This window comes from Rhinolophus sinicus, linkage group LG03 (genome assembly GCF_036562045.2).
Source record: "Rhinolophus sinicus isolate RSC01 linkage group LG03, ASM3656204v1, whole genome shotgun sequence".
In the NCBI taxonomy this organism is placed as follows: Eukaryota; Metazoa; Chordata; class Mammalia; order Chiroptera; family Rhinolophidae; genus Rhinolophus; species Rhinolophus sinicus.
The window spans coordinates 27,897,718-28,006,469 of NC_133753.1; the positions used below are offsets into that span (position 1 = coordinate 27,897,718).

Genomic DNA, 108,752 nt, shown 5'->3' on the forward strand with positions numbered 1-108,752 from the left:
GGAAAGACCACAGAAAAGTACAAGGTAATCTTGCTTTTAATGTAGGGTTTGGTCACATTGTGACGTGAACCTAACACTGTATTGTACCTCTAGTCTTCAAATATGTGGGCATTTCCTGGTTGGTTCTGCTATTATCACTGAGAGCCAGGAATGTCTGTGTGCCACTATAAGAGTGGCAGTTTTTTTGGAGGCTTCATGATGCCTTTTATTCCCCTTGTCCTCACTCCTACTTCCACATTATGGCCTTAGTTAATATTTTTCTTCTTTTATATAGAACCAAATTCTGAGTTATTATTTATATGTGTTCACTTTTTCTATAATTATTTTATGAATGAAACGCCATCACTGTATCAAAGGACTATTAAAATTAGGGTGCCTTAAAAAATTATGTAGGGCGGCCGGTTAGCTCAGTTGGTAGAGTGTGGTGCTCTTAACAACAGGATTGCTGGTTCGATCCCTACATGGGCCACTGTGAGCTGCGCCCTCTACAACTAGATTGAAACAACTACTTGACTTGGAGCTGATGGGTCCTGGAAAAACACACTTAAAATTTAAAATTATGTATAGCTGTAGTTAATATTTTATGTGTATCAGCCAAATTTTAAAGCTAAAATGTTTTTACAGAAAAATAGATCCAAAAGTAAGTTAGATTGTTCCACTTTTCATTTGTCCTGTCCTTTTGATATAGTTTTATTTCTCTAACAGATACAATCTTGGCTTCATATTTTTTGAAAAATACTCTAGAGCACATCTGGAGGGAATGGGATCCCGTGATTCTTAGATGCAATAGTTTCTGGTATTGGACTTACAGAGGAAAATAGAATTTTCTAAGGAATGAGAAAACATCTGGGTCCTACATGTTGGGTGATGACAGCAAAGAGGAGGGGAGTGGTATTTTGAATCATATTTTAGAAGGCTTAAGGAAGACTAGGACTGGAATAAATATGAAGAGATTCACGCTTAACTGCAGTATTACACAGAAGAGGAGAAGTAGCCTTTTCCTTGTTAAGTTGAAGTCTATGATGAAACTTCTTAGTGGTTTGGCCAAGCTACAGCCACTGTTTCCACATTGTTAGATAGTTGGAGTATTGATTGTGTGGCCCTTACCCAACCACAAGTAAAGGAGATTTGATTTCTCCTTATAAAGTGATATTCTTTACACTGCTATGTAAAGGTAAAACCTACCAGACAAATAGCAAAATTCCTGATTCTCTAATCCACCTTATTTTATATACCTGAGAATTACTAAAATATTTCTTGACAGTGCTGTTTCCTTTTAGCATTTTGATCTAAGAGGTCCCAGGAGTATAAAAGGGAAATTTTAACTATCTCACTTCACTTGCAGTTCTTTGGCTGAAAATATTTCTAGCAACTCACTAAATGCCTTGGGCAAAGGATGAGCAGACAATTTTACTGTCCTAAAAGCAAAACAGACTTTGGGTTGGAGGAGAAAGGATGGGGCAGAGTTAGTATGGCATCAGCTTCTTATCACTATGGCCCCTCCTTTATCAAATTGTTTTTTACTAATTTTTGGAAGATTCAAATGAAAATCAGGATTAATATATTAATATGAACTGTTTAAGCAATATTGCCTCGTAATACATTGCATCATTTTTCCTTAGGAACAGCTAGAGGGTTAACCCAAGGTCAAATTTGTCCATAGAGCACATTTGTCCATAACCCTAACCCCATAAAGGATTTGTTAATCCTTTATGCACAGATATTTAAGAAATGTGCGATAGCACATCTAGCTGGCTTCATGAGGGAGGAAACATTTGAGCTGGGCCTTGAAGAATGGCTAAACTTTGAAAATAGGACAAGAGTAATATGGAGGTGTGGTAGTAAAGCACTGGGGGTGTTTGAAGAACAGCAAGTAAGTCATCATGGCTGGAATCAAGTGAATATTTAGGAGGTTGGTGGCATAAAAGCCAGGAAAGCTAGCATTAGAGTGCTTTGAACATGAAGCTAGAGTTTAATTTTATAGGCTGTGGATAGTCTTTAAAATTTTTTAAGGCATAACCTGTCAAATCTTTGCATTAAGATTAAAGTCAATGTTCTGTGTAGACTAGATTGGAAAATGAGAATATAATGTCCAAGAAGCCAAGTCAGAATTTTTCAATGAGACAGGTAAAATCAGGAATTATAAAAAGGCTTTGGATTTGGAATTTAGGAAGTCTTCTCAGTAGTATAATATGAAGATGAAAACCAAATTTTCAGGTAAAGAGTAAAGGAAATGTGATATGTATAGGCAGGGAAGTCAAAGTTCATTGGAAACTAGGAAAGAGAAGAGTGGTAATATGGAACAGTAAATTGGAAGGACAGGTTTTTTTAATAAAGGCGATTTGATCATATGTGTAAGTAGTAGAAGGATCTAAGGTAAAAAATATAATTAAATAACTGATAGTGAAAAATTGCAGTGCCAGTTGAAGACGATACATGTTTAGGTGTACTAATGGAATAATGCAGCTCAGAAGAGAAATTGAGATGGAAAGTTGAGAGTTTGTGTTAGAGCAGGGGTGTCCAAACTGCGGCCTGCGGGCCAACTGCGGCCTGCAATCCATTTTTTATTGGCCCGCAGAAAATTCCAAAAATATATTTAGTTTACTTAAATAAACCAGGTGAGGCAATACGTACTTCACCTCGAGTGAGTGGCCTGGCTGTTTGTGTATTTTACCGCATATGGCCCTTGGTGAAAAATGTTGAAAAAAGTTTGGACACCCCTGTGTTAGAGGGTCTCAATCCATTAAATGGGTAAAATAAGCCACCATCTTTGAAAAAGTGAGGAGTAGATTTATGAAGGACCTTGAAGATGGTGAGAAACGTTTGGAACAAATGGGAGTATGGGGAGGTTAGCACATTTTTAGTGGAACTAATCACTCTGACTCACCAGAAGCACTCAACCAATGAGAAAAAGCAATATTGAGGGTTTTATTCAATAAAAAAAATAGTAAAATAACCATTTATGGTGGCCAGCTCTGTACCACATAGCTACTTTACCTGAATGCCTTATCTCTCATCTTCATTCCTGCATATCAGTTATTATTTTATAACTATAGAAATAAGACTTTAAAGCAGTTACCTAAGGTCAAGAAGTAAAATCCAGGTTTCTCTGGCTCCAAAGATCACATTCTTTTGCCACAGTAATGGATTTCAAATACTGGTCTACCAATTGGTATTGAGATGGCTACACCACAATCACTTTGGAAGCCTTTTAAAAATCAGGTTCCCAGACCCTTCTTCTGGATTAGGGGGTCAGCAAGCAATTTGTAAAGGGTTCAGTAGTAAATATTTTAGACGTGGGCCATAGTGGTCTCTTGCACATTCTTCTTCATATTTTTTATTACCCTTCAAAGATGTAAAAACCATTCTTAGCCTGCTAGCCATATAGAAATAGACTGTAGGCTGGATTTGGACTGTGGGCTGTGGTTTGCTAACCCTGCACTAGAGAATCTGATTCAGTCCATCAGGTTCAGGACCTGGGAAAAGGAGAATTTTTAAAAGCTCCCCAGGACTTCTAGACATAATAGAGAAAGGACCAGACTGAACAACTGAAAAACTGGACAAAGTTAGTGAAGGGACTTCTTCATACATTGGACAACAGGTAACAGAACTATGAACCCAGAGAAAAGGCAAATAGAACAGGTGAGCCTTACACTCCCCCCAGGATTCAGCCTGGAGATATTTTTCTGGAAGGCAGAATAGCAAGGAAAGGGAATTCAAATAGAGCCCAACTGCCTTGCAGAATTGAGGAAACAGTTTGAGGGAGACTGAGGCAGCTGGGAGTTGCAGGGCAAAGTTCTGGAAAGGAGGGAGCTACCAGAAAATTAACAATAGAAATCTGCATGTGGATTCCCTCACATTGCTGAGTACCAGGCTGGGCATAGAATGACTGGAGAGTCAGAGAAGAACAACTCCCAAAGCCCACAGCATGGAGAGACATAGAAATTTGGACTAGCTAGAGAGTCATGGGTAATCACCCAGGGCATTCATTGAAGACCCCAGAGGTGTTAACATTTTTAGTGATAAGACTGAACTGTCCCTCAAGTGAAGGCTACTTAAACCTACCCTAGCAAAGTTTTATAAACAGGTCTTGAAGGGCTATACTGATTAAGACATAATTGTGTGCCAAAATAAAGCCCAACACTCATTAAAGATTAATGATAACCAAATGCTGAAGAGAGTCACATTCACAGTTGTACTGCCTTCAAATTACTGGAGATGAGAAACAGCAGGAAAACAACTATCAGAGACTAAAATCAGTCAGTAGAAACTAACCCAGAAATAACAGATGATAGAAGTAGAAGGCAAGGACATTAAAACAGCTATTACCAATATTAGAAATTAAAGGAAAACAAATAGAGAATAGAAGATATTTTTTAAATGGAATTTCTAGAGATGAAAAATACAATATCTGAAATGAAAAATTTACCAGATGGGATTAACAGATTAGACACTACAGAAGAAAGGTGCAGTGAACTTTAGAGCAATAGAAACTTAAAAACTGAAACAAAGAAAAGATTGAAAAATAATGGAGAGTTTCTGTGACCTGTAGGATAATAGCAAGTTGTCTAACATTTTATAATGGAGAATCAGGAAAAAGGATGATGTGGAGAGAACAAAAAGAAGTTGAAGACATAATGCCCCAAATTTTCAAATTTGATGAAAACTGTAAACTCAGGTCCACAAAACTAAACTAACCCGAAGGATGATAAAACACATATCATAATTAAACTGATAAAAACTAGTGATAAAAGAGAAAATCTTAGCAGCCAGATAAACACATTACATACAGAAGAACAAACGAGAATGACAGCAGACTTATCCAGAGCTATACAAAAATGGAATGACATATTTTAAATGCTGAGAGAAAAACTACCAACCTAAAATTCTATATCCACTGAACACTATTCAAAAATAAAGGCAAAATACAAGATTCTGCAGATAAACAATCTGAGATAATTGGTTGCTAGCATACTTGTACTACAAGAATTATTAAAGGAAGTTCCTCAAGCAAAAGGAAAATAAAACATGGAAACTTGGATCTAAACAAGTAATGTGAGAAGCAGTGGAAATGGTAAATACATGAGCAAATACAAAAGACTTTTCTCATTTGAAAAAATTTTAAGAGATAATTTACTGTTTAAAGTTAAAATACTGTGGTTTATAACATCTAGATTTAAATGTATGACAATAATGCAAAGGATGGGAAAAAATGGAAATACACAATTGAAAAGTTTTTAACACAGATGAAATGTTCTATCATTTGAAGACAGACTGAAAAGTTAAAGATACCTATTTGTAAACCTGAGAGCAATTGCTTAAAAAACAACAACAGAAAAACCCCCTCAATCCAAAAGAAGGCAGGATAATGTGGAAGCCTCGGGTGGGAGGGGTTACCATGGTGATGCTATCTCCCCCCCACCACCACCACCACCACCTACAGGCATTTGTGGCATATCCTCTTCTAGGACTCCCACAACAAAGAATAAATAGTTGGGCAAATAACAAATAACAAGATGGTAGATTTAGGCCCTGTCAAATTGATAATTACATTAAATGTAAATGGCCTAAACCAATTAGAATGGGATTGTCAGACTGGATTAATAAAGCAAGACACAACTATATGCTAAACCCACCTTAAGTATAAAAACAGGTTAAAAGTATAAGGATGGGGAAAAAACATGCAAACAGCAAGCATTAATCATAAGAAGCTGAAGTGGCTATCAAAGTAGACTTAATAATGAGAAATGTTACCAGGGACAAAAAGGGACATTTTAATAATCATAAAAGGGTAAATTTGCCAAGAGACATAAATGTATATGCACCCAATGACAGAACTTCAAAATACATAAAGGCTCTTGAGGAGATCCTGATGTGTATCAAACCACTATTTCTCATTCTGAATGTCGTACACCTGGGTTTTTGTTAAAGTGCAGATTTAAGTTTGAAGTGGACCCTCACATTCTGTATTTTGAACAAAGTTCCATACTTGGAGTAGTAGAATATCCAATACCATACTGCTTTCCACATTTAATAATACCAGGAAAGTACCTGGCATTGTTAGATGTGCAGTAAATAGTGAGTGAATCTGCATGGTAACATTACAAGGTACATAAGTGACTACCAAAATGAACAAAGAATGATGTCAGGCAGTGTGGATCTCACCATCTAGTAGAAGGTATAGAAGAGCATCACTTTAGTGCAAGGAGCAACATGAAAGTATCATGGGAGGGAATGCTGGGGTGGGGAGTGTTAGGGCCGCAAGGAACCATAGGTAACAGGCCTGATACACAAGGCTAACGAAGCTCCAGGCTAAGCAAAAAGGCCCGAGTAATGGGCTAAGGGGTAAGGAGGGGGCGGAGAGACAAATCATGAGGCCTCTTAGTGGTCCTGTGTCAATTGACCTGGCACACTCCTTTTTGGTAATTATGTGCTTAACTGGATGTTCAATTTGAGTCATATTGTGAAGAGCTTGGTTTAAAAGCCTCTTCTGTGCCAGAGGTAATTTTCTTCATACTTTTCAAAAGACTAGGGAGAAGGCTAATGAGGACAGATTACATCACTTAACTCAGACAGGCGCTGTATCTTTGTAAACAGATGTTTGAATTTAAGGTGTCTGGACTGTAATTTAAGAGAAGTGGGATAGATCATGGTTTCTTCCATGGAAGCCTGAGGTTGGAGGGGTTGCCATGGTAATGCCAGCTCCTACCTTCACCTACACGCGTTGGTTGTGGAGTACCTGCTGTGTTCCAGGACACCCAACCCCAGGCTTGGCCAACTACATTGCCCCTCTAGTCTTTGAAAAAAAGAGTATGGTTGATTCTTTTAGTACCTGCTCAGGGTAAACAGTTTGAAGAGCACCCACGATGCTGTGTCTCTTCTCTCCAATGGCCCTGGCCCTTCCAGAGATTGTTTTGTCCTTCACACAATCAGTGAACCCAGGTGCCTATTAGAAGCATAGTCACCCCATTTCCTTCCACCTACCAAGCAATTCCAGGAAGGTTTACTATAATGCTCTTCTCACTTATTAAGCAAAGCCCAATGGGAGATTGCAGTTGTCGTGACAGGGTGTGGGGGGTGTGTGAGTGTGAGTGGTGCCTCATCTTCCCTTCAGAGGAGTGTTATGAAAAGCTTCGAAGGTACAGGTACTAAAAGCCTGTAGAAGGCAAATGTTCATTAGTATGAAGTCCTGATGCAACTCTAAGGGATTTAAGGTCAAAAGCCTTGATACCCCACTTGGCATCGCTGAGCCCGGCTCTCGATCTATTCAAGTACTGGGATTGAGAAATCACATCTTTCCTTCCTGTAAAAAGCTATTGCTCACTACTTAAACAACAGAGTATATGAGGCCTAGGTGACCTGGATGCGAACAGTGACCGTCTCTGACCTATTGCCCAGTAACTCCTGCAACTGACCAGCCTAGACATTGGCACGATACAGTTTTTAGAAAAGATTCTGTTAGCACCACTGCAGTGGGTAACCCAACAGTGAGTCAGTGTTGGTGCTCAACATAGTGTGCTGTCCTGAAAACCGCGGGTCAGAGGGTCCCCTCCGTGGAGAGCCTCCCCACCCAGCCACCTTCTGCTTAGACATCTCCCCCTACTTGGTCCTCCGACTCCCCACTCCAGGCCACTCCTCATGGAGACCCCGTCCCATCCTGCTCCTCCGTAGGGATGATTTCACGTGGTCAACATTCATGACTGGCTGCGCTCAGAGCAGTCGCGCTGCTCACATCTCATTTTCAGTGTTTAACTTAATCTTCAGCACAAATGTAGAGCTCAGTAAGTGATAATTATTATTACAAAATAAGTAAACATTAGTATTTTGTGTACTTTTCTGTGTACATGTTATACTTGAATAAAATGTATTTCCCCAAAACATTTAATACTGTCATTAAAACAACACTACCAGAAAGAAGTCTAAAAACTTCCTGTCACCGTGAAGTTACCCCTGCACCCTGGCGGAGGCCTAGGACCCCCCAGTCCTGCACCAGCTAATCCGACAAGGAATCTTCACCTCCTGTCACTTCTCTGTTCTCTAATGGAAGGTCCTTGTAACACTGGGAAGTGCCAAAAGGTCATTAAAAGGTGAGAGTTGCTGGTTTTGGTTTCTGTTTGTTTTAACTTCTCTATTAGACTACTTCCAGAAAGGTTTTGAACACATTCAAGTCGCTAAGCTCGTCAGTGGCGATCCTGGTGTGGGCATAATCTTGCCTTGCCTTGATCCTTTGTGTTTTTCATGGCTTTGCATTTGACACATTGTTCTTGGTAGTGATCAAGGGTAAAGAGAAGGTAGTCGGAGCCACCTCCGCCCTCCAGTGTAAGATGCCATCCGTATTAAGGAATGACTGAAATGCTTTAGCTTTCCTAATGGTATTGTGGTTATTTCTTTAAGTTCTCTTTTAGAGTATGTACTGAAATATTTACAGATAACATGACAAAATATCTGTGATTTGTCTCAAAATAATCCAGTGGAAGAATGTAGATGAAACAAGATTAGCCATAAACTGATCATTGTGGAAGCTGGGTGGTAGGTATTCATCTCTTTGCTTTTTCATATGCTTGAAATTTTCCATAATGAAAAGTTAAAGAAAAACGGGTGGAGGATGCAGTTCCAATCCTGCCGGGACTGCTGAGGCCAGTAGGACCGTCTCGGAGGCTGCCCATGAGCACGCATCCCTTTCCCCTCCGTGGTGCTTTACTGTTCAAGCACCTCGTGTTCACTACTCCATTCAGCCCAGATGCTCTGCCCAGCTCCCGCCCGAAAACCTGAGCTCACAAGAGGGAATGAGTCATTCTCAAAGCAGGACATAGTTGGGTCCCCAAAGAAGCCTTTGCTCGGCACTGTGTAGTCGCTCGGGCAGGAGGAACTCGGAGGACCTCAAAAGGAAGTAGAGCTAGTTGCATTCGGCAAGCCTGGAGCAGCGGGTGTGAGGAGGCACAGAGGCTGCATTCCTGACGCATGCTAATGAGCTTCACCCAGGGATGTAAACACCGTCAGCACTTCAAACGAAATTCTGCTGGAATTTAACCATCTTTGCTTAACCATCTCCCTAGCCTGCTTCCGACTGGACACAGAGTGCCAAAGCAAAAGGGGACATTTCCCACCTCTGACAGCTTTACAATGCCAGCTTTTAAAAAGCTGCCATCTATGCCCAGCCTCAGCGTAGGCATCCCCAAAGGAGACAAGCAAATGTGTCTTCTGAATACCCAATTTCAAGCTTCTCAACTCGTCTCCATAGCTTTTTCCCAGTCTGCTTGGGAAGTAAGCTGTCATAGCGGGGACCCTAGAGAACTGTGCTGAGAGTCAGGAGGACTCATTAGGCTGACTCTTGACAGCTGATTTTGTTATGCTAACTTTAGACTGTTCCCAGTCAAGGACCACCAGTCCCCCAGGCGGTTGTGATCAGTGCCTATTTGCAAAATTAGGTCTTTCTCTAGCGCGGAAATAGGCTTTGAGTGCGCAGTGGAGTCCCTCAGTTGTTCCGTGGTCAGAGCTAAGCAGGCCAAGGTCAGGAACGCTCCTGACTAGACGGGTTAACGCCTGTGTTCCCTAAGACCAGCTCTCATCTGGAAAACACATGCCAGTACTGCTAAACCGAATTCATCACCCAGAGTGATGGACTCTCACCCACTGACCCTACCCAAAGCAGCTCTTCCTGTCTTGAATAAGGCTGCCAGCCAGCCAGCCAGTAAGGTTGCATTAATATTTCTCCCTCGTTCTCATCTCCCATTTCCTGTTGGTCAGCCAGTCTTGCTTTTTCTTTTGTCTTCCTGCCTTCATTCATTCGTCTAATAAGTCATTCCACAAGTATTTACTGAGCACTTCACTATGTGCCAGACACAAGGTTAACCTCTGGAGATACAACAGGGAATAAGAGTCCTACCATGACCGCAGCGCTGCCTTCTTATATAGTCTCCTGTTTGGGCCCTAATCACCATTCCCAGTACCTCATATATTAGTTCTCACCTGAATTACTGCTGTAGTTCCCTAACTGACTTGCCTGCCTCAGTGTGAGGCTCTGGATCAGTTAGTTGGTTGTCATTCTCTTGTTACAAATGACAGGAACCCACCTTGAGCTAGCTTAGGCAACAATAGAGGGGGTGTAGATTGGTTCATATAACCAAACTACAGGAATGGCCAGAACACAGGTGAATCTCAGGGTCGAATGGAACCAGACACACGGGCAGTCAGAAATGCCTGCCATTTCTGGTCTCTGCTTCCCTGTGTCAGCTTCGTTCTCCAGTGGAGCAGCTTCTTCCACTTGCTGGGGATTATGGCTGTCCACAGTCTTCAAGCTTTATCATTTTAGAAAGAGTCCTTCTTTCTAGTTGAGTTCACAAATCCCAAAGAAATGTTCTGGTTGGAAATGTGTCCAAAGAAAGAGGTGGGACCTGTGTAGTAGGCAGCCTCTAAGATGCCCCCCAATGATCCCACCTCGTGGTAGCTGTGCCCTGTGTTTTTCTGTTCCTCTGGAATATGTGCTCCATGGGGTCAGGAACCTTATGTGTATTGCTTGCTGCTATATCCCCTGTGCCTGGAACACTGCTTGGTATGTAGGAGAAAATGAATATTTATTCCCTTAATTAGCCAACAGTTTCTTAATATCTGTCATGTGCCAGACCCAATGCCAGGCACCCAGACAAAACAGATATGTTTCCACCGAGATCCCCAACTCAGGGGCGGTTTCAGGGATGTGTAACCTGTGCTTAAAAGGACCCCACACTGCTATCATCATTTTTGAAATTCTTAGTTGTTTATAAAGTAGGTGACCCATATTTACATTTTCCACTAAACCCCACACATTTTATACCCAGCCCTATCCTGATGATAACTCCAGAAATCTCTTCAGCACGTTCAGATTTGAAAACAGTTCAGGGACATGTCAGTAGATTCTGTACACTAGTGTTGAATCATTTTTAACAGGACTGCTTTATATTTTTAAGCTATATAAAGAGTAAGTGATTTACAGATAGAATAGTTTACGAACGTAATTCTTGGAGCCAGGCATCCTTGAAGGTCAGGCCCTGCCATTTCCTAGCGGTGTGACCTCGAGCAACTCACAACATCTCCTAACCTTGCTTTCCTCACTGCAAATGGAGATAATAATAGTGTCGACCCCACAGAGTTAGCTTGAGAATTAAACAAAATAATACTTAAAACACTTACGTTAGGTTCTGGGAGTCCTGAAAAGTGAGTTCGATTTTCCAGCCCTTTCTTTGCTATACCTTACCTTGGGCACCTTCCACTCTCCTGTAGACACTCCTGGGGTGGAAAAATCTGTGTCCATGTGAGTAGCTGCTAAATGAAAAGAGTGTTGAGAAAAACCGAGGAAATAGAGACTTTAGGGAAGCAATAACATTTTCCTTAAAAGTTGCTTCAGCTGAAGACTTTTGTAGATGTTTGCCATTTGTATGCAAATAAACTGCAGGTGTATATCCTGAGTGGCGACCTGGCCCTGGGCAAAAGCTTCAAGGAGACGCTTGGACCAGAGAAGCCGTCATCAGTTTCTCTTTGCTGCCAGTTTATACTAAGACAATAGATAATCCCAAAGCTGCAGTTTTTCATGCTTCAGCCCAAATTTAACAAATTCATTAGTATGAAAGCAGTTTTCTCACAAAGTAGGTTCATCCCCATCTGTATTGGCTGCATCATGTATGCGGTGTAATTTTTGTTTTCACATTCCTTGTCTGTTTAATCAGGCACTGATTTGGCACTAACTTGCAAATACTGCGTCTCCTGTGCCTAATAAAAAGGAATTTTCACTGGTCAAAACTCACCTGATTCCTTGAAAACCCAAAGCAACAGCTAGATTAGAAAAGAAAGCTTGAGAACAAACTGACATGCATCCCAAACGCTGCATTCCAAGACCAGGGACTCTCAGAACTGAGGGAGGGCAGCAGTTTCCTTGTACTGATTCATTCACTCACCACGTATTCAGGGAGCACCTACCATGAGCAAGGCACAACACTAGCTGTTGTGGACACGTCCTTTTCCTCATGCAGTTTGCAGTCTAGTGGGAGTGTAGAAAACTACAGGCAATTCCAGTACAACCCTGATTCAAGGTAAAGGGGTCAAGGCAGGCTTCTCACCCAGTGGCGAGGGATAGAGGTGGGGAACCTGGGGGAAGCCCCAGGCATTCTTGCCCGTGAATCACACCCATTTGTCCATCTCAGACACATGCCTGCTGGGACTCCTCTGTCTGCAAAGTGAACAAGTCGGACATGTACCTATTTTGAACACATGCCCCCTTTTGAAGTCCTGGGGACCCTGGGCCAGGGTTGGAGCTGGGGATGGAGTCAAGGCCTCCCCAGAGAGGCTTGTTTGCCTTAGGCAGAGTTACACTCCATGCATTCATTCACTCATTCATTCATTCAGAAACACTAATTGACCACATCCTCTATGTCAAGCTCTGGTGGTCCAGCTGCGAACAAGACAAGTACGCTCGCAAAGATTTTGGGTGTTCTTGTGAGCACTGTGTCCCTTTTCCTTTATTCCAGCCAGTTCACAAATGCCATCTCATTCAAATCTCACAGCGTCCCTAAGAAGCAGGCAGTATTATCCCTGTTGTACTAATAAGGGAACTGAGGTTCGGAAAGGTGAAGTAACTTGACACAGGTTGCCCAGCTAATACAAGAAAAAGCAGCCAGATGGCTCAGTTGGTTATAGCAAGAGCCCTTAGCAACAAGGTTGCTGGTTCAATCCCTGCATGGGATGCTGGGCTGTGCCCCCTGCAACTACGATTGAAAAGGGCAACTGGACTTGGAGCTGAGCTGCGCCCTCCACAACTAGACTGAAGGACAATGACTTGGAGCTGATGGGCCCTGGAGAAACACACTGTTCCCCAGTATTTCCTAATAAAAAAAAATTTAAGAAACAAACAACCAAAAACCAGTTCCCATTTCTTGGAGAAAAAAATAAAAGAAAAAGCCCGGCTTCAGCTCTAGTTTGGCTCCACAGCCCCTGCTGTTTCTGCCCCGCCAGGCAGAGTGAACCCTGGGCTGAGAAGGAGCCTCCCGACCGCAGCTTTCTTTGTGTAATTGATAAATATCTGTGGGGTTTTCCCAGCAGTTTGGCTTTGTCATCCTGCTTCAGGCCTTCTGACAGTGACACGGACATGCCCAGTGTGGCCTCCACAGACAGAGGCCACTGGCCCGGGGAGGTCATCACAGCCCCCACCTCCTCTGCTCCATGGACAGGCCCAGTGAACCCTAATCCATGTCAGGGAGGTGATGCAGATGAGAGAGCGGCAGCTCTGCTCTGATGATCCCAGAAGGCACCACTCTTCCTGCCTCATAACCCTACCCCCTGGCTCCCATCCTGGCCCTCCCGACTAGTCTGAAGATTTTCAAAGCCTTATTGGAACATCAAGACCCCTGATGAATCTACTTTTCTCGCTTCTCAAAGATAAAAGCAAGTACCACCAAAAAAGATTTCAAAGCCAGATCAGCCATCTCCAGCTCAGGAGCAAAAAGGACGCCTGGACTCTCCACCTCTTCTTTACCAGAGGGCTTCCCACGCCCTCGAGTTCCCAATGTCTGAATGGCAAGGCCTTGCCCTGATGGCTGGAGAATGTCCTTAGCAACTGGAAAGTCCATAGCCCTGGGGCCTAGTAGCTCTGGCCTGCCCCAGGGTCAGAGAAATGTTCCCGGCCCGCTGCCTGGGCTTTCTAGTTCACAAGGCCTGACCACAGTATTTTCTCATTTAATCTGCCCCCACATCACCCCCATTTCTCAGGTGAGGACACTGAGGTGAGGAAGCCGAGGTGACTTTGCTGAAGGTCACCCTGCTTATAAATGGCTGGGCTGGGAGCGACTATTCTCTTACTGCAAGCCCACAGCTCTCCACTCCTGCTGTCACACAGTAAAGCAGCCAAGAAATAACTGGGAGGGATACATTTGGTAATAAATTTAAAATAAGCCCAGCTGCTTGATGAGCATGCAAAAGCCCCAGGTGCCTGGTGAAAACTGGATGAACCCAGCCGCCTCCATGAAGCACCCTCAAGGCCCCACCAAGGTGGACGCAGGGGCAGGTCTGCAAAAGGAGATTCCACTTGAACAAGCACAAAACTAGCATCTAAGGAGAAATAATGTAGAACAGAGAACTTTAATGCCAGGAAGACATTTGGAAAACAAGACTCCCGGCCAGGATGCGGAAGAAAGCAGACAATGCAGCAAAACAGCTCTTGGCCTGTGGGGCCAGATCATTCATGGGGTCTCATCCTCCCAAGCTCCAGAGAACACACCTGGCACCAGGCAGAGCCATCAGCAATTGCCTCTGTCAGTGTGGTGTCATGCGACATTGTGTTCTCGGGTCTGCCAAATCTTGGTGTTCCCAATTTCCTGCTCTGTGACTTTGGACTTAACCAGCCTCTCAGCCTGTCTCTACATCTGTATAGATGATGATTGTAGAACCAACCCTGGCTCACCCTACCTCTCAGGCTTCTAAGAATCACTCACGAAAGGATGTAGGGTGTAGGGAGACAAGCCTTGGGCTTTGGTGTGAGACCAAGAGCTTTGCATGGGGCCTCATTGCCTCAAGTGAAAGATGGGGAAATAACAATACAAACCTGTCAGGGTTGGTAAGAGGATACAAACTAATATGTCAAAGGCAATAAAGGCCAGTAAAGAGCATGGACCCTGGGTCAGACTTCATGATTTGAAATCTTGACTCTGTCTCCTATTAGCTGGGTAATCTTGGGCAAGTGTGTTAACCTCTCTGGGCTTCGATTTCCTAGTTTATAAATGGGGTTATAATGAAAATACCTACCTGATAGAGTTGTTGTAAGGATTAAAGAAGTTAAAATGTGTGAACCTCAGTGACTGGTGAATAAGGGATAGCACGGCTGTGTCGTCCCTCGGATGATCTATAGAAAGGACTTAGCTGTGTAATTCCTGGGAATGTGCACCCGTCCTGAGGGCTGTGAGGTGCAGCACTGATTCTTTAATTAATGAATCTTCTGGGGTGGAAGATCTTCTATAATGAAGTTAGCCATATGTGGCTGCTGTTGGGGGAGAAACTCATAAATCACACAAAGCAAGGTTGGCATGTGGCATCTGGCTCAATGGCAAAACTTGGCCCAGCGTCGTGCCCACTATCTTCTGCCCCGGAGAGATCCATTATAGCCCAGAGCAGGGAGGCAGCCTGCTTAGCAGAGGCAAGGCCTGCAGCACACAGCATCATCTCTGAGCCTTCTCTGAGTCCCAGAAGAGATCCATGCCCTACAGTCAAGGGACCAGGATCCATCTCCATGACCAAACCAGTGGCTCTCAAACTTGAGTGTGCATCAGAATCCCCCGGGGGCTTTTTAATCTCGGATGGCTAAACCCCATCCCCAGAGTTTCTGATTCAATAGGTCTGGGTGAGGCCCAAGAGTTTGCATTTCTAGTAAGTTCCCAGGCGATGCTGTTCCTGCTGCTCTGACCACATTGTGAGAACCACTTCTGTGGGACTAAGTTTAAACCTTGCTGTTTGTCCTTGGGCAAGTTTCTTCTCCCCACACTCTCATCCATAAAGTGGGCATACCAGAACCTACCTCATGGCGGGGGGCGGAGAGGGGAGGTTGGAGAGAATGCACATGGTATGAAGTTCTGGGTACCCAGGATATGCTCAATCTGTGTCAGCCCTCAGCAACACCAATGCATGGTTGCTGAGGGCTTAGAGACAACAAATAAGTAGCAAGTGGGGAGTTGTGAGGATACCATGCTTTTAGGAAGAAGTAAGATGAAAATGAACAAATATAGATCAGTGCTTTTTGAATGCAGTGCATTCCTAAATGCACAAATGCTTTATCACTATATAAAAAAACACCCAGCTAGAATCTTTTATTTCATTCATTCAGCAAACCAACAACTACTGTGAGTCTGAGAACCAGGTTCTGTGCTGTGGCTGTAAGAAGCAGAAAGCTGGAGCAGACATAGGTCCTGTTATCAAAGAGCCACAGTCCAACAGAAAACAAAAGACAAATCAGGACTGGAGAAGACAAATCCACATCACTGCATCAGGAGAAGGAAGGTGCTCACTGTGGCTGAAGAGGCACACTCGACGTTGACAAAATAATCTGGAGCGATGCTTTCAGACAGGTGGGAGATCAGGGAAGGTTTCCTTTTGGAAGCAGCATGGAGATGATCAGGGAGAGGGCAGAAGGCAGAGCAAAAGCACAAACAAGAGAAGGAAGAGAACAACTTCCAGAAAGAGGACTCAGGTCACTCTGGCTGAACTGCAGGGTGAAGAACAGAGGCTGGGAGCTGAGGCTTGCCTGGCTTTATGGTGTCCAGTGATGGATGGCCTTGACCATCGGTGGCTGACAGGGCTCCTCTGAGCCCATTCCATGTCCTCTGTGGGGTAGGTGCTCAGCACATCATCGTGGACGTGATGATGTTCATAGTGATGAGTGTAAGAGTCTGCATGACGCATGCGGGGCTTCCCTGAGGAGCTCCAACAGCTGCCCAGCGCCTGCTCACCTTCCCAACGCCTGCTCACCTCCCCAGCGCCTGCTCCCCTCCCCAGCGCCTGCCCCCCTCCCCAGCATCCATCACAACGAGAGTTCAGTCTCCACCTGGTGGCTGTAGGACATGAACACATACCCAAGAGAACACCCCCACACACAGACGCCTTTCTGCTGCCCCACCTGCTGCCCCATACCACTTACTGTGACCTGATTTAACCTCAACAGGCCCCACTCTCCCACCCCCGGGGAGGAAAAAGCTCTGGAAAGCAGAATCATCCTGGAGCACAGGCAGCCCTTGCCATTGTGAGCAGAGGAATCTGGAGCTCTGCAGCTGCCCAAGAGGGCTGTGGGCCTGCAGGCCGCCACATTTCAGCAGGCTGCCTGCCGGGCTGGGAGCTGCCTCCAACCCACAGGCCCTATCAAGGAGACCCTACGCAGCCACCTCTGGAGACTCTTCCCTCCTGGTTGTGGACCCAGAACCTCAGACTCCTGCCCGCCCTGGTTTCCCATCCAACTGGGGGTTTCCTAGCTGGGGACCTTTCTCCACTACTGCTGTCCTCAGGTGCTGGTCTGGCTTGACCTCTGGCTCCTTGATCTGGTCCCCACATCCATCTGGCTCCCAGAGGAAGTACAGTGAGGAGCACAGGGGTGCTTTCCTTCCCCGTGGCTTCTCACAGTGAGGCTGAGGGTCGGCGCACTCACTCCGCAGCCTGGGCCCATCCTTAGTCTCCCTTGTATGGCTTCCTCTCCCTCCTGCTTTAGAGGGTTGCAGATTCAATGTACATCGATATCACCCAGGCCACTTGTCACACATACAGAAATTTGGAGTCAGCAGGTCTGGGTGGGCGCCCAGGAACAAGCACCTAAAGTGATCACAGCAGGCTATCTGGATGCACCCCGAGAGACACTTATTTGAAAGAAAGACAGGTCTACTTTCAAATGATTTGAGGGGGTCAGAGATAACCTGAGCTGGGAAGGAAGGAACACCTCCTGGGCATTTATATTCATTCTCTGGATCAGAATCACTGGATTTTCCAGGCTATGTAGCACCCTGATCCTTCCTTTGCCATCTCCAAACAAAAAAAACTGGACCTGGAGGAATGCTCACTGTCTCTAACAGCAGAAGACATGGCTGTTTGGGTTTCAGTGGCTCCCACAGCTTCCTTCTAGAATTCTTCTATGATTACAGACTGGTCTACATCACCATGACGCTGTGGGCACGGGTAGAAAGCCCAGGCCACACAGCGGTGACCGACTGCACTGCCACCAGGCCTCACCCAGCCCGCCTCCTACCCCAGACTGAGGCAGGCGTTGCCCAGAATGTCATTTCGAGCTGTCATGGAAGCATCAGGACTCCCTGGCCCTCAGGCCACAAGGAGAGGCCCCTCCTTGCTGTTCCCATAGCTCCTGCCTTCCCTGTAGCCTCTAACATGTGGTGTTATGCTTGCCTGCTCATTTGTCCATCTCCCCTGCTAGAATATTAGTTCTTAAGGGCAGGGGCAATTTTTGTCTTGTTTATATTTGTGTCGTCACCCTTAGCAAAATGCCGAGTATGGAACAGGCACTCAGAAAATGTTTATTAACAAGAGCAATGAAAAGAAAGAAAAAAACGACTCCCAAACCAACTATACAAACAAACAAAACAATAGCAATGACATTTATTTACTAAGCATTAAGAAACAGCCAGGTGCTTTGCAGTCATTAAATAAATCTTTCCTCACAAAAACCTAGGACTGTAAGTATGCCCATCTTACAGGTGTCACAGGTGAGGAAACCAAGCTGACATGGAATAACTTACTCCAGACCACACAGCTCATAAGTGGCAGGGTGGGATGGACCCCGCTGATGGGCTCTGGAGTCCATACTCCTATGCTCCTCTTCCCACACTCCATGGGGTTGAAGTCCATAGCCGAGGACTCCTCAGGTGGCTCTGAGGCCCCGACCCGCTGGGTTACTCAGCCTGGCTGCCAGACCAAGGGAGAGGGTCCCTCCCTGTTCCACCTGGAGGTCTTTGTCAAGTGCCTGGCAGTGAAGACCTCTTAGATGAGAGAAGCTGCCTGGGTCCCCTCCCTTCTTCTGGAAAAAACTGACTCAGAGCATCACAGGGGACACACAGAAATACTGCAGACATGAGAACATTGTCGGAAACGAAGCTGCGGATGTTATGAGCCTTTCCTTTCCAGGTTTCCTTTCCTATTCCCCTGATGGGAGAGGACCACACCCTGTTCAGTGCTGGAAGACACTCCACAGGGCTAGGGGTGCCAGACCTCTCAGAGGACAGTGATATTGCCAGGGTTATTTCTCCCAACTGCAAATGGGGAGATTGAGGGGCCAGGGAAAGAGCCTTTGTGAAAACTGAAGCCAAGTCACAGAGGTCCAGAGATAGAGAAATGGGAGTTTGGCCCCATGCATGTCCCTCCCGCCCTCCCCACCCCAGTGTGTTCTGGGAGACTCTCTTCTGCTGGGTTATGTAAGGCCAGTAACAACTGGCCAACTCGAGGGCGTTTGCTGAATCCTCCAGGAGCTAGCTGAAGGCTAACACCCTTAGTTTCCAGAAACAAAAGGGATGGGAGAGAAAATGGGCCTGGGAGAGGTAGGTTTGAAGGAGGGCAAGACAGAGCACACCTCAGGAGAAGCAGCACCAGAGCCCTCCAAGGTGGGAGTGAAGATAGATGGAACGTGGAAAGCTGGCCAAGAGGGAGGCCCAAGAAGGCGGTAGGCCGTGGGCTATGCTCTTTGAGACGATGGACGGATGGACAGAGACTGCAGCCAGAGTGTTCTACTGGAAATTGTCACCTTTGTCCAGCTTAACCCAGGCTGGACTCCGCAGCCACACTGTGTGCTTGGAACTGTGAGCAGCCAGCACTCCAGGCCCTTCAGGCCTACTGGTCATAAATTCTGGGGAGTCCAGAAGAGCAACCCTGAGACAAGGTGGGGATGGGGACGGCCATGACTGCATTCAGGAGAGTTAGTCTCACCACGGCCTGCCCGCTACAGTTCTTATATGCACTGAAGTGTTTATTTTTACCTGGGTAGGCTCAGCTTCTGATCACAGAAATGGCAGGGGCTTTCCATTGGTTTCCATGGAAACATTAAGCAGAGCATCTGATACTCGATCACACAAGACTAGGCTGGTAGGACTCTTTCTGGAATTATTTTGCTATTTCTACCCAGGAAGATGGTCCCACCTGCATTTTTACCACTGCCCTCTTGTATGGTCGAGGGGAAGGGCAGTTCAGGGGGGCCAGGGAAAAGGCAAACACTTGCAGAAGCCTCTTGGTTTCCATTTTGAAGCCCTAGTGTCCCTCAGTGAGGTCCCAGGAGCCTGAGCTCTGGTTCCAGCCTTCCCCAGCCGCAGAGCCACCTGCTGGCTCCCCCCAGAGCAGCCAGCCTGTCGTCCAGGAGTCCCTGGGGTACCACGGGGCATGTAGGCCAAGGGACAAGCTATCACATGCACACGAGTGTGTTCAGTTTCACTTTTACAGAATAGAGGCTCTGACTTCCTTACAAGGCAGGGGAGGGTGGTGCTGAAGGGCTTGACTCTCGTGTTAGAAAGGAAGGCGCTGATGCACGTGTACATGTGAGAAGTGGTTTTATTCCAAGTGTGTGTTTCATAAAGACAAAGTCCTGGAGGACAGCTAGTGGCACATGCTTTGGTCAAGAAGAGGAAAAGCAAAACCAGAATAGGGCTGAGTCCCACAAATGACAGCTGACAAGCGCTGAGCCTGGTCTGACCATAGGAAAGGAGGGAGACTCTAAATCTCTCTGAACAGCAGTCGTCTTACATTCAACGAGAGAAGCCCTCGCTCCCCATCCCCACAGGTCCATGCTAACCACCGGGGTGGACACGCACAGTGGTGATGACAGAGGATGGAACATCACAACAGGGGACAGAAGTGTGGCCCCCATGCTGATGAGCCCACAGGGTGTGCTCTGAGGCCCAGGAGCACGCTGAGAGGACCCCAAGGAGCCAGGAGGTGAGAGGAAACCACTGAGAACCCTCCAGAGTGGGTGCTGTGGACTAGGGACCCTTGGCTTCTGGCCCCAGGGACTGCATGGAGGATGCAGCCGGCAGCAGTTTAGGCACCAGGGAGGGAGATGGGCATGGAGCTCAGGTGGATGGTAGCTCCAATCCAGACCAGACGTTCAGACCCTTTGGGGATCAGGGACGTCTGTAAGAAGCCAGGGAAATCTATGGACCCCCTCCCCAGGAAAATGCATATATGTATACACATACACACGCACTACTTGGGGGACAGTTTCGGGAGATGCCTAGGCCCTTTGGAATCCATGAACTCCCTAGGGGTCCTGAGCTGGTTTGCTTTGTGGGAGGAGGGCTCTCAGGGGTCCCGGTACCACCAGTCTTTCGCCCAAGATCTCACAGCCTGAGCCAGTGGGGAGGAGGAAGAGGAATATAAGGAATAACAGAAGTGGTGCCAAGACCAGGCCCTAGGGAGGGGGAAAGAGGCCCAGTACCTGTGAGGAGAAACTGGGAGCTCTGTGCAGACAGGAGCCCCCAGCCCACCTCCCCCCTGCAGTGACCCACCCTCCTGTAGTGGGAGGGGTGAGGATGAGGCCTAGGCCGGATGACACAGGGAGTGTCACTGCTCCAGAGAGGAGGTCCCGTTCTCACTGGCCACCCTGACTCCATAATGCTGTATTTACAGAGGCAAAGGCTTTTGAGAAAGCAGGTGCTAAAAGCTATGGCCGAGGATGGGGCTGCTCAGTGGCGTATGGTAGCTGCCTGTCCTTATGGGGCACTCAAGGCGGGCCCCGGCAGGGGCACAGGGTCCCAGCCGGTCATTAAGGCCCAAGGGAGAGGCCTTGGCCTGACACGGCTAAACAGATGTGGGGTCTGTTTAAGAAACTCTGTCCCAAGGCTGCCCCTGAGATTGCCCTGCAGCACGTGGGGACCAGCGCACAGGACCGGAGGCACACGGCAGCATGGGAGGACCAGGGCCCAGGAAGAGACCCACTCTTTGGGTGCTTTGCTGTTCTTCTGTCCATGTCCTTCTACAAATCACCCATTCTTTGCCCCAGATCCCATCCCTCCCACACGCAACCCAGCACCTGCCCGGGACAGGCCACTGAACTTCTCAATCCTTTTGATTCTCTGTCGCCTCCACAGGCTGCCCGTCTCTTCCCAGCCTCAGCCTCCCCACCCACACCACCTGACCCCACGTGCAGGCCCCGTGACACAGCGGGGCCCCTGTGTAGGCTTCTGTCTTTGCTCTCTCCAGCCAACAAGGGGAGGGCACCCAAACCAGTGTCTGGGGACAAAGGGTGAGGGCACCTGCCCAGTCTCTGCCCAGCAGCGGTCCAGCGTCCTGACCTTCTCTCCCCGGGCAAGGCCAGGACAGCAGCCAGGGCACCGGGGTACGTTCCCTGAGCCCTCCCTGTACAAGCTTTGGAGCAGGGTGTCTCGTGGCAGGGGTGTTTGCTGATGATTCCGGCAGAAATATGAGGAGATGGAAACAGCCCACTTTACACTCCCCCACCCTAACCCCCTTCCAGTCCCAAAGTCTCATGCAAAAGGTACAGGAGGCCCCGGGGCTACCGTCATGTGTGTGGCAACAGCTGCCACTGCTGGGCTGGGGCATCGGCCTGGCACTTGTTGGTCACCAGCTGGGCGGGCTTGGCCTCCAGGCAGAGGCCATTGACTGAATGCTGGATGAAAGAGGCTTTTCTTCTCCATCTCTGGGGGGAGAGTGGGGAAAGAGGGCAATGAGAAAACTGATTAAAAATAGTAATGCTCATACCGTCATTGCATATGTATGTAAAGGGCTCTGTGTATACCTAGGACACACTCCCATTGAAACAGTCTGTGTGTCCCTTACATAAGAGTCTCCCCAACCCTACACAAGCTTTAAGCCATGCCTCCTGACCATTCTTGTTCTGTAGTTTGGCGTGAAGTTACTGTCTAGATCAGAGGCGCATACGCTGAATCTAGCCCAGAGCTATATTTTGTTTGGCCTGCACAAACAACATTTTATTTAACATTTGGTTTAGTTGCCACAGAAAAATGCATTTCCAACTTCCCTTCACACACTTCAATTTCTATTGTGGCACCAGCTAGCTGGGGCTAAGGAGCTGGTCCCTGCCACCGTAAATGGGCTCTGCTCTGAGCTCACCTGAGTCCTACCTGGGCTTCCCTCCCAGCTCCCTGTAAGCACTTGAGTTTGAGTTCTGGACTGGGTGACTCTTTTACTCCGCCGAACAAGATCTCCCCTTCCTGCAGCTCTAAGCTTCTGCCCTGGCCTGTAACTGTGCAGCCAGTTACCTGCACCCTTTAGTGGGAACTGGCCACCATCTCTGTGGAGAGGAAGAATGAGGCCAGTAGGGTGGTGGGGGCACTTGAGTCCCCTACAGAGTCATGAAAGGGCTCCCGGGTCAGTGCCTTCACCTCCTGGGGCCACCTCCCCTTCCCCAAACTCGACAAGAGGGAGAAGAGTTGTTCCTGTAGACATTTTGGAAGTGCCTGGGGGGAGGACAGAGTGTGGTTTGGAATACATATAACAGAGGAGAGGCTGAGACCCAGGATTCAATGCTCAGGGAAGAATAAATAGCAAGATAAGTATATTTTTGTTTGTTTTTTTCCTATTTTCCTCCCATGTATCCATCTCCCTTCTTCCTAAATCTATCCACCTTGTGCTCCCTAAGAAGTGGGGAGTGCTCATGACTACATGGATGGAACCCCGTTCTTATCTGAGCAGCCAGGACAAGGGGGGTGAGCTGCACCCAGCCACAGGGCCAGGGCCAGGGCTGCAGGTGGACATGAGGGGGGCAGAGATGGGAGCCAACTTGGGATGTATACACAGGGTGGAAGGTGCGAGCTGTGGAGCATGGATTCCCCTTGGGGGACGGGCTGAGAACCAACCTCTCTGGCCTACGTGTCCCCAGCAGAGAGGGGTTCCTGACCTAAAGGTCAGGGGTAATGGATGAGACAGGGCCTTCGGTCCCTTTGAAACTCACAGCATCCTACTGCCTCGTGTTCTTCTAGTCTCTGACCTCTTGAGAGGGGCTGGCCATACTCTCCCCAGCTGGGCATTGCTGGACCATGTCCTTGTTTCATCCCTGTGACCAACGTGACCTGCACATTCCCTGGCATAAGCAGGCACCCAAGACAGTTTTGTGAAGAATGAATGCATGAATGAATGACCCAGTCATTAGGAGGTGCTCCCCAAACACAGGATTCTCACTTCCGATGCCATCAGGCAGTCCCAGAGCCTCCCCAACTCACCCAGCCACTCAGCTCTGGGCCTGGACAGAGAAACAGTGCCCCTCACAGGACTCTCCCATCTCCACAGTCTTAGTGCTTGCAGATTCCTCGCAAGGCAGGAAGGGGAGGGAGCCTCCAATTTTATAAGTGAGGAGACTGAGGCTCAGAGAGGTGAGTGGGGCGACCATGCTGGGTCCTGCTGACTCTATCACACTAGTTCTCGTGCACAGGGACCTCTCAGATACCTGACACCCAAGTGACCTTGGAAACAGGGCTGAAGGAGGACCAAGGAGGCAGGCTCAGATGGAGAAGTCACGGGCAGTGGGAGAGCTGCTTATCCTGTCCTCCTGGAGAAGCGGCACAGCTGTCCAGGGTGCTGTTGGGGCCCTGGCAGGACTTGCAGGAGCAGAATGAGTGGGGACAGAGGGTCCTATAAGCCTCTTAGGCTGGGTAAGCAAGAAAGGGAAAAATGGGTACTTCAGTCCCAGATGAGAAGTATTTGAACAGTGCCTGCCTTGGGAGCTACTTCCTAGCTCCGGCCTCAACAAGGAGTGGGTGGGAGTGGGCTCAAGGCTTGACCCTCAGAGTCTTGAGGGTCCAGGTCTTGGGGAGTCTGAGGACCCTCTTACTGCAGGGAACGGTCAGAGGGCAGGCAGCCTGGGAGAGGGCAGGACCAGCTGCACCCACCCCATCCCCCGCCAATCAGAAAGTGCTTCAGAAGTATCCAGTGGGCCCAGCAAGTAGGCCTTGGCACACAAATCTCTCAGCTGTGTATGTGTGCACATGCACGCACGTACACACACACACACACACACACACACACACACACACACACACTCTGCAGGGTGGGGATGGAGCTGCTTTTCCAGAATGGAATAGCAAACTGGCAGGCATCACTACAGAGCTGACGCAGGCAAACAGAACAGGGTGGAAAGAGAACCCTGCAGGCCAAATCAGAGAGACAGGTGGCCCCCTCGCCTTCTGTGCTGCCTGGCAGGCTGGCCAGGGTCAGGCACAGGGAGGGCTACTGAGGAGGGGAGGGCAGAGGAAGAGCTGGAGCAGACCTCTGGCCTTTGTGTCCCATCCCTGGGCAGAGGAGCAGCCCTTCCAGATGGGACATAAGTGGCATAGCAGGGAGGCAGGCTGCTCCGTCACTGGCTGCTTTGTACCCTAAGTAAGTAACTTCCTCTCTCTGAGCATCAGTTTCTTCCTCGATAGGTGGGCCTCACCTGTCTCCCAGGATTAACAGAGACAGGGTTGATGAGAGTGTTTGACAAATGGAAAACGCAGTGAGGCTCACGTGAGGCTGGCATGACAGCTTGGAAATCACTGTATCTGGATCTCAGTTTCCTCAGTCAGCCAGCAGTCAAGAAATATTTATTGAGCATCTATTATGTGCTGGGTTAAGACTTTGGGCTTAGGGGGTCACACTGACCTGGGTTTGAATCCCAGCTCCACCCCTTCCCAGTTGTGTGGTCTGACATGCATTTCTTAAATTCAGCAAACCTCAGTATTCTCACCTATAAAATGGGGATAGTAGTAAGGCCCACACTGCTCGATTGCTGGGAGGAGTAAATGAGATGATCTATGTAAATCTCCTAACACAGGCTCTGCTCTTGGTAAAAAGCTAACACCTTTTGGCTGTGGTGGTTGTCAGGGGCTAGGGACAGTGTCGACAGACAGATGGTCCCTGCCCTGATGCAGCTCCCAGGCTGGCAGGAAGGACATTTAACTAACATTTACGTGAAGGAGTACTTTCTCATAAGTAAAATAATAGACTTGACCTAGATATTTACTTAGGCCCACATTGGTCCTCACAGTGGAGGGTTTATTTGAGTCTGTGTTTCATCCTGGGGCTCCCCAGCCAGGGGCTGCCACCCCACTGTGTGTCCCCTGGGGCTGCTGGCCATTTGGGCCAAGGGCAAGGAGGCTTACCTGCCTGCCTTCTCTTGGGTTACATGCCTGCAGTAAGACCGGTGTCCCGGGGGAGAGGGAGACGGAGGTGGAGGAGGCCGTCAGGCACTTCCCCTGCTGCTGGATGAGGTGATCGCTGAACAGCCACGCCTGCGAGATAGGGACCGAAGGCCAAGTCAAAAAGGACGATGACGGATGGATAGATGGGTAGATAAGTGATGGAGCAAATATACTGTATATTTTGGTAGAATTTTCTGTAAATAATAGGGGTAGGTGTGTAGGTATTCCCTGTACAATTCTTTCAACTTTTCTAGATGTTTAAAAATTTTCATAATAAAATATTGGGGTGTGGGGAGCTTAGCTGGAGCTGGCCAGAGGGCAACCGAAGATGTACCAAAGGATGCTGGGGATGGGGGAAAAGACATGGGATCAGGGCAGCCAGAAGCTTTCTCACACCGGGACTCCCCATGACCTGCTCTAGTTTTGACGTGGACACGACACTCGTATGTTGCACACGTGTGGCCACAGAGGAGTCCTGTAGACCCTGCTGCCCGACATACGAACGGACCACAGCTGCATCCCAGGAGAGAGCTGGGAGTTGTTTGGGCAGCATTTCTCCCTCTGCAAGGAGACAGTGGGTGGTGCACAGAGGGCAACTGTGTGACAGGCTAGAAAGGGGATGGGAATGTGGCAGGAACAGACCCAAGGAACAGAATGGGAGGGGACAGCTGGCAGGGTCCTGGGAAAGTGGGTTTGTGAAAGATGTAGGCAGAAAGAGGCTGAGAATGAGCAGAGGAAAGCCCCTCAGCCCACTCTGGGGCCTAAGCCACTTACCTGAGGCGCTGGGGGATGCTTGGCAGACCCTCTGCAGACCCCCACTCCAAGCAGGAAGTTCCCAGCAGTGTCCTGGCCCTGGGATTCTAAGCAGTTAACCCCCTGCTTAATAATGCCAGGGAGCACTTCCTTTACCGGGACCCTGAGACAAAAGGCAGCGGTCAGGCTTGTCCTCTGCCTCCCTGGGCTTACACGCTCACCTAGAGGGCAGTCCCAGGCAGCTCCTGGGGCACCAAGGTCTCTGCAGGGGGTGGGGAAGGCAGGCCTAGCTGGTGGGGATTCCTCTGGGAAGATGGTCGAGGTCCCAGTCAGTTCTGAGCAGCTCCAGGAGTCCAAGGGACTGCCCTGGAGGCCAGGCCTGAGAGGACCCTGGGGGAAGAGCTCAGGCCAGAAACCCAGGACTCCCCAGTCCTACTAAACGTAATGCATTAGAAGTTGCTGAGACCAGCTGCGGAACTCTGATCTGCATGAGGGGCACGGCCGTGGCAGGATTGCAGGCAGGCCGAGGAAGGGAAAGCGCTCTTCCTTTAGCTTCCTCAGTCTCCCCACTGACCACCTGTAAGTGTGGGCCCATTATCACGATCCCCTGTTTGGAAAAGAGTTGGTATCATTTGGGCCAACAGATCTCCTTTCTATCCAACAATCTGATCCACTCCTGAGAACTGAGGCAGAACATGAACGAGTGGACGGGGGACGAGTAACCTGGATGTGAATGAAGCGTGTGGTTTCTATCTTAACAACAAAAAATCGTTTCTTTTTTTTAACTTTCACACAGTGACAGAACAAATAGATGACTTAAGCTCCTGATTTAACATAGCTGGTTTTATCCACTCTCTTGCTTTGGGATCGATTGATCCAGTTTTCTGATAGTTATAAAATCCTTCTTCCTGTTGGTCCTCGGCGGATGGCGTGGGCCATTCTGCATGGGGGCTGGGGTGAGGAGAGAAAGGGCATGTTCTCAGTACCCCAACACCTCCTCCGGGCTTCCCAGCTCCGGCCTGAGGCCTAAAGTCTATGGCTCCATCCAAATGTTGTATGACCTCTGACAGAATGAAAAGAAATGACTTTTTCCCTCAGAAATGACATGTCTAAATGAAACTGTCCCCTTAAAAGTGGTCACTTGAGGAAGTTGTTCATTTATTACAGTTCCATAAATTACCATTCTTCCCTTCCCAGCTATCATCTGGGGAGCTTGGGGTTATCCAGGCCACCAGCTTTCTTCCGAGGATGATGCCTTCGCTCAAATTGTTTTGTAACTCCTTAGAAATTGTTCCCAGCATCAGTTTCTTCTTGTCACTTGTTTCAGTCTTGTCACATTGTATTCAGGACCCAGGATTATATTATCTGGGTTAATCATCTAGTTTATTTATTGTTCTTGGTTACAATATAACTATGGCTGTTTTCCAAAAATCAAATCAGCCCTCGAATGACAAAGACTTGCCCCTTTCAAGGATATGCCGGCCCTGAGGAGTGAAATGTTCTGGAAAGCCATGGCAGCACCCTCAGGAGAAAGTTGGCAGCAGTGAGACACTGTGTTCCCCAAGGTGACAGTTACAGAAGAGACAATGTTAATTGCGAAGGTATTACTGAGGCTTATTGCCTATGTAATCTATTCAATTAAAAGGATTTATTGAGTGCCCATTCTGTGACAGACACTGTTCTAGAGGCTGTGACCAAAACAGGTAAACACCTCTACTCTCATGGAGCTTACTGTCAAATGCAGGGAGGTGACCACAAAATTAACTGGCCAAATGTATGGTAGATGATGACAAGGGCAACAGAGGAAAACAGAGCAGGAATGTAGGGGACGGGGTGGCCTGCAAGTTTAGAGGGTTCAGGGGCGGTCTCTCCGGGAAGGGGACATTTGAGCAAGACCTGAAGGAGGTGAGAAAATGAGCCATGTGGATATAGCCAAGACACTGAAAAGGATTTTCAGATAAGAAAAAAAAGAATCCTCTCCGCCCCACTGCGGGCATTATAGCTGGTCACCCACTGTCCTGTTTTATACACACACATTCGCTCGCACCACAGCTCTAGTGCAAAGGCCATTTGCAGGTTGCTTCCTCATTTGCTATAGCAAACATTTCCCCACACTTTTTCGCAGTCTTTATGATTATAATATTAATAGGCACATAATATTTGTTTAGATTGGTGTATAGTGATTCCTGAGACCCAGCCCCTATTGGTGGTGGTTTCTCGATATTTTTCCCAGCAGCAGAGAAGCCTACAGTGAATATCTACTTGTCAACAGTTTTTTCAAAATTTTTATTTGGTTGCTTCATTTCCTTAGGATAAACTCCCAGAAGGGAGAGAACAGAGTCAAAGGGGATGATGATTTCTGTGGCCTTTGCTACATAATGCAGTGTTATTTTCCTAAGGGGACAATGTCTATTTCTAGCTCAACGACCCAGTCTGTTAAAAATTTGGTTCCTGCTACAGGTCATTTTTAACTCCTGATAATGTCCTCCTGGTTCCCCCAGAGTCTTTCACATGAAGATAAACACCAATAGCTAAAAAGAGCCAGACTGCATAGGACAGGGAGATCTCAGTGTGGGAGGGTTGGGAGGATCCCCCCCAAGGCCAGACACAAAGCTGAGGGCTGCACTCACGTGAGCTCTGGGTAGACGTTATCCAGGTACCAGCGGAAGGACTTGCAATTCATCTTCTTCCTCTGCTCGATCCTCGTGGCCACACTGAAAGAGGAGCCCAGCTCAGGCTTTGGCCAGCAGGTGAGGAAGAAGCCCCAGGGATGATGGCAAGGGCCCTTCCCAGGCCCCAGGAAGCCGGTCCCCTCTTCCACCCAGCCCAGGAGGGCCAGAACCAGGAGGCTGGTTCTGAGCCTGCCCTTCAGCCTCGGCCACCTGCCTGACGTCATTCTCTGACCTGCAAGTTCACCACAGGTCTCCTGGCCATTCCTCATTCCTCTCCTCAGATTCCCGCTTCCCCTTTCAGGATGAGCCCAGCCGGCAGGCGGCCATGCTTTCCTCTCCTCCTCACTCCGTGGGACCTCAGTTAGCACGCCACTACCTGCTCCTTATTGCCACAGGGAGCAGACCCTAAATGAACTCGATGTCTTCCTTTGCTGCATCGCAGTTTAGCAGAAAGGGGTCTAACAACAAGAACAGGTCTTAAAGGTCTTTCAGGAACACTGCAAATCAGAACCATCGGGTGTATCGGTGGATACCGCAGTTTGAGCTCCTCACCTTCCTCAGCGACACTGACTATAATGGCCACTGACAGAGGCCCTTCCCTGCCTCTCTGAGCCTCAGTTTCTTCTCCAGTAAACTGAAGACATGACCGCCTACCTCAGAAGGTTTTTGTGAGAATCAGATACATTAAGGGACATAAGTGCCTGGCACAGGGTAGGTCCTCAGTAAATGTGAAGTCCCCACTAAAAGAAATAGTGACATAACTTGTGTTTTGTTTTTTTTAGGGGATTAGTATGAGTAAATAGAGGAGGGAAGATTCATTGATGATCATCATAATGTTTTGAACTTTTCTGACCACAATCTTAAGTAAGAAATAAATACGTCTTACACTGTGATCGAGTTTACCCACGTACATATGCGTATGTAGGCAGACACACATATACGTATAACTGAAATAAGAGTTTCACTGCAACTAACTGTTATTTTCTATTCTGTTCTGTACTAATTTATACGGTTCTAGTTCTCTCTTCATCACTTTTTAAAAAGCTGGTCACAACCCACTAAGTTGATTTCATTACCAATCTGCATTTTGAAAATGCCTCACTAGACTGTACTCATAACAGTCCGGGACAGGAAAATAGGCTAACAAATCACAGCCAGAATTTGAACAACAGGGAGCGGAGGCAAAACCCCAAGTGTTTTCTGCAGGCAGCTCATCCCTAAGTGCTCCCGCAGATGTCCCTTTCCCTGCAGGCAGCTGGAGAACAGAAACTTTTTCATAAATGAGTCTCTCTGGTTATTTCTCCCCACGGGGCTGCACGCCCTCACGGACCAGGGCCCTGTCTCCTCACTGCACACGCAGGCCGGCTCCACAGAGCCCAGTGGGTAGGGCTTAGTTACCAAGGAGACAGCGAGCGCCTCCCTGGCGCACAAAGCATTTTGTATTCTGCTAAGGCTGTGCTAGCGTGGGTGAAGGGAGGAAACAGGTTGTTGGAGGGGCCCACCTGCCAAAGGCCTTCCCGATGGCCGAGGGCCGAGCCTCATAGTAGTACTGCTTGTATTCGTCCATCCACACCTCTGCAGTGCGCTTGGTATTCCTAAAAGGAGAGGAAGGAGCAAACGAAGGTCACGGGGTGGGGGTGGGGGGGGACAGAGGTAGGGTTAGGATCAAGGTCAGCTCTGTTTATGGATGAGAATGTGGGGCGATGAAAATCTCAGGAGTGTATGCAGAACAAGACTGACTGGGGTGGTATAAGTGAGTACAATCTTTGTGGAGGACAATCTGTCCATATCTGTCAACTTTGTAGGTATGTATACTCCTTGACGCTCCACTTCCAGGAATCTATTCTACCGATAGACCTGCATGTGGGCAATAAGGACATTTGTTCAAGAATATTTGTTTAATAAAACATTGGCAACAACCTAAATGTCTATCAATAGAGGATAATGAACTACTTCCGTGTGATGGAATACTAGGCAACCTTGAAACACAACGCCATGGTTCATAGGTACTGACACGGGAGGGTGTCTAGGATTTGGTGTGGAGTGGCAGAGAAGCCTGCTGCAGAAAAAACACATAGCATGACCCCATTTATATAAAAACACAAACACAAACTCGTGGTGTGTGCATCTTTTTATATGCATACACTATATATGAAAATGTATTGAAAGGCCTGTGGCTGGGGACATGAATGGGCAGACACTGACCAAGTCAGGGTCAGGACATGACATCCGTGACCAGTACTTGGTTCCCAGTGAGTGGACGGCAGCTCCCAATTGGTCATTTGGCCAGTTTTCCAAGACCCTCAAGGACCACAACAGTCAAGGCAAGGGAGACCTGGTGGCAACACTTCCAACCTCACCTCTGAAAGTACCTGGAATCCAGAATGGAAGAACTGAGATGGGGGAAATGGGAAAACAGGCCCCGAGCAGCGGGTGGCTGCCCAAAGTCACATGAATAAGTGACAGAGCTGAGTCTAGAGCCCTGCTGTGCTGGCTCCTAGGCTGGTACTCTTGGTGCTGCGACCTACCTGATGTAGGTGAGCGCGTTGCCCTCAGGGAAGTTGTAGGGGTGCCGCTTCCGGAAGACGTGGCCCACCCGGCTGCAGGGCACGATCTCCAAGCTCCCACCGCACATCCACACCCTGAAGGAGAGCTCTGCAGGAGATGGCAGCGTCAGCAGGGGAAAGAGCCCCTTGGCAAGTCCCACCGAAGGAAGGTGAGAAGCGGCTGGCTTCCCTTCCCTTTGGTGTCTCATTAGAGGCACATACGGGGGTGGGAGCTCCTGGGCCTGTTATGTGGGTGCACCCGCTCCTGGCCTGCGCTCCTGACTGCTTACCCCACGCCTATGCACACGCACCCCACTCCACATACCACTGACACATCACACGTACCCTCCACACACACACCCCACACACATCCCCTATCTGAGCCCTGGGAGAGCAGTGGGGAAAACTTTGAAGGAACACCAAAATCATGAGTAGAAGGAAAATTGAATCAGATGGCAGCATCATTTCTAGCCTCTGCCCAGAAAGCCTGTCCAGACATGAGCTAAGGAAGAACACATTTGCTCATCGGCCAGTTCTGGGCACTCGCGAGGTTGGAAAACCAGCCACCAACCAAGCCACGGGCTGCTCCAGCTGGCATCCTCCTGGCCGCCTCCTGGCCTCCCTCTTGGCCCAGGGGTCTGCAATGACAGGCTGCCATCAGTCCCTTGAGACATGCTTCCTTTTGATGGTGGTGGTGGAGCTGAACAAGCTTTCGCAGATGACTGTGGTCCCCAGTAGTGTTGGGAGATGAAAAAAGTGGCCATTCTGCTTTCCAGAAAGTGACATCACGCGTTACCCACTCTGTTCTCCATTCAGCAATCGTCACTTCTGGCAAGACCTACATTGGCAACTGGCTGAACCTCACATAACTGTCCTCTGGTTTCCTACTTTCGTTCATATTAACCCTCCAGTTGGACACCATGTGACATTAAAACACCCCTTTCCTTTCCCAGAAAATCCATACCTCTTGGTTTTATCTGTTTTTAATTTTTAATAAGCAAGACCATTCTGTCATGAATTCCCTTGGTCTCTTGCTCCCTCTTGCCACTCCCCGGTTGACCGTAAGGACACTTGTGTTTCTGGCCAGGCCTGGGGCTCTCACCTGGTGCAGCTGCCTCCCAGTGACCAGCAAAGTGGGGGGTGAAGGCGCAGGACTAACACCTCCATTCTGGCCAGCCTATATGCACTGGGGGACTTCTAGATGTGGTCCATCTAGAATGTCCGGGACTGGACATTCAGCATATCTGGCCCCACAGGCACGGTTGCGTGTGTTACTGGGCTTCTCTAAGTCTTACTGTAAACTGCCAGGTCTCCATTCCTTCTTCTGGTCAGAGCTCTGCAGCTGGCTCAGCAACGGATATTTAGAACTAGTGACAGACCTGGGGACAGAAGGTCTGCATTCTGCTTCCATTTCTGCCAGATTAACTTCGTCATGCTAGTTGTCACTTTGTCTCATCCAGCCCATGTTGTCTGTCCATAACTATTATTACGCTCGTTAGTATTAATATGGCAATAACAATAGCAGTAGTTATCATCCATTTCTGAGCACTTAATTGTGTGCCATGCTCTTTATATCTGATGTTTCATTCTCAGAGCAACCATGTGAAGTCGGTATTATTATCCCCACATTTTTCATAAGGACTGTAGAGCCCGAAGATGTTAAATAACCTCGCGAAGGCCACCCAAATACTCAGTTGAAGAATTGCAACCTAAGCCTCACACTTTGTCCCGCAAGCTGCACTGTTAGAACAAGATTCTTTAGTTAATTCAGCAAAATATTCCTGAGCACCTTTTGACTGTGTGTCACACAGTGTTCTAGAATCCCGGACATGCTAGTGGGACGTTAAGAACTCAGTACAATCAGAAACAAAGATACAGGTAGATAAGAAAATGGGTAGGATCCATAGTGTATCAGCTGGTAATAAGTACAATGGAGAAAAACGAAGCTGACAGGGGTCAGAAGAGGGCAAGTAGAGCTGGGCAGAGGGCTATCCTGTCAACTAGGCTGATCAGGGAAGTTCTCACTGAAAGGGGAAATTTGAAGGAGGTGAGGAATCAAGTCGTGTGGCTCTCAGGGGGAGAGCGTTGCAGCAGAGGGGTTAGCAAGGGCAAAGACCCAGAGGTAAGAGCATGGCTGGCAAGTTGAAGGCTCAGCAAGGAGGCCAGGCGGCCTGAGCAGAGTGAGGCAGGGCTGAGCTGGTGGTTGTCTTATGGGGGAAGGGCAGATGACTTGAGGACTTTGGGTTTTGCTCTGAGTGATGCAGGAGACCTGGCAGGGTCTTGAGCAGCAGCATAACATGATCTGACTATGTTTTGAAAGGATCCTTAGTGTGACTGACTCCCAAGGTTTTCACATTCGCCATCCCCACTCCAGGTACCCTCTGGGCTCCTTGAGTTTGGCTTTCCGGAGGGACACAGAAATAAGTCTCAGTGTGGGCATCTCCCTTTCTTCACCAAAGAAACAAAATCAAAGGCCCAAACCCACCAGCGTCAGCAGTCTCTCGGCTCAAAATATGGCCAGCCTAGAAATGTCTTTGAATTTCTTCAAGAAACAAAACCCTCTCCGGAACCACTCCACCGTTCACCTTTCAAACCCCCCAACTACTGAGCCCTTGCCTCAGGCAGAGTTTGAAGTTAGCTATTTGATCATTCACTTGTTTTTCTGTCAGTCCCAAGCCTAAAAAAAAAAGAGAGAGAGAGAAGAAAAAGAGAAAAGACCTCTGGATGCAAGAGAGACCCTTCGTTTCCCAGTCTTCTAATTCTTTACAGGAAACTGTCTTTGCTAAAGCTCCCTTCAGGCTGAGGCTGCAGACACAAAGGCTGTCACTTAGGCCTAAAACACATCAAAAGAGGTCAGAATGGAAGGGTCACTGCACCCCTGTCCCAAATTTACTCATCTAGATGCCTGCCTGGAAACGGTTTCCAAGAGTAATTTACAAAGGGGAGAAAATCCCATGCCTATTTCCACTCTGACTGGTTGTGAGTTGGGATCAGGCCTGTTTTCGGCCCTACTACTCATCTGTGTCTTGTTCAGGTAAGGAGAAGAAAGACCTACTCCTCACATCTCAGAAACACAGAATTTGACTTAGGTTACACATCACAACACTTAAGTGGCTCTGGTCAAGGCACTGCATACACCTGCTAGACGTGCAGTTTCCTGACTGAAATCAGGATGGCAGCATCCATCTCAGTTTTTCCATCTGTCAAATGGGTGAGATACCACCAGCCCTATTTACTTCGACAGAAACCTGATGAGGATGAAAAAGGAAACAGTGGGAAAGGGCTCTCTGCGTTAAGGACTGGGTCCACTGCGAGAGCAAGAATAGGCCTCTGTATTTACAGGCCCTGAAGTACCTGCCCCGGCTCCTGGAGACCTGTGGGATCCCTTCTCCACCCTACTCCTGTGTGGGCTGCACCACTGGGCTTCCTTCCTGCGGGGACAGGTTCAGCCAGCAGAGGCACCAGCAGGAGATCAGAGGTGGGAGAGTGGGGATGGGTGTTTATCCCACAGTACCCTCCGCCAGGGCACTGTGGGCTGGCTGCACATGCCTCGAGACCACAGCTCCTGTCAGGGGGCATTCCGTCCCCATCTTTCAGACCTAGGGGTGGTGACACCTCCCAGCAGTCACCAGCCTAGCCAGTACCACACTGTTTCTTGTGGTTCCTTCTATCTTGCCCACACCCTGGAAAAAAATAAGCCCTTTAATAAACCCCCTTACATTACTCACGTCAGGTGTTCCATCTGTATCTGGCCTTTATCTCACCAGAAAATCTGGGAAATGACTGGCTCTTCCCTTTCCTTCTGGGGCTAGACAGTTCCTATGGCTTCAGAAGCAGTGATAATGGCCGCCAGCGCTGTACCATGTATTTCAGCTCATCATGTCACTTAGTACTCATAAGAGCCTTTTGAGGAAACTGAGGTTTCGGGAGGCTTTAACTGGGCCCAGGGCCAAACACCTTGTAGGTAGTAGGGCCAGGATTTGTACGCAGACCCCCTTGCTTACATTTAACTCGTACCCTCAACTGCACGCATTCCCAGCCTTTCTGGTAAGGAAGCAACCACGTGTTTAAGCTGTGGTCCACGCCACTGTTTGTGTCTTCTTCCACATACATGTCTAGCCATGTGGCCACAGGCTCCCCAACCAGCTAATTCTCTTTGTTTACTAGCTGTGTGGCACAGGACAAATTACGTCATCTCTTTGTGCCATAGTTTCTTTATCAGTAAAATGGAGCTAGATAACTGTACTTAATTCCCTCAGAAGGTCACTGTGAGGATTAAGTCCTTAGAACAGGGTCTTGTGCATAGAAAGTGTTCAGAGTTACCCATTATCATTATTGTTGTTGTTGCTATTATATTTCCCAACTTACCAAAATTCTCTCCCCCCCAGATGTCCATCTGGGCATCATACTTTCCCAAGTGGTTAAACCAGGACTTGTCAATCACAAAGATTCCTCCAGCTATGACAGGTGTCCTGGGAGCAAGGAGAGGACAGAAGCAACAGGTGAGCTTAAGAAGCTGGAAGCCCCTCTAGATGGCCCTAGGATCCCAAGCCATTTGCCCCAGAACCCCCGACTTGCAGTCACTGGGGTAGGGTGTCTGGCCAGCATCCTGGCCTCTGTCTTCTATGTCCCTGGGGTCCAGAATATGAGCACTTAGATTGTGTACCCTCGGGAGCATCAGCCACTGAAACTGCTCCCCAGCAGCCTCCCCGGCCCCTGACCCAGGGAAGGAAGGGCTTTCCCCAGAGCTCGCAGCAGCCCTGACCTTATGGGCTTGGTGGGGTCTGTCCGGATAATCTTCTGCTCCAGCGGGATCTGCTCCCACTTGAAATGCAGGCTCCAGTCGAATCCTATGGGACAGAGCAGGGTGAGGATGGGGCTCAGGGCAGAGCCCACTGGGTGCTGTTGCCGCCTCACTCTGCTACCCTCAGAGTCTTCCTTGATCCAAGTCCAACTCACAAAGGGCCCTGGGCAATTCACGCAGTCATTCCTTCATTCAGAATGAGACAGGTCCCTGCCCTTGTGGAGTTACACTCTACTAGATAAGACAGAAACTACAAAGATAAATCAATGAATGGTCATGTCACTTGAGGATAAAAAGTGCTAAATAAGAAAATAAAGGAGTGTCCATTCTAGTAAGGGCAGTCAGAAATGGTTCTCTGATGAGGTGACATTTAAGTAAAGAAATGAATGAATGACTGATCCATGCAGATATCTGAGGAAAAGAAATTCCAGGCAGGGGAAACAGCAAGTGCAAAGGCCCTGAGGTGACTTCCCAAAGGAGAAGTGCCTAGCTCCCTTAAGAATCCCACTCAACCGCAAGATCTAATTAACAGTTATGTACATTTATTGGAAGTCTAGTCCTCAAATACAAAATCCCCTCTGCCCACTAGCTTCCAGCAATAGATTCTCCAGAGCAGCCTGTCCAATAGAACTTTCTGCCATGATGGACATGGTCTATATCTGCTCTGTCCAATATGGTAGCCACCAGCCACTTGTGGTTACTTAAGTATGGCTAGTGCAACTAAGGAACTGAATTTTAAAATTTATTTAACTTCAATTAATTTACATTTAAATAGCCAAATGTGGCTATTGTCTACGTATTAGACAGTACAGTCCTAAAGTTTAGACCAGAGTTGTCCAAAAAAGATACAATATAAGCCCAAAATACAAGTCACATTTGTAATTTAAATTTTTCTAGTAGCCATATCAAAAAGTAACAAGAACATAGGAAATTAATTTGAATAATACATTTTTAACAAAATATATCCAAAATATTATCATGTCAAGATGTAATCAATATAAAAAATTATTAATGAGATATTTTACATTCTTTCACACTAAATCTTCAAATCCTGATGGGTATTTTATACTTACAGCACATCTCAATTCAGACTAGTCACATGTCAAGAGTGCAATATCCAAACATGGCTCATAGCTGCTGTATTAGACAGCACGGGTCCAGCCCATTTCCTGGGGGTCCATGTTAGGAATTCATACAAGGTTGAGGGCTCCCCGTCCCTCACCCCCAAGATAGCTGTCACATCATAGTCTTCTGCCAGGCCTTGGCCATGGTCCCTGGGCTGGCAGCATTTGGAAAGGATGTATCAGTATTTGAGGCGGGGGAAAGACTAGCTTGGTGCCACTACTGATGGTGCCAGGAGCCTGCAACTGCTGCCTCTGGCCCTTTGTCCGCAGCCCCAGGGCTCCACGTGATCCCTTTCATTTTCTGGGTCCCATGGACACAATGTTCTCCCAGCCTCTTCCACTCACATCATTTTCTGGAGGTAAGGGGTGGGGTGGGGTGTGGGTGCGGCGTGAGATGCTCTGGCACAGCTGGGAAGAAGAGCACCAAACCAGCGCAGTTGCCTGCTCTCACCTGCCTCCTTCTGGTCTAGATCCCCTCCCTTGGGAGCAAGACCCACCTCCACGAAGGTCAGCTGATGCAGCAAGGTAGGCAAAATTATCCAAACTGATGACATCAATGATGGGGCTTACCACACGGGTGTGGTCCTAGGGGAGGAAATGTGAGATGGTGTGAGGCCAGGGACCTTTTGAAAAACGGCTCAGCTGCCTGCTCTGGGAGGAAGGGCTCTCCAAGGCATAGGGCACTCGGCATTTGCTACAGGACAGGTCAGGGTCCTGGGAGATTTATCACCACATCTAAGCTCTTGGAAGTTCCCACCTGGGTCCCATGGACACAATGTTCTCCCAGCCTCTTCCACTCACATCATCATGTTGAGCCCTGCAGGGATCTCACCTCCTCAGTGAAGCTTTCCCTGATTGCCTCAGGCTGAGGGTTTCTTCCTCTTTTAAGCTGCTCTCACACTTACAGTCTAGACAATTCCTGGGACAGTGGATTATATGCTGCCTGAGGTAGTTTTTCTGTGGCTGGTTTGAACTGTTGTTTTATTAGGTGTTGTCTACTTTTGTACATGTCTGGGTTGAGTCTTCCCAACTGGGTCACCAGCAACTTGAGGGCAGGCATCCTGCAATCGCCCTGTAACCTGAGTGTTACTCCTCTCATGCCACATTTCCTTCAAGGTCAGACTCACTAGTCCCTTCATCATCTCCCCGACACAAATCCACCTCCCAAACATTGCTGGGTAATGCCGATTTTACTAAAGCTTTTTTTTTTTTTTTTTTTTAGTGGTGGTGGTAGATGTCATGTGTATATGTCATATACCACATGAGAAACTTGTCTGCCCTCCACCAGCCTTCTCTTCTCTCTCCCTCCATGGAGGGACATGGGATAGAGCCTCTCCTTTCTCTCCTTTCCCCACATTCTGCGCTCAACCTCAAAATCCTTTTATCTGCACCTTGGAACCTAGCTCTGGCCCTCAATTCACACCCAGTCTCAGGCCAACAAAAGTCTGGGAGGTAGGATCAGGGTACACCATCCATGGTTTCTCTGTGGGGGGCTCACATTATCCTTTCTATAGACTTTTTGGTATTGAGATAGAATTCACATTTTATAACAATTTTATGAGCTATAACTGTTGCATCATAAAACTCACCATTTTAAAGTGTATAATTCCTTGATTTTTAGTATAATCACAAGGTTGTGCAGCCATCACCACTATCTAATTCCAGAACCTTTTCATCGCCCCAACAGAAACCTTGTGCTAATTAGTAGTTGCCCCCCATTACCCCCTTCCTCCAGCTCCTGATAACCACTAATCCACTTTCTGTTTCTATGGATTTGTTTATTCTGGACATTTCACATAAATGGAATCATATAAGACGTGGTCTTTAGCAACGGGCTTCTTTCACTTAGCAAGAGGTTGTCAAGGTTTGTCCACGTTGTAGCATGTGTCAGAACTTCATCCCTTTTTGTGGCTGAATAATGTTCCAGTGTATGGATATATCACATGTTGTTCACCCATTCATTGGTTGATCGACATCTGGGTTATTTCTATGTTCTGGCTATTCTGAATAATACTGTTCTGAACACTTGTGCGCAAATTTTTGTGTGGAGTATGTTTTTATTTCTCGTGGGTATACATCTAGCAGTGGAATTTCTGGGTCATATAGTAACTCTGTGTTTAACTTTTGAGGGACTGCCAGACTAGTTTCCAAAGGGCTGCGCCATCGGACATTCCCACCAGCAATGTCTGAAGGCTCCTATTTTTTCACATCCTCATCAGCACTTGTTACTGCCCATCCTTTCAATTATAGCAATCCTAGTAGGTGTCAAGTGGTATCTCATTGTGGTTTTTTCCCCTTGCATTTCCTTAATGACTTACTAATGTTGAATATCTTTTCATGTGCTTGTTGGCCATTTGTGTATTTTCCTGGAAGAAATGTCCCTTCAAATCCTTTGCTCATTTTTAAATTGGGATAATTTTTTTTTTCAGAGTAGAGTTGTAATCATCTCATTCTTTCTCCCATCTGTCCAAATCCTCCCCATTCCAGAGAACAGCAGGCACATGGTAGGGCCCCCTGCCCTCCTCTCTCCTGGAGAATGCCATCTTCTCCTCCCTCCCTCTCTGGCTTCCTAGCCTGACCTAAAGCCCTTCCCACCCTCCAGCACAGGAGCCTGCCTCTCCCAGGAGGAAAACAACAACATCCATCCACAGTAGGAGCTTTATAGCTCACCAGGCATTCATCCAATTTAAATCTCAAACAACTGGGTGGGATGAGTATTATACTCGTAATTATCCCCATTTTTAGATGGGAAAGCTCAATGAGGTGAAGTCACTTGGGTGGTAGCAGATCATTTTGGCTTCTTCTCTGCCTGCCAACGTCAAAAATGGTTCCTACGGCCTCCTGCCAAGAATGTGACAGGCCCATCCCTAGGGACACAGCTCCCCTAGGGACAGACAGACTCACTTCCTTCACCCGCTGCAGCAGAGGCTGCAGCCACTCGGTGTTCACTTCGCAGTGGCTGTCCAGAAAGGTGAGGACAGCAGCTGAGGCCACATCTGCACCTCGAACTCGGGACCGGATCAGCCCTGCAACGGCAGTGGACAGAGATTGGTGCTGAGCCAATTAGCTTCCCATCCCTCCCCCTCCCCCCAAAGCCTCAGGGCTCTCCGCCCCTTCCGGGGTTTAGGTCTCCTCTGAGTTATTGTGATTAAATTCGACTTTGTATTTGTCTATTTCCTCTCTCCCTCTCTTTCTTTCTCTCATCCATCCATCAACCATCATTACTCCCAAGGTCATTCTCTGAGTGCCTTCCACGTATCAGATGCTGTTCTGGGCTCTGGGGACACACTGGTGGACAGAACTGAGTGAATAGAAATTGCAATAAACTGTGGTTTGGTACCGAAGGAGAACCAGAAACCAAACTCTTCCCCCACCCCCTATTCTCCGGGAACCTTAGGGTGGTGCCCTCCAACTGCACCATCTTGTGTGACATGGAGAGAATCTTCTGGATTATGACACGCTGGAGTTAGTTTGCCAGCTCCTTCACTCCCCTTAAGCATGTATTTAACCTCTCTGAGCCTCAGTTTCCTTACCGAGAAGATTCAGAGAGAGAATCATCTCTGCTTGTTGGGGAGAGCGCCTGGGGCGCAGGAGGCCTACGGATGCTGCATTCTGCTTTGCTTCCACCCTTACCCCCCACAGTCTTGCCCACGGTTCACTGACCATCAAAGAATGGCCTTGCTTTTGCCAGCTCCCTGGTCAGGACTGGGGAATGACCTGGTTAGGAGAAAGGACGCAGCTGGTCCTGCCCCTTCCAGAGCAGCCACTGGTGTCCTGTAAGCTGTGGGGTCGGACGGGCCTCACTTTAAGAGCTCAGAATACAAGTTACCTCTTGGAGAGATTTCCCTGGCCACACCTCTGCCTGGCATTCTGCCTCTATCCATCTGATTATCCACCCATCTGTGCAAAAGTCCATCTGTCCCATCTTTTCACTCCATAGGTAGCTATAAAGCACCTAATTTAAACCCCCTTAATTTAATTGCACAAATTTACATCTATGTTAGGCAAAACCCCAGGGAACAGTATATTCCCAGACCTATGGGCACCTGCAATCCAACAGAGTAAGACCCCACTTAACATCGTAGGTAGGTTCTGTGACTTTAAGTGAAATGACATATGACAGAATCAGTTTTACCACAGGCCAATTGATATAAGCAAGAATTAAGTTCGTACAGTATCTCATCAGTGTTATAATGAAACCACGTTATTTGAGGACTTGTACCTGGAAGAGATTTCTCTCTGTCTTCTTCCATTCCAGTATGAAGGTCCCCTGGGCCTGACTGGTCTTTCTTAAGTATGCCCATCACACCTCTCCCTCTCTCAGACCTTCAGTGGCTCCCTACCATCTGCCTTATCAAGTCGAAATGCCGGTCTCTGGCTTCCAAGGTCCTCTGTTATCTACTCTGTCATCTACCACCTGTTGCTCCTGCTGACCAGGCCTAGGTTCTCCTGGGAAGGGAGAGTGAGTAGAGGGAGGTGAAGAGACTGGGCTCTAGGGTGAGCCCCTCTCCCTGGAGTTGGAATCCTAACTCTTCTCTATGCATCCCTCCGGGGAAATCACTGAACCTCCTTAAACCCGTTTCCTTGTCTGCAAAACGGGGACCATGGGCTGTTCTGAGGACTGAGTGTGAGAATGCAAACAAAGTCCATGGCTGCCAAGGATGAGCACTCAGGAGGGCTGTTGCTATTCTACGGGTACCCACGCCCGACCCGAGCCTCTGCTTGCAGCGTCTGTGAGCCTGGAATGCCCTTCTGTGCTCCCCGGTGTCTACAACCCCCCACCCAGTCAAGGCCCACGTCCTGATGTCTCCCTGATCACCCCCTCTTCTTCTGCACCCCCTGCTCTGATCTCCATTCTCCCATATAATTACAACCAGCCTGTGGCTTCGGTCGATCTGACTCCTTGCCTACATCACTAACTCTCCGAGGGCGGGGCTATGCTTTGTGCTTCTTTTCTGGCCCCTGGAGTGCCGAGCACCATCCTATGCCATAGCTGATGCCCAAAACACCTCTGAGTTGGAAGTGAGGTGTCATCTGCTTTATACTAACCTTTGATTTTCCCAAAGTATTTCCACGTAGCCCATCTCATTTTATCCTTACAATAACTGTGCAAGGCAGAAAGGGTACTATGATTACCCCCATTTCTGAGAAGAAACAACCAACTTGCCTGCAGGCATGCTGCGATAGGGGCCAACCTGGGATGGCAGGAGGGTCTTTCCACAGACCTTGGTCCTGGCACCAGGAATGCAACGGGACCATGCTGGCTTGGTACGACACGGGGCGCAAGGGAATGCAGAGGTGCAGAGGTCTAGATCAGAGTGGGTCTATGGTGGCACTCAAGGTCCAAGAACATACCTTCCCGCCGGTCATTGCGCAGGCACTTGACCTTGGGGATCCTGGTCAGGAGCAGACAGTCTTCAGCTAAGGGTGGAAAGAAGGAAGCTCACTCAGATATGAGCATGAGACCACATTGGCACTGCCCAGGAGCTGTGCCAACCAGGCCCAAGGAAAAGGCTGGGGGTGCATGGGGGAGCACGATCATCTCCAGCGGCCAAAGGATTGCCTGTCCCCCACTCCCAGACCAAACTAAAGCTTGCCTGTACTTTTGGCATTACTCTCCGGGGCACCAGAGATCACCAGCAAGCACCATCACCGTCCAACACCCGTGGAACTAGATTGAAGGGATGATCTTCTGCCCATCGCAGTTATAATAAGGAAGGTTGTAATAATGAGGTTTCAAATGTTTTAAAAATGTCATCTCACTGGTGTCCCATCAAAGCAACACCACTGTTTCCCCTCCTTTGGCACCAGGGAACAGTGCCACGGAGGGCACCTAGAAAAGCCTGAAGAGCCCAGTGGGGGCCAGAGGCCAGCCTGTGATGGCCAGGACAATGCTTGCTCAGCACACTGGGGAAATGGGGGTTTGCAAAAAAAGAAGGTGGATACTTACGATCTGAACTGAAGTCATCCACTAAAATGATCTCCTGGATGAGGTGGGCAGGAGTTCGGTTCAGGACACTGGAGCAGTGATGGGGACAGAGCAGCCCAGAGTTAGGGGCCAACTTTCATTTATCTCTCCCTGCCGTGGGGATCCCCCCACCACCACCCAGCTTGGGGGCCAGCACACTGGCCACCACCAGCTGCTTACAAACCTTCCAGGCCCTGATCAGGGCTGAGGAGCTGTGTGTGCCTCGGGCTCTTCCAAGGACTGGGCTGCCCTTGCTGCCTAGACACTCAGGCACTTGAGACCCACCCCAGGTGTGTGTGGGGGGGTCTGCCCTAGTCTAGTTGTCCAGGCAGGACCTATGGCTGCTCTGGCTACCTGCCTGGGAGCCACCCCCAGCTGGATTTGAAGCTGCCCGCCAGGAGAGCCAATGAGGCTCCTTCTGGCCTGATGGCTCAGGAGGGGCCTTTTTAGGAAGCCCGTCGACTTTTTCCTTCCCACTGTCCCTCCTCTTCGTCACTCCTTAGGAAAGGAAACCCAAGCTTCTTTAATGCCTGGAATACCACTGGGCAATCCTTTCCTTATTATCTAAGTTCATTAAAGAAATGGGGTGAGTAGGAGTTAAACTTGACCACAGGGCCAAGCATAGGCGGACAGAAGGGGCACCTCTCTCTGAATCACTGACAGGCACCTACTGGGCTGGACTCCATCTGCCTGAGGCTCCATCCATGCCGTCTCTTCCTTTCTCGGTTCCCAATCTTTGCACTTCTAACCTCCTCCTGGGGACTTGGACTGTGCATCTCACTAACAATTGGACTTCTGGGGTCTCCCTGACCCTGATTCACCAGCCCCAACTTCTCAGTAGGCAGAACTCTCCCTCCCAGTGCCCACTGGTCTTCACCCCATGTGGCCACAGCACCTGACCTCAATGTCCTTCCCTGCCAGGGGCTCAGCAGATCACCCCAAGGCCATGAGGAGCAGCCCCGTTTAGATGAGGGTCCCGAGGCGGGGCTTACCTCTTCACCGTGCGCAGGAGGGTAGAGCGGGCTTCATTGTGGAAGGTGATGATGACGCTGGTGGCCGGCAGGTCCACAGAGTAGGACATGGACGGGCAACTGAGAAGGGAGCAGAGAGGTCAGAGGGCAGCGTCCTCAGGGCAGAATGGAGGCTTCTCTTTGTCCAGCCTGCTGCCCCCTGGAATACCTCTGTGGGACAGAGAAGGCAAGCCTGAAGCCAGGAGTGGGCCCGCCATGCCTTCGCTCCACCCGACTCGGGCCGCCCAACCTGGAGACACCACAGGCTGGGGACCTTCCCCGGCTGGGAGGCTCTTCACCAAAGACCTAGAGCCCTGGGAGCCCCACGCTCCCTGCAGTGTGTAGGAGGGCTCCGGCTGTGTGTAGGTGCCGCACCAGGCTCCAGGACCCTGTCCTGGACCAACAGACAACTCCCTGCCTGATGGAGCAGCCAAGAGACAAACTGAGGAGGGGGGAGAGGGAAAACAGCTTCTCTTTTGTCTCTGACACCCTGTATCTCCTTCTTTCTCTTCTCCAGGCTCATGACACTTGGTAGAATCTGGAGAGGAATGGCCCCCACCCCCCTCCTGCTGTCCTATGAATTCCTCCCTCTCACTGCCCAACACTAACAGCTGGCTGGTGACACCGGGCAGGGGAGCAGCCTCTCTGGGACTCCTGGAAGAAACCGAAGCCTCTGAGAAGACACCAAAGGCAGTTCCCACCAGCCCCCTCCCTCCCCAGCAGCTCTGTGCTTGCCATCTCCAGACACCACATTTTGGGCCCACTGGCTCCCCCTCCTCAGGAAAGGGAATGAAAACAAGCCATTCCTGCCAGCCTTCATCCCTGTCTTTCTGCGAAGGCGGTTATTCACACTCCTGGGGCCGGCAGGAAGGCAGCCGCCACGCTGGTTTTCATGGCAATCTTCTTTATTACAATTGCTCTCTGACTATTCCAGCAGTGACTATTTTTTCATTATGGCATTCATTCCACTGACAGCAGCTTACAGCTGAATTCCCAGGCCCACTGCCTGCCCTGCAGAGTAGACTAGGTCAGACAGGCAGGAGGCCCACCAGCTTCAGACCCCCCCCCCCATGGGAGAAACCCTGAGAGGCTCCAAAATAATTCTCCTTGAGAGGGGGTGTGAGGAAGTAGGAGGGGCAAGGACGTCCACCTCTGCCCCCTGAAAAGCCAGGCTTCCCGAGTGCCCATCCTTTCACAGGCGTCCAGAATGGGGGGTGGGGGGTGATGGGGTTGGCCTGCTGAAGTGGGGAGTGCTGGGAAAAGCAGCCACTTCTTGGGTGCCCAGCTCTCGCTCCCCTCCCCCAGTACAGACTTCTAGGGTCCTAACTCTCTGTCTCCATCTATCTGGTGCCAGAAAGAAGGGAATCTGGATTTCGATGTCCATCCTCCATCTGAGGTAGTCAACCTACCCAGACCCTATCTGGAGAGTGGACTTGACCTCCTCCCATCTACACCCTCCAACCCTCTCCATCCTGCATTTCTCTGGGGTTTGTATCTATGATGATGGGGATTTATCCAATGGCTCCCAGGGACCAAGAGCCTCTGAAGAGGTTTGTCCCATGCCTGTTCTGAGTTTAGGGCTGTGAAGCGCCCCCTTGAGGAGGGCTCCCTAGATTGAGGGTCGGACCAGGAACTAGCCTAGAGTCCAGTGGAAATTGTAGCCTAGAGGGCCAAGGGCAAGAGTTTGGCTCACCCCAACATACCTGGCCCCACCATGGGAGATCCCACCCACCAAAAGCCTGCCCCTCCTTTGCTCCCCCTACACACGTGTGCACACGTGTACACAAATGGACATTCACACATGCACACACACACACACCCCTGATCTACCGTGGGCTTCTCAGAAGGCCAGGCAGCAGCACTGGGGCAGGAGGGGAGGCCTACCTCATCAATACACCCCTGCCTTGGATTTAAAGAGTCTCATTTTAAAAAGTACGAGGTCTGACAAGTAAGCTCTGGAACTTGTTGCAACAATGTTGCTAAACTTTTTGATATCAGAGGGGTTCTTCATTATGAATTTGTACCAACTGGACAAACAGTTAACCAAGTTTACTATTTGGAAGTGCTGAAAAGGCTGTGTGAAAAAGTTAGACGACCTGAACTTTTCTCCAACAATTCATGGCTCTTGCATCACAACAGTGCACCAGTTCACAGGGAGTTTTTAGCCAATAAACAAACAACTGTATTGGAACATCCTCCCTACTCACCTGATCTGGCCCCCAATGACTTCTTCCTTTACCCAAAGATAAAGGCATTATTGAAAGGAAGACATTTTGATGACATTCAGGACATCAAGGGTAATACGATGACAGCTCTGATGGCCATTCCAGAAAAAGAGTTCCAAAATTGCTTTGAAGGGTGGACTAAGCATTGAAGTTGGTGCATAGCTTCCCAAGGGGAGTACTTCGAAGGTGACCGTAGTGATATTCAGCAATGAGGTATGTAGCACTTCTTCTGGGATGAGTTCATGAACTTACTTGTCCTACTTTGTATATACCCCCAAGAGGAATACTCCTTTAAGTTTCTCAGTGAACACCGGAGAAGGTTCAGAGTGGGATTGGGTGGGTGATCCAGGTCAGCCTCTCAGTTCACAGATTTGGGTCAGTGGACCCTCTAGGGCCTGGGGTCTAGCTTGGCCATAGTAAGGGTTGCCCATGAAAGGTCTCCAAGTAGAGCTGCAAGGATATAACCTAGCTGGCCCCACAGTGCAGGCAGACATGAGGGGAGACTGCCCCAGGACTGACAGAAAGAATTCCTGGGGTCTGACTGGGTGGGGGCCTTTCGAGGAGCAGGATTATTCCCTTATTTGGTAGCATGCGTGGTTTCCGGAGGCCAGGGGTGCTGGGGTTAACGACGGGGAAGGACAGTCTGGGGCTCCCTCAACCGCACGTCCATCTCACCTTGCACAATGGACTTCAGGCACACCTCCACAAGTGACAAGAAGGTGGAAGAAGAAGGCCTACTTCTCACCCTTATCTCAAATACATCGTTGTCTGTGGAGTAGCTGTTTCAGAAGCAAAAGCAATCTTGACCCTAGTCATTCTCACCCACCCTCACACCAGCACCAGTGTGGTACTGGGTACACAGCTGGATCCAACACAGCCCATGTTGGCCATTCAAAGCTGTAGGAACAGGGGTGGGTCAGTTCCAACAACCCCTTGCTGCCATGTTAGCTGTCTACACAGAGATCTCCAAACCAGCCTGGGTTGGTAAGGAAGCTTCCCTGGAGGAAAGGACACTGAGGGCAGTTGTGAAGGTGTTTGTATTGGGGTATTAGTTCAGGAAGAGCAAACAGCATGTGTAAAGATGAGGAGGGAAACAGGAAGAGCATAGGATTGGGGAGTATTAAATGCTAGGATTGGGGAATATTAAATGCTAGGTGAAAAGGAGCAGAGGCTCTGAGGGAACGGGGGGTGGGGGGGTGGCTCACACTTCAGGCCAAGGAGCTCAGGCTGTTCTCAAAGGTGAGGGCAGGAAGAGGGAAGACTGCAGGTGGCCGCCTGTATGATGGAGACAGTACACAAGGGCCTGATCTAAGGAGGGGGCTGATGACCCCCAAAGTCAGCTACTCACACCGAGCGGAGTCAGAGCTGGGATGAGCATGGGATGAGCATCCTTGATCCTGGTCAACAGCCGTCTCCACCCCCCACCCTGGGAAAACTAAGAGCAAGACTGGGAAGCATTTCTGGGAGTTTTGAGGAAGCGAGGCGTAGGGGGTAGCAGGGCAGGAAGCGAGGGAGGAAAGGGGTGCACAGCACTCTACTGTTTGCACAATGTGGGCAGGGCTGGAGGTCCCTCTTCCCCTCAGGCACCACCAGCAGGGCACCAGGAACACCTGGCTCGCCCACTCTCTGGCAGGTCACTCTCACTAGGACTTCAGACTAAGAGGGTGAGGGCTTCCCTGGCCCAGGCTGGGGAGGTGTCCTTGGCCTTCCCAGAAGCCCAGGAGGTCAATGAGATACAGTGGAGTCAGGAAAACTGAAGGGGAGGGTTTGAGTCTCAGTGATTAGACTGAGTCCGAGAAAATAGTCCTCATTCCTTAAATCCTGAAAGAAAACAAGCGAACTGAGGTTGGCCTCCCCTCCACCTTTCTTTCCACACCTGTAATGGCGAGTGTCCCGGATGGGCCTGTCAGAGCTCAGTTTGTCGCTCTCCAGCTGGTTGAAGGCGTGCTGCCTGTAGGGGTCCTCTCCCGCCTTCAGCTGCTTGGCCGCCAGGTATGCCTTCTCATCGAAGCCTCTCGAGGGCGTTCCTGTCACCTGAGACAAAAGTCAGCATCAGAGGGGCCACAGGCAGGAGGATAAGATGCTGCTGTGTGGGAAGCACTTACTACCAGCAGGAGCGGGAGCCAACTGCAAGGCCTCATTTGTACGTGACCCAACTCTGGGCAGATCATCATCTCCCCCACTGTACAGATGAAGAAACTGAGGCTCGAGGCTTAAAAACAGTACCCACGTGTGGGGGACAGGGAGTATTTGGGAACTCTGTGTACTTTCTGCTCAATTCTGTAAACCGAAAACTGCTCTTAAAAAAATAAAGAATATTTTTTAAAAAGCCCAAGATCAGAGCTAGTAAGTCACAGGGTCTGGATTCAGACTGGTCATTTTAACTGTGAAGGCTAAACTCGTGAGCACTGCTCTGTGATCATGTGAAGGGTGACTCTGCAGCGCACGAGCCCCCCAAAACCAGGTGTCCTAAGGTGACTGCCAAGTGGGCTGGAGGTTGCCAAGCGACTAGCAGAATGACAGTCTCCTAGGGTCAAACTTGGGCCTGACACTAGACTACACATGAGCAATAAAACACCCAGGGCCTGGACAAGCTGCTGCGCAGAGAACTACCTGTGAGGACGAGCAGGCCCTCACAGGCTAATTCCAGAGCTTCTAGAAGTCAAGTGCACAGACAATGATGCATCTTCTCAGAGACTTGAGCTTGCTACTGAAATAGCCCCATGTCAGACCTACTGGATTCACTGGTGCTAAATGTCAGAGAGTGATGGATGACAGCTGCCATGGCCCAACTTCCCTCCTTAGTCACATCCTGCTCTGTCTCCCAAAGTCCCCCATGAAAGACCCTGGGGAAGGACACATCTGAGATGAATGGATGTATGCTGACATCTCATTATTTGAACCAAACTGTTGGCCAGATGTTCCCCAAAGTGCCCTGAAATGTCATCAACTGTGAGGGTCACCTGACTCCAACCCTTCCATCCAACCAGCAGCCTGGCCCTGCAGAGGCAGCAGGACGCTGGGTCAGAATAGTTCATACATAGAACCCCTGCGTGAGGACTCCGTCGCAGGCCTGGTCCCTAGAGGGATGGTCCTAGTAAGGCAGCTGGGCCTACGGGAGAGGAGACCAAAGCGTTGGGTGACGCTGGGGAACATCTACCAGCCTAGGGCCTCCATGTTCCCCTGAGAGCTCAGCTCCCAAGCTCACCAGACAGGAATGCAGAAGGCTCCAGGGAGCACTGAGCTCCTTAAGGGGTGACACTCCGCCATGTTCCTACCTCCAGTAGCATCCTGTCTTAGGAGTCAGTCCCTGATCTCGCTGACGGCAGAGCCAGTAAGGGAGTTTCCTTGAGTCCACTGGGCCCAGCCCTGTGCTCAGGGCATCTATGCTCAGGGTGGTGACAATAGCTACAGCTGCTGCACTGTGATATTCTGAGTTGGCGCCATGCCAGAGACAGCAGATGTGGCAGAGCCCCTGTGGTCTTGAAATCAACTTCAGGAAAGACAGAAGGAGGGAAATAAGGAGGAGAGCGGAGGGAGAATATCCTGACTTGAACTCTGGATTGCTAGAAGGACCCAAGCTGTCCAACTCTGACAGTGAGAATGAGAGAGATATTTTGTCCCCTTCACACCCAGGAAAAAAATGGGTGCTAACTCTGCCCCCTCTTCCTCCCAGGCCAGGGTCAGCGAGATAGAAAGCAGCTTCCAGTTGATGGTTGAGGAGCTAAAATAGAAGAAAAACTGCAGAAGCTCCTGAAGGGAGAGTATGCCACTTAACTATCCTTCAAGTCCACTGTGGGAAATACTGTTTATGTTAGGCCAGGGGTGTCCAAACTGCGGCCCACGGGCCAACTGCGGCCCATGATCCATTTTTTATTGGCCCGCAGCAAATTCCAAAAATATCTTTAGTTTACTTAAATAAACCAGGTGAGGCAATACGTATTTCACCTCGAGTGAGTGGCCCGGCTGTTTGTGTATTTTACCGCATATGGCCCTTGGTGAAAACCATTGAAAAAAGTTTGGACACCCCTGGTTTAGGACTTACAGTCACTCAGGAAACCTCTGAGCCCTCATCCCACACTCGCTCATCACCCGATAAACATGAATGGAGAGCCGCTCATTTACCAAGCACTGGGGCATCCTGGGAGTTACAAGGATCACCTAAGCATTCATTCATTTATGAATGCTTGAATTCAATGACTCATTCAATTATCCACCCATTCATTCAACAAAACTCCACGGAACACCTCCCATGTGTCAGGAAGTGGAAAGAATGCTTCTGAAGCCGTTCCCCTATCTCCAGTCTGTTGCCTGCCTGCACCTCATTCAAAGCTTCCTCAGGGCCACAGAGAATGTTTTGGAAGAGCATCTGCTCAGGCCAAGTCTCTCTAGTTCCCCTCAGGGCCTCAAATCTGAGCTAGACATCCTTGAAGATTCTATCAGGAAACATTTGCTGCTCCCTCCCATGGACCCAGAACCCCTGATGGTCCAACCCTCCTCCAAGGTTAGACTCTTCACCCGTGAGAAGCTTGTGGAGAAGCGTGCCATGGAAACACCAGGCCCGCCCCCTCCCAGGGGTCTTAGCTCTGCTTTTAGTTGACCCAGCAGTCCCTGGGGTTTGGAGCTGAAACATTGGTTGGCCCTGAGTCAGCCAACTGGAGGGATACTGAGGAAGGGTGGGATGTGACCTCTGCAGGGCTGTCACTTCTCCATCCAGTACCTTCCTGGCCTCACCTCAGTCATGGCCCAGAGCTCTTCTTCCTCGGATATCTATGCCTACACCACAGCTCATTTCCTTCCAGCGCTCCACCTCTCCTTTTCCTTTGGCCCTGTTCTTTCATCTGGAGACTTCGAGGCCTTTGAATGTCCCATGGGTACCTCTAGCTCAACACCTAAAAATGAATTCCTCATGGATGCCCAAAGCAGCTGCTTCTCCTATGCTGCCTATTGCTGAAATGGGCATTACCATCCTCTGGGTCCTCCAAGCCACAAATCCAAAGGCCATCCCGGATGCTGTCCCTCATACTCCATAGCCTGATTCAGACCCCTGCCCTGGGAACCCACAGGGGGATCCCATGGGCATCCCACTAGTATTGAATTAACAAATAGGTACTGAAAGTCTAATATGTGCAGACCCTGTGCAAGAGGCTGTGAAGACAGAAATAAACAAAAAGCAATATGGCCTCCAGAAGAGGAATCTAGGAACCTGGCCCCTTTCCTCCCCCATCCTACACAAGGCATGGCCACAGAGGATCATAAACAAATCTCCTAGTCCCAACCTTAGAGCACAGGGAGCCGGAGAGCTGGCCATGGAAGCATACCCCACCCAAGCTGCCCCACCCCAGGCTGGGAGGAGTCCAGAGTCAGCTCAAGACCACAGGCTGGGGACCAGTGAAGGCTGTTCCCCTTCTCCCCTGTCCCAAAGGGGAAGTGTGTTGCTGGTCTCCTCTTTTCCCATCGTGCTGCTTACTTAGCATACCGGCACGTGAGGGGTACATGCATCCTTTGGCTCTAGGCTGCGGGAAAATGAGGAGCTATATCTGGATCAGTCTGAGAGCCCTGAGCTCCTGGGCTTGGAGCCACGTGGAGCCACTGATGGGACTCACACTGCTGCCCTTTCTGGAGGGGTGAGGGCACTTGGGGATGATTGTGGAGTTCTTATCTCACATGGCACTAACACCTGTGCTTTACTTCTCTTTCTTTTCCACTAGATGGTAGGCTCCTCATCTTGGAGCTCCCAGCACCTGGCACATAGTAGGGATTCAGCAGGTGTTTGCTGAACAAAGCAATGAATGAGTGAGTGAATGAATGAGTGAATGAATGAATACCTAAATATTGTCTCTGCTCTCAACTTACTTAAAATCAATTGAGGAGAAAACAGCAAACAAATGGGGTCCTCTGCCACATCACATGACTTTTGGTGGCTTTTGCTCTCCCTCAGGGTATAAATGCAGGAGCTCAGTGGTCCAGGAGACTCTGTGAGTGGGTACCCTGTCACCTGGCTGGACTCAGCTTCCACGGTTGCCCCCTCCCTGGCTTTCTTCCGACCACAATCTCTTCCTTGCATTCCTTGAGCTGGCCAGCACCCTTTCCCTTAGCCCTGTTGTCCCTTCTGTCTTTTTGTGGGAAGGCTCTTCTCACAGATGTCTGCATGGCTCCCTCCTTCACCCCCTGCAGGGCTCTGCTCAAACCTTGCCTCCTCTGTAAGCCATCCCCACCACCATCTGTAAAGCTGTGACCCCACGCCCACCCTCTCATTCCCTATCCTCCTGCCCTGCTTTATTTTTCTTTATAACACTTTGCACCGAGGTTCTATGTGTATTTTGCTTCTTTATCTTTTTGACTGTTTCTCCCCACAAAAGTATAAGCTTCACCAGGGCACAGACTGTCAGTTTTGTTTAATGCTGGATCCCAAAGCCAAGAACAGCCCCTGGGTGGTCACAGGACTCAAAAACAATAGTTAATGAACAGATGAGTGCGGAGCCCTTATGACCTCAAGCATCGTTTCCCCTGTTCCTCACACACACTCTTGGCTAACACAACACTTGGAACTGAGGTGGATCAAGGAGGTGGCAGGGTAGTTTTTGCCTGCCTTAGGGATCATCTTGCACACTCACGTGCAGAGCTGCCAATCACTGTCTCCTGTCCCACCAACACCTCAATCACCACCACAGGGGTAGGCCAGGCTGATCTTATCACTGCACCCCAGACACAGGGACTGGTTCAGGAAAGTCATTTGACTCAATCTGAGCCAATCAGTATCTTCCCTGAGACTTTCCTATAAGGTCAGCTCTTTTCATCAGTGCTGCTGAACTTGGGAGGTGAGAATATTCTTTCCCATCACATGGAAAAGTCTTGTCTGTGTAATGCACAGCATGGCGACTATAGTTAATAATACTGTATTGTAGATTTGAAAGCTGCTGAGAGTAGATCTTAACAGTTCTCATCACAAGAAAAAATATTTTTTTAACTATGTGTGATGATGGATGTTAATTAGACTTACTGTGGTGATCATTTTGCATATATAAATATCAAATCATTATATTGTGTACCTGAAACTAATATAATGTTATGTGTCAACTATATCTAAAAAAAAAAAAAGAAGAAAAATCTTATCTGGAGAATGAAACCAAGAAGAAACAATCAGAGGTAAGAGATGGAAAGAAAGGGCTCTAATGATACGTTTAGGGTCCCTGGAGCCAGTCATACTTGCTCTGTCTATCTATCTATCTATCTATCTATCTATCTATCTATCTATCTATCTATCTTTTTTTCTTAAACTAGTTTGAATTGAGTATTTTTCTCTAATGACCAAAAGTTCAGAGATGTCAGTCCTTTCAATGAATAGAAAACCATTCTCCAAAAGTAAGAAACGAAATCAGAAGCAAAAACCAACAAATAAGCCACGGATCACAACATACGTGGCAGCCATCCATTCCAAGATACAGGCTGGTCTCTGGCATGTGGCCCAGTGACTCGAGCTCAGAGCTGGGTGGGGCATTCCTAGCCTCCCCAGCAGGCAGGGCTTGGTCAGGCTTTGGGGTGGAGGTGGGGGTTCCATCTAGACTCTGGCTTAAGAGGCCCTTGATTTGCCATGGGCAGGAACCAGGTTGGGAAGATGGTGAGTGACAGTCTGATGAGCCTCCCACAGCCCTCTAGCCTCCTGCTGAGAGTTCTTGGCTGACATTTCGGCAGCCGCCTCTTCCTCAGTCTTTGTCCTTTGGGAAAGTGCCAAATTCAGGACTTCCATGTCCAATAAGGTCAATCACATCTGAAACTATTTAAGCTGAAATAATGACTCTGCTCTATAAAATGGGAAGCATTATTTCTCATCTTGGAGAGTTTTATTTTCAGTCAGTCCATCACTTTGATTGAACTTTGAAACTTGCCTGACTTGCTTCAGTTTTTTTCCAGCTAGATTTGCATATTTCTTCTGAACTGCTAAATTTAGAAAACAAACAGCAAAGGGGAAAGTTTAAAATAAGAAAGGAAAATATTTTCCATGTCATGTTCATCAAAAACAGTTCAACCCACATCCCCAAGCCTTGTAAACTTTCTTTTAAAGCATACGTGTACCCCTAAATTTTCTATTTAAACAACTCCAACTCCTTTTAAATAACTGCTGTCCAATTTCCTTTTACTGCCAGTAAAACAGGTACCTGCTGGGCTTGCCTTTCGCTAAATTTCAACGAAACTGCAAATAAAAAGGCTCTGGTCCTATTTTATGGATGCCTCCTGACTTTTTTTCTGAGTCTGCTTTAAACCCAAAACACCTGGCGAACAAAACGTGATTCCCTATGTTTGTACCACTCCCCTGGGAACAAAAATCTCATCTGATGCTATGTCCCAACTTGAAAGACTGCCATTCATTAGGAGATCTGGGAAACTAAGCATATGATTCACCATCTCTCTCTGAGCGCAGTGTCAGATTCCACCTCTCTCACAAATGAAAAGGCGGGTCCTCCAGAGTCCCTGTGTTCTGGGGAAGTAGCCAACCCCACTCGGCCTGTCTTCTATCCAACCAGTGTCGGTGTTCCTTCTATCCAACCAGACATGATGCTGGGGGTGGCAAAAAGCCAGGAACCTCAGCTTGGGTACAGGATAAACTCACCTAGGGTATCAACAGTCCCTGAGGGGCCTGCCCCAGACATGTCCCCATCTTCCTCTTCACATTGCCTCAAAGGCAGCTATAATATTGTTAGGGTTACCAGCCTGGCCTTTGAAATCTGACAGACTTGGGATAGAATGCCAGTGCTTATTGCTCTCTTATCCTTTCTGAGCATGCTTCTACATCAGGAAAATGGGGATGCTTCAGAAGATTAAAGGAGAGAATGTAAATAACATACTTAGCATAGTATCTGGCACATATATTGTAATTATTAATATTTAGCTCACCTGTGTTTTTACCAGTGGTTCTCAACCCTAGCTGCACATTAGAATCCTCTGGGAAGATTTTAAAACTCCCAATGTCCAGGCTTAGCCCAAGACCAATTAAATCAAAATCTCTGGAGGTGGGAGACAAGCTTCAGGAGTTCTCAAAGCACTCCAGGAGGTTCCAATGTGTTACCAAGTCTGAGATGCTGCTTTATATAGATGCAGGATGGCAAATGACTGCTAGTCATGGGCTGGTGAAATCACGGGACTAAGAAAGAAGAGGGCCTTGGAGGCCATCTCCCCAACCCTATTCCCAAGGACCCTTAACCACAAGTCTGTCTTTTGGGCCTCTATTTGTACTGACCTGGAGCTTCACCGGTAGCAGAGCCAAATGCTACTCAGGTAGAGCTTCCATGGCTGCTATGGAAACCACCACCCTGTACCACCTATGCCCACAGGGCCAAGAGGCTCTGGTTCAATTACATACTCAGGAGCACAGGGTAGCGGCTACCTGAGACGCTCACCTTGGCCTTCCAGTTAGATTTTCCACAATCACCTGACTTTTCCAGGGGCACTAATGACTGCACAGTTTTATGCCACAAATGGTCTCATCAGGAAAGAGAGGAGTGCATTGCCCATTCCTTTAAGGATCTGAGCCAAATAGGGTCCTCTGTTCAGGGCTAGGACAAGGCATGAGGCTCACCATTCCAGATGGTCTCTGCTCAGATCCAGGAGATTCAGGATCAAATCAAGTTCCCCAGGTTTCATTTCCTATGCTCTGTCCGGCCAAGAGGCTGCCTAGGGAGAACTATAAGGGTGGTCTATGCTAGGAACATGTGTTGTGACCGCTCAGTTTCCACCTGCTTATCAGTTCACCCAGCTGGAGTAGAGCACTCCTCAGCCTGCGAAGCACACCAGAACCTTGCCTCACTCTTCTGACCACACGCCTGCAGAGCATGAGGAAAGATTATACCTCTTCTACGGTAATGAGCCAAAGCTGATTGCTCATTGAGGGTCCACAATGAGCTGGGTGCTATGCCAGGTGCTTATTTCTATCTCTAAGCTTTCCTGCCAAATAGGTGCTCTTCTTATTCTCATTTTATAGGAGTGAAAATGAGGCCCAGAGAGGTAAAACAACAGGCCTAAGGTCACACAGCTGCTGAGTGGCTAGGTTGGGATTAGAATTGAGACTGGCTGTAGAGCCCAAGCACAAAGCTTCCCCTGTGTGCCTTCCGATGACTCCTAGGCCCACATGTGCTTGACACCCCACTTCCAATTCTGAATCCTTTGGTTCCAAAGCAAGCTGGACTCTGGCACCTGAAACACAACCAGGTCTTGACAAGTGCAGCCCAGAGGCTGCCTCCCTCCTGGGCTCGGGTTCAGAACATCGTGCATGGCTCAGATGGGGACTTGCCCAGTGCTGTCAGCTCTTGGCCTGATGTGGGCATGGAAACACTTCTGTGCCTATGGCTAGACCGACTATGGAAAAACTGAAAAGTACGAGTTTGTGTTACTCAGACCAAAACAGCACACAACCAGGTTTCCTTGAGTCAGCCTAGGCCTTGATGGGTCTGCCCAGTCAGGGACACTCTCAGAGTCCTGATGACCTACCTTTCGCTGCAGTCACAGCAAAGGGGGGACAAAGCCGATTCCTGTTCAGGTTCTTGTCTGCTTGATGGTACCAATCCCTCAAACAATATTGCCACGCTCTGCGGCTGTGAGAAAGGAAGCCAGCAGGAAGAACTGCTGAGGCAGGGCAACCACAAGCCCCAGAAACACTCTTCTGGCCAACATATGGTGCAGGTCACCACCTGTGCTGCTCTAGTCATGCAACTGTGATATGTCAATGTTTGTAAGTCATCATTGCACTTCAGGTGTTTCATTTATTGAACTTGAAACTGTCAGATAGTAACTGGAAAAGTAAAAAGAATAATGGGCCACGTGACAAATAGAACACACACAATATGATTATTTCAAGGGTGGTGACAGCCTCCTGCCTCATTCACTGAGGTCGGGATCAAATTCAACCCATTAGAACTCAGCAAGGCCACAATCATGGGCTATGCACCTCAGTTTATAACACTTTTCAGAGCTAAGGGCCATTAGAACAGTAGCTGGTGCTACTATTCTCGCATTGTGGGTCAAGTTTAGAAGTACATTACCTATGGTTCATGACTAATAATTAAACAGGTTTTACCCACCAATAGGAGAGAGTACAACAGAGGCAGACTTTTATAATCAGATTAAGTAAAAAGAAAAAGGAGGAAGGGTAGGGGAATTGGGAAAAAGCAGTCTACCTTATGTGTGATGTTCTTTGAGGGCCACCTCTGGGGCAGGTCAGCTTGTCCCCTTAGGAGGACCGTGCCTCTGTCTTGGCACTTCCCTGCCTCTGTACTCCAGCATTTTATCTCGGTACAATATAAAAAATGGCCATAGAATCTGGAAATAGCGATAATACTAATATTTGTTAATTGATAGAACCCTTTTGATTACCTCTGGGATCTGCTAAAGACACAGTTTTATTCAAGAGCAATCAGAGACACAAATCATCTCTTATCCGCGTGTCACAGATGCATGTGCTGGGATCAATGGAAATGTGGTGTTAGGTACCACATTCCCTACAGATTTGCACAGTGCACTGACCCCATACATTGTCATGAGGAACAACACAATGACTATGTCATGCACTGTAACGTAATCTAAATAAACCAGGTACTACATATGTTCTTCCATGCTTTCCTTGATGGCCACCCTGTTAAACAGAAACTTAAAAGGAAGACATAGCTTACTCTTAAATATAAATCTTAGTGATATAAAGATATAAGTCCTCCTTGACTTAATCTACAAACTCAATGCAATCCTGTTGGGGTGGGAGAGAGTTCTGCTGGAAGGATTTAAACACGAGCAAATAATCAGGGGGAAATCCAGAAAAAGTTAAAGATAGGGAAACAGACCCACCAGACATTAAGACTTATTAAAGACTGCAGACTTTATATAGCCAAGCTAGACCTGGTATAAGACCAAATAGATTAGGAAAAGGAAATAGAGAGATGAGAAATAGACCCAAGTACAAATAGAGGGTTGGCATAAGATATAGTTGTACTTCAAATGACAGAAGGGAGACATGTACTGTTCAGTGAATGATGTTAAGAAAAGTGAATAGATGATGTGGCAGAAATAAAGCTGAATTCATTTCTTAAACCAAAATAAAATTTAGGTGGCTCAAAAATTTAAATTTAAAAAAGAAACTAAAACGTATAAAGAAAAAATTGGTTACTTTTAGTTGTTTTTGTTTTTTGCAATTTTGAACATAAATCCAAATGTCATTTTAAAAACTTACATAAAGACTTAAAAATTTCTTAAGGCTAAAAACACCCAAAGTAAAAAAAAAAAAAAAAAAATCACACTGGAAAAAAAATATTAGCTAAAAAAAAAAATATTAGCTAAATATATGCCAACAATGGACTAACTTCATTAATATCCAAAGAGCTCTTACAAATCAATAAGAAAAGGACTAATAATTTAATAAAATTACTTTTGTTTAAAAAAGAAACAGATGAGCCTTAATTCTTCTTTACCTAAGGTAAAAGAGTTGAACTAATTATTGTCATCATCAATATCATCATCTTCAGAGTGAATCTCATGGTTAAATAAATTGATGAAAAGTAAGCCTTTTCTTAGCTGTAACATTTGGGGGCATAGGTAACATTTGTGGGCAGAAGTACCAGCCAGGAACAGGTTACTCCTGGTGAAGAACAAGGGAATTTGCAGGGGAGGAAAATAATATTCTCTCCACCTTTCTGAGTTCTTAGTTGAGACCTCTGTAATAAAAGATTAATAAGAGAACAACGAAAAGAAGTTTCTTAACATGTATACCTCATGCATACATGGGAGACACCAGAGAGAAAATGAGTAACTCCCTAAGGTGGCTTAGAATTCAGTATTAAATACAATCTTTATAGGGAAAAGAGAGGGGAATGTAGGTCTCTCAGGGGAAAGTAAATGATTTTTAGGAAAGATGAATGGGCCCTTAGAAGAATAGATGGGAGGTACGATTGTGACAAAGTGTGTCTGGGTTGGTGCCAACTTCTAGTCCTCTCTCCTATGGTAAGAGTCGATCTTCCCTGGTTGATGAAAACTCTTGGGGAGGGGATTTACGACAAGTGAGTGCCTTTTGGAGGATCTGTCTTTAGACAAATAAGTAAAGTTCAGAGAAAGCCTCTCTCTGCATTTGCTGTTTTTCAAGTGCCTACAGCTCAAGATAATAAATATACCAAAGTGGCATATTTGGAGGTGGCATGTTCTGCTACCTTTCAAAGTGGAGGAGGGAGGGGAGCAATATATGGGACTGAGCCCTAGAGTGGGGTTGAGGGGCTGCTGTCACAGGTGCAAGTGAATTCGCCATTCAGGTGCTGCTTGGACACCTGACTTGATTTCTTCCCAAAGCACAGACCTAACAATTGAAAACGGGGCTGGGGGGTGGGGTGGGATGTGGCACTATGCATCCAAGCCCTGGTCGGTGGCCATTAACCTCGCCTGTACTGCAGGCACCAACCACAGAAGAACACTCTGAAGAGTTTGGAACTCGGGCACACAGGTGATTGGTGCCATTTCCTTTTCCATTTTGTCCATTTTAAGATTTTTTTTGTTGTTGTTTTTTTAACCTTTTCTACAGTACCTGGTGTTGAGTGCTTCACTTAGTAACTTAGTTGAAAGGGACAGGCCAAAGAATGCTGAAAAGGGCTGTCAGGCTAGCCCACAGCCTTGCTGCAGCACCTGAGTTAACCTCTGAGCACAGCAGTTTCCACAGCTGCAGAAAGGGGGTACCAATACTTATCGCCCAGGGGTGTCGAGTGTGTTAAATGAAATCATCGCATCCAGCCCACGGCAGCCCTCGCTAAATGATTGTGTGAAAGGAGGTTGAGCTAGACAACCTGTGAGGTCTCTTCCATTCTGAACATTCAGTGATCTGTAACAGCATCCATTCAGTCCATCATTCTTCAGGACGTATTCACTGCAGATTGTGGAGAACCTCTTCATACGTGACCTACTGCTGTGCTTGACACACAGTAGGTGCTCAGGGGGTGTCTGTCACCTCAAGAAGGTGTGTACATTGTGCCCCAAAGACCCCAGTTCCACAAGAGCTGGAGGAATGGTCAGCAGCTCTGATTTTCACCCAAATTGTACTTGCTCTCGCTGTGGCCTTGAGCTTTGGACAGGAGGGAAGAATACAAAGGCTCCTTAGAATGGGGAAGCTGCAGGAAATGGAGTAATCTGGGAGCCCCGCTGTGGCTCCTGTCACGTGCATGAGTAAGCAGATGGGCATGCTAGCTTTGGGTCCAGAGGGACAGAGAGGCGTGACTGAAGAGCCCTTTGTGGGGAATGACATTACTGTGGGTTAATGGAGGATAGTACTTTTCTTCCTTGACTAATATCTTTCAATATTACATTAAATTGTTTTTAAGCGACTAGAATGGTTATTAAATTAGTATCCTTTTGGAAAACAGTCTGGCAGTACATTTCTAGTGCTATATCCTTTGGTGCACGGCCTTTTCTGTTTTATTCTGTCAATTAACTTCCCCTAGCCATGGCAGGGTGCCAGTTGGGCCCCAAATCTCCCATAAACCCAGAAGATTTAAATTTAACCTCTAGAAGGAGGGAGTGATGTGTGTAAATATTTCTTCTCATTTAGGGTTCCTATTCTAATCATATAATTAATTACAAACAAATATTAGGCACAAAGATGTTCATGACAGTGTTATTTATAAGAATGGAAATTTGAAAACAATCCAAATGGCAACAGCAGGGAAAGGAATAAGTAAATTATGTCCCATCAAGTAAAAAGAATATTTGGCAACCATTTACAATAATTGATACAGGCTGTGGGGAATTAAGTACACTCATGTGTTATTAGAGGGAGTGTAAGCTGGTATAAATCTTCTAGAGGTAAATTTACCAGTATGTGTCAAGAATCTGAAAAAGATACATGCATATGATTCAATTTTAGAAATCTGTCCTAAGGAAATGGTTAAAAATGGTTTCCATTTATAATAGCAAAAGATTGTGGATAAAAAAAACCTACATTTCCAGTAACAGGGAATTGGTTGAATGAGCTCTGGTACACCTCTTCGATAGAATACATTGCAATTATTTTTAAAAATGTAGAAATGTATTCTATTAAACATGGAAAGATGTTCACCCTACACAGTTCAGTGAATAAAAGCCGGCTAAAAATTAACATGTGCATTGTGAGCCCACTTTTGTTTATCTGGATGTTCTAATTTGTCTTAATGAATAATTATTATCTGTGAAATCAAGAAACAATAACCTTAACAATATTAGCTATGAAAGCTCTACAGCAGCATAGAAAAATGCTTGCTCAATAACGGGAGGAAAGGGCAAGATAAAAATTGTATATGCTCTGTGACTGCAGATACATAAAAATTATGGACCGTGACAAGAAAGGCACACTGAAAAATAAAAACAGCGATTTGTTAGGACGGCGAGATTATGGGTGATTTCAACCCTTTCAGTTATTACTGTGTTTATGTAATTTTTATTTTTTTAAGTGAGGAAAAAAATTCCTTTGAGACTTTTTCTCGGTAGCCTCTCCCTTCCTTGGGATGGCTGCCTTTATGGAACAAAAGCTGCCTACTAAAAAGGATGTCTTACAATGGGGCTAGCTAGCTCTTTACAGCTTACTTTTACTTCTCTTGGGTGAAATCTGTCACCATGGCCCCTTCTCTTTTGACAGTCTCACCCATCTCTACCCAATGTCTTATCAGGCCTGACCCCTGACTCCTGGCCCCAAGCATCTAGATGCTACTAGGCTAACCAGCCCCTTTTGGGTATCCTGGACCCCACAGATCAAACTTGTTAGCCTTGAAGGTTAGTGTCTCAGGATCTTGCCAGGGCAGAATGACAAGACAACATAAGCCACTAATAATATTTAACCCATATTTAACCCCTTCAGAAACAGGAACTCGAATACATAGCTATTGAGAGTACATTGCTTTGTAGAAAACAACTTAGCAAGTAAATCAAAAGCCTTTAAAATGTTTACAACCTTTGGTCTAGCAACTACGATTCGACGATGTTATAAAATAATAAACATATGAAGAGGTGGGTACAAAGATATACCGCTCCATATTTTTTAGTAAAACATTGAAAATACTCTAAATGTCCAACAATGGCAGCATAGTTAGATAAACTATGGCACATCATGAGGTTGCCATGTAAAGGAGAGGATGCCCAGTTAAATTAGAATTTCAGATAAACAGCACATATTTCTCAGGATAAATATGCCCAAATACTGCATGGGATATACTATTTCTACAAAACTCTTCATTGCTTATCTGAAATTCAAATTGGAGCATAGTTATACCAAAAACTTATTCATTATTCATCTGAAATTTTAATTTACCTGGAGGTCTTGTATTTTTATTTGTAAATGTGGTCACCCTACACCTCCATATAATAGAATGCTCATGTTTTTAGAACAGTGGCTTTCAAATTGTTTCTTCTCTCCCTGTGCTTTAGCTAGAACTTCTCATCTTTTATGTTTTGTATTTTAGACTTCTGCGTAAGGTTTGGTTGAAATTACTTAGAACAGTGAAAAACACTGTTTTAGAAAATGATTTAACAACAAGAGAAGAAAGAAATCATGTTAAAAATCAGTTTGAGTCTAGGCTTACATATACACACATGCACATACTATATGAAGAGAGAATGAGAGAGGCAGACAGATACCAGACACTCTAAAAGAATCTTTAAAAAAAAAACCAAACAGTTATTATCTTTGGGTGTTGGGATTATAGGCAATTTTTAGAAGATTTCCAGAATAGTTTTTGCAGATTTTTTACAATGAACAAAATGCATTTACAATTTGGAAAAAAAAAATCACTATTAGAAAGCTCTTCTCCGATGACATTAATACTTTAACATCATTAAACTTCTATATCTGTGATTCTTAAATTTGGGAGTTATGAGCTCTTCAGGGGATCTAATGAAATTTCTGTGTCTTTGTGTCAGAAGGTATATCCAGACGAAATTTTGCATATGGTTCCCCCTCCCATCCCTTCATGTTAAGAACCCTTCTTTAGATTCTAGAATGCCATTTCTTTATCTGCTTTTTTTTAAAAACTATATTAGATTAGGTTGTGTGTTTTTTTAAAGATTTTATTGGGGAAGGGGAACAGGACTTTATTGGGGAACAGTGTGTACTTCCAGGACTTTTTTCCAAGTCCAGTTGTCCTTTCAATCTTAGTTGTGGAGGGTGCCGTTCAGCTTCAAGTTGTTGTCCTTTCACAGTCTTAGTTGTGGAGGGCGCAGCTCAGCTCCAGGTCCAGTTGCCATTACTAGTTGCAGGGGGCGCAGCCCACCAACCTTTGTGGGAGTCGAACTGGCAACCTTGTGGTTGAGAGGACGCACTCCAACCAATTGAGCCATTCGGGAGCTCAGCGGCAGCTCAGCGGCAGCTCAGCGGCAGCTCAGCTCAAGGTGCCGTGTTCAATCTTAGTTGCAAGGGGCAGAGCCCACCATCCCTTGCAGGAATCGAGGAATTGAACTGGCAACCTTGTGGTTGAGAGCCCACTGGCCCATGTGGGAATTGAACCGGCAGCCTTAGGAGTTAGGAGCATGGAGCTCTAACCGCCTGAGCCACCGGGCCAGCCCTCTTTGCCTGCTTTTGAAGTAGCTACTTCCCTTGTCCCTGTGGCAGTGGCTCCTCACCTTTTGGGGGGAGGGTGGTGCGGGGGGTCACATATCTGCTCTGAGATCCAGTTGAAAACTATGGATTTTCCTCAGGAAAAAAACCACACATAAACCCAAACACTGCTGCAGGCAGTTTTGGAGGTTCACAGACTCCTTGAGGTCCATTCTTGGACTCCAGGTTCAGAACCCTTGGTGCACTCCCAAACCTTTGGCACTCACTGGAGCCCTGGCTTGGCTAATTCCCTCTAGGGCCAAACGAGTTAAATATAGATTTTTAAAAAGGGACAAAGCCAGGGATAGAATCTAGCTCAGCATTACCAGAGCATGTGTGTGTGTGTGTGTGTGTGTGTGTGTGAGAGAGAGAGAGAGAGAGAGAGAGAGAGAGAGAGAGAGAATATGATGCCGAGGAGGAATTTATTGTACACTGAGTCCTGCTGAAAAGCATTAGAGTGTAGAGGGTTCCACAAACATGAAGAAGAACGAAAAGGAAAATCCAAAGCTGGTACCTCTTACTTTGTATGATCTGTTCCTTTAGGATGGCTGAATGGGGCGGGGGGCAGGGGGACACAGGAGTATTGTGTCAGTCCAAGTTGGCCCACCACTCAAGTGGCAGTACCATGAGCCAACCTCATTTATGCCCCCCGAGAACCACGCAGGGGCCAACTGACAAGGTGAGGGAGACAGCTTAGAGCCTAGGAGGAGAGCCATGGAGGGCTGGGCAATTTGGCTGTAGCTATCAGAATGTTAAATGTGTACACCCTCCTATCTAGCAATTCTACCTCTTGGTATCTCCTGAAAACAAACAAATAAACAAACAAACAAAGCTTACTTACATACCCAAAGAGGCATGTGCAGGGTATTTTTTGCAGCATGTCAACCAACACAAATTTTCTCTGATACATGATATGTTTTAAACCAAAATATAATCACCAAACCCTAGGAACATAATATGAATTTGCATCTCTTTTCCAAGGACAAACCAGAAAAATATACGGCACAGGGAAAGTTCCAAGCTCCGGCTAAAGCTGCCTTTATCTTTTTCACTTCACTGCTATGTACGTTTTCATTTCACTGCTATGTACATACCGTCACAAGGCCAGCCAGTAAGTACCTACACAGCCTGCAGTGGTAGAAGCAGGAGCTTCCACACACAGATGCCCTTCCATTGGTAACACCACTCATTTTCTCTCTCTTTTCTTTCATTTAATAAAGTGACTTTTAAATTTCATCTGGAAGAACAAACCTCTGAAACGACCCCTGACTTCTCTATTCCCTCTGTCCTCCCATCCCTAAAAGAAAGCAAAAAACAATGGAAGGGAGTTGCCTTGCTAGGTATTAAAACTAACCCTAAAGCCACTAGACTCAAAACAATATGATGCTGGTTGAGCAAAAGACAAACAGATCAGTGGAAGAGAACATAATCTAGAAATAATATATACAATAACTCAGTAGATGACAAATCGGCATTCTAATTCAGTGGGGAAAAGATAGTTTGACATCGAGAGTGCTGGCATACCTGGCTACTCACGTAGAAGAAAAAAAATTAAACCCTCACTTCATAACAGATACTTAAGTAAATTCCAGATGAATTTAAAATATAAATGGTTAGAAAACCAATAAAAACATTATAATAAACTTTAAGACAATAACTGAACAGTGAGGAAGACCCTCAAGGAGGGCAGGACGTCCATAAGACGTTAAGAAAAAAGTAGATAGACTGGACTATACAAAAATTAAGATTTTCCTATGGCAGAAATACTATTAACAAATTCAAAAGACATATAATATCCTATTATTTACTAACTCAATTTTTATACCATATTTGACAGATAAAAGGTTAATCCCTGAAATATGCTACGGGCTCCCCCAAACTGAAATGAAGAAGACAAACAATCCAAATAATAAAAGGGCAAAGGATATGGACAATTCATTAAGGAAGAAATACAAATTGCCAATGAACATAGAAAACAACTGATAGGTTGAAAATCAAAATGAAATAAGATGCCATATTTATCTATCAGATGGGCAAAACTGAAAAAAGAATGCTAATGTCCACCGCTAGTGAGGATGCAGGAAAGACAGCTAGCAGAGGTATCCATTTCCACCACCTTGGGGAAAAGAATTTGGCAAGGTACATTTAAATTTAAGATACACAGAGTTTTAACCAGTAATCCCAGCTTGGAAGCTTTACGCAACAGAAGTCAAAGCACGAGCATGTAAACCCCTACATAGAAGAGTGTTTACTATAGCACTGTGTACGTTGGCAAAACTTGAAACACTTGAATGTCCATTAGAGGGGAATGATTAAACAAATGGTGGTAGGGCCATTCCACAGAATGAGGGCGCTCTAAGCACACTGTCCTGGAGAGATATCCCCAATATTAAAGGGGAAAAGCAAGTTGAGGCATCATTTATAAGGTACAATTACTTCCATTTTCTGTGTAAAGAGAGAACAAGGGAGGGAGAGCTATGTGTGTGTATGCACAGTTCTATGATCATAGAGAAAAGAATGAAAAATTACAGGGCAGTCCGTTAGTGTTTAGCTCAGGGAGACGGGATTGGAGTGGGGTAGCGAGAAGGGGCAAGAAGAGAGAGTTTGAACTTTTTCCTTAGAAATTATTGCTCTGTATCATTGCACTTGTTAAAACAGGTATGTGTTGCTTTTGTGATTTAAAAAAGTCTAATAACCCTTTTTAAAGAAGAAAGGGCTTTAATTCTTGGTTCTGCCCCTCACAGTTGTCTGATCTGATGTTCTCACTGTAAAATGGGGACAAATTCCTGCCTCTACCTCAGGCTTCCTGGGAAGATGAAATGAAGTAACTTGTGTAAACAGCTGCCCCAGAGGCCAGGAGAAGACAATATGTTCCAATGAATGGAGGTGCTTCACCCAAGGCTATGGAAGTGGGAGTGGAACCGTCCATCCCCCAATTCTCAGGTGGGTGCCCCTCCCACAGTCCTGGGCTGCTCTTGTTCCATTAAAGGAAACTGCCAAGCCCAATCCTTCCTGAGTCCTTTGGCTGAACCAAGGTGAGGGGCACAGTCCACAGCCCTAAAACTGTGAGCTGGCCCTCTCAGGGGTGGACCAACCAATGGCCTCTGCCATTGGTCAGTCACTCCTTCCCTCCCCTCTCTGGGCAACACCCCACCCCAGGGACTCCACACTGAACCAGGGCCTTCCCTCCACCTCCAACTCCCACCTCCAACAAACAGCCCAGTCCTCAGCCTTCCTCCCATTGGTCCCAAACTGACACCCAGTGCTTCAAAAGTCAGCCAGGAGTTCACGTCTAAAGCCAGGCCACCCCACTCTCCCTCCAGCCCCATGATGGATGCTGTGAAAATTCAGTAGATGCTTCAATGGCCATCCCCTCAAACTATATGCAAAGCCTCTCCTGCAGGCTTCAAACATCACTGGGGCTGAGTAGGCAAAGGAAAGAATGGTTTTCCCAGAGATCAGAGAATGTCACCTCACCCCTCGGGAACAGCAGCTTGTGGAGGTGGCCCTCACTGCAACAGCAACAGCTGCAGCCCCAGGGACAGCAAGGGTGAGAATGGCTGTACTTCCATCCTGACTCCAGCTCTGCGTCTGCATGCTTGTACGAGTATGTGGTACACTAGTGTGTGGGCACAGGCCGGGGTGTGAGGGGCATGGGTGTGCTCGTGTAGGTACATGGGCACAGCCTCTGTGTGGACATGGGCATGTTTGTGTGTATCAGGGAGTACGTGTGTATGTGTGTGCAGTTGTGTGCTTATATGCGTGTGGCACACGTACATACACTTTAAATATAAAAGCTCTTCAGGAAGACAGAGGGATTCACCCCAAAAGCTAGAGATTTGCTTATTTTGCCATTGACCTTATTTTTTTGGTAAATTTCGGAACCATTGTGGCATACAGCAGCCCCGTCTGAAGTGTCCATCCCTGATGTGTGCACACTTATATGCTGAAAGCAGCCACTAGGGGACTGAGAAAAGAGAGGTCTAGCTCTCTGGGTCCTCATCCCCTCATCTTGCTTCTGGGGCTGCTTGAATTCTATTGCCTGAAAATAGCTCCCTCAGACTCTGAGCCACGGCCCCCTGGGTGTCCTAAGACGAGAAGGCCCCTATGGCACCACCCCCACCCCAGCCTGACAGAGCTACTGAGCTGGAAATCGTCAGCAGGCAGCCCAGGGGAGCGGGAGTCACGGGGCCTGGAGATAAGGAAAGGAAAGAAGCAGGGGGGCAGGGTAGTAGCTCCAGGCGTCGGTGGTGGGAAGGAAGAATCTGGTGCCTGCCCTCATTCTCAGTTCCCAAATCTATTAGATAAAGGGGTAGGTCTGTACTTCTCAAAGGAGGGCCCATGAATCAAGGATCTGAGGTGATCAATCCATCCGGGAACATGCACAGACATGAGATAACCACTGTGCATCTTCCTTTGGTTCAAAGATTAGGGAGATAGGACATTCTTTTTCCATTAAACAAAAGGCAGGTACAAACTTCTCATACATCTTAAAATGAAACAAGAGACCTGCACCGCTTAGTGGGGCCTCAGACCCCTGCCTAGCTCTCCAGAGGGATGTGTTCCCTCTTAGCACAGTGAACAGCTCTGAGGACCCTGCAGGTGTGCATTCTAGAGTGCCAGTAGTGCGGGGAGCGAGCAGCCAAGCTGCAGACCCTGGCAGGGCCTCCAAGGGAGCTAGCCCAAGAGTTGACGAACTTTTTAGAGGCTCTACAAAGCAGAAGTGAGTCCAGGGTTCTGGGAGGCAGCCAGACTGAGTCTGAGACCCAGCTCCTCACAGTGTGCAAGTTGGATAACTTCACCTAGACTCAACCTCTGCTCCTGCAACATGGGGACAATGACAGGACCTCCTCCGTGAGGCCCGTCTAATTCCTGCAAAGCTCAGTGCCTGCCACTCCCCCACGTCCCAGTTGCATTGGCTGAAGCCCTTGCTGCAACAGCATCACAATTCAGTGTCTCCCTCTGCATCCCCGGCGTCCCCCTTACAGGTGTGTTCACAAAGGCACACCCAGTGAACCGGCTACATGCAAGTCTGGCTCAGAGCTTGTTTCCCGGGAACCTGAGCATCTAGATGAGGTCTCTCAGGGAGCAAGTGAAGAGAGAACAAATAAGAGGACCGAGTCCTGAGCCCTGGGCCCTCCAAAGTGTAAGGGTCAGGGCGGAGGAAGCCCCGCACAGAGACGGGCGTGCACAGCTGTTCTCTCAGAAGCCAAGAGCAACAAGGAAATGAGCGAGACCGACAGTGTCAAAAGCAACGGTCAGAAAAAAGAAGGAGGAGGACCAGGAAGTAATGACCAGGATTGAGTCCCATGGAGGTCATTGGTGACCTTGACAAGAACACTTAAGAGAAACAATAGGGGCAAAAACCTGATTGGAGTGGCTCAAGAAAGGACAGAATGAGAGAAGCAGTACAGCAAGCATCAACAACTCTCTCCAGGACTTTGGTATTTTAACCATAGCACAATCACAGAAACAGCACACCACTTTCCCAGGGCCACGGCACACCCTAAAATGGGTCCCTAGGGGTGGACCCCTGTCCTGTTCACCTCAGTCTCGACCTCATGCAGACATTTTTAATGCTTGTCCAGATTTTCCAGTTGTTTTCAGAGGAAGGGCTGCTCTGAAGTGCCACCACTGGAAGCAGAAGTGCAAAGTCACAGCTTTGGGTGACGTCTACAGCTGAGCCTCAGGACATCTGAGGACCTAAGATGAAGCTCTCCCACCACGGGGCCAGTCTCTGCAGGGCAAACCCTCCTCAGTCACATCCCCTGCCTGCACCCCAGCACCACAGAAGATACCCAAGAAAGCCTCTACCAGGTCTTCCCACTGGGCCCCCAAATTTGGTTTATTAAATTGTCTTCTGTCACAAGGACCACTTACTCACAACAGCTGTTGCCATGGCAATCAAGCAGACAGCCTGCTATTCTCCCTAACAACCATGAGCTTCCTGCTGGCTATGTATTTGGCTTGGCAAAAACAGGGAAGGATACCCCAAAATGCCTGAGAGGCTGGGACATGGTAAGGCGACATGGGAAGTGAGAGAAGGGGATGGGGGGGGGGCATTCATGAAGTACAAAGCCCAGTGCTTTTGCAATTGTTCCAACAGCAGGTTGGGGCTGGGAGAGCTGTAAAATGACTTGTGTCCCTACACCTTCTTGTGAGATTAGCCACTTCTCTGGCAACATATCCCCCATTCCCTCCACTGCTTCCTGTAAACTGAAGGAAGGAAGGGACCTCCAGGGGCAGAGAGGGGGGCCACACACAGCCAGAAAATCCTGCAAATGCAGGTGAAGGCCCTGGGCCTGAGAGAGCACCCTGAGACAGAGTGGGCCCTCTGGAGCTGGCATTGGTGGGCCCCAAGGCTGCTCTTAGGAGAGTGTAATCCCTGTGCCCTCCTGACTCTTCCCAAGAAAGGGGCTGTTTCTTTGAACCAGTCCTGAATGTCTTTAATCTGAAGTATATTTTAGTGACCAGGGGTTCCAAAGTCACACAAACCAGATTTCAAGCCTTGGCTTCTTCTCTTGCTACCTGTTTAAGGTTAGGCAAACTACTTAACCTCCCTGAGCCTCAGTTTCTTTAGCTGCAAAATGGGATGAGCATAGTACCAATGTCACCAAATTCTTTCCAGGATTAATTGAGATTGAGTAAAGTATGCAACACACAGTGCCTGGCACACAGCAAGCTCACAGTAAGTGGGGAGTATTACCGTCGTTACTGCTATTGTTATCATCATCAGTGATGACTATGTTGATTAGCCAACCTAGAGGTTGAAGACATCAGTAAGTGAGAGACTTAAAAGAACTAGACTTAAAAAAACTGAGAATGATGAAAGAAAACCTCACATAGTACATACATTAAGTATCAATTTTGTTTTAAATAAATGTTAACAGTGTTTATCTTTAGATGATACCTCTGTAATTAATTTTCTTAATGTTTTTTGGTTTTCCAAGTTTTCTGAACTGAACAGGCATTACTTCTGTAATTAGAAAAACCTTTTTTTTAAAGGTTAGAGATGAGCATAAATAATGAGCAACCAACCAAAAACCATTCAAGGGTATATTTTAAATGAGTGAATTGTATAGTATGTGAATTATATCTCAAAAGAGTTGTTAATCAAAAAAGCCTTAAAAATAACTCAAGGTATGCAGGTAACACCTATTCAAAAATTCTTAACAAAAAAAAAAAGTATAAACTAAAGCAAAATAAGAAGTACAAGAAAGAAAGAAAATGAAGCAAGAGCTGAAAAACAGAACTATTACGTAAAAGTTAAAAAGTGAAATAACTCACTCTGTTGGCCAGGTGATGGAAATCTAGTACTCGCATATACCGCTGGTGGGGTATAAATTGGTACAACTGCCAAAGAGGGAAAATCAGTGAAAATTACAAATGCATACTCTCTCTGCCTCAGCAATTCCTTTTTAAGGAATTCATCCTATAGATATTCTGATGTGAGAAGTGGTGTCATGCACAAGCTGATGAACCACAGCATTGCCTGTAATAGTAAGAGACTGCAAACAGCCCAAATGTCCGCCAGCAGATGGCTGGTTGGATAAGTTATGGTACATCCATACAATGGAATAATAAAAAGCTGTAAAAATAAAAATACATGAGTAAGGAAACGACCCTCTGATATGGAACTATTTCCAAGCTGTATTATTAAGTGGAAAAAAAAATCAAGGTACAAAACAGCATATATAATAAATATGCTAGCTTTTGAGTAAAAAGTGGGCAAAGACTATATGTTCATATTTTATTAAATATGCATTATGGAAGAATACATGAAAATAAGAGCAGTCGGAGGGCACTGAGTGAAAACTGAGCACATGGGGGTAGAAGTTTCCAGAGTGAAATACTTTTACCATACATCTTCTTATATTCTGTTCTTAGAACCTTAACAATATACTACCTATTAAAATTAAATAAAAATTCATATGCTTAAGAAGTTAAAGAGTGAAATGATACAATGTGTGGGAGGGGGTCTCGATGAAACAACAGTGGTTGATGTTAGTGCTAAATGTTGAAGCTGGTTGGTTGATAGGTCTGTGGGGGTTCATTGTATGTTTCAAATTTTTCATAATAAGTTATTAAAAATTTTAAAAGTATTTATAATAGTCAAAAGATGGTAACAATGTAAACGTCTGTCAACTGGGAAATGAATAAACAAAATGTGGTCTATCCAAACTATGGAATACTATAGTTTGCAGCCTGATTATTTCCTCAATAAAGTAGGCAGCCTGATTTATTCCTCAATAAAAAAAGATAAATTACTGATACAAACTACAATATGGATGAACCTCAAAAACATCATTCAAAGTGAAAGAAAACAGCCACATGACCACATATTGTATGATTCCATTCACATGAAATGTCCACAAAAGGCAAATCCATAGTGACAGAAAGTAGATTAGTGGTTGCATAGGGCTGGGGGTGGGAAGGGGAAGTGACTAAATGGGCAGGAGGAATCTTTTGGGGATAATAGAAATATTCTAAACTTAATTTATGGCAATGGCTCCACAACTATAAATTTAGTAAAAGTCATTGAATTGTACACTTAAAACAAGTGAATTTTGTGGTGTGTAAATTATACTCCATAAAGTGTTTTTTGTTGTTGTTGTTTTTGTTTTTTTAAAGTAAAGGAATTGGGGCTACTAACAAGTGGTACTAGGTAATTGCAAGGGTCCTGGCATTATACTCTCTGGGTTAAAGTGTCAGCTCCCCCCGTTTAGCTGGGCAAGCTATGTTACCTTCCAATGACCTTGTCTGTAGAATGGGTCTGCACTAACTAATGCTCACTGTAATACCAGCATGATTCCAAGTACTTTACATATTTTGACCCATTTAAGCATCACAACTCTCCTATGGTGATCATTTACATTATTTTACAAATGAGGAAACGGCACAGAGAAGTTAAGTGACTTGCCCGTGGTCATACAGGTCACACAGCTCGCAAGCAGCAGAGTAGGCAGCCTGATTTTAAGGGCCAAGTGCTTAACCACCGAACTGCACTACCTCACAACGACACCGCCTGTGTCCGGTTATTATGAGAACTAAATGAAAATAATTAATACAGAGTGCTTAACATATATTAAATATTCAATAAATGCTAGCCAGGGAAGAAGTCACCAGCCAATTGGTTCAAATGGCTTGGGTTTGTCCAATTGTATTTTTAAATGTTCAGGGAATATAAAAAGCCAAACAGGTTTAAGAAATAGTCTGTCTGAAAGGAAAGTGCCAAACCTATAGAGCAGCCATAAAGAAATGTCTTTTCTATCTGGTTTAGACATTAAGGGAATGGAGAGAGGAGAGAGACGTCAACACAATTTCTAATGTGTACTTTAAGTGCCTGGATTTCTTTGCAAGGGGGTGGGACGGTGTGCCTCATGAGGAGTTTAGAGCCCAGGCTTGAGGCATATATTTGGATATCCAATCAGTGACAAGATACTTAACTTCTGTTACGTCTCAGCTTCCTCATCTGTTAAATGGGTTGAAAAAAAAGTACCAGCTTGGGGTGGTGAGAATTACACATTGTAATATGTGTAGAGTGATCAGCACAGGTTCACAGCACGTTCTTAGGGCTTAATAAGTGGATGAAATTTCCTTCTAATTTTCTTGTCACCTGCAGATACACTTCTCATCATAGATCATTAAGGAAGCATTGCACTTTGTAGAGGACGATTAACCAAGTGTCTTGTGCTTCCAGCACTATGATCCAACTCTCTACACTGGGTCAAGGCTGCCCAGTGCACCAACCCTGTCCTCACACTAGAGAGATGACGGGAACTGCAGCCACTGTCCCCAGGAGGCATCTGCCAGCTTCTTCACAGGGCGACTGCAAACCAAATGAATGACAGGAAGCAGCCTCACTAAAGAGCAAAGGCTGAGGGGCTTTGGGTAGATCTGAGAGTTTGGTAGAAGAAATGTTGTTATGGAAAGGACGGAGTAATTCTCCATCTGCTCAGAGTGCAGACAAAGAGCAGCTGGGTCTAGGCTGGGGCAGGAGGCTGGCTGGGTTAGGCATAAAGAAGGACTTGCTATGTGTCATAAGACCAGCGACAGGGGAGAGGGGAGCCCCACCGTGGTGTCTTCAGGGGACAGGGGAGGAGCTAAGGAGCTGTCAGACATGCTCCCCTGGGCTCTGGGCTGGTGCCCCCACTCCCTGACCTGCCCTTCGGCCTCCTCTCCCAGGAGAAGCTGGGCCCAGCACGAGCAACAGCATTAAATAACTGACGTACCTTTTCCCTTCATCCCAGGACAGAGGTCATAACGGGAAACAAAGAGGTGGTCTGGCATAAGAGCTAAGAGTACCAGCTTGAGAATGAGACAACATGGGTGGGAGGCCCAGCTCTGCCACTTACTAGCTGTGTAGTCTCAGGCAAGTTACTTAACCTCTCTGTGCCCATTTCCTCTGTGCACCAATACCTACCCTACAGGGATGTTGGGAAAAGAAAATGAGATCATGTGTGTAAAATGCTTAGCACAGTGCTGGGCTCAGAGTTAACACTTTATAAACAGCAGCTATTAATCTAGTGGTGAGGCTGAGCCAGGGCCATCCACAGGTCCCCTTCCCTACCCCAGGTTCCTGTCTTAGAGAGGGACCCATCAGGGTGCCATCCAGTTTGTACCTAGGATGGGCATCCAAACCCCTCCCATGTTAGCAATGCCAGTGGGGCCACACCCATTACAGGACTTGGGGTACCCACTATGGTAATGACTGTGGTTCCTTAGGCTTTACGGCACTGGACAGTTTGTAAAGCAATTTCACATGTACTATCTCATTTGATAAGCCCTATCTGGAAAGCGATTTTACAAATTAAAAAAAGGAGCGATTTAAGGGGCTCCACAGCTAGTAAAGAGGAACTGAAACCCAGGGCATCGGACTCCTATTCCGTATCATTCTGGGCCTTCATGGCAGAGGGGAAGCTTTGTCCTGTTCCGTCACACTCACTCTCCTGCCTGAGCTTCTGTTCCCAGCAGTCAGGCCAAGGTCAAGGCTTGGTGTACGTCTTTGGAAAGTGTACCCCCACCCACTGCCCTGGCCATGCACAGGAGAGGTGGGGCAGGTGCTGGTTGGTACACTGGGTTGTATCCTCACCAACCCAGCTGTCTGCACAGCTGGTCTACCCGGAGTCGTCCAGTGTAGAGACATGGATAAGTCAAAGTTGAGTCCCCCCAGGAGACTTTGGGGACAAACCTCAAACATTTCTATGTAAAACTTTAAAATATTAAGTCTTGCCAAAAAAACAAAGACAAGTCCTTACAAAAAGAATCTCTCTTATCCTTTAACCTTACAGTAAAGACTACTGACGTTGAGAATTTAAACACAAAAAGGGGGTCACGGAGCCTCAGTGGGTCTAGAAGCCTCCTGTGGGCCACAGTACCCTCCTCCTCTGAGAATTGTGGGTGTCCAGGGAGCTCTGTGGATCGGAGAGCCTTCCCAGGTGACGTTTGCTTCCTCTAACATGGCTTTACTATTGTCAATAATGGAACTTGGATAGAGGGTTTGGCATTTAATTCTTTCCAGAAAGGGCTGAAATCGCATTTTCATTTTCAAGGACTGGTAATTTTCTGAGACCATTACCATTTGGGCTGCGATTTTGTTCCCAGCCCAGAGGTAAAGTGTACAGGGAATTTTCCCCAGCAGGTCTGAGTGCTGGGAGGTGCTCTCAGGAGTCACATTCTTAATATGAATCTCTCAATCACTGTCCACCATAGCATCTTGGGGTCAATAAGAGCCTTACTATTTTTGTAACTTTTTCATTTGCTTCTGTTAGTTTAAAATCAACAGTGAAAGCAAAGGGCAAAGCCTGCGCCAAAGTCTTGTCTCAGCTCCTTTGGGGAAGAGGAGACAGAGGATGTTGGAATCCGTCCCTGCAGAGCTGTTTCCGGCACAGGCAGCCTGGGTTTAATTCTGATGTCTTAGGACAGTTTTCTGTTCCCCTGCCTTCCTGTTTGCCTGCTCGGCCATCCAAGATGTTGGTTTTCTGAGGCAAAGGGTACTTCTCCTGGGAGCACGGAATCCGGCTGAACAACTGCCTCCCGGGAACCTTGCAAGGATCGGGCAAGATGGTATGGGTCTAAGTGCAAGCTTGAGGCTTGAGAGCATCTACAAATACGAGTTCTGATGAGAAAAGTACACATTGGGGCGTGGAGCAGTAACTAGCATTGTGGCACTGTCTCTCACTTTTAAGAATCTTACAGATTAGATCACTGACACTGACCAACAAAAACATATGTTTATGTTAAATTAATTAACAAAATGGTTCAGAACAATTTCTACATGGGGCATGGAAGACAGCCTTTGTTTGGGGAAGCCCCGCATCCATTTCCCATTCTGAATAGCACACTGGTTTCTTTTAGGGAATTGCCTCTTGTCTCTGAGGGCAACCTCATTTGGAGGGTGAATCCAGGGGTCTCCCCGCCCCCTCCAACATCACCAGAGACGTCCTTGCACGCCCCTTTGGAGATATCCCACTACTTCCCATCAAAGGGTAACTACACCACTTAACCTGGGCTAATAAAGCCCTGTCAGGCCTTAGGCTTGAGATCGGCAACAGAGAACTGTAGAGTCTGAGCCTTCTAACAAGGTGAATGAAGCCTGCAGAGGTTTTCACCACCTGAAGCGGCTGGTTCCCTGCCTCCCAGGTATCCTAGCAATACATTCCCCAACGACTTAAGTTCATTATGCTAACTTAAACCAGAGACTCCAAAATGGCAATGAATTCCACCTGGGCTCAGCCGTTCTCAGCCTCTCCAAGGCCTCTATCACCTCAGCAATCCCCCTTTGGCCCCAGAGGGAAAACAATTAGAGACCTCTATCTGCTGCTGACATAGGCTTTTTATCCAGGAAAAAGTCCGTGTCGACATCAGACCCAAACATGAGCCTGGGTCACACACTAGATGCTGACTTTCTCAGACCCTCGGTTGAGTTTTTAAGTTTCTGATGCTATTCAGACCAACTAATTTCCAATCCATAGAGTTCTGTGTGGATAGAAACCTACGGGAAGCTTGTGGGCCTTGAGGATGTACCCTGTGAAGGTCCCTTGAATCTCGTTATATTTGAGCGATTCCAGGTGGTAAACTAGTGAGGTCTGGGGCCACAGCTCATCGGGCCAGGCTAGGTGTGCACTCAGGGCAGAAGGAAGGAGGGCAGGGCTGGCCCCCCGACCTCAGGGACATACGGATGCTAGAGTTACTGGCAGGAGAGCTGTGATTTCATGAGCCCAACATGTCGGTGTGGGTTGGGTTTGGTAGCCACTACTAAATTCATTCACCACCAATTACATCAGAGGCTATTCACAACTGGCTCTCAAATCATTCTGATTGCCTAATGGTTTGCCCTAATACAGAACAAACGTCCTGTGGCTTTCTAAAGAGACAGCGTGGTGTAGTGGGAAGAGTTGTGGCTGGAAGGACTGGATCCTAGCCCTCCTGTGCTCAAACAAGCTGTGTGACTTTAAATGCGTGACCCTCTCCCCGTCATTTCCTCCCCTGTAAATCAGGCCACTAGAAAGATGGCCTTCCAGGTCATTTCCTCAGATTCTACTGGCCCTCCTTCCAGTCCCCGCTGGGAAGCAGGGTGTGGGGACTTGAGAGAGGCAGTAGCTAGTTTGCTTTGGACTTGATAAGTGACTGATTCCAAGAAACAGTTTGGTTTCTTAGCGCCACAGTCTTTCAGGACTCAGAAGACTTCAGGGACAACTCAGAGCTCCTGGCACTATGAAGAGCTTTCTCTGAGTCCTCAGAATTAATCGCTCAAAACCTAGACAAAGATCAAGTGGAGAATTTTCTACTGGATTTGGGCCCTGCAGTTAGGATTTTTGGTTAGTGTATCTCACTTAGAGGCTGGTGCATCATCTCAGATCTGAACACAAGAGCCAGTGTGGTCCAGGAAAAAGAACTGTGGAGGTAAGAAAGGTGGCGTTTGTGTTGGTTCTGCTGACCCACAGATTGCTGTTCACCTTGCGGCAAGTTACTTAACCTCTCTGAGTCATTTTCCTCAACAGCAAAATGAAACAATTGAACTTGAGTTCTATTCATTTATTTATTATGTATTCCCTATATCATTAAACAAAGGAAGACAAGAAATTCAGAGTCGTGAAAAGGAGGAACTGGATCCCCCCACCCCCCAACTCCCAGTGGGGGACCCCAGGCTACTGGAGAAGTTGTAATTGTTCTGTTGAATTTCAAGCTACTTCAAAAAGGAAGCTCTGTGCGGTGCTTCGTTCTCACTCTTTGCTAAAAGAAAGCCTACCCATCAGTCAGGACACAGATGCTTCTTTCCTGCATTGAATTTTACAATCCACTCAGCCTTGCAGTTACACAGTGAACATTTCCTGAGCATCTGGGAGAGGCCCACTGTGCTAGGCCTGCAACAGCAACCAAAGCCAAGGCCCGGAAGGGGACAGTGATTTTTATCTCAGGGATTCTCACACAATGGAAAGACAACAATGATGCCAATGCTGATCACACAAAGATGCAAAAGATGCTGAAAAGGGGTCCGTAAAAGTGAGGGTGTGATTCTACAAAGACTGTCCCACAGTGAGCAAAATCACAAATCACAGCCAGGTATGCCACTTTCTGGAGACCTGGCTTGATGGGGTGACTTGATCTGGAAAACCAGGAGTGGTGAGTGACTCACATATCCTGGAGACTCTTTCAATTATTAACCTACTCATCTCAGCTTTTGATGGGAGTTAGATACGGATCACGAGCTGCTGAGTGTCTGTAGCAGGCCTGGGGCCCTAGCGTCCCGACTGGAGGAAGAGCAAATCCTGTCGAGATGCCAGTCAGTGTCTCACACTCCTTTTATCTGAAAACTTTTACATTTGATGATAAAAAATTTCAAATGTGCTAAAAATTTGGAAGAATTATACAGTAAGCACCCATGTACCCACCACCTAGATTCTACCATTAGCGTTTTATTACAGTTGTTTGATCATGTAACTATCCCTCTATTCACCCTTTTGTCCATCAGTCAATCCATCTTAATTTTTGGTGTATTTCAAAGGAAGCTGTAGACCTCAATATACTTCACCCCTAAACACGTTAGCACGCATATCATTAACTGGAGTTCAAAATTTGCTTAAGATTTTGAGTGGGAGGGGGATGTAAAAATGCACAAATCTTAAGTGTATCTTTGGTGAATTTTGATAAACGCATACATCTGTGTACTCTAAAGACCTACCAAGAAATAGAACATTACCACCACTCCAGAGAGTTCCCTTGTCCAGCCCTGTGGAAGGGACTCTGCCCCTGCGCCCGCCCCATCCTCATATCCCCTGCTACCCTAATCTGTGTGCTCTGTGCCCCGTGACTCTGAGCGCCTTGCAGTTGTTTGACCAGAGTGGGCACCTGACCCAAAGGCGGCCCATCCGTGTGTGGCTAGTGACCTTACCTTCCGTGGCTACACTCAGCAGGATGAGCTGGGCCAGCCAGAGGCTCTCTCAGGCAGTGGGAAATGGAGAGACGGCAGTGGTTGGGCAAGGATGCTAAGCCGAAGGCCATGAGGCAGATTTGGGGCTGGGTCACCATGATCGTGGTCCCCATGCCAGCGGAAGCACAGAGAAGCGAGGACTAGTGAGGAACATGGCCTGGGTACCAAGGAGACACAGAGCCTCTGGGACACGGTCCCTGAGGGAGGGAAGGGCCTCAGTTTCCTTCATCTGCAGCTGCAGTTCCAAGTCTCTAATGTCAGAGGGAACTTGGATGGGCCTCTCCTCTGTGCAGCTACAACAGCCCCCTAACATGGAAATATAGATGACGGTACCTAGGAATTTGTTATGAAAATGAAATAATCTTTCTTAAATAAGAGTCATCCTACTTCCATGTGGGATGAGCTGTGAGCATGACTTAACTGTCCCTGGAAAATGATAACAAAATAATAAATGACATCAACATAATAAAGCCAAGCCCAATGCTACTCATTTTAACACATAATATCATCTGATTCTCATAACGATTGTCTCCAAACTGCAGGCACTCTCCTTGCATTGTCCCCATTTTGCAGTTGAGGAAACAGACACAGAACAAAGACGTAATTTGCTCAGGTTCACAGAAAGCCCTGGAACCAGAGCTCACCATATTACAGAGTTGAGTCCCAGTGTTTTGTGGGGTGAGGTGCTTGTGTGCCTGCGTCGGTGCTCACTGGGGACCTCAGCATTGCGGCAGGGCAGGGTGGCAAGTTCTCTGCCCTGGTGCATTTGTCACCAGTGAGCAGCCCACATGCTCTAGCTCCCCACCATCGCCCTCCTTGGAACACACCAGGCGGGGAGGGTTAGTTGAAGCAGCAGCCTGGGAGCTGGCCTGCGGCTGGCGGTTCCTTGGTTATACCATCCAGTGCCACTGCACCTGCCAGACCAACACCGTCGCTCCTGAGACAGCTACATTCCTCTGTCCTAGCGGATGGTGACAGGCCCCCAAGCCCCTTGAGACAGGATGGTGGCACTGAGGCAACCGCTCTGCTCCTTGTTCCCTGTGGCGGGAGAGCAGGCACCCTGCTGTGAGGCACTGCAGCAGGTGTTTGGGTGGGAGATAAGGAAGAGGTCTGGGGTCTCCATGGCCCCTGCCACGTCTGAGAAGTTCGGGGGATGCCAGTTCCAGGAAAGGGTCACAGAGATGGTGCAGCAGGGCAGATGGGAGCGCCCTGAGGCAGGAATCCATTTTTCCAAATCGGGAAGGCCGGGCGTGGCTGAGCTGAGTCATTTTTGTCAGGTAGGTACATCCTCCCTGGTATTAATCACACCTCTGCCATCGTCTGTTCCCTCACCTGACTGTAAGCACCTTGAGGACAGGGGCCGGAATGTTCACCTTTGATTCCCTGGCACCCTGCACAGTTTTTGATGCATAGCAGGTGCTTAATGACTATATCTTAAATGAATGAAGACATGATACAGGGAAGCTGAGATGAATATTAATACTAATACTAATAAACACAGCACATAAGTGCCAGGCACCATTCTAAGAGCACTACTTATAGTAAATAATCAAATCCTTATAACTACCTGTGATGTAGGTCCTGAGGTACAGAGAGGTTAAGTAACTCACCTAAGGCCACACAGCTAGTCAAGAGTGGAGCTATATTTGAACCCAGCAGTTAGACTCCAGAGTCCACGATATTAACTCCTATGATGACTATCACCCTAGCTTTCTGAACCTGGAAAAGCTTCCTGGAATATTACACCAAGCCCCTCACTGCCTGAGCCCAAGAATAGGACCCTGTGGGAGGCCAAGTGTGAAACTGACAAACACATCAACATCCTGGCAACACGGCCATACCAATAACGGTCAGCCTCCCTCCAACTCCGTCAGCACTTACTGCATGCCCATTTAGTGCCAGGCACTGTCTGGCACAAGACCCACATGTTCTTTGCTCTCGAGGAACCAAGTGAATGATATTAGCCATTCGTTGTTTGTGATGTGCCTGCTTTGTGTCATATCCCATGTATATAGTATATCTCTTTTAGTATGACCTTCGTGACTAGTTATGCCCAGTGCACAGATGAAGAAACAGAGGCTCAGAAAGCTTAGCAAGGTCAGGTCATTTGTCCCATGGTAACTACACATATTTACAGGTATTTACAATGACAGCCCTTGCTTTGGTGGTACAGATGTGAACACCACACACAGTCTCTCCTCTCGTGGGCTATGCATTCTATTGGAGGGGGTTAGATGGAGAACAGTAAAGAACACATAAATAAAATCATTCCCAGGAGCGATAAGTGTGCAGAAGGCAATAAAGCAAGACAAAGGGCTGGAGAAACGGATCGAGAGAGGAGCCAGCCATGGTCAGCTCTGGGATGGGGGTGGAGGGCTCTAGGCAGAGGAAACTGCCTGTGCAAAGGGCCTGAGGCAGGATAACTTGATGTGCTGATGGAAAGACAGGAGGGCAGTATGGCTGGAGCACAGTGAACAGAGGGAACAATATGAGACCAGTAAAGTGGGGGATTCAAACCCAGGTCTGGCTGACTCGAGGCCTGTGTGCTCCAACACACAACACTGTGTCCAAGCAGACAGTGTGCAAAGCAATTACACAAGGAATCACCTTTAGAGGACAAGGGTGGCTCCAGGTTCCAAGCCCCTCTGAAGGGTATGGAACCTCACCATATAGCCTGAGGTGTCTGCATGTAAACAAAAATTAGCTAGTGCAGACTTAATCTGTCAATTCTGATGTCTTCTAGAAGTCCTTCGGGACAAACCCCATCAGGCAACTTATGAAAATTAATAGTCCTAACACTTGGTCTTTGAAGTGCTCTGGGTATGCAAGTACTCACCAGCAGGAAATAATTTTAGAATGAATATCGTTTCTCTAATGATCATCATTGTGTCTGGGGGCCCTGGGCACAGGCTCAGCTCCTACCAAGCACCCCCACGCTCAGGCAAAGGATGGTGTCTGCAGTGATGGGGTGCTGTATTGGGATCCCCAGGTCTGTGAAATATCAGGTCTCAGAAATGCCACAGGCCTGTGTCCTGGGAGAAGAGAGAGCCATGTCAGTGTGCTTGAGCAAGCCACAGCTCCCTGGGTCACGTGAGCATGTGGAGCCCAGGACGAGGGCTGATGTCATGACCACATAGCCCCGCTGGAACAAAGGAGAGGGACTTCGTCAGCCTGAGCTCACGGAGCATCAGACAGCGGGGAAGGCAGACACACAGAGCGCTGGTGCAGAGCGCTGGGTTCCACTGGCTTTGTAATTGCCCCGCTTTCCCTCCCGGCCTTTCCCTCCTGCCTGCTCCAGAGATTCAACCGGAGGTTTTGTGTGGGACCTCACAAACCTTACAAGGTCTGGAGCTGAAATGGATTTCCCCTCTCCTTATATGAGCACCACACACTGAGAATCACTTTGTTGTCTGTCCTCCAGGCAAGTGAAAACAGTGCTGCATGGGAGACAGTCTTTGGTGGTGGTGGGGGGGGGCTGAGGGGAGCAGGAATCTTGCCTTCAGTCCTCCACTGCCCTTGTTCTCTATTTTCATGCAGTTGAGACCCAGCAACCTGGAGGAACCATCTCTTTCTTTCCTTGTAAAATATTTTTGGATTTAAGATATATGTGTTTTTTAATTCCAAAAACTACAAAGACTAAGAATTACCTGCACTGCCACCAGAATTCACAGTCCATGAACGTTTTTATCAGATTGGCTTCAAGCCTCTCTCCTTTAAAAAAAAAACCTGAAATAAAACGTTACAAATAAAGTCAAACTCCCTGTTGGTCCCCTCCCCCATCCCTCTCCAGGAACACTCATGGCCGTGAGTGTGCTGTGCACCCTCTTTGGTCCATTGTTATACTTCGAGATATGTATACACACGTACACACACACATCCAGGAACAATAGATGCAATTGCTGTGCATTGTTCTAATTTGCATAAATGCATTATACTAAATTATCTGCAATCGGGTTTTTTCTCCCTCTAGCATCATGTTTTTAACCTCCATTTGTGCTTATATATATATTGATCTAGTTCATTTACTACTGCAAGGTACTCTAGCCGAGGTGGGTGGGCCTGATCCCTTTGCATGGAACTCTCCAGAGTACAGGTAACACTAAGGCTTCCCCTGACCTCAGAGGTTCTGTTAATGTTGAGAGCCTAAACCAACTGCAGGGACTCTGCCCACATTCTTCTGGTCCATAAAACCCTCCAAACCCCACCCCAGCCTCTGGAGCTTTCCCCAGCTCCGGTCCCCACCACACTCCTTTGTGTAACCTGTGACTATTTCTTGGCCTTCTTAGGTTTTCCATCCTGATTTCAAGAAATAAGGGAATTAGATCCTTCACAAAGTCTGTTTTTGCCTCATAAGTTGTGCGATCAAATGGTGGGCATTCTGAGAAGTTGGCATCTCTGCAGACTTTGGTGCTAGGCAACCCTGGGTGAACCCTAGCTCTGTTGGCAGGTAACCTGCCCTCCCTGAGTCAAGTTCTTTTCCTGTAAAATGGGAGTAGTAACACTCAGGTCACAAGCCTGCTGTGACAGCTAAAGGGGCAAAGTAAATGAAACACAATTGGCAGGCCCCTGGCAAATACCAGGCAATCAAAAGGGGCTTTGCCCTCCCTTCTCCTTTCTCTTCTCAAACTGACAGCCACGGAGATCTCTCAAAATGCCATCAGACCACATCACTCCTTTGCTAACGTGACTTCCCAGATTAGGTCAAGATGGCTTTGCAATATGATGCACCTTGGTCTCCTGGAGAGCTCGCTCTGGGGGAAGCCAGCCGCCACACCGTGAAGACACTCCAGCAGGCCTACGGAGAGGCAGAAAAACTGAGTCCTCCAGCCAACATCCAGCACCAGCTTGCCGGCCATGTGAGACAGCCACTTGCCATCCTGTCCATGACTGCAGCACCAGCTGACATCTGATTGCAACCTCACTGAGAAACCCTGAGCCAGAGCCACACAGCCAAACCATTCCCAAATACGTGACCCACAGACACAATGAGAGAGAATAAATTATTGTTGTTATTTTAAGCCACTAAGTTTTAGGTTGATTTGTTATGAGCGTTAGATAAGGAATAATACACAAGTTAACAAATGATGACAACTTGTATTTTTATTACTAACTTGTATACTAATGCTGGTATAGCACTTACTATGTACTAGGCATTATTCTAAATACTTTATGTGAATTAATTCATTTACTCTTCATAGCAACCACCTGAAATGGGGACTGCTAGTAAGAAAACGGAGGCACAGAATGCTAAAAAACTTGCTAGTAGGTGTCAGAGCTGAAAGATGAACCCTGACACTCTGGCTCCAGTGGCTGTTTTCATAACCACTATTTCATGCTGTGTCCTGAACAAAGCCATAACCAGAAATGTGGCACCAAGAAGCAGAAAATGTTCTCAAATTCACAGAGCCTGCTTTAAAGTGAGGGAAGAAGAAGGAAAGAAAAAGAAGAAGAGCTAACCCTCTTCTCTTCACCCAGACCCTCCAGGTTCTTACCCTTCTCCATGGGTTTCAGCTTTGGTTAATCATCTCCTGTGCTGCCAATAGGCTGGTGCCAGACCACAGCCAACTCAAATCCACTGAATAAGTAAAAGATGTTACTAAAAGTTTGCATGTCTTAAACTCTCGTCACATCTCCTTAGTTAGGGTTCCAATCCGTGGAGATGACCAATTTCCCTCTGTACATCTTCTGACTCAATGCCAGCCTCATCCTGCTTCTTCAAATTGGCCAATGTCTTAAAACATATCAGGTCTTTAAGGTGGAGACAACCTCATCAATGCAGGATCAGCAAACACAAAGGACATGTTCTACAGTCCCTTTCCATGCACTTCACAGACATGGCTAATCAATCACGTCTTTCCCACTCAGTCTGAAGGCAGCTTCAGAATCCCTCTCATCACAGTGCTCCCAGCTGCCACTTCCATGGGTTCTGAGTTGGCAGTAGAGCTGAGGCCTAGTTGTCATTCTGGCTCTAACAGGACAAAGATGAAACACCAAAAGCAACAGACTGGAACTAATCTCTCTCCTTTTCAAGGGAGTGAAAGGCTCCCTACCTCCACTGCTCCTTACCCCTCCTCCAAAACCCATTGTCATCACAGCCAGAGCTTAGAAGGGATTTTTAAAAGAGAAGACACTGCAAAAAACATTGACCTGGGTTTTAATGATGGGATGAGGACGAGGGCCCATGCTGAGAGGTGTCCTGTGATGATAGATGATGAATCAGGAACCAAAAGCTCCACAGCAGCTGGACCAGGAAGGACCATCCTGGAGTCAAGGTAAACCAGGAACGTTGCCACATTCTTTACTTTGTATATAACCTTCCGCTGACAACCTCTGAGCATTTAGAGAGGGGTCATGAACACATGTAAGGACTAGATCGGTCCAAAGGAAATAGAATGCAAGCCACACATATAATTTATAATTTTCCAGTAGCCATATTAGAAAAGTAAAAAAGAAACAGGTAATATTAATTTTAATAAAATACTGGGGGTGCCAAAAAAAATGTACAAACGTGGACACTTTGGTCAACGTTGCTCAAGCAGTAGTTCGCCATCATTAGAAGTGTCTGGACGCTGATGGTAACCACTTTGAGCACCTCTTATAATTGCAGAAGTCAAACGTGACTTGTATTCATCTTCTGTTATCAGTATATATTGAGTATTACAATTTTAATAGTTTTCCTGTCTTAAAATGTGTATACATTTTTTTGGCACCCTCTGTATTTCATTTAGCCCAATATGTTCAAATATTATTTCAACACATATCAATATTTTAAAAAATTAGTGGAGTATTTTAATTCTTTTTCCTTTTTTGCACTAAGTCTTGGAAATCCAGTGTTTTACCCTTACAGCTCATTTCAATTTTTGATACTCAATTTTCACCAGAAATACTTGATCTGTATTGAGATGTCATAAGCTTTACAGTTGAAAATGTAGATTCCACATTTTGAAGTCCTTCTAAACACTCCTAAAAGTTTCTGAATGACTAAAATGAGTATCTGCTTTGAAATAAAATTAAAAACTCAGTTCCTCCGATTGCACTAGCCACATTTCAAGGGCTCAGTAGCCATATGTGGCTGGAAGCTGCTGGATTGGCCAGTGCAAGTCAGAACTCTGCAGGGCTGTCCCTACTCACGGGCAGATGCTAGCCTCCCACCAGACCCCCCGCGACTCTGCTCAAGGAAACGATGGCCTGGTTCCTCTGCAGACTCCTGCTCAGGCCTGTCACCTCACAACCGTCTTCTTACTCTCTCTGCTTGGCTTGCCCGCAGCTTTGCCCCAACACTGGCTTTCAGGTCTCCCAGGCTTCATGCTCTGCAGTTCTCAGGGTAGCCCATCCCCACCTGGCTCCGAGCCCCACCTCCAAGCCCCTGCCGAGGTGTGGTTCAGAGACCCTGTTTGACTGGAAGGGTTGTCTAGCTGATGCTACCTTCTCTGCTATGCAAAAAAAAACAGGGGTTGAGAATCTTAGGCTGAATCCAGGAATGAGCCACTTCCTTTCGCTGTTTGGGGAAAAGGCCCTTGCTATTTTCATGCCCCAAGATGGCACCAAGACTGCACTAACACATTTCCATGGGCAGCCTATGCTGTCTACCCTTTGGCCTGTGTAGTCCTCCATCGCCTTCCATGGTCCCTACAGTGTGTGTGCTCTGTCCCTTGGTTCCCATTCTTCCTCTGGTCTCTCAGGTTGGTGAACTATTTTGGGTCTGTGGCTCAGTCCCGGTACTTCACTCCTTCAAGACCAATACCACAGCAGACATCACTCAGAGATCACATGTTCTTTCTCCCTGAGCCTTTGGCTGGGATCTACCCCAAACCCTGGGATAATGCCCCCAGCCTCCCATACTCCCCTCAAAACCCCATCACCAGTGAAGTATTTCACAGAGAGGAAGAAAAACGGCTTCCAAGCAAAGAATCTGCTCCCATGGAACTGATCGCAGACGTGGCCACTTTGGAAGGCAACATCGGTCTCCTCTGGCTGTGGCACCCAAGGGCAGACCCCCTGGAAATGAAAGACCTTGAAATGTCAGAAGCCCTCCCAACAGTTTATTTAAAGAAGCTAACAGCCACAGCTGCTGTGAGAAGATAGAGGGGTGAAAATCTGAACTCTGAAAAGCGTAACTGACAGGAGTTGAGTGTATGTGACCTGAACCACTAAAATAGAGCACCTGCAGCTTGCCAGGGACACATGAAGCCATATCATCCCAGTCACCTGGGCACTGGGGAAGCCACTTGAACGGTAGTGGACACGGCCTCAGACAGGCCCAGGGAGAGCCCTCTTCCTGAGAGCAGCCCCTTTCATCCGCCAGCTGCCTCAAAAGAAGCTGCGTGGGTGCTTAATTTGCCAGGCTTCAGGTGCCCACCCAAGGATGGGTGCCTGCCTGCATGTCTGAGGCCTGGACATGTCAGCCTTCCAGAGTCTGCTTGTACAGAAAGGTGAACCCGTGACTGGGGACAGGAAAGGGCAAGAATTCCAAGTTTCTGCATTGCCAGAAAACATCCTTTCCAGAGTCCCAAATGCACCCAAAGAGAACATGATGAACCAGATGAGAAACAAAGGGGGACTTAATCAGGTACCAGAGAATTAATTCCTTACAGAGAAATTCTTCCCACACAAAACTCCCTCCAGAGACAGAGCCCTCCCTGTCTTGCACTATTCCAATATTTCAACAAGGGTGCCATCAAATTGTGTCTTTCAAATCTCTTCAAGTACCAATACCCTTCACTCCCCCTCACCAGCCGCACCAGCCACACACACGTGCGCGCACGCACACACATATACACACACACACAAGTACCTCATTGATCTCACATTGTAAGGAAATGAAGTGTTCCGGCCATAGAGCGTTTTTTCAAAGAACTTAGATTTACCTGTTTAAGAACAAACACTAATATATTTGACCATACTGCTGAAAAACTTTCTGAACTGAATGACATAGTTCTCTGATGTAGCAAGCCCATACACTGAATGTAATTTATCACTCTCTGATGACTCAGGGACATCGGAAAGTGGTAAGTTTCTGAGCCCATCTTTATTATCACTGCCTATAAGGCCTAATGATCTGGCCTCTACTTTGGGCCACTTCTACCCTTGCTTAGGTTGTCCCTGTGAAGCACACACCTGGCAGAGATGGTACCCTGGGCTTGGCTGTCTGGAACACTCACTCCCTAGATGCCTGCATGGCTCACTCTTTCCATTCATGCCACAGCTCTAACACCATCTTATCAGAGAGGCTTTTCCTAGCCATCCTTCTCTCATCTTCCTGTCTTCTTTGCTGCTTTATTTTATTTTCCTACATAAACACACAGCTCAGGTACACTACCAGCCAGAGCCACCCAGACAAGCAATGGCCATGGCCCTGGGAGACAGGACAGGATACCTGTAAGCTCTCCCCAGGTTGGATGAAGGAAATAAAAGAAGTGGAATATGGGGAGGTCAGACTCCAGGGGTCTCAGTAGGTGAGGAAAGCTTTTGTGGGCCCAGGCCCTTGGAGAGGGAAAGGTGCTAACGACCAGTGACCAGTGCTTCCTACTTTGCAGCTTTGCCTCTGACCAGCCTTAGCCGCCCTCCCCTTGGCAGCTCCAAAGGAACAGGGAGGGGATAGCACAGCAGCAGTTATGCGTTTCTTTAGTCACCCTCCTCCCTGGCCTCAGTGTGTTCAGCCAGCCTGCTTCTCTGGGAGCCAGGTCTCTTGCGGTGCAATAACTGGACCCCATTTCAAACTCTGTTACAGAGCTGCCTGACATCTCAGGAGACAGGCAGGACAAGAAGCCTTTTTCTCCTCCTTCCCACTGCTGCTGGAAGGAAGAGCGGACAGGGAGTGTGAAGAGAAACCCTGGTCAGGCTTTGGACCAGTCCAGTGATGGCCGATGGTTCAGTGAGAAAGCTTTCCTGCTGGTGAAAAGACACCTCTCTCCCTACAATTTTTACCCGCGGGTCCCAATTCTGTTCATTGGAACCCTACAGAATCATTCAAATAAGTCTCCTGTCTTTTTCTGTTGGCTGAATACTAAGCATTGATGGGGGATTCAGAAATGTGAGTCATGGTTAAGAAGTTTACACTTTAATTGAGGAGTCAAGGCTGATTTTATTGAGTCATGGAATAGTTTAAAAAATAATTATCTTGATTGGCTTTATCAGTATAACATTAACAGATTTTATAGAAAATGTTGGAAAAAGCCAAAATATGGAAGGGGGAATTACCCATAATCCTACATTCCTATTGCTAACATTTTGTTCTACATGGTTTTGTACTTTCTTCCCCCCAACTAATGTTTCTAGAGTGACTACGAAGCAGGGTGCTGGTCTGGGTGCTCCAGGAAAGATGTGCTGAAGCATCAGACTTGGATCTGACCCTGAAGATGCTGTAGGGAAAAGAGACACTCACGTGGGCTTCAGAGGCAAAAACATGAGTTTCAGAGGCATACACTAGTTGCCAGATCCTGGGCGAGTCACAGAATCTCTCTAAGCCTCATTTACTCAAATGTTAACTGGACCTGATAATGGCACATTCCTCATAAGTTGGTGAGAGGATTCAAATGTCCAAGTGTCCACTGAATCAGCCACCGTAAATATTATACAGAGGTAACAGCGATTACAGAGGCTGGACATGTGCAGAGCAAGGACTACCAGTACTCAGAGGGAGACTGAGGCCCTTGAAACCGTTGCCACAGCAGGCTGTCCACTGTCTGGGACGGCACCGAGCACCGTGACTGATTTAGTGAACCGAATGGCTGCCCAAGTGTAACCATCATTGACTCGTGTCTGAAAGCTCTGCTCCCTGCTTCTTTCCAGAAGCTTTGGGTCTCCTGTCTGTTTGTCCTCTTTATGTCTTTGCCCCACTGTTCATGGGGAAGGTGTTCCAGGTCTCAAGAAGCAGACGGGGATAAATCTTCAATCTTCTGACGGTAATGAACTGCTTGGCTCACCTCTAACCCCAGGGTGGTTTCCTCCATTACAGCAAGACAGTCCCCTGGGGAATTCGGCCTCACCTTGCCTATCAGTGCCTCACATTGACTTAAATGGCACTTCCAGAGCCAGGGCCTCTTCCACTCATAAAACCAACAAACAGCCACCAGAGAAGAAAGCCAGGCCCAAAGCCCTCAGAGCAGCCAGTGGGGAAACTGCTGTTATGGCACAGAAATAAGGGACCAGAACGAAAAGCACCCTACAACTAATCCTGTGCCCTTGGGCCTCAGGCCTCCCAGGGAGGTGACTCTCATGCTGTTAGGGTCCTTACCAGTCCTTGGTGCCTCTGTGCTGTCCCTAAGTCCTACAAGTGGGTCTCAGCATGATCCCAGCAACAGGAAATCAGACCCTTTCAATCTGAACATGTGGCAAAGGGAATTGTGTGTGGCACCTAGATAAATTAAAAATAAAACCATTTTCTGTCATTTAGGCAAATCATATTCTCCCAGTTCTGAAATGCACACATTATAAATAAAATATAAACTCAGACAGATCTGATTGAAGCCTCTGCTCTCAGAGAACGACACCGGAAAGTCATCTTGTGTTCTCTTCTGCTAGATAAGGGGGGATCCCTGCGAGGCCTCGAGGGTTACTGCAGGACCTTCTCCTGACAGGGTGGTGTCCCTCTTCAAACCATAAACCTCACAGAACCCTTCAGGAGAACTCCCTAAAAGCCATTTATTCACTTCTAGAAATGAAGCTATTATCAGCTTACCTAAGGATCAATAAATCTTAGAAATCATTTAACCCAAAGTTAACACAGAACAACCAAGGTCCAGATATGTTAAGTATTTTTTCCATGGTCACTCAGCAGTATCCCAATTGTAGAATAAGAAACCATAGTTTATGGAAACTCTTGCCTCAACTTTCATGGTTCCAAATAGGAGATGTTGCAAATGGGTATACCTATCCTAAAAGACTATCCGTTACAGTCTTTAAAAAATATGTCTATAAAATGAAATTCCATGTAACAACTTAGCATCCCATCCGTGCCTGTTAGAGAATTTGCATATGGAAAACCTGGGTCCCAAACCAATCACAAATGTTCTTCCCAACTGTGAGGACTGAAGACTGAAGGCCACCTGTGTCTGCCTCGCCTCCTGCTTTTGCAGCTGTCCTGTGCCAGCGTGCATGGATATAGGTTCAAGTTCAAGTTGATGTCTCTAAACCTACTCCCTTCCCATAAAGACAGCATGGGAAAAAATCACAAACCCTGCCACAACGTAAGCAGCCATTGAGGAATGGAGTCAGTATCTCCCTTTAGTTTTACAGATTCTATACCAATTTTACACATCAAAATTTGTAACACATGGACTGACAGCAGGATAGAATATTAAAAATCAGAACCTCCCTGAGAAATCACGCCTCATGGTTGCCATGCCAATGGCCCACAATGCCAGAAAAGGGCCTCTAAGGTCCAGACGCAACTTGGCTGGCTTCAAATGGCCCAAACATTGTGAAGGCAGAGCTGCCTCCTGGCCCAGGCTGCTATGCAGACCCTCCCTTTCCCAACTCAGCTCTCTGACTCCCCAGGGGAGTGTGATGACGCCTGTCTGAATTTTCTCATCCTGTCAGCAGTACTGGCCACATCATTCTCTAAGAATCCAAAATCCGCATGCAGCATCCTGGCCCAGCTAAACAGACATGTTTGGGAACTGCAAGAAGACCAGTGAGAGCTTAACCACAGATTTCAGGGAGAAGGCCAATCCTCAGCTGCACCTGCCCCTTTTAAATTGAATAAAGGGTTCAACTCCCCGAGAAGCTGAATATGTATCCCCCTATCTCCTTAGTTAGGTAAGTCAGGTTGGAGCTGGGAATAAAATATGAGGGGGTATGAAGCTAGGACCATTGACTGCTCCCAGAGATGGGCAGAAATCTGCTTCACTCATCTCACCAGTACTTAAGTCTTGCTGTGTGCATCAATGTGGCGATGCAAGAAGCTTCTGCATAGTCTCTGTGTGAGAGCTTACATTCAATGAGGAGACAGGGATGACTAAGAATCCCTCTGAAGTGAAATATCTTGTAAGATAGGAATATAACACAAGGCTGTGACAAAGGCCATGTGTGTCTGGGGACCAATAATCCTATGGAACACACATCCAGGACTAAAGCTTAAGAACAGAGAGGGAGCTGGCTATGCCCCTATGTGGCCAGAGAAGGCTCTGGCGCTCTCTCCCAGGAACTTCCACTTTCCCTCTCTTCCTGCACCCCGACTCCCTGGCTCCAGGGAGCTCCGATACTCCTTCACACTTTAAACTTGACTTCCAGTTCACAGCCCTTTTCTAATCTGCAGCAAGTCAAACCCCATGGGACCCAGGACAGGGCAGGAGGATGTTCACTGGAGCCTGCCATGACCTCCAATTTCCACCCCTCAAAACTGCTGCATTGCCTCCAGCAGTGCTGCCCACACCATCCAGGGCTCTCAGTCTGAGTGGCGTTCCGGGCTGATCTTGGAGGGCGCTCAGAGAAGCAGGGGAGAGGTCCAAGAAGAAGGTCAGGGTTCCGAAGCAGAGGCAAAAGGGGGGAGACCCAGCAGCTTCCTAGCGCCCTTTTCCCTTCCATTCCCCTCTCTTTCCCCTCCTCTTCCTCTTCCAGCTCGGACCCTCCGCCCATCACATCACACAAATGACAGAACATTCTAGCCAGCCTGCTTGTCCCTTGCTACTTCGTGCCCACTTACCCTGAGGCCAGGGCTGACCCTCTCATGACATAAGAAGGAGGCAGCTTGGATGAATCCATGGTGTGGAAACTCCCTAGGGGCCTGGGGCCACTAGTGCTTTGGCCAGTTCCACTCCAATCTGTCAGTCCACTCAGATCCCAGCACTATGGAGTCTTTACACAGGAGTTTTTTTTTCCTCATCAGCTTTTCTGTTCAAGCAGTCCCAAGTGTTTTGGAAACAGTGTCCTCATGACAGGGACTCTCAGCCAAGAAAGGGACATTCCACCTAAGGAGGCTCAGCCCGAGTTCAACCAGACAGGGGTCTGAGAACCGGGGCTGGGGAAAACCAGTAAACCTCAAGGTCTCCTCAAGCAAAGCAGGGAAATACTGACCTTTGCAGGGGATTTTTACTTCTTCCGGGGCGGGGCGAGTAACAAGACACAGAATGTGGGGCAGGATGGGAATATGAGAGCACTTCCACACCAACACCCCCTCCCCACCATATTCCTGGGGCTCAGCTGCCTTTGCACAAACATCTCAGATTGTACTCCACACAAGCCTTAGCCCTCCTGACCCTGCACCTCCCCGAGGAGCTCCTCGCCCCTCCCTACCCAGGCCCAGATCTTTTCACGTCAGAATCCTCACCCTGCTCCACTACCCACCCCCTGGCCCCACACTTTGCTCTCCCTCCTCTTGGTCCTCATCCAGCCAAGCTGCCCCCGCCCAGCAGTCTCAGGGGTCGTCCAAGGCTCTTGCCCACCACTCGTCCCGGTGGGAAGAAGGCGGCACGCCCGAGCGCGCCTCTCGGCGGGTCCCAGAGCCTACCACCTCAACAGGTGCCCCTGCCACGCAGGGCCGTCAACCTGGGCGCAGGCGGAGGCGGCGGCAGGCACGCCCCCTGCAGGGCGGCGGGGACTCCTCACGCCCCAGCCCAGATCCCGGGAGCGCCTAGGGTCCCCGCAGCTCAGACGAGACCCCCGCGGTGATCCGCCGCCTTTGTTTCCCTACTCGCCTTGACCTCGCAGGGCTGACCTCGTGAAAGGGAATCTCCGAGCGGGTGGGCAAACACTGCCCACTCACCCGTCCTGATGGGGTGAGGGGCGCGTACAGGACGAGACCTTTCCCCTACCCAGAGAGCCCCGGGTATGTTAATGGGGAGTACTTCGTGCCTAAGAAGCAGGTTCAAGTTGACCCGAGCCGAGAAAGGGGCTCAAAGCCGGGCGCAGCCCCTAGCAATCCTGCCTTACCCAACGCCCCCACCCCACGTCCTTGGCCCCCAGGAGGTTGGAGAGGGGGTGCGCACGGCCACCTACGCGCTCAGCTGCGCGCAGTTCCCACTGCCTGCTAGCAGCGCTCAAGGTCCAGCCGCCTTCCGGAGCGGACTAGGCACGGGCAGCCCCCGGCCCCGGCCCGGCGGCGCAGTGCCGAGAGAGCCGCCACGTTCCCAATCTCGCGCGCACGCCGGGCCCACCAAACTTGCAGCACTTTCTCCCAGCCCCCACCCGCTGTCACCCTCCCTCCATCCGTGCGCCCTGGCCCCGCTGGCCCAACGGAGGTTGCCATAACAACAGGCAGGAATGCTCCAACATATACAAAGCCGGCAGAGCGCGGCGGGCACGCAGCCCCTGGCCGGGCCCCGCGCCCTCTGCAGCCGCGCGAGGCTAGGACGCGCGCCGCGGCTCCCCGGCCGGCCGCCCGGCGCGCAGGGCGTACTCACAATGAGTGGGATGGTGCGGTCTTCGCGGAGCTGCTCCGGCCTCCCACCGGCCCTCTGAGCGCCGCGGCCGCTGGAGGATGCTGCATGGGCTCGGTTGTCCTGCCATAAGTAGTAGAAAGTGCCCAGGATCCAGGCTACGGTAAGGATGGCGATGGCATTGGCGCGGATCTTCCTCATGGTGGGCAGGCGGGCGCCCCGAGTGGGGGTCCGGGCCGGCGAGCTCTCGGGGCCGGAGCGGGGGCGCTCGCAGCCCCAGCTGTTTGTTTTCGCTTGCGCCCGGCTGCTCAGTCCTGCAGAGCAGAAAAAGGAGAGAGGTGGGGGGTGGGGGGGTGATGGGGAGAGACAGGCGCGCGGAGCTATCCTCACGGTCCTAATGCCCTTCAGCCCCGCGCGCGCGCGTCCCCCGGGCGCCCATTCATTTGCGCGCAGAGCCCGCCAGGCGCTCCAGCCCTCACTGGCCGTCCCGGTTGCTGCGCTCTAGGAGAGAAGCGCCACGGGTGCCAAGCGGCGCGTGAAGAAGACCCGGCAGACACCCGCGTCGGAATGGCGACCGGCCAGAGCCAGTCTCCGCTACCACCGCTTGGTGACAGAGCGACCGGCGGCTGCCCCCGCGCGGCCCTAATCGGTCCCTCCTACCTCCACCCACCTCCCGACCAAGCGGCCCTGAGTCACTGGCTGGAGATGCGCGACCCCGACCCGGGCCCGCGCCGCGGAGCTGCGGATTCGGGCTGCGCTTGAACTGCGCTCTGGCGCGGGGTTTAAGGTATGTTCGGCGAATCCTTGGGGAGGGGAGGCCGGCTAGGCGGGAGGAGAGAGTTTGCACATTTTGCACATGAATCTTCCTCAGCCTAGGATTCCGAGCCGCCCGAAGCCCCCCCCCCCCCCCGCCCCAAGGAGGGATTGGAAGCTGGTGCACTTGACATTCGAAGACAGCAAGGGGAAGCGACGCTGCTTCACAGCTAGTGAAAGGAGAACGGGGGTTCAACCACCCCACATCTTCCATTGGCCTAGAGTTCCCAGCTTTCATGATGCTCTTCTCCACCCGCCTCACTGTCCCTGGCTAACGCTGAGGTATCATCATCACCATTTCATCAGGAAGAAGGGAGTTCAGAGAGGCTGGAAGATTCTCCCAAGGCCACGCAACTAATTAGTGGGCAGAGCCCAGTCTAGAAGCCATCTCTCTGACACTTTCAACAAAGTGCAAAACAGTGGGGAGTGACACAGACACGGAAATTATAGCGATTCTGCCCCAGTCCTGGCAGCATTGAGAACCCTGGGTGAACCACTCTCACTCCCGCAGAAGGCAAGGTGAGCTAAATTAGCTCTAGAAGACCACCAGCACGGGCTGGGCACAGAGCAGACACTAAATGAGTAGAGGTGCAATAGACAAACCAAGTGGATCGCAGAAGAAGAAATAATGTATTGCAAGGTGGTCCTAGGGAAGGCTTCTCACAGAAGGTGGATACATCTTTTGAGTAAGTTCTTAAGAGACAGGAAAGGCGGAGGGCAGGGCAGGGTATATGGGCTGCATCAATAGCCCGAGCAAAGGTTCTGAGGATGGAAATACTTGCTGTGTTCAAGGAAGAGAGCTGCCTGGCATTGCTGGGGTCCAGGATGCTGGGAAAGCCTTGGTGGAAGGTGGCCAGGCTGAGAGAATCTGGATTCAGGAGGCCCCTGAAGTTGGTAGGGAATCTGCTTCCTGCTAGTGCGGCAGGACACTGGCTCATATGAAGGCCCACAGAGGGTCCTAGCCTCCGAATGAAGCTGCCTTGGGAATCAGGCAAACGGTGAGGTCATAGCTCATTCCTTCCTCCAGCCACCCCATCAGCACCGCTCATTTCCCCGGGGTTCTCCAGCACTCAGGACTGAACCACACAGCAGATGCATGGGGCAGACCCAGTGGTCATGTCTGCTGTGGGAGACCAGGGAGACCTTGCTCCTTAGGAATCAGGCCCCAAAGGCATCTGCACAGAAAGCAAGTGTAAGGGAGCTGCCCTGCTGGTGTCCCCACTTCCACACATGCTCTCACGTCAACCAAGTGGAGAGACTCGAGCAATGGCCCTCTGTTGCCGTAGGCTTGCTCCCCTCATCCCAGCCTGGTCTATCTATGTCTAGTTGCTTTTAGTCTTGAGAGAACCAGGTAAGAAGATACGGGATCCAAATTCATCTCATCAACCCCTAGTGAGAAGCTCCACACTCAGCCCTAGGCCTGAGGGATGAAGCTGGACCATGCCAAACTGAAATCAGGCTGCAGGGGGTGGTTCTGATGGCTCTGGAAGAAGGGCTCTATGAGGAGAGGGAGGGAAGGAGGAGCTGGAATTTGGCCAAGTTTCTACAAGTCTCACCCTTTATTCCCCAGGGCTCAGTGGTGAGTATGCTTCACATCTGACAAATTGTCACTTCCTGGTAGCTCTGTCCCAAAGAGAAGACTTCCCCACTCCCCCTGCCAACCCCCACCAGAAAATCCCATAGGAGCATAGCCTTTCTGGATGGTGTTAGACTTCACAGCCAGCCTTTCCTTAGATGGACACAACAAATTTCCCTGGGGGTGGGGGTGAGGGTAAGGGAGCAGATAATCACCATGCTTACCTGACTAACAGAAACGTGACATAGACAGAGGTTGGGTGATGGGCCTCAAACCACAGGCACACTAGAAGAGCTGGGAACTAGCAGCGGCCACCTCAGATACAACAGTGTGTGGTTCAGTCCTGAGTGCTGGAGAAACCTGTGCAAATGAGCGGTGCTGATGGGGTGGCTGGAGGAAGGCACAGTTGTTCTTCCAGGGGCTAATCCCTGAGACAGAGTTCAGTGTTCAGAGATGACAGTGAGCATTGTTTCCTCTCTAGGCCTAGGAGTGGATTCCAGCAGAAGCATAGAACCAAGGTGACAACTGAGAGACAGTGTTACCTAACATTCACTGAACTTCCAAAACAACAGGAGTGATAATAATAGCGACAGTTCACTGAGTACACAGCAGGTGCCAGGTGCTGTGCTGGCATCTCACACATTATCTCTAACATACCCACAGCCTGCAGACGAGGACTCAGGCTTGTTTGGTGAGGGTCTCGGTTGCCAAGAGTCCTACAGCAGGTAAGTGGTTGGTTTCAGTCCATTTGCTGTGCCTGTGTCTGGGCACCAGTGCAGTGTTTCTGAGGTCACTGGGCAGTCTGCAGGGTGGTCACAAGTTCCGTATGCAGGGACCCCATGTCCCCTTCTGTGCCTCCATTTTCTTTTCTGTAAAAGGAAGGATGCGGAGAGATGACCTCCGAGGTCCCTCCAATTGTGTCATTTTGGACTTCCAGTTCCTTGGGCATGGTCTCCCTTGTGCATTGCTCTTAGGCACGGTCCCCTTCCTTTAAAGCTGCTGAAGCAAGCACTCAGGTAAGCTGGGCAAAGTGCCCGGTGCCCTTGGCGCTCCCAGAGGCCCCAGGGAACTCTCTGCCCCTGCATTTGATGTGGGGATCGATGGGGGGGGGGGCAGGTGGATAACAGAGGGGAGAAAGGGTATAGCTTGGTATAAAACCCTAGCTCTTGAGTTGGACAACCTGAATTCAAATGCTGATTCTGTCATATATTAGGAGAGTGGTTTGGGCAAATTCTTAACCTCTCTTAGCCTCAGTTTCCTCAACTGTGAAATGGAGCATGATAGCCCATAACTTGAAGCATTGTTGGGAAAGATAGGATGAAATAAAGCATGCAAGATCCAGTGCCTAGTAACCAGCCCAGTGCCCTGGAGGCCCACTCTCACAGGCGCTGCTGCTGGCTGCTGGGGTGAGGGGGCACTCCTGAAGGGCCTGCCCAGGGCACACACACAGGACTGCTCACCAGTGCTGAGAAAGAGTGCAGACCCCAGGCAGGCCTCTTCAGCCACACCCAAGGACAACTGCCTGCCCAGAAGGTGGGTGGCTGCCTCTGCCACAGTTTCTGCTGCGTGGACTGGAGGCGGGGCAGGGGGTGTGGGGAATACAGGGCCCCAGCCTCTGCTGGTGTCTGTCCTTGCTAGCATACCCATTGCCCTTCAGACCCTGGACCGGCCCCCCAGAAGCCTCTTGACCTGTCTGCAGCTGCAGCGGGGCCCGAGAAGGTAGAGGAGGGGAACAGATTATACCTCCATGTCTGCTATAAGCAGGAAAGGAGGAAGGGATGGTGAACAGTGTGTTACCATGCAATAGGCATTGCACCAATACACACTCTCAGAATACTCCCCACGACCCTGCGAGGAAGGTGCAACCATCTCCACTTCACAGATGAAGAAGCTGATGCCTGCAGAGGGAAGGCAGCCATCAAGAGGTGCATCTACTACCCACTGCCAGATGACCGCACTTAGTGCACCAGTGTCTCTAAGGAGAACTTACTTGTAAGTTTAGTTTCTGCCACTGGAGTGTAAGCTCCATGAGGGCAGGAGTTCTGGTATGTTTTGTTCACCACTGTCTCCCCAGTGCTTAGAACAGTGCTTGGCATATAGTGGCACATAGTACATGCTCATTAAATATCTGGTGATGGAAGGGAGGGAGGGAAAGAGGCAGGCAGAGGTAAGAAAAAGGGTAGAGTCGCTCTGAGGAACATGCACTTCTCTCTTAAGTCAAGCACTTGAAAGTCGGGGGCAGGACTAGAGCCCAGAGAAAGGGAGGGATGTATGTAGGGTCAGTGTGGGCCAGTATAATAAGTAACCCAGGTCCCCTAACAGTGCTTCTTCCTCAGAAGCAGTTGGCTCCCTCCCCCAAACACGGGCCAGGGGACAAACCTTGCTGCCTCAGGATGGGGAGGTGAGAAAGTCCTTTCTGGTCCCATCAGAAGGCAGGGGAGGAATGACCTTGATTTGGTGGATAACTCCAGGGACTACAAATGTTATTACTGATCATGAAATAACCCAGCTGTTGCATTTGGGAATAATAGAATTACAGAGTCTCAGGGCTAATTAGCAATGTGTGAGATGCTTTTTCTTAACAGCAAGGAATTCCTACAAAGGAGAAATGTGTACATAAAGCCAGCTGGCCAGCAGAATTGGTCCCAGAGGCAGAGCCCCAGCCAAGGCCGCCCTGACCTCCCCATGTCCACAGCCTTCTGCTTGGTCCCTTTCCCTCCTCCGCAGCCTCTGCGGAGCTGAGTGGCAAAGGTCCTCAGATGGCTCAAAATTCTAGGCCACTGTCTGTCACATGCCTGTCTCTCGCCCCTGAATGACAGTTCCTCTGAGGAGGGCCTGGCAGCCTTCTTTTGTGTATCACCAGTTTCTAGCACAGTATTAGGCATCATGGCAGCGCTCACTAAATATTTGTGCAATGAGTAAATGAATGAGTAAGTATCTAAGGTCACAGGCTGCTCCTACTCCCCATTCTAGCCCAGGAAAATGCCACATAGCCCAGTCAGATGGTAAAGCCAATGCCTGTTTTCCCATTGTGGGGGGTATTTCCAGTCCCTTTCTTTTCCTTCTTGAATGCCTACCATGCCAGGTACTTCTGTGGTTCCAGGGATACAAAAATGAACAAAATCTGATCCCAGCTTCTGAGGAGCCCAGTAACTGATAATGGAGAATATAAATAAATGGTCATAAGATTATATAATAGAGCCCCATAGAAGCCTAACGGGGGCTTCTTCACAAGGAAGAAGTCATCTGAGAGCTGAGTTCTTAAAGGATAAGCAGGTGGGTAAGATGTGGAAGGGAATTCTGGAAAGAAGAAGAGGCAAACAAAGGAATTAGGATGTGGATGTGGATGGGAGCCCAGGAGTGAGGAGTGGTTTGGGGTGCATGGTGTTGGGGGCGGTACGGTAATGAGGTTAGAGAGGCAGGTGTGGACCAGTTAACAGACGTCTTCTATGCCTTTGTGAAGAAGTTTGGATTTATTCTGGTAAGCCATGGAGAAACATCCAAGATTTTGAAACAGGGAGTAACAGGATCAGTTATAAATTTTAGTGAGGAGGCTGGAGACTAGTGGCGGGGATCACAGTGATACTGTAATAGTCCAAGCAAGCAATTCTGTGGGCCTGGGTTAGGGCAGAAACACTGGAGCAGATGAGAAAGAAGGTAGATTCAAAGGATTTGGTGATCAGTGGAGGTGGAAGTGAGAAAAAGGAATTGAGAATAACGTGCATTTCTTGAGTAGGAGATAAGTGCTTTGGTTTAAACCATTAACAGAAATGGGGGATGCAGGAGGAGGTGCAGATTTGGGAGGCATGTTCAACTGCAATTGAGTTCTCTGTGGTCCACGCAGAAAGGCAGGTGTACCTGGGGGCCTGGTGCTCAGGAAGTGGAGTGGAAGAGCCCGCTCAGGTAGAGAGGAGAAAACCAGAACACAGCTGGGCAGAGATGCTGCTGGGAGGCTGCCCATGGACCGAGCACCTGGGCTTGGGGGAGAGGCCACGTGTATCAGAGGGTTGGACTCCTGGGTCCCTCATGTGAAGATGAAGAAACAGAACTGGGTTTTTGTTTGTTTGTTTGTTTGTTTTTTCTGCCTCCATCAGATGCCCTGATTCAAGGCCCTGAACCCAGGCTCTTAAGAATACTCATTTCTTTATCAAGGACCTTATCATCTGGTACATATCAGGATAGACCTCTATACCTAGGGCTGAACAAAATTTGGCTCACAAAGAGGTCAGACCATAAGACCAGAGAGAATTTGATTTGAAAAAAGACCCATGTTCCTGCTTCTGTATTTCCTTCTGTCTAACGGTACCTAAAATTGATACTTCCATTTTTCTTAAGAAACTGGGAAGCAGAAATTAAGAAAATGTTCCCAGGATTGGTATATATTTTGAAGCTCTCAGCAAGGCTGAAAATATCCATCGATATATTTTGAAGTGTAATTTCCACTCCCTTACCAGCCAAAGTAATTGAACAGGAAGAAAAAGCTGTTAATGCAGCAGGCATGTAACATCAGATGCATATTGCCTGGAAATTTACCACTGTAAAGCAACTGAGGGTTTTTACAGCCAGTGTTTATAGTCAGACGTGTCCCCTCTTCCTGAGACACCCTCTGAAGCCATCAATCTCGCTTGGATACTGAAATTGTTCCATATCTGGAGCTGATATCAAAGCAGACAGAATTTTAAGAAATGATCCTGCTGGTTTTGTCAGCATATACATCTTGGGGTGTTTCCTCCTGGTAAGAAGTGTAAACAGTTGGGGCTGTCAGTGCTCATGGAGAGATGGCAGAGCCACGTGGCTGGCACGGCCAGGCACATCCTCCCCTCTCCCTTGGCTTCCTTGCACAGGTTGTCCCTCTTACTCTAGGTCGGCATCTCTCCCTCCTGCCTGCTTCTGCCTCCGCCCTGGACAGTAGGTCTGAGGGGTGCAGGCTCTTCAGCAGAGCGGTGGTGGTGTGCCACTTCTCACAGCCTCTGTCTGGCTCAGCAGGATAGACAGACAATAGGCGTTACTGACTTTCATCTTGTCTTCTATCAATGCCTGTGTGTGTGCGCGTGTGTGTGTTATTCCTGAAATTACTGATTTCTTCCCCTATATTGCTGTCCAATGGAAGACATTGGTAAATCCATGTCCAATCATGTGTCTTTCCTTCTGTTTCTGAATCACATATCTTTACAAAGGCCAGTCCTAAAGACAGGCCTTTAGTGTGTTCTTGGACACTGGGATGGCCAGGAGGTGGGAAACCTGAGTATGAGTCCCAGGTGTGCTATTAGCTAGCTTGGTGACCCTGGAAGTCACCAGGGCCTCTTTGTCACATTTACAATGAAGGCTTTGGTACAAAAGGACTTGGAAAGCCCTTTCGAGTGCTAGCATTTTAGGATTCTATTTACTTACATTAATATTTTAACCATTCCCTGCCCCAGCAAGAATTATTGGCAATAAACCAAGATACAGATTTATTTGTTATTATTTGGTCCCCCTGCACATATTGCATATATATATATATATATCTCCAAGCTATTTAAAATATCCCACTGGATCAAGAATCTGAAAACTTCTAGATTACAGCAAACCTAAAAAGGAGAAAGTGGAAGAATATACAAGAAGTTGGCACATCCAGGGACGCCTCTGAGGAGAACTTCAGAACAGGATTGGGAGACTTTTCACTGTATATTTTGTACCTTTTGAATTTTTTTGCCACATGCATTTATTACTACTTCAATTAAAATTTTCTTAAGAGAAGAGTCTTCTCCTTTCTCTTTCTCCTACCACAGGCCTCTCTGCAGCTCAGTTCCTAGGAAAGGAGGAGCTTATGGTGGGGCTGGCGTCACACGCTCCAAGCCACCCCTTAGCCCAGGCCCTACCTAAGAACAGCTCCAGCCGTCCAGCTGGGTTGGCCAGCAGCCCTGCTCCCCTGGCTGCCCCGTGTGCCCAGAGGGGTTCTGAGTGCACACTGCTGCTGGCTGCTCTTGCCGCTGATACGGCTGGGCTGTCAAGCTGGTAAAGGGACCCCATTCGAGGTATTCCAGTAAGGGGCTGGCTCTCATGGCTCCAGCAGCCAGATGGGCAAAAGGGCCTAAGAGTTCAGCAAAGGGAGTACATCCAGACTTAAACTCTCCAGATCTTGCCATTCCCTTTCAAAGAGGCTGCCTTTTGTTTTGTTTTGTTTTCTGCTAATATAACGAGGACAGGAACATGAAAGAGAAAAGAACAAAAGGGCCAGAGATGAGTGGGGAGAAAGGGTCTTTAAGGCTCCTTTTCTCCTGTCCCCACCCCCATGCTACTTGCCTCCACTTGGCAGAGCTGGGCTACAGTCTCTTTGGCAGGGTCCCACTCCCCTGGTTTTCGCCCCCAGTACCCGCTCCTCCTCAGCTTTCCCTTGTGACATCTAGCTTCTTCCTGGCCTTCTTCTTCTGCCTCATTTTCTTAACATCACTTTGGATGGCTACTGGCCCATCACTTCTGAGTCCCCTATGCCTCTGATTTCTCTGATTCCTCCTCCTTGGACTTACTTATTTGGCTCACCTATGCACTGCCACACTGCCCAGAAACAGCTGCCATCTTTAAGGGTCATTTCCCAGCCAGGAGCTGGGATTGCTCAAAGTAGGTTCCTCCACTTTCCATTCCCATCCCCTGCACTCAATTTCTTTCCAGGTGGGGACGGGTTGCCCCCCACTGGACATGGGAAGGTGGAGGCAAGAGGACAATTAAGCCATGACACAGTCAGACAAGGGCAGCAGACAGAGCTGTGCCTATGGTAGAGTGGACACAAAGAGACTCCAACAGATGTAAAGATACAGAGCATGAGGAAAAACAGCCTCAGCGAAAGAAAAAGCAAAGCGTGAAAACCAATAAAAGTGTAATAGATACCAGAAGAGCCTGAGCAGAAACCATCCACAGAACACAGAGAGGACATCAGTGGAGTTAGGTCAAAAAGGAGCAGGAGGGCGGGGGTGGTATTCCAGGGGTTGGAGGCCGGAGGAATGGTGCACAGAAATCTCTCAGGGTCACTCACCTCCCAAGCTGTTGAGCTTATTGGCTGCAGCAAGCAGAATCTATTTAAAACGCACCAGGCATTTTGCCTCATTCTGTTTCCCTGCCCAGAAAGGTCTGGAGCCAAAAGCTTAGGAGCCATTCCAGCGTTAGGACCCTGCACAGGCCACAGGGCTGAGACCATGAAGCTCCCTGCCCCATCTGGGAATCACTCCCCCTCTCCACTCCCCTCACAAGCTGCCAGGCCACTAAACTCACAACATATTGATCACAGTCTCAAAGGTTGTTTGTTATCCACTTCCACTGGGATAGACTCAATGAGTTCCTTCATTCTATCTTCAAGCTTGTCAGAAAGCAGGCGCAGCTCACATGTGACATCTGCGCTAAAGGGATGCTGAAAGGGAGCTCCCTGACCTATGGGGATACTCTTAATGATGACTGGTGAGTCCTGGGGTGATTAGATTACAGCAAGACAAAGAAGACAGCATGAAAGGACGCCAAGGATAAAATGGCCCTAGGGAAACCATATGGGACTTGAATTGGAAAACACCAAAAGCCTCATCCTTTCCCTGGACTGTGTATCTTTGGGAACCTCTAATCTGGAGAAGACCTGACGCCTCATGCACCTGCCACAGAGGAGTACAAAATAAAGCGGGAGCTAAGAAAAGTGGCCAAGGAAAAACATCCATGCAAGCTTTGACGGAGGGATGGGAATGAGGTTCTTCCTTCCCTGGCTCTTTAGCCTGTAAGTTGTGTAAATTACTGCTCTACATGAGATTTATGAGTGATTTATTGATTGATGATCAAATTAAATTTTGCCTGCCAGAGAAGTTGGCTTTTCAAAATAAATTTGAGGTTGATTCTATTTAAAGAAGGATGGTTTGTGAAGGTGAATAATCATCCCAGTCCACGTTGTATGTTTTGGGTGGATGTGGGGGTGAAAGGGGGACTGGCTAGAGATCCCCTATAGTTTGCTTTTAGGTTGCAATCAAGCATTACTTTAAAACAAACAAAACACTTAAGCAGATAGATGTATTGCAGGAGCTACTGCTAAAGAAATATGATTTTGGGGGCCGGCCCAGTGGCTCAGGGGTGGTTGGAGTGCCGTGCTCCTAGTCGAGGTTGCCGGTTTAATTCCCACATGGGCCAGTGAGCTGCGCCCTCTACAGCTAAGATTGTGAACAACGGCTCTCCCTGGAGCTGGGAGGCCGTAAGCAGCCAGCAGCCAGCGTGAGTGGCCATGGGCTGCTGTGTACTGGTGTGAGCTGCCACGGGCTACCACGTGCTGCCAGGAGCGGCTGGCAGCCATCGTGAGCGGCCGGCAGCCAGCAAGAGCTGCCGTCGGCGGCCGACCCACAACCAGCGACCGACTGCCTCAGCCAGAGGAAGTGCAAGGCTCATAATACCAGCCTGGGCCAGGGAGCTGTGTCCTACACAACTAGACTGAGAAACAACGGCTTTAACCGAAGTGGGGGTGGGAGAGGCAGAAGAAAGGGGTGGGGGAAGAAATATGATTTTTTTTAAAGTTCATTATGGAAAATTTCCAATATATATTTAAAAAGTAGCAAGCCTAATTTAAAAAATCCAGCTTCAACAATTAATTCATGGCCACTTCTGGGAGAAACATGGACCTTTGAGCCAGATGACAGAGAGAATGAACTTTACAGTACAGGACAAATAGGATTCAGGATCCAAGTTTCTGCATAAATGCCCTACACTTGAGCCCAGAGTATGAAGAGAAGGGTGGGGAAACATACTTCTGGTTAACAACCAAAGAAGAAACCTGGGACTTAAAAAACAAAACTCTCTCTCTCTCTCTCTCTGAAGGCGGTACTATGCTCAAGGAATAGTAACAGTGGTTTCCTTGAAGGAGGGGAAGCACTGGTGAAGAGATTTCCCTTTTCACTTTATATGTTTTAAAAATTTTTGTACTATGTGCACATCCTAGTTATTTTAAAAGTAACTTGTTAAACACAAACATCATGAAGCTTTGCAGTAACCAAGTCCACAAGCTGTGACAAAAGGGCCAACTGGACTCAGACCACCAAATCTTCATCACATTTTGACCTGGATGTGCTGTCTTTTAGTAATTTGCTCCACTACATGAATGTACTACCTTGCAATCCCAAGCTATACATCATCAGGAGAGGTGCTTCATCTGACATAAAAACCCAGACTTTAATGTTTACTGCACTTCAATAAAGTATTATCAGCAGCCACAACAACAAAAACCCAAGCCGCTGTGTGTGAATAAGTCAAAAAATCACCATTTGGGGGGTTATTGGGTTGATGGTTCAGAGAAAGCTGTTGTTTTGAGAATATAACACGATGCGGCCTTTTTGCAAAAACTCGCTCTTTGGGAACCTCCACTGCAGCATGTGCTTTTGGTTAAGCATTCCTCGGCTGAAACGCAACTCTATGCTGAAATGCCGAGAGGATGAGGCAAAGTCTTGGCCAAGGTCAAGCTCTGCTGATGGTTTGAGAGGGGGATGGCAGCCAACTGCTCTGTACTTGTATAACATTTAAAAAAGAAAAACTAACCCCGAGTCATCTTCTGTTCCTTTTCTGAGCCAACTTCAGTCCTGCTCATTGTATCCAAGAATTCAGAGGAAGCCATATGTGCTCCAGCCTCCAGGGCCAAACCTCCAGGGCCAAACACACATATCTTGATTAAAAAGAAACTAAGCTAGCTGACTGGGGCTCTAGTCAGCCCTGTGGGATATAACAAAAGACATCAGAATTTTACATCAGGTTGGGGTCCACCTAGGAGAGGGCAGAGAAATATACTTTAGCCTCCATTTTGGCTATCTGGTCACCTTTTCTGGAATAACAACTTCGTAGAAAATGGGGGCTCACATCTATGTCTAGGTAATTACTGTAAATAGAGCTTTCAGTTTAGGATACTTAGTGCAAATCTATGCTACATAAAGAAAAACCAATACACCACACCCTCTTTGGGACTGAAAATAAGCACCAGGATGGACTGGAAAGTGTATTTTCTGCCAGGTCATAGGGAATGGATACATAGAGAGAGAACTGTCTTTCAGCAGCTTATAAAGTGCAATCTTTCCATTTTGCACGTCTGTCTCAGTGCTGGCCAGGCAGAGGTAAGCAGGGCAAAGTCCAGGGCAAGTCACGCTCATGCAAAATGCAGGCCCTGTGAGTGAGTCATGTCTTCAGGTTCACGGATGGATAATAATGTGTTAACACGGTGGACCCCTCAAATTTTCTTAGGCAGTCGTGAAACACACACACAAAAAAGTATTTTTAACTTACCGGTTTAACATTGTTTTTTTAAAAGACCCAATTCTATTCAATTCTCTCTATATAGTATAGCCTTAATTCTGCCTATCCTTAAAATGAGAAGCAGTCAGGCTTTTTTTGCTCAATATCCTCCTGTCTACAATACTTGGCAAACTTGCCTAATTTCCACTCTATGCTTATCTCTTACATACCTTACAGCACTAGCAGTGGGGCTGAAGATAAAAGATTTCTCTTCCTTTTTTACAGTTAAATAGTGACCTGAGTAGAAACGTTGAGTTCCCTAAGGCTGCACTCAGCACATCTCTGATGAGAAGAGTATTTTGACCCCAGGGGCAGTACCAGATGGAAGGGGCAGGCTTCTCCCTAGTCGATGAGGCCAGGAGGACATGGTGTGGCATCCTGCTTCCCTCACTCCCCTCCATTCCTTGCACAGTCTCCCTCCCCAGGGAGGAGAGTGTGCAACGAGGCAGAAGGTACACAGCACCCGAGGGAAAGTACCACATCAAGAAATGGTGGGATGTATTACAGAATACTACAGCTAGAACTGCCCTTACAGTGTATCTAATTCCAACTCATCATTTTCTTGATAAATAAAGGAGCCCAGTGATTGGTCCAAAAGACACATAGCTAATGACCAGAACCAGAACGCTGGTCACCAGCCTATTCCTTTAATCCTCCAATTCACGACAGAACTAAGTATAGGAAAGAGCAAAATATAAAGTCCATGGACTGCACCCCCCTCACCCGCACCAACCAAATAAATGTACCTCTTTTAAAACTACCCATGTCTCAATCTTTCATTTCTTTTCAGCCCCATTAGCTTACTAAGCTCAAATTTCTGATTCTTATCCAGGACTTACAGAGACCCTGGTGGCCTGAACAGTCAGAATCCCACCTCTGCCCCAGCACATCGCAGCCTGAGAAGGGAGGTCCTTGGGAAGCAGGAGTAGAATATAAGTAGCCTCTTCAATGCAGAAATTTTCTGGACCACACATCATACTTACTTACAGGAATACTGACTTGAAACTCAGCAGCT

The 108,752-nt window shown here is 47.9% G+C and overlaps 1 protein-coding gene and 1 long non-coding RNA gene across 4 annotated transcripts; one reads left to right on the plus strand and one right to left on the minus strand.

Moving 5' to 3' along the window:
- Window positions 1-20,025: 20,025 nt before the first annotated feature.
- Window positions 20,026-95,885, minus strand: GALNT16 (polypeptide N-acetylgalactosaminyltransferase 16). Of its 2 annotated transcripts, XM_019733558.2 has the most exons (16): window positions 95,744-95,885; window positions 95,098-95,387; window positions 48,622-48,779; window positions 44,503-44,601; window positions 43,493-43,560; window positions 42,898-42,963; window positions 40,447-40,568; window positions 38,040-38,127; window positions 36,380-36,464; window positions 35,983-36,086; window positions 31,597-31,723; window positions 30,571-30,663; window positions 29,027-29,110; window positions 26,418-26,559; window positions 25,605-25,733; window positions 20,026-22,147 (listed from the first exon to the last, which is right to left on the minus strand). In XM_019733558.2, the coding sequence occupies exons 2-16, from the start codon at window positions 95,272-95,274 to the stop codon at window positions 22,010-22,012; spliced, it is 1,680 nt and encodes a 559-aa protein (XP_019589117.1). In that variant the 5' UTR covers window positions 95,275-95,387; window positions 95,744-95,885; the 3' UTR covers window positions 20,026-22,009. The 2 variants fall into 2 exon arrangements, with proteins under 2 accessions (XP_019589117.1, XP_019589116.1); XM_019733557.2 differs by lacking the exon at window positions 95,744-95,885 and having other exon boundaries at window positions 95,098-95,730.
- On the plus strand, window positions 95,732-105,915 carry LOC141570537 (uncharacterized). 2 transcript variants are annotated; one of them, XR_012494626.1, is made up of 3 exons: window positions 95,732-95,860; window positions 95,945-98,995; window positions 99,345-105,915. It is a non-coding gene; the product is annotated as an uncharacterized LOC141570537 (long non-coding RNA). The 2 variants fall into 2 exon arrangements; XR_012494625.1 differs by having other exon boundaries at window positions 95,945-96,405; window positions 97,944-105,915.
- Window positions 105,916-108,752: the final 2,837 nt, after the last annotated feature.

Coding starts and splice junctions, on each gene's coding strand:
- GALNT16 (XM_019733558.2), bottom strand. CDS start 95,274: ATGAGGAAGATCCGCGCCAATGCCATCGCCATCCTTACCGTAGCCTGG. Junction 48,780..95,097: donor ACCGCACCATCCCACTCATT/GTGAGTACGCCC, acceptor CTTTTGTCTCAG/GTGACAGGAACGCCCTCGAG. Junction 31,724..35,982: donor CTGGGGGGGAGAGAATTTTG/GTAAGTTGGGAA, acceptor CATCTCCTGCAG/AGCTCTCCTTCAGGGTGTGG.